The following is a 144,179-nucleotide window of genomic DNA, read 5'->3' as shown; positions in this document are numbered from 1 at the left end:
TATGTGAGGTGTGTGCAGAGTGTGTATGTAAGGTGTATGCAGTGTGTGTATGTGAGGTGTATGCAGTGTGTGTATGTGAGGTGTATGCAGTGTGTGTATGTGAAGTGTGTGCAGTGTATGTATGTGAAGTGTGCAGTGTGTGTATGTGAGGTGTGTGCAGTGTATGTACAGTGCCTACAAGTAGTATTCAACCCCCTGCATATTTAGCAGGTTTAATAAGATGCAAATAAGTTAGAGCCTTCAAACTTCAAACAAGAGCAGGATTTATTAACAGATGCATAAATCTTACAAACCAAAAAGTTTTGTTGCTCAGTTAAATTTTTATAAATTTTAAACATAAAAGTGTGGGTCAATTATTATTCAACCCCTAGGTTTAATATTTTGTGGAATAACCTTTGTTTGCAATTACAGCTAATAATCGTCTTTTATAAGACCTGATCAGGCCAGCACAGGTCTCTGGAGTTATCTTGGCCCACTCCTCCTTGCACATCTTCTCCAAGTTATCTAGGTTCTTTGGGTGTCTCATGTGGACTTTAATCTTGAGCTCCTTCCACAAGTTTTCAATTGGGTTAAGGTCAGGAGACTGACTAGGCCACTGCAACACCTTGACTTTTTGCCTCTTGAACCAGGCCTTGGTTTTCTTGGCTGTGTGCTTTGGGTCGTTGTCTTGTTGGAAGATGAAATGACGACCCATCTTAAGATCCTTGATGGAGGAGCGGAGGTTCTTGGCCAAAATCTCCAGGTAGGCCGTGCTATCCATCTTCCCATGGATGCGGACCAGATGGCCAGGCCCCTTGGCTGAGAAACAGCCCCACAGCATGATGCTGCCACCACCATGCTTGACTGTAGGGATGGTATTCTTGGGGTCTTATGCAGTGCCATCCAGTCTGCAAACGTCACGTGTGTGGTTGGCACCAAAGATCTCGATCTTGGTCTCATCAGACCAGAGAACCTTGAACCAGTCAGTCTCAGAGTCCTCCAAGTGATCATGAGCAAACTGTAGACGAGCCTTGACATGACGCTTTGAAAGTAAAGGTACCTTATGGGCTCGTCTGGAACGGAGACCATTGCGGTGGAGTACGTTACTTATGGTATTGACTGAAACCAATGTCCCCACTGCCATGAGATCTTCCCGGAGCTCCTTCCTTGTTGTCCTTGGGTTAGCCTTGACTCTTCGGACAAGCCTGGCCTCGGCACGGGTGGAAACTTTCAAAGGCTGTCCAGGCCGTGGAAGGCTAACAGTAGTTCCATAAGCCTTCCACTTTCGGATGATGCTCCCAACAGTGGAGACAGGTAGGCCCAACTCCTTGGAAAGGGTTTTGTACCCCTTGCCAGCCTTGTGACCCTCCACGATCTTGTCTCTGATGGCCTTGGAATGCTCCTTTGTCTTTCCCATGTTGACCATGTATGAGTGCTGTTCACAAGTTTGGGGAGGGTCTTAAATAGTCAGAAAAGGCTGGAAAAAGAGATAATTAATCCAAACATGTGAAGCTCATTGTTCTTTGTGCCTGAACTACTTCTTAATACTTTAGGGGAACCAAACAGAATTTTGGTGGGTTGAGGGGTTGAATAATAAATGACCCTCTGAAAAGACTTTTCACAATTTAAAAAAAAAATAAACAAAGAAATAACATTCTTTTTTGCTGCAGTGCATTTCACACTTCCAGGCTGATCTACAGTCCAAATGTCACAATGCCAAGTTAATTCCAAATGTGTAAACCTGCTAAATCTGCAGGGGGTTGAATACTACTTGTAGGCACTGTATGTGAGGTGTGTGCATGTGAGGTGTGTGCAATGTTTATGAGGTGTTTGCAGAATGTGTATGTGAGGTGTGTGTATGTCAGGTGTGTGCTGTCTTTGTATGTGTTTATATGAATATTTGTTGTCCTACATATATGTGTTGTGGAAATCTACTGAGCATTTGTTGTGCAGCATGTGAATGCCATGTACGTGTTTTGTGTGTATAATTGGGAGCCATGTATGTGTCTGTGTGTGCATGTATGTGTATAAGTGAGTGCCATGTACGTGCATGTGTGTGTGTGTGTGTGTGTGTGTGTGTGTGTCATGGCGAAGTTTGGGATAAATCGCCTATAGTATCCTACGATTCCCAAAAACGCCTGCACCTGCTTCTTGGAGACTGATTGCGGACCCTTTTGGATTAACTCCATCTTATCTATTTGTGGCTTTATTTCGCCCCTCCCGACAATGTAGCCCATGTTTTTTACCTCTTGTTTACCCATCGCCCACTTCTTTGGCTTACGGTAAACCCTGCCTTCATCAGCGCATCCAGTACCACCTGGACCTTCTGTAGGTGACTTCCTCAGTTGGGCTGAATATCACGATGTCATCCAGATTAGCTGATGCATACTTTCTGTGAGAGGCTCTCTGGAACGTAGCTGGGGATCACTGAAGACTGAACAGCATCCTGGCTTACATGTAGCTGTAGATCAGTCGGAGCTTATTCGGTAAGCGCTATAGCTTGAGGAGTAAGCAGGGACCCGAACAAATTCACTAAACTCTATTCCTGCAGTCATTACAGAAATGTCACTCTCCATCTGGCTTCGGCACAAGGACAATAGAGCTGGACCAGCTGCTCTATTGTACAACCTAGCAACTCGGAAAACAGGTCCTGGTTTCTCTGAAGCAGCTCTTTTGCTTCTGGGCCGGTGACAGTATCTCTGCCACTGTGACATCCTCCACCCTGGCTTCAGGATTGGCCCCAGGCTTGTTGCTTCCACCAGGTCCCTGTCTCAGCATTGTTTCAGCAGGTTAATGTAGTACACTTGGTATGGCGTTCTACTCCCTGGCTGGTGGACCTTGCAGTTGACGTCACTCAACTTTTCGACCACCTCGTATGGCCCTTGCCACTTGGCCAGGAACTTACTTTCCTCCATGGGGATCAACACCAACATTGGGTCACCAGGACTAAACTGTCTCAGTATTGCTGACCGATTCTGTCCTGCATCTGGGCCACATGATCGATGACGCTTCAGTGGAGTGTTACCTCTGCTTACCAGATCTCCTTTGAAACATCCAGAAGTCCCCGATGGTGGAGTTCCTAAAGCAGCTTAAGCGGTGAGAACCCTGTTGAGGCCTGTGGGACTTCTCTAACAGAGAACAGTAGGTACGATAGCCAGCAATCCCAGTCTCGGCCATCTTGCATCATGATCTTCTTCAGCATAGATTTCAAGGTCTTGTTGAACCTTTCCACCAGGCCGTCCACCTGCGGATGGTACAACAACGTCCTCAGTTGGGTAATCTGGATGGCCTTGCACAACTCTCTCATTACTTTGGACATAAAAAGGAGTCTCTTGGTCCGTCAGGGTCTCCTTTCGAAGGCCCTTCCTGGAGAAAATATGTTCTAGCTCTCGCGCTATACTCCTAACGGAGGAGTTTCTCACTGGTACCGCCTCCGGGTACCAGGATGCATACTCCATTACCACCAGTAAGTATTGGTGACCCCTGGCAGACTTCACTGAAGGTCCAACAAGGTCCATAGCAATCTGGTCAAATGGGACTTCTATTATGGGCAACGGCACTAAGGGACTGCGGAAGTGGGGTACGGGAGCAGTTAGCTGACAGATAGAGCAGGATAGGCAGAAATTAACAATGTGCCAGTGACACCCAGACCAATAGAACTCCTGAGGGTATGTGCAGATTATTATTATTATTCATTTATATAGCACCATTAATTCCATGGTGCTGTACATGAGGAAGGGATTACATACAGGGTTATAGATATCATTCACAGTACACAAATTTATGATGACAGACTGGTACAGAGGGGAGAGGACCCTGTCTTTGCGGACTTACATTATACGGGATACTGAGGAAGAGACAGAAGGTCAGGGATGCGGCAGCTCGGGTGGTGGGGAGGCGGCAGCTCGGGTGGTTGGTGAGGCGGCAGAATGGTTATTGCAGGCTGTAGGCTTTCCAGAAGAGATGGGTTTTCAGGTTCCGTCTGAAGGATCCGAGGGTGGTGGATAATCGAATGTGTTGAGGCGTGGAATTCCAGAGGATGGGAGATATTCGGGAGAAATCTTGGAGGTGGTCTTGGGAGGATCGAAGATTGCGTGAGAGAAGATAGTGGTACATTAGTTCAGAGATATAGAGAGGAGACAGGTTGTGGATGGCTTTGTAGAACAGTGTTAGTAGTTTGAACTGGATTCGTTGGGGAATTGGGAGCCAGTGGAGGGATTTGCAGAGGGGAGAAGCAGGGGAGTAGCGAGGAGAGAGGTGGATTAGCCAGGCAGCAGAGTTGAAGACAGACTGGAGTGGTGCAAAGGAGTTAGCGGGGAGGCCACAGAAGAGGGTGTTGCAGTAATCGAGGCATGGGATGAGGAAGGGATGGATTCTGGCAATATTTTTGAGTTGGAGGCGACAGGAGGTGGCAAGAGTTTGGACGTGCGGTTTGAAGGACAGGGCAGAGGCGAGAGTTACCCCGAGGCAGCTGATTTCAGGTGCGGAAGAGATCGTGATGCAATTTACCATAATAGACAGATCAGGTAGGGGTGATACACGAGGTGGGCGAAGATAATGTGATTGGTTTTGTCTGCATTGAATTTCATGAAGCGAGAGTTGAAGAAGGAGGATATGGCTGATAGACACTCCGGGATTCTGGACAGCAGAGAGGTGACATCTGGGCCAGAGAGGTAGATCTGAGTGTCGTCCGCATACAGGTGGTACTGGAAGCCATGGGGCTTTATGAGTTGTCCTAGGCCAAGGGTTTAGATGGAAAAAAGTAGGAGCCCTAGGACAGAGCCTTGAGGGACTCCAACAGAGAGACGGCGGGATGAGAAGGTAGTGTGGGAGTGGGAAATGCTAAATGTGCTGTCGGAAAGGTATGAGGCGATCCAGGACAGGGCAAGGCCTTTCATGCCAAGGGAAGAAAGAATCTGTAGCAGTAGGCAGTGGTCAACTGTTTCGAAAGCAGAGGACAGAGAAGGAGGAGGATGGAAAACTGTCTGTTAGCTTTGGCTGTAAGTCATTAGTAATTTTGGTCAGAGCAGTTTCGGTGGAGTGGTGGGGGCGGAAGCCAGATTGGAGGTTGTCAAGGAGAGAGTTAAATGAGAGGTGGGAGGAAAGTTGAGCATGGACATGCTGTTCAAGGAGTTTGGAAGCAAACGGGAGCAGTGATATGGGGCGATAGCTGGGCATAGCAGTTGGGTCAAGGTTAGCTTTTTTGAGGATGGGTGTGATGGTGGCATTTTTTTTAAATCAAAAAAAGTTATTAGGGAAGGGCAGAGGTCTGGTATATGGGGTGGTTGGGGTGGTGGAACAGTAAAGGTTTGCCTTGTTTGGTCGATCTTGTTTTTGAAGTAGGTAGCAAAGTCTTCAGAAGAGATGAGGAGAGTTGGAGGTGAGAGTGGTGGGCGGAGAAGAGGGTTAAATGTGCTGAACAGTTGTTTTGGGTTGTAGGATAGTGAGGATACAAGGTTAGTGAAATAGGTCTGTTTAGCAGAAGTGAGGGCTAGTTTGAAGGCAAGTGTAGCTTGTTTGACAGCAGTGAAGTTGTTTGGCAGGCGTGTTTTCTTCCAACGCCGCTCTGCGACCCTCATTGCTTGTAGGAGTTTTTGGTGAGGTTGTTATGCCAGGGTTGCCTATTGATTCGTCGCACTTTGCCATGCATGAGAGGGGCGACTGAGTCTATGGCTGATGTGAAGGTGGAGATATAGAAAGCGGTGGCGCTGTGTCGTGGAGTGAATATATGGAGGACAGGTGTAGAAGAGAGTTTGAGAGTCTATGAATGTCTAGGTATGCAAGGTTTCTGCGAAGATGTGGTAATGGCTCGACATGGGGGGCAGGTGAGGAGGACAAGGATGAGAAGGTGAATAGATGGTGGTCAGATGGGGGAAGGGAGAGGTTGTGAGTTTAGGAACAGAGGCAGGTGAAGATGAGGTCTAGTGTATGTCCGTCTGCGTCGGTGTCTGTGGAGGACCACTGAGTGAGTCCAAAAGATGAGGTAAGGGCCAGGGGCTTGGAGGCTGCTGGCTGGTGGGTGTCAGTATTTTTATTAAAGTAACCCATTATAATGTTGGGGATGTCAGCAGGGAGAAAGTGAAGAAGCCAGGTGGAGAATTGGTCAATGAAGACAGTGGCTGAGCCCGGTGGTCGGTATATGACAGCCATTTGAAGATTAGAGGGAGAGTAGATATGGACAGAGTGAACCTCGAAAGAAGGGAGGATAAGGGAGGGTGGGGGGTTGGATAGGGTTGAAGTAGCAGTTTGTGCAGATTATTATTATTATTCATTTATATAGCACCATTAATTCCATGGTGCTGTACATGAGGAAGGAATTACATACAGGGTTATAGATATTATTCACAGTACACAAATTTATGATGACAGACTGGTACAGAGGGGAGAGGACCCTGTCTTTGCGGACTTACATTATACGGGATACTGAGGAAGAGACAGAAGGTCAGGGATGCGGCAGCTCGGGTGGTGGGGAGGCGGCAGCTCGGGTGGTTGGTGAGGCGGCAGAATGGTTATTGCAGGCTGTAGGCTTTCCAGAAGAGATGGGTTTTCAGGTTCCGTCTGAAGGATCCGAGGGTGGTGGATAATCGGATGTGTTGAGGCGTGGAATTCCAGAGGATGGGAGATATTCGGGAGAAATCTTGGAGGTGGTCTTGGGAGGATCGAAGATTGCGTGAGAGAAGATAGTGGTACATTAGTTCAGAGATATAGAGAGGAGACAGGTTGTGGATGGCTTTGTAGAACAGTGTTAGTAGTTTGAACTGGATTCGTTGGGGAATTGGGAGCCAGTGGAGGGATTTGCAGAGGGGAGAAGCAGGGGAGTAGCGAGGAGAGAGGTGGATTAGCCAGGCAGCAGAGTTGAAGACAGACTGGAGTGGTGCAAAGGAGTTAGCGGGGAGGCCACAGAAGAGGGTGTTGCAGTAATCGAGGCATGGGATGAGGAAGGGATGGATTCTGGCAATATTTTTGAGTTGGAGGCGACAGGAGGTGGCAAGAGTTTGGACGTGCGGTTTGAAGGACAGGGCAGAGGCGAGAGTTACCCCGAGGCAGCTGATTTCAGGTGCGGAAGAGATCGTGATGCAATTTACCGTAATAGACAGATCAGGTAGGGGTGATACACGAGGTGGGCGAAGATAATGTGATTGGTTTTGTCTGCATTGAATTTTATGAAGCGAAAGTTGAAGAAGGAGGATATGGCTGATAGACACTCCGGGATTCTGGACAGCAGAGAGGTGACATCTGGGCCAGAGAGGTAGATCTGAGTGTCGTCCGCATACAGGTGGTACTGGAAGCCATGGGGCTTTATGAGTTGTCCTAGGCCAAGGGTTTAGATGGAAAAAAGTAGGAGCCCTAGGACAGAGCCTTGAGGGACTCCAACAGAGAGACGGCGGGATGAGAAGGTAGTGTGGGAGTGGGTAACGCTAAATGTGCTGTCGGAAAGGTATGAGGCGATCCAGGACAGGGCAAGGCCTTTCATGCCAAGGGAAGAAAGAATCTGTAGCAGTAGGCAGTGGTCAACTGTTTTGAAAGCAGAGGACAGAGAAGGAGGAGGATGGAAAACTGTCTGTTAGCTTTGGCTGTAAGTCATTAGTAATTTTGGTCAGAGCAGTTTCGGTGGAGTGGTGGGGGCGGAAGCCAGATTGGAGGTTGTCAAGGAGAGAGTTAAATGAGAGGTGGGAGGAAAGTTGAGCATGGACATGCTGTTCAAGGAGTTTGGAAGCAAACGGGAGCAGTGATATGGGGCGATAGCTGGGCATAGCAGTTGGGTCAAGGTTAGCTTTTTTGAGGATGGGTGTGATGGTGGCATTTTTTTTAAATCAAATAGTTTTTATTGAAGAAAGCAGAAAGCATAACATTACATACATAAACATGCATTAGAGTGCAAATGATAATACTTTCCCCATTTTGTAATAAACGTAAATACACCAAACACATCCCTCCCCCCTCCCATAACAAGAAAACCTCCCCTAAGATCCCCCCCGTCACGCTTCTACAATCCTTATTATTATTATTATTATTATTATTATTATTTATTGTTATTGCGCCATTTAATCCATGGCGCTTTACATGTAAGGAGGGGTATACATAATAAAAACAAGTACAATAATCTTGAACAATACAAGTCATAACTAGTGCAGGAGGAGAGAGGACCGTGCCCGCGAAGGCTCACAATCTACAAGGGATGGGTGAGAAAACAGTAGGCGAGGGTAGAGCTGGTCATGCAGCGATTTGGTCGATCGGTGGTTACTGCAGGTTATAGGCTTGTCGGAAGAGGTGGGTCCATGTATTACAATGTTGTACACTCTTTTATAACCCTAATATCCTATTTTTGACGAGTTCTGCGGAAGCCAATCCAGGAAAGTCCAACCAGCCCCCCCAGATATTCTCGTAGTGGTTCATCTTGCCTCTTTTCATGTACACGCTTCGCTCCATAAGGATTACAAAATTAACTCTATTTGCAAATTCCTTCCTAGTGGGAGGATCTTCATCTAACCAGTGCAATGTGATAGTCTTCCTTGCAAAATGGTAGCATGTTTGAAGGCAGAGGGGAAGGTACCAGACGATAACAATACGTTGAAGAGATGGGTTAGGGCTGGAATGAGCATGTTAGTGAGGCTGGGGAGCAGGTGAGAAGGGATGGGGTCAAGTGCACAGGTGGTGAAGTGTGATTTGGAAAGGAGGTGAGTAAGTTCTCCTTCAGTGATGTTGGATAGGGAAGTTATTAGGGAAGGGCAGAGGTCTGGTATATGGGGTGGTTGGGGTGGTGGAACAGTAAAGGTTTGCCTTGTTTGGTCGATCTTGTTTTTGAAGTAGGTAGCAAAGTCTTCAGAAGAGATGAGGAGAGTTGGAGGTGAGAGTGGTGGGCGGAGAAGAGGGTTAAATGTGCTGAACAGTTGTTTTGGGTTGTAGGATAGTGAGGATACAAGGTTAGTGAAATAGGTCTGTTTAGCAGAAGTGAGGGCTAGTTTGAAGGCAAGTGTAGCTTGTTTGACAGCAGTGCAGTTGTTTGGCAGGCGTGTTTTCTTCCAACGCCGCTCTGCGACCCTCATTGCTTGTAGGAGTTTTTGGTGAGGTTGTTATGCCAGGGTTGCCTATTGATTCGTCGCACTTTGCCATGCATGAGAGGGGCGACTGAGTCTATGGCTGATGTGAAGGTGGAGATATAGAAAGCGGTGGCGCTGTGTCGTGGAGTGAATATATGGAGGACAGGTGTAGAAGAGAGTTTGAGAGTCTATGAATGTCTAGGTATGCAAGGTTTCTGCGAAGATGTGGTAATGGCTCGACATGGGGGGCAGGTGAGGAGGACAAGGATGAGAAGGTGAATAGATGGTGGTCAGATGGGGGAAGGGAGAGGTTGTGAGTTTAGGAACAGAGGCGGGTGAAGATGAGGTCTAGTGTATGTCCGTCTGCGTCGGTGTCTGTGGAGGACCACTGAGTGAGTCCAAAAGATGAGGTAAGGGCCAGGGGCTTGGAGGCTGCTGGCTGGTGGGTGTCAGTATTTTTATTAAAGTAACCCATTATAATGTTGGGGATGTCAGCAGGGAGAAAGTGAAGAAGCCAGGTGGAGAATTGGTCAATGAAGACAGTGGCTGAGCCCGGTGGTCGGTATATGACAGCCATTTGAAGATTAGAGGGAGAGTAGATATGGACAGAGTGAACCTTGAAAGAAGGGAGGATAAGGGAGGGTGGGGGGTTGGATAGGGTTGAAGTAGCAGTTTGTGCAGATTATTATTATTATTCATTTATATAGCACCATTAATTCCATGGTGCTGTACATGAGGAAGGGATTACATACAGGGTTATAGATATCATTCACAGTACACAAATTTATGATGACAGACTGGTACAGAGGGGAGAGGACCCTGTCTTTGCGGACTTACATTATACGGGATACTGAGGAAGAGACAGAAGGTCAGGGATGCGGCAGCTCGGGTGGTGGGGAGGCGGCAGCTCGGGTGGTTGGTGAGGCGGCAGAATGGTTATTGCAGGCTGTAGGCTTTCCAGAAGAGATGGGTTTTCAGGTTCCGTCTGAAGGATCCGAGGGTGGTGGATAATCGGATGTGTTGAGGCGTGGAATTCCAGAGGATGGGAGATATTTGGGAGAAATCTTGGAGGTGGTCTTGGGAGGATCGAAGATTGCGTGAGAGAAGATAGTGGTACATTAGTTCAGAGATATAGAGAGGAGACAGGTTGTGGATGGCTTTGTAGAACAGTGTTAGTAGTTTGAACTGGATTCGTTGGGGAATTGGGAGCCAGTGGAGGGATTTGCAGAGGGGAGAAGCAGGGGAGTAGCGAGGAGAGAGGTGGATTAGCCAGGCAGCAGAGTTGAAGACAGACTGGAGTGGTGCAAAGGAGTTAGCGGGGAGGCCACAGAAGAGGGTGTTGCAGTAATCGAGGCATGGGATGAGGAAGGGATGGATTCTGGCAATATTTTTGAGTTGGAGGCGACAGGAGGTGGCAAGAGTTTGGACGTGCGGTTTGAAGGACAGGGCAGAGGCGAGAGTTACCCCGAGGCAGCTGATTTCAGGTGCGGAAGAGATCGTGATGCAATTTACCATAATAGACAGATCAGGTAGGGGTGGTACGCGAGGTGGGCGAAGATAATGTGATTGGTTTTGTCTGCATTGAATTTTATGAAGCGAAAGTTGAAGAAGGAGGATATGGCTGATAGACACTCCGGGATTCTGGACAGCAGAGAGGTGACATCTGGGCCAGAGAGGTAGATCTGAGTGTCGTCCGCATACAGGTGGTACTGGAAGCCATGGGGCTTTATGAGTTGTCCTAGGCCAAGGGTTTAGATGGAAAAAAGTAGGAGCCCTAGGACAGAGCCTTGAGGGACTCCAACAGAGAGACGGCGGGATGAGAAGGTAGTGTGGGAGTGGGTAACGCTAAATGTGCTGTCGGAAAGGTATGAGGCGATCCAGGACAGGGCAAGGCCTTTCATGCCAAGGGAAGAAAGAATCTGTAGCAGTAGGCAGTGGTCAACTGTTTCGAAAGCAGAGGACAGAGAAGGAGGAGGATGGAAAACTGTCTGTTAGCTTTGGCTGTAAGTCATTAGTAATTTTGGTCAGAGCAGTTTCGGTGGAGTGGTGGGGGCGGAAGCCAGATTGGAGGTTGTCAAGGAGAGAGTTAAATGAGAGGTGGGAGGAAAGTTGAGCATGGACATGCTGTTCAAGGAGTTTGGAAGCAAACGGGAGCAGTGATATGGGGCGATAGCTGGGCATAGCAGTTGGGTCAAGGTTAGCTTTTTTGAGGATGGGTGTGATGGTGGCATTTTTTTTAAATCAAATAGTTTTTATTGAAGAAAGCAGAAAGCATAACATTACATACATAAACATGCATTAGAGTGCAAATGATAATACTTTCCCCATTTTGTAATAAACGTAAATACACCAAACACATCCCTCCCCCCTCCCATAACAAGAAAACCTCCCCTAAGATCCCCCCCGTCACGCTTCTACAATCCTTATTATTATTATTATTATTATTATTATTATTATTTATTGTTATTGCGCCATTTAATCCATGGCGCTTTACATGTAAGGAGGGGTATACATAATAAAAACAAGTACAATAATCTTGAACAATACAAGTCATAACTAGTGCAGGAGGAGAGAGGACCGTGCCCGCGAAGGCTCACAATCTACAAGGGATGGGTGAGAAAACAGTAGGCGAGGGTAGAGCTGGTCATGCAGCGATTTGGTCGATCGGTGGTTACTGCAGGTTATAGGCTTGTCGGAAGAGGTGGGTCCATGTATTACAATGTTGTACACTCTTTTATAACCCTAATATCCTATTTTTGACGAGTTCTGCGGAAGCCAATCCAGGAAAGTCCAACCAGCCCCCCCAGATATTCTCGTAGTGGTTCATCTTGCCTCTTTTCATGTACACGCTTCGCTCCATAAGGATTACAAAATTAACTCTATTTGCAAATTCCTTCCTAGTGGGAGGATCTTCATCTAACCAGTGCAATGTGATAGTCTTCCTTGCAAAATGGTAGCATGTTTGAAGGCAGAGGGGAAGGTACCAGACGATAACAATACGTTGAAGAGATGGGTTAGGGCTGGAATGAGCATGTTAGTGAGGCTGGGGAGCAGGTGAGAAGGGATGGGGTCAAGTGCACAGGTGGTGAAGTGTGATTTGGAAAGGAGGTGAGTAAGTTCTCCTTCAGTGATGTTGGATAGGGAAGTTATTAGGGAAGGGCAGAGGTCTGGTATATGGGGTGGTTGGGGTGGTGGAACAGTAAAGGTTTGCCTTGTTTGGTCGATCTTGTTTTTGAAGTAGGTAGCAAAGTCTTCAGAAGAGATGAGGAGAGTTGGAGGTGAGAGTGGTGGGCGGAGAAGAGGGTTAAATGTGCTGAACAGTTGTTTTGGGTTGTAGGATAGTGAGGATACAAGGTTAGTGAAATAGGTCTGTTTAGCAGAAGTGAGGGCTAGTTTGAAGGCAAGTGTAGCTTGTTTGACAGCAGTGAAGTTGTTTGGCAGGCGTGTTTTCTTCCAACGCCGCTCTGCGACCCTCATTGCTTGTAGGAGTTTTTGGTGAGGTTGTTATGCCAGGGTTGCCTATTGATTCGTCGCACTTTGCCATGCATGAGAGGGGCGACTGAGTCTATGGCTGATGTGAAGGTGGAGATATAGAAAGCGGTGGCGCTGTGTCGTGGAGTGAATATATGGAGGACAGGTGTAGAAGAGAGTTTGAGAGTCTATGAATGTCTAGGTATGCAAGGTTTCTGCGAAGATGTGGTAATGGCTCGACATGGGGGGCAGGTGAGGAGGACAAGGATGAGAAGGTGAATAGATGGTGGTCAGATGGGGGAAGGGAGAGGTTGTGAGTTTAGGAACAGAGGCAGGTGAAGATGAGGTCTAGTGTATGTCCGTCTGCGTCGGTGTCTGTGGAGGACCACTGAGTGAGTCCAAAAGATGAGGTAAGGGCCAGGGGCTTGGAGGCTGCTGGCTGGTGGGTGTCAGTATTTTTATTAAAGTAACCCATTATAATGTTGGGGATGTCAGCAGGGAGAAAGTGAAGAAGCCAGGTGGAGAATTGGTCAATGAAGACAGTGGCTGAGCCCGGTGGTCGGTATATGACAGCCATTTGAAGATTAGAGGGAGAGTAGATATGGACAGAGTGAACCTCGAAAGAAGGGAGGATAAGGGAGGGTGGGGGGTTGGATAGGGTTGAAGTAGCAGTTTTTAGAAAGAAGGAAACCCACTCCTCCGCCATGTCTGTTGCTAGAGCAAGTAGTGTGGGTAAAGTGGAGGCCACCGTAACTCAGTGCAGCAGGGGAGGCAGTGTCAGGGGGCGTCAGCCAGGTCTTAGTGAGGGCCAGGAAGGAAAGGTTGCGGGAAGTAAATAAAAAGATTGTGGATCACGTGGAGCTTGTTGCAGACGGAGGGGCATTCCAGAGTACCCCAGAGAGAGGAAGCAGGAGGGTGGGGGTCAGTGTCACAGATTTTAAGTGTGAGGGGTTGTGACAGTTTCTTTTAGTGTGAGAAGGATAGGGGTGAGCATTAGTGGGATGTATAAGGCGGGGGGTGGTGGCAGTATTGGGGGATATGTCGCCAGCAGTGAGAATGAGAAGGAAAAGGGAAAGCAGGTAGGTGAAGGAGAGCAATCGGCTTATATTATATTTTAGAAGGTGAGGTCTGAAGTTAAAGAGCAGGTCTGCGGATAAAGCGAGGTGGGGGGGTGGGAGAGAGGGGGAGATAGTTATTTGGTTTTAGGGTGCAGGGGTGAGGAGTTAGCGAAGGAGAGTGAGGTTTAGTGGAGCAGAAACAGTGAGGGCAAATGTGAATATGTTTAAAAGGAACCTGTCACCCCCAAAATCGAAGGTGAGCTAAGCCCACCAGCATCAGGCTTATCCTGATGTATCCTAAAAGATGGGAAAAAGAGGTTAGATTATACTCACCTCGGTGGGCGGTCCGATACGATGGGCGTCGCGGTCTGGTCCGGGGCCTCCAATCTTCTTACGATAATGTCCTCTTCTTGTCTTCACGCTGCGGCTCCGGCGCAGGCGTACTTTGTCTGCCCTGTTGAGGGCAGAGCAAAGTACTGCAGTGTGCAGGCGCCGGGAAAGGTCAGAGAAGCCCGGCGCCTGCACACTGCAGTTCTTTGCTCTGCCCTCAACAGGGCACATAAAGTATGCCTGTGCTGGAGCTGCCGCGTGAAGACAAGAGGAGGACATCATCTGATGAAGATAGGAGGCGCCGGACTGGACCGCGACACCCATCGGACCGGACCGGGACCGGGACCGGGACCGCCCCTGAGTATAATCTAACCTCTTTTTCTCATCTTTTAGGATACATCGGGGGCTTATCTACAGCATTCCAGATTGCTTTAGATAAGCCCCTGATGCTGGTGGGCTTAGCTCACCTTCGATTTTGGGGGTGACAGGTTCCCTTTAAAGAGCAGGGGAGGAAAAGAAGAGCAAGTAAATTTAGAAGACAGTGATTAGTCTTACCGTCTGGTCGATTTCTGGACTATTTCTGACGATTCACTTAAAAGATGTCACTTCAAATGATGTCACATCTGACTACAGTAAAGTCAAATCTGACCAGCTCCATTCAACTTATACCATTCAAGCGTCCATGAAATGGAGCCAGGTGAGAGAGGGAGGGGGAGGAGGAGGACAGTTCACAGCAGGGAACGATTAGCAGGTTGAAGTTAATAGAAACATTTGACTGCCATCAAAGGTGAAGAAAGATAGAATAAGATAGAAGGAGAGTTAGGTGTGAAGAGCATGGATATATCAATCTGCATGCAGTAAATTGGAGTATGATACATGGAATTAAAGTCAATTAAAGTCAGGGAAAAAGTAGCAGCGCACCAGGTAGAACAGAGGGGGAGAGGTGCATGGATTCAGGGGTGCAGTGGGTATTCCAGGTTAGGAGACCGTTCAAACGTACCAGATAGAACAGAGGGGGAGAGGTGCATGGATTCAGGGGTGCAGTGGGTAGCTGGCAGCGCTTTGGATGCAGCGCATGTTCGCTGTGTCCAAAGCGCTGCCATCCATTGAACGCAGGTGAATCCGCATATGTTCACTGAATCATACAGATTCACCGCGTTCAATACATTCTATTGGTAAAATTTATCTTGCGGAGACTCACGTCTCTGCAACTGAAATTGACATGCTGTGGTCTGGAGAGACATGCTGCACATCCATCTCCACAGGTGATCCACGAGCGTCTGTGGACATATAGTGGCCATGGGATTTCTTGAAATCCCATCCACTATGCTGGATGCTGCACCTGTACGCAGCGTCCAATCCGAAGCATTTACTGATCATGTGCACATACCCTGAAGAACTTCTTAAGTTTTGTCTACTCCCAGATGCCCATCCAAGATATGAGAATGGGCCAGATCTAATACCCTACGCCTATAGGGATCCGGCACCAACAGCTCCTTTATCTCTTCCCCTCTTGGTCTAGTGACCCGATAAAGCAGCTCCTCATTTAAAGTAAAATATGGAAACCTGGTGTCGGCCCCCTGGCTCTTGAGCAACCTGATTTATCAGTCACATTATCAAATGCCCCTTTCAATGTAAGATCTTGCAGTTTGGCAGTCCCAAAATTCACTCCATAAACCCCTACTCCGACATACCATCCTCATGGGTCACTGTCTCGTCCTCGTCACAAACAAGGAACTGAGCTACATGGGAAACTAGTCAGACAGTGGAGTCCCCCAGCCCTTCGCCCCACCTGCTGTCAGTCACTGACACGGCTCTACCTGTACATGCAGGCATGACGAGACCTGACACTTCAGAGCAACAGGCGAGGAGAAGATGCCAGGCACCTGCCGGACCGACAAGTCTCCAATGCGGATGGGATGCCAGTCGCTATTAAATTATGGTTTTTTTCGGAAATGCCGCAGAGTTAAGCATGCTTGTCTGGAATCGTGCAGCCAAAATCTGATTCACGCTGCCCATGGATCAGTCAGAATGTATCAGCTGTCAGGTTCCTTTTAAAACTGACTTAGAAAATGTCACTCCTAATTAATCTGAGTCATAAAGTTTGAATATATAGTTCCCATAAACAGTATAGAAAATTTGGTCAAACCTGGAACCGACCATGTTATATATATGGGGATCTTCTAACTCCCAAAATATTGTGGTGAAAAGAAACTTTGGGTATGTAGGATTTCAATATTTATATATAGCAGATACAACATGTTCCTTATCACTGCGCAATGAAGAGCCTGTGCTACTGACTGACATGATGACCGACTGGATGACCAACAGGATGACCGGCAGGATGACCGACTGGATGCCTGGCAGGATGACCGACTGGATGCCTGGCAGGATGACCGGAAGGATGACCGACTGGATGACTGGATAACCGGCAGGATGACCATCAAGATGTCCAACAGGATGACTGACTGGATGACCAACTGGATGACCAACTGAAAGACCACCAGGATGTCTGACAGGATGACCGACTGGATGACCGACAGGATGACCGACTAAATGACTGGGCAGATGTCCGACAGGATGTCCGACTGGATGACCAACTGGATGACCGGCAGGATGACTGGCAGGATAACCGCCTGGATGACTGGCAGGATGACCATCAGGATGTCCAGCAGGATGACTGACTGGATGACTAACTGGAAGACTGGCAGGATGTCTGACAGGATGACCGACAGGATGACCGACTAGATGACCAAGCGGATGTCCAACAGGATGATCAACTGGATGACCAGCAGGATGTCTGACAGGATGACCATCTGAATGACTGGCAGGATGACTGACTGAATGTCTGGCAGGATGACCGACTGGATGCCCAGCAGGATGACCGGAAGGATGACCGACTGGATGACCAACTGGATGACCGGCAGGATGAGCATCAGGATATCCAACAGGATGACTGACTGGATGACCAACTGGATAACCAACTGGAAGAATGGCAGGATGTCTGACAGGATGACCGACTGGATGACTGACAGGATGACTGACTAGATGACTGGGCGGATGTCCGACAGGATGTCCGACTGGATGACCAACTGGATGACCGGCAGGATGACCATCAGGATGTCCAACAGGAAGACTAACTGGATGATCGACTGGATGACCAACTGGAAGACCAGCAGGATGTCTGACAAGATGACCGACAGGATGACCGACTAAATGACCGAGCGGATGTCCAACAGGATGATCAACTGGATGACCAGCAGGATGTCTGACAGGATGACCATCTGAATGACCGGCAGGATGACAGACTGGATGCCCGGCAGGATGACCGGAAGGATGACCGGCAGGATGACCATCAGGATGTCCAACAGGATTACTGACTGACCGACAGGATGATCAACTGAATGACCAGCAGGATGTCTGACAGGATGACCATCTGAATGACTGGCAGGATGACAGACTGGATGCCCGGCAGGATGACAGACTGGATGACCGGCAGGGTGACCATCAGGATGTCCAACAGGATGACTGACTGGATGACCGACTGGATGACCGACTGGATGACCAACTGGAAGACTGGCAGGATGTCTGACAGGATGACCGACAGGATGATCGACTGGATGATCAGCAGGATATCTGACAGGATTACCATCTGAATGACAAGCAGGATGTCCAACTGGATGACTGACAGAACACTTGACAGGATGATCGACTGGATGACCAGCAGGATGTCCGACTGGATGACTGACAGGATGACTGACAGAACACCTGAGAGGATGACTGACAGGATGTCTGACAGAATACCTGAGAAGATGACTGACAGGATGTCTGACAGATTACCTGACAGGATGACTGAGATGATGTCTGACAGAACACCTGACAGGATGACTGAGTGACTGACAGGATTACTGAGAAGATGATTGTCTGGATAACTGGCAGAATGGCTGAAAAAATGACTGACTCGCTGTCTGAGTGGACGACTGACTGACAAGTTGTCTGACTGACAAGATGATTGACTGTATGACTGGCAAAAATGGAATCTCGTGTAAAGGGTAAAACTTTAGTTTTGTGAACAGCGGAACATCTTTGCATTTCATGGTGTATTTACAATATTCTAAGCTCTTCATAAAAACCCATGTCAGCCACGCAGCAGTGTGAGCTCATGCTGGTCAGCGCAGAGTGATCTCAGCTAACCAGTTGAGTTTCCGTAGTGTAGTGGTTATCACGTTCGCCTCACACGCGAAAGGTCCCCGGTTCGAAACCGGGCGGAAACACATTTAACTTTTTTTTTTCTTAAACTTTTTAAATTGAGAGTCTATTGTTACTTAGCAGAAATCTTTTCGGTACTCCTTAAGAATCGTGAATTTTACTTTTTATAACGTATAGAAGTTTTTTTTTATTGTAATGTGCACACGATGCAGATTTAGTGCAGAATTGGTGCAGAACTGCAGCAGATTTTTCTGCTGCAGAAACGCTGCAGAACTGCACTGTGATTTACAGTACAATGTAAATCAATGGGAAAAAAAAAAAGCTGTGCACATGGTGCAGAAAAATCTGCGCAGAAACGCTGCAGATTTCAAAGTGCATGTCGCTTCTTTTGTGCAGTTCTGCAGCGTTTCTGCTGCAGATTTTTCTGCACCATGTGCAGCTTTTTTTTTTCCCCATTGATTTACATTGTACTGCACAGAAACTGCATAGAAACTGCACAGAAACTGCATAGAATCTGCGCAGAAACTGCATAGAATCTGCATAGAATCTGCATAGAATCTGCATAGAAACTGCACAGAAACTGCACAGAAACTGCACAGAAACTGCATAGAATCTGCACAGAAACTGCATCAAATCTGCAGATGCAGATTTAGTGCAGAAAATTCTGCACCACATTTCCTACGTGTGCACATAGCGTAGCAATGTTTAAGGTATTTTGATCTTATGAAGCCAGAGCGACACAGGGAAATGCAGACACAAAGATAAAAGGTCAAATAAAATCCTAGGATCTGACAGGATAATACAATCTCCGGATAGCAGAGCCTTCTGTTTCTTCCATGCCTTCTGAGTAACATTACACTGTCACTGCACTTGACGTCACTACATACAGGCACAGCACATGTTCAGCCACGTTCCCTGGTGGTCTAGTGGTTAGTATTCGGCGCTCTCACCGCCGCGGCCCGGGTTCGATTCCCGGTCAGGGAAAACATTTTTTTTTTATATATATATATTTCTTAAGCTTTAGTTTATGAGCTTTTATAGACTTATAGCCTATTGGTTGCATTTTATATATCTCACATTTAAAATTTATTTAATTAATAATAATTAATTTAGACTGTTGGTCACTTTGTCTTCTGCAACTTTATTTTTGTTTTTGGCTGCTAAAGAGAAGGTTTTACAAGCGACTCATGGGTGCAGAAGACTTTTGCTACTTTTACTATGTGACTTGTACTATTAATTGTTGGTTTAAATCAGCCTCAAGATTGGTGGGGAGGGGGTCACACACCTGGAACCCCAATAAAATTGACTGTTTATCATCCTCAGCGGCGGCTGGATGTGATCAGTGTACGGAGCTTGATCAGCACTACAGCCGCACCCAGGTTGTCAGCTCTTATTGAAGTGAATAGGAGCGGAGCTGCAGTGCCTAGGAACGGCCACTACACGGTGTATGCGTCCGGCAGCAGATTGACGGAGGTGCGGAGCAAGTATCTCAAATAGATGTAATCATGGAAAGACCCCAAAAGGTGCTCGTGGGTAGGGGGTCGCCCTTCTGAGACGACTCTAAGTGGTTATGGTTAAAGGAGCACTCCAATCCAATGTGTATGCGTATAACATCCGACCCCGGGCCCGTCCGCCCGGTATATAACATCCAGCCCCTCGCCCGTCTGCCCAGTGTATAACATCTAACCCCTGGCCCGTCCGCCCGGTATATAACATCCAGCCCCTCATCCATCAGCACGGTATATAACATCCGGCACCTTGCTTTTCCGCCCAATGTATAACATCCAGCCACTCATCTGTCAGTCTGGTGTATGGCATCCAGCCCCTCGCCCTTCAACCCGCTGTATAACATCCAGCCCGTCACCCGTCTGCCCAGTGTATAACATCCAGCCCCTCGCCGCCCATCTGCCCAGTGTATAACATCTGACCCCTCGCCTGTCTGCCCAGTGTATAACATCTGACCCTTCGCCTGTCTGCCCAGTGTATAACATCTGACCCCTCGCCTGTCTGCCCAGTGTATAACATCCGACCCTTCGCCTGTCTGCCCAGTGTATAACCATACCTCCCAAGTTTTGAAGATGGGAAAGAGGGCAAATTTTAGGCCACGCCTCTGACCACACCCATTCATAACTAGTCACACCCATATCCACGTCCCAACCACACCCATTTAGCACTGCTGATCACACTGTTTCATAAAGAATAATTATAAACAAAAAAATATGGCCACACAGTGCTCCATACTGTATAATGGCCACATATGATGCTCCATACTGTATAATGGCCCCACATGATGCTCCATACTGTATAATGACCGCACATGATGCTCCATACTGTATAATGACCGCACATGATGCTCCATACTGTATAATGACCGCACATGATGCTCCATACTGTATATTGGCTGCACATGATGCTCCATACTGTATAATGACCGCACATGATGCTCCATACTGTATAATGACCGCACATGATGCTCCATACTGTATAATGGCCGCACATGATGCTCCATATTGTATAATGGCCCCACATGATGCTCCATACTGTATAATGACCGCACATGATGCTCCATACTGTATAATGACCGCACATGATGCTCCATATTGTATAATGGCCCCACATGATGCTCCATACTGTATATTGGCTGCACATGATGCTCCATACTGTATAATGACCGCACATGATGCTCCATACTGTATAATGACCGCACATGATGCTCCATACTGTATATTGGCTGCACATGATGCTCCATACTGTATACTGGCTGCACATGATGCTCCATACTTTATACTGGCTGCACATGATGCTCCATACTGTATATTGGCCGCACATGATACTTCGTACCGTATAATGGCCACACATAGCTACTCCTACACACGCAGCTGCGCTCCGTACACTTTGCACAAATGGCTCCGCTCCGTACACATGGCTCCGCTCCATACACCTCATACACACACGGCTCCACTCCATACACCTCGTACACACGCGGCTCCGCTCTGTACACCTCGTACACATTTAGCTCCGCTCCATACACCTCGTACACATTTAGCTCCACTCCATACACCTTGTACACACACGGCTCCGCTCCGTACACCTCGTACATTTAGCTCCGCTCCATACACCTCATACACACACGGCTCCGCTCCATACACCTCGTACACACATGGCTCCGCTCCATACACCTCATACACATACGGCTCTGCTCCATGCACCTCATACACACACGGTTCTGCTCCATACACCACATACACACACGGCTCCGCTCCGTACACCTCGTACACATTCAGCTCCGCTCCATACACCTCGTACACATTCAGCTCCGCTCCGTACACCTTGTACACATTCAGCTCCGCTCCATACACCTTGTACACATTCAGCTACGCTCCATACACCTTGTACACAGTCATCCTGGACTTCCTCTTCATGTTCAGTTTGTCTGAAGGCAGAGACAGTGACACCAGCGCTGACTGGCGCCGGGCATCACGTGTCACAACACATCACAGCCGCTGTAGGAATGGCGCTGGCACAGGAGGTGAGTATAGGCTTTAGTTTAAGATGAGGTTGTCCTAGTGGGAGACAATCCCTTAAAGCAGTGGACTCTTTATTAGCCCATGTGGCAACATTTCAGTTCCATATCAGGGAAATGCTCTGTTATTGATCCAAAACATTGCCATTTGGGCCAATAAAGAGTCCGCACTTTTTTCACGATTAATCAGAGAGGTGTGTGTGTGTGTGTGTGTGTGTGTGTGTATGTGTATAGTATACACACACATACTTACACACACACACATAGACACACATACTCATACACTCACACATACATTATATAGGTGAGACTGCGGTATGTACGTTATACCACTGTGTGTAATATACTGCGTCCGCTGTGTATAGCCCATATAGGCCAGCCACAGAGAGTGTGTGTGTGTGTGTATATATATATATACATACACACACACACACATATACACTGCGGCTGGCCTATATGGGCTATACACAGCGGACGCAGTATATTACACACAGTGGTATAACCTATATAACGTACATACCGTAGTCGCAGTTTCACCTATATAATGTATATAGACTGCTGTACATGCATTATATAGGTGATACTGCTACTGCGGTATATAATCGCAGTATCACTTATATACTGTATATACAACAGTCAATATACATTAGACAGGTCAAACGCCAAATGCTGCATATACAATATATATGTGACACTGTGATTGCAGTGTATAGTTCCAGTGTGTGTGTATATATATATATATATATATATATATATATATATATATATACACACACACACAGCAGTATCACCTATATAACGTATATACACATCAGTTGCAGTATTACCTATATAATGGACATGGAGCAGATGCTGGCCGGGGATTGGTGAGGAGAGCGCTGTTCTCGGACACTGGTTCTGGCCAGCATCAGACACAGTGAGGCTCGGGCGTCTGTGCACGCAGTGGCGGCCTTTTCAAACTTCTGCACAGGTCCAGGTGCGTGCGCTTTCCTGTTTTCCCTCACTGACAAAGGCCGCAACTACACGCACAAGCACGAACGAGGGCTGCGGTCATGTGGGCCGCCATGGCCGTGGTCAGTGCGGGCACAGAGAGAGTGCGCACGAAGGCCTGTGCAGAGGATTTGAGGGGCGGGCGACCCATTTTGTAGCTCAGAGTGCTCCCGGCCCCGTCGCAGCTGCGACCACGGTACGTACGCCCCTGATAGTTGTATACCATAGGCACAGATACACAGTATTATATACACTGGACGGATCAATCCTGCACCTGGCCCTGGCCATACATGCACTGTATATATACGGGGCCATGTATATAGCATGTGATGTCCAGTCACAGGTTCAGGCGTGATCACTCCAGTGCTGGATTCTGCAGACAGTCTCTGGTCACTATCAGTATAGGGAGATTTATTGCAGGAGACTGAACGTTCCTGCAGTCTGGTGACCCTGGAGCCGATGACCTGGCACTGACAGGGTGACCCTGAAAGTTCAGACTCCTGCAATAAATCTGTGAACATCAGTAGAGCGGCCGCTAATACTATAGAGGCACACACACGGCCCTGGACTTATCGGGAGGTGAGCAGCAGCGTCCATCTCCTCACCGCACAGAGAGCTGAAGGTACTCACTGATGTGTGAGCCGTCCACCAGCTCCTCTCCTGCAGGTAGATGCAGCCATGATCCCTCTTCAGGAGGCCGCACACAGGGAGCAAGGGGCGGGTCTGCTCCACTGGGATACAGCTGGCCAGGACACAGAGAACAGCGCCGGCCACCAGCAGCCCGAATCGCTGCTAAGTGACCGGCCCGTCTGCCCAGTGTATAACATCTGACCCCTCGCCGCCCATCTGCCCAGTGTATAACATCTGACCCCTCGTCCATCTGCCCAGTGTATAACATCCAGCCCCTCGCCCGTCTGCCCAGTGTATAACATCTGACCCCTCGCCGCCCATCTGCCCAGTGTATAACATCTGACCCCTCGTCCATCTGCCCAGTGTATAACATCTGACCCCTCGCCGCCCATCTGCCCAGTGTATAACATCTGACCCCTCGTCCATCTGCCCAGTGTATAACATCCAGCCCCTCGCCCGTCTGCCCAGTGTATAACATCTGACCCCTCGCCCGTCTGCCCAGTGTATAACATCCGATCCTTCGCCCGTCTGCCCAGTGTATAACATCTGACCCCTCGTCCGTCTGCCCAGTGTATAACATCTAGCCCCTCGCCCGTCTGCCCAGTGTATAACATCTGACCCCTCGCCCGTCTGCCCAGTGTATAACATCTGACCCCTCACCCGTCTGCCCAGTGTATAACATCTGACCCCTCACCCGTCTGCCCAGTGTATAACATCTGACCCCTCACCCATCTGCCCAGTGTATAACATCTGACCCCTCACCCGTCTGCCCAGTGTATAACATCCGACCCCTCGCCTGTCTGCCCAGTGTATAACATCCGACCCCTTGCCCTTCATCCCGCTGTATAACATACGACCCTGGACCGTCCACCTGGTATATAACATCCAGCCCCTCGCCCTTCATCCCGCTGTATAACATCCAGCCCCTCGCCTGTCTGCCCAGTGTATAACATCTGACCCCTCGCCCGTCTGCCCAGTGTATAACATCTGACCCCTCGCCCGTCTGCCCAGTGTATAACATCTGACCCCTCGCCCTTCTGGCAAGTGTATAACATTCGGCCCCTCGCCCTTCATCCCGCTGTATAACGTCCAGCAGCTCGCCCGTCTGCCCGGTATATAACGTCCTGCCCCTTGCCTGTCAGCCCGATGTGTAACATTTCGCCACTCGCCTCTGGTTTTTCAAAACAGAGAGATGCCTCTTAATAAGTTTTTTTTTTAAATGCATTATAGACTATAGCAAGGTCAGATAATGAAGAGTGCTGTACTCTATAATGTGGGGAACATAGACACATACAAGGACAGCAGGATCAGGCCCATCACTCAGGAGCTCAGATTCCCAGTCACTAGCAAGCGCCCGGCTAGCTCAGTCGGTAGAGCATGAGACTCTTAATCTCAGGGTCGTGGGTTCGAGCCCCACGTTGGGCGAATGTTTTTATAGATATCTAATATATAAAGCTGTATGTGTGTATGTGTGTATGTCCAGGATTGGCATCTATCTGCACGGTCACAGCTACAGCCACAAAATTTTGCACAGTCACACGTCTGGACCCCGAGAGCGTCATAGGCTATGTTGTGAGGCGAAATTTTAACCCCGCGCGTTCCAATTCACCAAACAATTTTGCCTCTATCTACATAATGGGGAAAAAGTAAAAGGAAAAGTGTTGAAGGCAAATTGACAGCCAGAAGGAGATGTCATACAGGTATATACTATATACAGGGGAGATGATATACAGCTATATATTATATACAGGAGATGACATACAGGTATATACTATATACAGGGGAGATGACATACAGCTATATATTATCCATGACAAAAGAAAATAGATGTGGCACTCACCCAGAAGAATGCTGTGAATCGTGAATTTATTGAAGACAAGTTTTTACATCCGTGAGGACTGCAGGTACATAAAGAGGGTGCGGTGTTGGAGTGAGGACGACGGCCGTTTCACACGTATAGTGCTTCGACGGGTCTTGACTGTAGGAAAAAATAGAATGAGATTGGAATACAGAAAACCTATTTTCAGTGCTGAATAAAATATGAATAAAATAAAGGAATTTTTAAAACTTCATTAGAAATAGAAAGAAAGAAAGAAAAGAAAGAAAAAGAACCAGTCGCCCAACTTTTTTTATCTATATTTATTTTATATATTATATATTTATTTATTATTTACTAGCTGAAGAGCCTGGCGTTGCCTGGGCATAGTAAATATCTGTGGTTAGTTATAGCACCTCACTTCTCTTATTTTCCCATCAAGCCTCTCATTTTCCCCCTCTCATCTCTCATTTTCTCCCTTACACCTCTCATTTTCCCCCTCACTCCTCTTATTTTCCCCCTCACTCCTCTCATTACCCCCTAACACTTGTCATTTCGACCTCACATCTGTCATTTTCCGATCACTCCACTATTTTCCCTCACTCCTCTCATTTTGCACTCAAACCTTTTCAATTTCACCTCACACCCCTCATTTTCACCTCTTATCGGACCCGTCGAAGCACTATACGTGCAAAACGGCCGTCGTCCTCACTCCAACACCGCACCCTCTTTATGTACCTGCAGTCCTCACGGATGTAAAAACTTGTCTTCAATAAATTCATGATTCACAGCATTCTTCTGGGTGAGTGCCGCATCTATTTTCTTTTGTCATGGATTGCATCGTTGTTATTTCATGCTGAGCACCGTATGCCCACAGCTGTCGTGATACCTGCTTCATCAGCGGTCCGTCAGTCAGCCTAACTCAGTGGATTCCATATGGTTTCTAGTGCCGTCCCATTTGCTTTCTACATTTTTACAGCTATATATTATATACAGGAGGAGATGACATACAGGTATATACTATATACAGGAGGAGATGACATACAGGTATATACTATATACAGGAGGAGATGACACACAGGTATATACTATATACAGGAGGAGATAACATACAGCTATATATTATATACAGGAGGAGATGACATACAGGTATATACTATATACAGGGGAGATGACATACAGGTATATACTATATACAGGGGAGATGACATACAGGTATATACTATATACAGGAGATGACATACAGGTATATACTATATACAGGGGAGATGACATACAGGTATATACTATATACAGGAGGAGATGACACACAGATATATACTATATACAGGAGGAGATGACACATAGGTATATACAATATACAGGAGGAGATGACATACAGCAGGTATAAACTATTTACAGGGGAGTTGACATACAGGTATATACTATATACAGAAGATGACATACAGGTGTATACTATATATAAGGGAGATGACAAAGATGTATATACTGAGGGGAAAATGAGAGATGTGAGGTGAAAATGAGGGGTGTGAGGTGAAATTGAAAAGGTGTGAGTGCAAAATGAAAGGAGTGAGGGAAAATAGTGGAGTGATCGGAAAATGACAGATGTGAGGTCGAAATGACAAGTGTTAGGGGGTAATGAGAGGAGTGAGGGGGAAAATAAGAGGAGTGAGGGGGAAAATGAGAGGTGTAAGGGAGAAAAAGAGAGATGAGAGGGGGAAAATGAGAGGCTTGATGGGAAAATAAGAGAAGTGAGGTGCTATAACTAACCACAGATATTTACTATGCCCAGGCAACGCCGGGCTCTTCAGCTAGTAAATAATAAATAAATATATAATATATAAAATAAATATAGATAAAAAAAGTTGGGCGACTGGTTCTTTTTCTTTCTTTTCTTTCTTTCTTTCTTTTTCTAATGAAGTTTTAAAAATTCCTTTATTTTATTCATATTTATTTTATTCAGCACTGAAAATAGGTTTTCTGTATTCCAATCTCATTCTATTTTTTCCTACAGTGAATGTTTCCATATCTGCACTGAATACATTTGGGACAAACATTACAAGAAATATAAACTACCGTGTATGTGCACAATTCCTGAAAAAAAATAATTTCTAAAGTTCTGACCTACATTTCCTAAAATACATGTAAATAAAATCAAGTCGTCCCTGGGTGGGCTCGAACCACCAACCTTTCGGTTAACAGCCGAACGCGCTAACCGATTGCGCCACAGAGACAGCTGCTGTGTGAGAAGCTGTATGTGCTTAGGATCGCCGGGCTCCTGCAGAGAAGCCTGAATGGCAGTAGTACTTCCCTGCTATATGACCCAGAATCACAGCAGCTGCCCACAGGGGGGATTTACTAAACACTCGACAAATTCTAAAGAAGCTCATAACACTGATTATAATCCTCCAAGTACAAGTCTGACCCCTCCCTGTAAAATGGAAGTGGCAAACAGAAGCATGTAGGTAAAAGGAGTCTGGACTGTCACATTCTGGATTGCAGGCGTGCAGATGAAGTCCACTATACACTCAGCCATGTGCTAGTGAGCAGTTAGCGACAGGCAGAATATCTGAAAAGCTCCACCAATCACAACCCAGCCTGCAGAGGATGGAATCTTCATATTCTCAACGTTCTAAAGTCACCAAGCAGCAGAGTGGCGCAGCGGAAGCGTGCTGGGCCCATAACCCAGAGGTCGATGGATCGAAACCATCCTCTGCTAGGTTTTTTATTTTTTTTTAATTTTATTTGCTGTTAATATAAATTGTAGTTTTCATGTTTATACGTTTACTTTATTTACTCCATAACATGAATGCAAATGGCTACTATGTTTATAGTGATTGTGGATTCTTTGAATTCCTTTTATTCATTTTAACCTTTTCTATGTAAAATGTTCTGTGCATGGATCTGAGGCAGCATATGGGATACAGTGATATCAGATGTACACCGTGTAATTACTGCACGAGCCTGTTCACACACGGTAATATTGCATATCATGCATTTCTATGCGCTAATGTGACGTGCTGAAACCGCAATATTGGATATTTTTTGCAATTATTTATAAACACAAGAAATTCCACACCGCTCCTAAATGCATGAGATTGAATGCATTGTCATACCATAGTGATGTCATAATATGATGGGCTTCTTAAAGGGGTTGTAGGGTAGTAATTTATAAAAAAAAATGTAAGCCATGGATTGAATGAAAATAATAAATTGAGGAATTTTCACCCTTTAGTGCCCCACGCCCCACCCCCACGGAACCAGCACAGACCGCTCACAGAAGGCCTCCACCGGCTGTGGACACAGTGTCTTCACCGCTCAGAAATCTGCAGCCTGTAGATAACTGAAGTGGTCATGTGACTAGAAGTGCGCGTAATCGGAGAAACAGCAGATGATGAGCTCATCAAGTCACCTGATCCCTGCAGCCAATTACAGGCTGCCACCATGCTGATCGAGGAAGACACCGAATCCGGAGGAGCCTGCACTGGATCGGTGGGGGTACTGGAGGGTAAGTATGACTTGTTTTATTATTTTTAATCTATCCATACCTAAAAAAAATGTACAATTACTACTGGACAACTTCCCCATATTCCCGGTAGATTTCCGGCGACCGCAGTGCTCAGGCCGACAGCAGCGTTTTGCCGGCTGTCGGTTCTATAAACCACCACTTCCACTGCAAGCATGCGTCACAGCATTCATTACTGAACACTTTACGTCCTCACACTGATACAGTGTGAGGTGCACCACACATCCCTATATAAAGAATGATGTCTCCCATAACAGCCAATTAAGTTTGATGTCCCCCTTAATGACCCCATACACTATGAAGGTCACCACAGCCCCCCGCATAGTTTAATGTACCCCATAGACCCCCACACAGTATAATGTCCACCACAGCCCCTACACACTATGACGATTTCCCACAGACCCTTACACAGTATGATGGTCCCCCTAACATCCCCCCATACAGTATGATGGTCCTCCCAACAGCCCTCCATAGAGTGTCACGTTTACCCAAACAGCCCTCTATATAATATGATGGTCCTCACATACTGCCCCCATATAGTATGATGGTCCCCCACAAACAGCCCCCTATATAGCATGGTCCCCCACAAACAGTCCCCATATAGAATGGTGTAGCCCCACAAACTGCCCCCATATACAGAAGCATGATAGTCCCCACAAACAGCCCCCAATATAGTATGATGGTCACCCACAAACAGCCCCCCATATAGGATAATGGTCCCCCAAAAAAGCTCCCCATATAGTATGATGGTCCACCACAAACAGCCCCCATATATTATGGTTCCCCATAGCCACTAAAAATAAAAAAAAAAACCTTATACTCACCTAACCCTGGCTCCTCGTCCTCCGCAGCGTCTCTCTCCTTTTGTATCCCGTCTCTCAGTGGATGCTGGTGATGCAATGCAGTGACGACATTGTACCACTAACAACACCTGCGTGCGACGGCCTCCAACAGGCCACCAGTAGAAGAGATGCCCTTGGTATGCCTGAGTAAGTGACAGAACCTCCGCCTCTGTGCTCCATCACAATGCGGTGGCCTCCTGCAAGCCCTCAGCAGAAGGGATGCCCTCGGCCCACCTGCGTGAGTGATCTGCATGCGACAGCCATCATAATGACCCCTCCTCAGGAGTAGATATGTCCTTGGCCTGCCTGAGTAAGTGATGGCACCTGCAGCTCTGTGCTCCATCACAATTGTTAATATCAGTTAATGTGGCCCACGGCCAGGCCGGCCCATATGGCATTTGCCAGAACTGACAGATGGCCAGTCTGGCACTGGAAGAAGCTATATGCTTCGAAACGCGTTGATGAATAAATCACCTACTATTTAGATTGGCATCCGTCATTCTTCTTCCTACGGTAGCGCATAATCAACCCATTTCTTTTTTCTATTATCTATGCTTTATCTAATTGTGGGTCTGCAGCAGCCACAAGCGTTTTCAGTGGTTGTGTGCTCACAACCCAAACCAGTACAGCACAATTGTGCTATTTCCTCCATATCTGCTTTCCCAGATAAGACCCTCCTTGCGCTTTGTTTCCTTCCAGCCTCTCTCTCTTGGGCTTCTGTGAAAATGATGGATCTGAAAATGACATCCGTGAAACTCAGAGTATGTTCTATTCTGTTCCGATGTTGAGGATCAGAATAGGATATAACTCAGTGTTTCTGGGTTTTTTTACACTGTCAGAGCTGAAAACCACAGCTTAGGCCATGTGCACACGTTCAGGATTTTTAGCGTTTTTTTCGCGTTTTTTTCGCTATAAAAACGTGATAAAAAGGCGAAAAAAACGCTAACATATGCCTCCTATTATTTACAGTGTATTCCGCATTTTTTGTGCAAATGTTGCGATTTTTTCCGCGAAAAAATTGCATCGCGGAAAAAAAAGCAACATGTTCATTAAAAATGCGGAATTGCGGGGATTCCGCACACCTAGGAGTGCATTGATCTGCTTACTTCCCGCACGGGGCTGTGCACACCATGCGGGAAGTAAGCAGATTATATGCGGTTGGTACCCAGGGTGGAGGAGAGGAGACTCTCCTCCACGGACTGGGCACCATATAATTGGTCAAAAAAAAAAAGAATTAAAATAAAAAATAGTCCTATACTCACCCTCGATGTCTTCCCGCCTCTCAGCTGCATGCTGCCGCTTCGGTTTCTGTAGCTGGTGTGCGGTGAAGGACCTGCCGATGACGTCACTGTCTTGTGATTGGTCGTGAGCGGTCATGTGACCGCTCACGTGACCGCTCACATGACCGCGACGTCATGGAAGGTCCTGCGCGCACACACCAGCTATATGGAACGGACGCTGCTGATGAGATGTCTGGGTGAGTATAAGCATTTTTTTATTTTTTTTATTATTTTTAAACATTCTATCTTTTACTATAGATGCTGCATAGACTGCATCAATAGTAAAAAGTTGGTCACACTTGTCAAACGCTATGTTTGACAAGTGTGACCAACCTGTCAGTTTTCCAAGAGATGCTACAGATCGCTTGGAAAACTTTATCATTCTGCAAGCTAATTACGCTTGCAGAATGCTAAAAAAACCGCGAAAAAAACGGAAAAAAACCGCAAAAAAAAAAATGCGGATTTCTTGCAGAAAATTTCCGGTTTTCTTCAGGAAATTTCTGCAAGAAATCCGGACGTGTGCACATACCCTTACAGTGAAGATGGAGATAGAGGACATCACTTTTTGAGAACAAGCAAAAGAAAAGTTTGAAGAGAGCAGCTCGAAGAATCAGACTGGGACCTGTGGAGCTGGAACTGGTGATCTGATCCCTTGTAGATTGTGAGCCCTCGCGGGCAGGGTCCTCTCTCCTCCTGTACCAGTCGTGACTTGTATTGGTTAAGATTATTGTACTTGTTTTTATTATGTATACCCTTCCTCACATGTAAAGCGCCACGGAATAAATGTCGCTATAATAATAAATAATAATAATAATAATAATAGTAATAATAATCTGTCTTTGAGGTTAAGATTTTTTTTTATTATTAAGCCCTTACCCAGCCCTGTACAAATCAACAAAATAAAGGCTGGTGGGATTCCAACTGACTTTAAGGCTGGGGTCACACATGCGAGTTTTACGGACGTAAGAGCGCAGAAACTACGTCCGTAAAACTCGCATTACATACGGCACAATTATTCTCAATGGGGCTGCTCCTATTAGCCGTATATTACGGTTCAGTATTATACGGCTTTCTACGGCCGTACAAAATCGCAGCATGCTGCGTTTGTCAGCGTACTGCGCAAATAATACGCCAATGAAAGTCTATGGGGGCGCGAAAAATACGGATTCCACACGGACCTGCAGTGTGACTTGCGAGAAATACGCAGCGCTGTTAGTGAAAAGTCGGTAATTCAATTGCCGGCTTTTCATTTCTCCTGCACAAACCCGACATGATATGAGACATGGTTTTCATACAGTAAACCATCTCATATCCCCTTTTTTTTTGCATATTCCACACTACTAATGTTAGTAGTGTGTATGTGCAAAATTTCAGCGCTGTAGCTGCTGAAATAAAGGGTTAAATGGCGGAAAAAATTGGCGTGGGCTCCCGCGCAATTTTCTCCGCCAGAGTGGTAAAGCCAGTGACTGAGGGCAGATATTAATAACCAGGAGAGGGTCCATGGTTATTGGCCCCCCCGTGGCTAAAAACATCTGCCCCCAGCCACCCCAGAAAAGGCACATCTGGAAGATGCGCCAATTCTGGCACTTGGCCACTCTCTTCCCACTCCCTGTAGTGGTGGGATATGGGGTAATGAAGGGTTAATGCCACCTTGCTATTGTAAGGTGACATTAAGCCAGATTAATAATGGAGAGGCGTCAATTATGACACCTATCCATTATTAATCCAATTGTAGGAAAGGGTTAAAAAACACACACACACATGATTACAAAAGTAGTTTAATGAAATAAACACAGCGGTTGTTGTAATAATTTATTGTTCTCCCATTCCATTTCCAGGACCTCGCTTGGCAACATAATAAACGCACAAGATACATACCTTCTGCTGTCAGATCTCGTCCCACGAAGTAATCCATCTGAAGGGGTTAACTAATATTACAGGCAGGAGCCCTGCAAATGCAGCTGTGCTCCGTGCTTGTAATCCCCGGGGAATGAATGAAATGTAGGTCATTGACCTACATTTCCTTCAGTCGCGGTGATGCGCCCCTGCTGGATGTTCTCATGAACTGCAGCCTGGGAACTTTTTCCCACGCTCCAGGTCATATGAGGACATCCACCAGGGGGCGCATCACCGCGACTGAAGGAAATGTAGGTCAATGACCTACATTTCATTCATTCCCCGGGGATTACAAGCACGGAGCACAGCTGCATTTGCAGGGCTCCTGCCTGTAATATTAGTTAACCCCTTCAGATGGATTACTTCGTGGGACGAGATCTGACAGCAGAAGGTATGTATCTTGTGCGTTTATTATGTTGCCAAGCGAGGTCCTGGAAATGGAATGGGAGAACAATAAATTATTACAACAACCGCTGTGTTTATTTCATTAAACTACTTTTGTAATCATGTGTGTGTGTGTTTTTTAACCCTTTCCTACAATTGGATTAATAATGGATAGGTGTCATAATTGACGCCTCTCCATTATTAATCTGGCTTAATGTCACCTTACAATAGCAAGGTGGCATTAACCCTTCATTACCCCATATCCCACCGCTACAGGGAGTGGGAAGAGAGTGGCCAAGTGCCAGAATTGGCGCATCTTCCAGATGTGCCTTTTCTGGGGTGGCTGGGGGCAGATGTTTGTAGCCACGGGGGGGCCAATAACCATGGACCCTCTCCTGGCTATTAATATCTGCCCTCAGTCACTGGCTTTACCACTCTGGCGGAGAAAATTGCGCGGGAGCCCACGCCAATTTTTTCCGCCATTTAACCCTTTATTTCAGCAGCTACAGCGCTGAAATTTTGCACATACACACTACTAACATTAGTAATGTGGAATATGCAAAAAAAAAGGGGATATGAGATGGTTTACTGTATGTAAACCATGTCTCATATCCTGTCGGGTTTGTGCAGGAGAAATGAAAAGCCGGCAATTGAATTAGCGGCTGTTCACAGATATCGCGCTGAATGAAATCTAAATACAGAATATATATATATATGTGTCTCAATGACATATATATATATATATATATATATACTGTATATATGTTTTCCCTAACATTTGAGCACATAAATCCATTAGATGTCGGTTTTGCAAGCCTGCGCGAAAATCTCGCAGTACGGATGCCATACGGATTACATACGGAGGATGCCATGCGCAAAATACGCTGAAACACCCTGACTACGGATCAATATTTTGGGGACATTTCTCCGTATTACGGCCGTAGTACGGACGTATAATACGTGGCGTATTTTCTTACGCCATGTGTGACCCCAGCCTAATTGATTCACTCATCTCTAAATGATACACAGAATTAAATCTTAAATTCTATAATTCCATGTTTTGCATTGTGGGTCCATGTTTTGTACTGTAGCTGTGCACAAATACAACTCCTATACTCCTCATATGTCTGACCGTCCACCCGAATGCCTTGGAAACAAATATTTCATGACTAAGACCAGTACCAAAGGGACATCTCAGAGCTAAGTCACATGATTCACGAGACTGCTACTGGAAATTTAACAAGTACAGTTATCTGACTGGTGAAATAAGAGACAAACATGTTTTCATCCTGGACATTTCCTCTCTGATTCAGCCGATCTAAGCATAAAAACCACTAGATAATTTATCTTTATCATTTCTTCTGTGAATATGGAGTCCGAAAGCAGCATCGACCATCAGAGACTTTATGATAATGAAGAACATTCAGGTAGGAATTATTTCATCTCCTTTTTTATTACTTTAATTCGTTTTTCAATATTTCATATCTTTGCCTTTTATGTTACCCACCTTATAGGGAGTATCTGGGACTTTACAAAAAAAACAAGAAATGTATCTAAGCCTTAACAGACAGGTAATTGCAACTTACCTGCCTGTTGTGCACAGTGCCGTTCTTCCTCTCCACAGACCGCTCCTGCCGGGAATTTAGCTGCCTCTGCTGAGGCGATGGACCAGGACTTCCAACATCATTTTGACTGACAGCCAGCTCCCCCAGTTAGGCAGCGGGGAACCGGCTGTCGATCAGAGTGACCTCGGAACTCACACCCCCATCGACAGAGTAGCAGAAAAGAAGCCTCCGCTCTGTTGACGTGACGTCAGCAGAGGCTTCTGAATCCCCGACAGGAGTGGACTGTGACTGCTCTGTGCCGGCGAAAAATGGCGCCAGACAAAACAGGCACGTAAGTTGCAATTACCGACCTGTTAGTGCTTAGATACATTTTTTGTTCTTTGTAAAGTCCTGGATATAATCCTTTAAAGCAGTTGTTCACTATTTAGAAAACTTTCTTTGATCGGCCGCAGTAGCTAAAATAAAACGAAACGAGCATTTCGTACCTTCCTTAGGTGCAGAGTGTTACTAAGGTCTCTTTCACACTTCTGTCTTTCTTTTTCCATCACAATGCGTCGTTTTGTGAAAAAAACGGATCCAGCATAGACTTGTATTAGCGACGGATTGTGACAGATGGCCACATGTTTCATCCGTCGTGCACTGGATCCGCCATAAAATTGCTGTCCGTCAGGCGGAGACAGCGCACAGAGGAACGTTTTTTCTGTACGTCGGAAAATCGCTTAGCGACGGATCCTGCGCTGTCCGTCATTAGCTATAATGGAAGCCTATGGGCGCAGGATCCGTCACTGACTGTCAAAAGCAGGAATCCAGCGACGGATGCCGTCTTTTGAAACTGACAATGCACGGAAGAATTTCCCGTCAGGGAAAATCTCTCTTGCTCTCTCTCTCTTTTTACTACTGATGCTAATAAAAATAAAAAATCTTGATGTTCTCACCTTCCGGCGTCCCTCGCAGCCTTCCTGATGCTCGTGATACTCCCGTTCCCAGTAATGCCTTGCGAGACATTGACCTGTGATGACATAGCGGTCAGACCGCTACGTCATTGGGTCATTCTCACAAGGCATTACTGGGAACGGGAGCATCGCGAGCATTGGGGGGCTGCAAGGGACGCCGGAAGGTGAGCATATCAAGATTTTTTATTTTTTTTAATTATTTTTAGCATTATATCTTTTTACTATTGATGCTGCATAGGCAGCATCAGTAGTAAAAAGAGAGAGAGAGCGAGAGAAAATTTCACTGTCCGTCATTTAACATTATATATTTTTACTATTGATGCTGCATAGGCAGCATCAATAGTAAAAAGTTGGTCACACTTGTCAAACACTATGCTTGACAGGTGTGACCAACCTGTCAATCAGTTTTCCAAGCGATGCTACAGATAGCTTGGAAAACGCTACGGATCCGTCAAAAAAACTGCTCCAGTGCATCCGTTTTTTTACAATCTGCACAGGATCCATCTTTTCAACATTTTGACGGATTGTGACTGATTATAAAACACAGAAGTGTGAAAGAGGCCTAACTCTACCATGGGAGGGTCATATTTTTTTCATAAGCTTCACTAAAGCTTATGAAAAAACTTTTTTAAGGACCGAGACCTGCAGCTTCCAACAGATGACACTATAAAGTTCAAGTTCTCTCTGAAGAGGCAATTTGCATATTAAATTTCCTGGAGTAGCATTGCAGGGTGAATAATCCTCCTTATCTTGGCATGCCAGAGCCGGTATGTCACTCTCCGCAAAGAGAAATGATACCCCTTACACCTGAAACCTGCTAGTAAATTGCAATCAGCAATGAGACTACAAGGCTGTATTGACAAGTTACCGCTACACTGCATTATATTATTTTATTACCCTGATTGAGATTGAACTGCTACGTTTTTGCAGCAACTGCAGGAAAGCTTATCTTGCTTGTTATTTCAATATAAGGATAAATGACTTCCACATCTTAGGCTTCTTTCACACTTCCGTCGGTACGGGCCCGTCGCAATGTGTCGGGGCAACGTACCGACGGACGCTGTGAAATAACTGCAAGACGTGGGCAGCGGATGCAGTTTTACAATGCATTTACTGCCTATTCTGCAGTCCGGGGAGGAGGGGGCGGAGTTTCGGCCACGCATGCGCGGTCGAAAATGGCGGACGCGACGCACAAAAAAAGTTACATGGAACTTTTTTGTGCCGACGGTCCGCCAAAACACGATGCGTCGCTAATGCAAGTCTATGGAGAAAAAACGCATCCTGCAGGCAACTTTGCAGGATGCGTTTTTTCTCCAAAACGACGCATTGCGACATACACCATAAGACGCAAGTGTGAAAGTAGCCTTAGCCTGGGTTCACATGTTTTGGATGAGGTGTTTGGAGATTTTTTTTCAGGACCATATTTTTGGCACAATTTTTTTCTAAATCCCAACAAAAAATGAACCATGACCACAGCGTGTGAATGCAGCCTTAGGTTGGAGTCACACTAGCGATTTTAAAATTGGAAATTGGTCCGATTTTGTTTGTGCAAAGATAAATGAGCGTAATGCAAGTGTCGCGCATTTCTCATAAGAGTACAATCCAATTTTTCACACCGATTTTCACACGATTTATATCAGAGTGCAGGGTGATTGCTATCCGAATGCAATGCGATTTTAACATGAGCTTTTACATAGAGAAATTCTCTATGTCATTTATACATTGCTTTCAAAGGAAATATTCTTCAAAACACACACACACACTATTTTTGAGTAAAATGTAAATTGTTCTTTTATTCTAGAAACTACTGACAACATGTCTCCGAAGTTCCAAGCAATACATTTTTTATTTATTTTCTGAAAATGAGAAATAGTCAAAATAACAAATAAAGCAAAAAAAACAAGTTCATAATCATTTAGAAACAACAATACTAATATTTTAACTCAGGAAGCGTTCAGAAATCAATATTTTGTGGAATAACCATGATTTTCATTCACAGCTTTTATTCGTCTTGACATGCTTTCCACCAGTCTTTCACACTGCTTTTGGGTGACCTTATGCCACTTCTGGTACCAAAATTTAAGCAGTTTTTCTTTGTTTGATGGCTTGTGGAGTTAATATGGAGCATGCAGGACCGGATTGTGGCAGTACGGCCCATAGGAAAAGAGCATCTAATGGATGCCCAGGCTGCAGATACGTACAATAAAAGAGCCACGGTCAGGACCTTTTAAAGAAGGAGAAACGGTGTTGGTACTAGTGCCCACCCCAGAGAGTAAGCTCATGGCCACGTGGCAAGGGCCATATGAGATATGGGGGAAAGTGGGAGAAATGAATTATAGAGTGTACCAACCCGGAAAAAAGAAACCAGAGCAATTATACCATGTCAACCTGTTAAAAGCCTGGAAGGACCAGGAATGTTTGCTCACAGAGGCGACTCCGGTCATACCAACGGGGATCCCTTGGGCGCTGGCCAAAGACACAGCAGGGTCTCAGGTTAAAATAAATGAGGTTCTCACCAAACAGCAGCGGTGGCAGGCTCGGGCTCTGGTGCAGTGGAATACGGACGTATTCTCAGAGCTGACGGGGCGGACCTGTGTGATACAATATGACAATGTCAAAGAGCCCGAGACCATACTGAGTGCCAGAAGCCTGAAGGCAAGCCATCGCGGCCGAGGTGAAGCAAATGCTCCAGTGGGTAGTTTGATTAAATATTTTCATTATCAAAAAGCTGCCACCCCAAAACTAGTTAATAGGCCTGCAGTTTCACCAGTCTCCAATTTATTTATGATCTCTCCAGCTGTTTTCTGAATAGTTGTGCAGCGCCCCAGAGTCCTGGTCATTGCAGTACTGTTGCTCCGCCACTAAAGGGGGCTATGGTACGTCTGATGGCACTGAAGGGGTTCACCTGACAAGGTATCACAGACACCAATACACTTCACAGTCTGGCCTCCAGGGGGAGCTAAGGGTGCTATGTATTAGGCCACTCCTCACAGTCTGATAAAACTGGGGGTTAGATAGGAAGTTAGACAGAAGCTGACTGGGTTGGAACCAGGCAACATCCTGTGGCAGAGGGTGTTGCAGGGGAAGATTCAGGGGGGTCCCTGTCAGGGGTGGGATCCTGACAGAGGCCTAGCGAACAGAAAGAAAGTTACGGGACCGCGCCTGCACTTCATTGCGGCGGTACCCCAAGAAAGGACAAGAAGCGAGGTTTATTGTGAAGAGTGAGAAACGAGATCAACGCAACAAGGAGAAAACACCAGTAGGAGTCGTGCTGTAAGATCGAGGCAACAGCCTACTGAGGCGCGTAGCCGGTGGCCAGAAACGCCGAGGAAGTACTGGCTCCAAGCCTTACTTCAAACCAACGGCAGGACAGTCAGTTATAGGCGGGCTGTCTCACCTGTTGTGAATTTGCTTTTTGCTCCCTCTAGTGGTTACTAGTTTTTTGACTCTGGTTTTTCTGTCATTCCTTTTATCCGCACCTGGGTCGTTAGTTAGGGGTGTTGCTATATATAGCTCCCTGGACCTTCAGTTCAATGCCTGGCAACGTAGTTATCAGAGCTAGTCTGCTGTGCTCTTGTCTACTGATCCTGGTTCCAGTTATATCAGCTAAGTCTGCCTTTTGCTTTTTGCTATTTGTTTTGGTTTTGTATTTTTGTCCAGCTTGTTCCAAATCTTTATCCTGACCTTTGCTGGAAGCTCTAGGGGGCTGGTGTTCTCCCCCCGGACCGTTAGACGGTTCGGGGGTTCTTGAATTTCCAGTGTGGATTTTGATAGGGTTTTTGTTGACCATATAAGTTACCTTTCTTTATTCTGCTATCAGTAAGCGGGCCTCTCTGTGCTAAACCTGGTTCATTTCTGTGTTTGTCATTTCCTCTTACCTCACCGTCATTATTTGTGGGGGGCTTCTATCCAGCTTTGGGGTCCCCTTCTCTGGAGGCAAGAAAGGTCTTTGTTTTCCTCTACTAGGGGTAGCTAGATTCTCCGGCTGGCGCGTGTCATCTAGAATCAACGTAGGAATGATCCCCGGCTACTTCTAGTGTTGGCGTTAGGAGTAGATATATGGTCAACCCAGTTACCACTGCCCTATGAGCTGGATTTTTGCATTCTGCAGACTTCCACGTTCCTCTGAGACCCTCGCCATTGGGGTCATAACAGTTTGCCAGGCCAGTATTAAATGTTTAATGCATTGCAGAAGAGGGATTATAAGAAAGAAGATTCAGAGTTGTTTTTTTTTTTTTTTTTTTTTTTCTTTCTTCTTCCCCTTTACCTCAGAGTGGCTATGCTTGCTGCAGACATGAATGTCCAGACCTTGATTACAAGTGTGGACCAGCTGGCTACTCGTGTGCAGGGCATACAAGACTATGTTATCAGAAATCCTAGGTCAGAACCTAAAATACCGATTCCTGAACTGTTTTCCGGAGACAGGTTTAAGTTTAGGAATTTCGTGAATAATTGTAAATTGTTTTTGTCCCTGAGACCCTGTTCATCTGGAGATTCTGCTCAGCAAGTAAAAATTGTTATTTCGTTCTTACGGGGCGACCCTCAGGATTGGGCTTTTTCGCTGGCGCCAGGAGATCCGGCATTGGCTGATCTTGATGCGTTTTTTCTGGCGCTCGGTTTACTTTATGAGGAACCCAATCTTGAGATTCAGGCAGAAAAGGCCTTGCTGGCTATGTCTCAGGGGCAGGACGAGGCTGAAGTGTATTGCCAAAAATTTCGGAAATGGTCCGTGCTGACACATTGGAACGAGTGTGCACTGGCCGCTAATTTTAGAAATGGCCTTTCTGAAGCCATTAAGAATGTTATGGTGGGTTTTCCCATTCCCACAGGTCTGAATGATACTATGGCACTGGCTATTCAAATTGACCGGCGGTTGCGGGAGCGCAAAACCGCAAATTCCCTCATGGTGTTGTCTGAACAGACACCTGATTTAATGCAATGTGATAGAATCCTGACTAGAAATGAGCGGAAAATTCATAGACGCCGGAATGGCTTGTGCTACTACTGTGGTGATTCTACACATGTTATCTCAGCATGCTCTAAACGTATAGCTAAGGTTGTTAGTCCTGTCACCGTTGGTAATTTGCAACCTAAATTTATTCTGTCTGTAACTTTGATTTGCTCACTGTCATCTTATCCTGTCATGGCGTTTGTAGATTCAGGTGCTGCCCTGAGTCTCATGGATCTCTCATTTGCTAAGCGCTGTGGTTTTACTCTTGAACCATTAGAAAATCCTATTCCTCTTAGGGGTATTGATGCTACACCATTGGCAGCAAATAAACCGCAGTATTGGACACAGGTTACCATGTGCATGACTCCGGAACACCGCGAGGTGATACGTTTCCTGGTTTTACATAAAATGCATGATTTGGTTGTTTTAGGGCTGCCATGGTTACAGACCCATAATCCAGTCCTGGACTGGAAGGCTATGTCAGTCTCAAGTTGGGGCTGTCGTGGTATTCATGGGGATTCCCTGCCTGTGTCTATTGCTTCTTCTACGCCTTCGGAAGTTCCGGAGTATTTGTCTGATTATCAGGATGTCTTCAGTGAGTCTGAGTCCAGTGCACTGCCTCCTCATAGGGACTGTGACTGTGCTATAGATTTGATCCCAGGCAGTAAATTTCCTAAGGGAAGACTGTTTAATCTGTCGGTACCTGAACATACCGCTATGCGTTCATATATCAAGGAGTCTCTGGAGAAAGGACATATTCGTCCGTCTTCTTCCCCTCTTGGTGCGGGATTCTTTTTTGTGGCAAAAAAGGACGGATCTTTGAGACCTTGTATTGATTATCGGCTTTTAAATAAGATCACTGTCAAATTTCAGTATCCTTTACCGCTGTTGTCTGACTTGTTTGCCCGGATTAAGGGTGCCAAGTGGTTCACCAAGATAGACCTTCGTGGTGCGTACAACCTTGTGCGCATTAAGCAAGGTGATGAATGGAAAACCGCATTCAATACGCCCGAAGGTCATTTTGAGTACTTGGTGATGCCTTTTGGGCTCTCCAATGCGCCTTCAGTTTTTCAGTCCTTTATGCATGACATTTTCCGGAAGTATCTGGATAAATTTTTGATTGTTTATCTGGATGATATTTTGGTTTTTTCTGATAATTGGGATTCGCATGTGGAGCAGGTCAGGTTGGTCTTTAAAATTTTGCGTGAAAATTCTTTGTTTGTCAAGGGCTCAAAGTGTCTCTTTGGTGTACAGAAGGTTCCCTTTTTGGGGTTCATTTTTTCCCCTTCTGCTGTGGAGATGGACCCAGTCAAGGTCCGAGCTATTCTTGATTGGACTCAGCCCTCGTCAGTTAAGAGTCTTCAGAAGTTCTTGGGTTTCGCTAACTTCTACCGTCGTTTTATCGCTAATTTTTCTAGCATTGTGAAACCTTTGACGGATATGACCAAGAAGGGCTCCGATGTAGCTAACTGGGCTCCTGCTGCCGTGGAGGCTTTCCAGGAGTTGAAACGCCGGTTTACTTCGGCGCCTGTTTTGTGCCAGCCTGACGTCTCACTTCCCTTTCAGGTTGAGGTGGATGCTTCGGAGATTGGGGCAGGGGCCGTTTTGTCGCAGACAGGCCCTGGTTGCTCTGTTATGAAACCTTGTGCCTTTTTCTCTAGGAAGTTTTCGCCTGCCGAGCGAAATTATGATGTGGGCAATCGGGAGTTGTTGGCCATGAAATGGGCATTTGAGGAGTGGCGTCATTGGCTCGAGGGTGCTAAGCATCGTGTGGTGGTCTTGACTGATCACAAAAATCTGATGTATCTCGAGTCTGCTAAACGCCTTAATCCGAGACAGGCCCGCTGGTCATTGTTTTTCTCCCGCTTTGATTTTGTTGTCTCGTATTTACCAGGTTCAAAGAATGTGAAGGCCGATGCTCTTTCTAGGAGCTTTGTGCCTGATGCTCCTGGAGTCGCTGATCCTGTTGGTATTCTTAAAGATGGAGTTATCTTGTCAGCTATTTCTCCGGATCTGCGACGTGTGTTGCAGAGATTTCAGGCTGATAGGCCTGAGTCTTGTCCACCTGACAGACTGTTTGTCCCGGATAAGTGGACCAGCAGAGTCATTTCCGAGGTTCATTCCTCGGTGTTGGCAGGTCACCCGGGAATTTTTGGCACCAGAGATCTGGTGGCCAGGTCCTTTTGGTGGCCTTCCTTATCAAGGGATGTGCGGTCATTTGTGCAGTCCTGTGGGACTTGTGCTCGAGCTAAGCCTTGCTGTTCTCGTGCCAGCGGTTTGCTCTTGCCCTTGCCTGTCCCGAAGAGACCTTGGACACATATCTCCATGGATTTCATTTCTGATCTTCCGCTATCTCAGGGCATGTCCGTTATCTGGGTGATATGTGATCGCTTCTCCAAGATGGTCCATTTGGTTCCTTTGCCTAAGCTGCCTTCCTCTTCCGATCTGGTTCCTGTGTTTTTTCAGAACGTGGTTCGTTTGCACGGCATCCCTGAGAATATTGTGTCAGACAGAGGATCCCAGTTCGTTTCCAGGTTCTGGCGATCCTTTTGTAGTAGGATGGGCATTGATTTGTCGTTTTCGTCTGCTTTCCATCCTCAGACTAATGGACAGACGGAGCGAACCAATCAGACTTTGGAGGCTTATTTGAGGTGTTTTGTCTCTGCTGATCAGGACGATTGGGTGACATTCTTGCCGTTGGCTGAGTTTGCCCTTAATAATCGGGCTAGTTCCGCCACCTTGGTTTCGCCTTTTTTCTGCAACTCTGGTTTCCATCCTCGCTTTTCTTCGGGTCATGTGGAGCCTTCTGACTGTCCTGGGGTGGATTCTGTGGTGGATAGGTTGCAGCAGATCTGGAATCATGTGGTGGACAACTTGAAGTTGTCACAGGAGAAGGCTCAGCGCTTTGCCAACCGCCGCCGCGGTGTGGGTCCCCGACTACGCGTTGGGGATTTGGTATGGCTTTCTTCCCGCTTTGTTCCTATGAAGGTCTCCTCTCCCAAATTTAAACCTCGTTTTATTGGGCCTTACAAGATATTGGAAATCCTTAATCCTGTATCTTTTCGTCTGGATCTTCCTGTGTCGTTTGCTATTCACAATGTATTTCATAGGTCCTTGTTGCGGCGGTACATTGTGCCTGTAGTTCCTTCTGCTGAGCCTCCTGCTCCGGTGTTGGTTGAGGGCGAGTTGGAGTACGTGGTGGAGAAGATCTTGGATTCTCGCCTCTCCAGGCGGAGGCTTCAGTACCTGGTCAAGTGGAAGGGCTATGGTCAGGAGGATAATTCCTGGGTGGTCGCCTCTGATGTTCATGCGGCCGATTTAGTTCGTGCCTTTCATGCCGCTCATCCTGATCGCCCTGGTGGTCGTGGTGAGGGTTCGGTGACCCCTCACTAAGGGGGGGGTACTGTTGTGAATTTGCTTTTTGCTCCCTCTAGTGGTTACTAGTTTTTTGACTCTGGTTTTTCTGTCATTCCTTTTATCCGCACCTGGGTCGTTAGTTAGGGGTGTTGCTATATATAGCTCCCTGGACCTTCAGTTCAATGCCTGGCAACGTAGTTATCAGAGCTAGTCTGCTGTGCTCTTGTCTACTGATCCTGGTTCCAGTTATATCAGCTAAGTCTGCCTTTTGCTTTTTGCTATTTGTTTTGGTTTTGTATTTTTGTCCAGCTTGTTCCAAATCTTTATCCTGACCTTTGCTGGAAGCTCTAGGGGGCTGGTGTTCTCCCCCCGGACCGTTAGACGGTTCGGGGGTTCTTGAATTTCCAGTGTGGATTTTGATAGGGTTTTTGTTGACCATATAAGTTACCTTTCTTTATTCTGCTATCAGTAAGCGGGCCTCTCTGTGCTAAACCTGGTTCATTTCTGTGTTTGTCATTTCCTCTTACCTCACCGTCATTATTTGTGGGGGGCTTCTATCCAGCTTTGGGGTCCCCTTCTCTGGAGGCAAGAAAGGTCTTTGTTTTCCTCTACTAGGGGTAGCTAGATTCTCCGGCTGGCGCGTGTCATCTAGAATCAACGTAGGAATGATCCCCGGCTACTTCTAGTGTTGGCGTTAGGAGTAGATATATGGTCAACCCAGTTACCACTGCCCTATGAGCTGGATTTTTGTATTCTGCAGACTTCCACGTTCCTCTGAGACCCTCGCCATTGGGGTCATAACACTCACCTAAATCACCTAAGCAGACATAGGAGGCAACAGTGGGAGAGGGGCGACTCTAGGGTCCCGGAAGAACTCCCGGCCTACCAGTCATACGGGTGCGTCCTAGCCATATCATCTGGGGGACGGAGAAGAACATCAGAATCAGTTGTGAGGGAACATCAGAAACAGACACAACAGTTGTGAGGACTATCACGTGGTGCTCAGCAGGGAAGGACTACAACACACAAGCGCTAGAAGGAAGGCACAGATTTCCACCTGCAAAGGGAACTCTGGAGGTGCCATCGGACCAGCCGGTCTCCGTCAGCCCTGTTAACCGTACTCTGGACTGAGGATCCTGAAGCCTTCAGTAAAGAGGTAAAGAGACTGCAACCCTGTGTCCTCGTTATCCATCGCACCCTGCACCACACAACATCACTCTCCACTTTTACTGGATGCCCCTTAGCAGGGTCACGGACCGGGTCTAGACACCGTGACAATCCCAGAACCAAGACAGAGAGGCCCGGTACCGGGTACCCCTCGGCCCTGCGATGGTGGGGGCGCTCCAGTTGCGTATGAGTTTAGTTAACGCTGGTGCAGAATCATGCCACTTAAGGCCACTTTCACATTTTCGTCTTTCTGGTACCGTCGCAATACGTATATTTTTGAAAATGCAGGATCCTGCAAAAAAATTTCCTATAGACTTGTATTAGCGACGTATGGACTCACGTTTTGTCCGCCGTGCACTGGATCCTGCAAAATGCGATGGCCCGTCTTTTGCAAAAAAAAGTTCAAGGGAACGTTTTTCTGTACGTTGTATGCTGTGTTTCTGACTGCACATACCCGGCAGGAAATCTCGCTCTCTCTCTCTTTCCTCCCCGGGACTTTAGACTGGACAGCGGACCCCTTGAAAAACTGCGTCCGCTGCTCATGATATACACTGTTTCATAATAAAGGGTCAGAAATGGCGCACTCAGCAAATATAGATGTTGCTCAAAGGAATATATGAATACTAGAAAAGGGTAACCTTTGGCACTCAATAAATTCAAATAATTTTTCTTTGAAAAGTAGATTTTATTGGTGTCCAGCCGACTATAGACCAACAGACATATTTCCAACGTTTCGGCAAAGTGCCTTTCTCAAGGAAGTCTATTCAAAGAAAAACATCACCATAAATAATCCATATACACATCATGGAACCTCATGAAAACAACTGCACAAAGACATATAGGGCTGAACAAATCACTCAATATATGGAAGAAGTTTTCTTTAAAAAAATGTGTAAAAGAAGCATGTGTAAAAAAGGGAAAAAGAAAGTGAACCAGATAAACCAATAGAAAAAAATCACCATAGTAACCAAAAAAAAGAGAAGCAAGTTTATTTAAAGACTATATATATATATATATATATATATATATATATATATATATATATATATATATATATATATATATATATATATATACACACATATATATATATATATACTGTAGGGGTTCACTCGCTCAGATGCGTAGGATGAAACAGGAGGCACATTCTCTTCAGTGTTCATGTAGGTTTATTCACTCCATAAACCATTTAAGTCAGCAAAATAAAGGTAAACAGCCTTACAAATAGCCTTTGGCTCAGGCATAGGGAAACAAATCTCCGTTCCTTCAGGCTCAGTCCTGAAGCCTTAACACACTGTGGAGGCTTGCCCCTCCACACACACAGACTCCTGTCTGTAGTGTCCGCCCTGGACACATGGAAATCTGTCCACCATGACAGACTCCCACACTCACTAGCATGTGCCAAACACACCTCCATTATGTAGCCTGAAACCACACCCAGGTACCTGTCACATGATTAGACATGTGGTTCTGACATCACCACAGGTCCTGAAATAAACATAGATAGGCATGGTTATGCCCCTTACCCAAGGGTGAGGTATATGGGTAGCCAGACCCTCCCATCTCTCATAGCTACCCGTAACCCGGACCCAAATATACCAAACAATTCCTTATTGCTTTACGTGCATTACAGAAAACACTCCGGGTTACATCACAGTGACAAGCCTTCTCTGTGATACATACCTCCCGTCGACTATACAACCTTTAGCCATGCTACATACCTCCCCCCTCTGCCTAAAGCTTGGCACTTGTCCTAAACCGACTAGAGACCCCTCTCAGTCGTCCCTGACAGCCACACCGTCTGTCTAAGTCAGGGCCTGTTATTGAACCCTTTCGTCAGCATTTGTCAACCCTTTCCGTCACATCCTATGATAACGATGACCCCTTGTCATCTCGTCTGCTACAGGATCTCCCGCTTAAGTCACTGAGCCCTGAGCTAACTGAGGAGTCACTATTTCTAGCTCTTCCAACTGACCACCTTCGGTTCTCTCTCGGTTGTTGATCTCTCCTATTGTCTTTCTTCGGAGAGCAGCTCTTCTCTTTACGTCTATATCCTCTGTTAACTTCAGCTTGAGGACTTCCAGGCTTTAGAGCACCTCTTCGCCTCTCTGGCAGCTGTTTATTAACTTGCAGTCTCTCAGGTCTCAGCTGTTCTACCTCCCTTAGGTATGCCATGCGATATTCCAGGAGCATCTGGATATTCCTAAGACTCTCTCTGGATCCGACAACCAGGAACGGAACCATCCCATCTTCACCCATGGCCTGGACCTCTTCATCAGCCGGTATCCTCAGTCTCTTCAGACCGGATTTATCCACCATCTCCTGCATCACTCTCCCAAGTTTCCCAATGACTTTCGCCACCAGAACTTTGGGTACTTGGACTGTGTCTTCCACTAAGCCCAGCCGACTAAGAGCTTTCCTTTCCACACTCCAAACGTCGAACGGCTTCATCATTCTTCAAAATGATCCTCTGTTTTGTACGGAGGCAGTGTTGGTGCATATCCCTCAGGATAGCCACCCGCTTCACTGTGACTTCCATAGTTGACAGTATCACCAACTGTTTAGTCTCTGGTGCCCCGTGCACACTACATGCTTCCACTGCTTTTCTGAAGGCCTCATGCACACCTTCACCGGTACAGGTTTCTTGCACCTCTTCGGGTACATCAATCACGGTCTTGAAGAGCGGGGTCTCACTCTCTTCATAGACAGACGGCTCCCTTTTTGCCTCTGACCTTTCCACCAAGACGTCTGTCACGACCAGGTGACTGTCTTCTTCCGCTTTTAGCACAAACTCTTCCTCAGTCTTGTCTTCTGCTTTAGCCTTCGCCAAGATGGGGATTGGCAACTCCTCTGCCCGGCAGCGATGTTCCTCCTCTCTCTGGAGAAGCTCCTGCTGATGCTTTTCTTGAGCCATTCTGAGCACGCCCACATCTTTCAATATGGCCCTATTCACGGTTTGACATGCTGATATCTGACCTCTGAGCTCAGAGACTTCCTTCTCCAGCTCATCCACTCTGTGCTCAATCGCCAGTCTCAGGACCCTTTCTTGCTTGACTGTCTCTTTAAGCAGCTCTATCTCATGGTCCTGCTCTCTTTTGGCCAGCACATGTCGCACCACCAGTTCTTTAATTAAACTTTCAGACGGAGTCTCTTGCCCACTCACACTCTGCCTCTTCAGAGTTCCACCTGTTTCTGCATCCACCTCTATGGTCTCTCCTGGGCTCTTGGTAACTTCAGAGTTCTCCATCTCTTCAGCATCAGGTACTCTGGAGCCTTCATACTGAGCCACTTCAGCCTTCCCGGGCATTGCAGATATGGGACTACCACAGGTCTGTTTTAATTCCAGCCCTACCTCTGTGCTGGGATTTGTCAGAGATAAAGTGACCTCCTTATCAAGGATAATAACATTATCTGCACCTGACCCTGTCTCTTCCTCACCATCTCTCTTCTCAGAGGGTGTAACTTGTCCCGCCTTTCTGCAGCCCCCGCGACGAGATGAAGATCTGTGATTTTTACTTGGCTCCTCCTTACTGCACTCTTTTCCCTTTGCGTTCGAGTCACAGTCGGGATAGGAGTCACCCTCTCTCACCCTGTCATCCTGGAACAGCAAGTCCCCACTTAAACAGGTGTCAGACCCACACTTTCTTCCAGTCACCCGTAACTCTGGACTATTGACATTAGGTGGCGCTGCTTTCTCTTTACACATCCCATTAACAGGAATCCCCACAACCTGCTGCTGTAGTGGGGCTTCAATATGACCATTCCGTCTCTCCTCTGAACAACCCCACACTGCGTCAACTTCCCATATGTCTTCAAAGATCACAAAGTCCCGGTCCCTCTCAAATGGGTAGAACAAGTCTGGTGTTATACCGCCATCTTGGCACTTTACATTTTTGGACATATCAATAATCACTCTGTCCACAGTATAGTCAACAGTGACCCCATGAATGCAGCGAACATTGACCTTTTTCTCGGTTAGACAGAGAACGAGAGGAGTTCCCGTCAGAGTCACCTGACTCTTTGAGTCCAGCAGCCCAGATACTCCTTCACGGTGTAACATAACAGTACACACCTGTGGGCTGTCATCAAATGGGAAGTCTATGCCGCACTCGGAATACACAAAACACAAACACTGTTTTTCCCCTTTTGAAAGCTCCACCCCTTTTTGGGTCACCACCCTCTTGTGGGCTACCACCCCCTTGTGGACCATTTTCTCCTTTAGGGCCACCATAATTATTTGGGCACTGCTCCGTTTTTTTTTTTTGTTTGTTTGTTTTCTTCTTTTCTCTCTTTGCTGCAACCGCGCTGCACAGCTCAACCGCAGACTTCGTGGACCCGCCGTTCCACAGCAAGCCGCTTGTCACCTTCGTGGACCCGCCGATCCACAGCAAGTCGCTTGTCACCTTCGTGACCCCACCGAGCCACAGCAAACTTCGTGACCTCACCGAGCCACCGCAAGCTGACTCTCAGGGAAAAAAAAACTCAGTCTCTCACTGACCCCGGTCAGAACACCACAGACTCCGGTCTGTTACGCACCCGGCTTTACATACAGCCCAAACATAGTTTTTCACTGACCCCAGTCAGTACAATACACGGTTTTCAGACCGTCACCCGTTGGCAACTTCACAGGTTCCTGGACACCCCTCGGCCTCAGAGGTGCCCAGACACAACAGTTTTCTCACTGACCCCAGTCAGTATTTACACACGGTTTTCAAGGCCGTTACCCGTCATTGCCGCACAGGTTCCTGGGACCCACTTCTCCTCAAAGGTATCCCACCAATAACAATTCTCACTGACCCCAGTCAGTACTGTATTACTCACGGTTGTCAAGTGTTATGATCCTAGTGGCAAGGATCGCAGGCCGGACTAGCTAAGTAACTGAACAGACTACTAGCTCTGGGGAAGTGGTAACTAGATTGACCGCAACCTGATCCTATCCGCAAACAACTATAGGCAGCCGTGGAACATTACCTAAAAAATCCTAGACGTCTCGTCACGGCCTGAGAAACTGACTATTCCTGGAGGGAAAGTAAGTCCTCAATTGCCTCAGTGGAAGACCCCAAAGATATAGAATAGCCCCCCACAAATATTAACGGTGAGTTAAGGGGAAAGCACAAACGCAGAGATGAAATCAGATTTAGCAAATGAGGCCCGCTAATACTAGATAGCAGAAAATAGGAAGGAAACTGTGCGGTCAATAAAAAACCCTATTCAAAATATCCACGCAGAGATTGCTCGAGCCCCCGCACCAACTAACGGTGCGGGGGAAGCAACTCTGTACCCCAGAGCTTACAGCAAAAAGAAATCACATGTTAGCAAGCTGGACTAGACTCATCATACACAGAAATCATATTGCAGGCAGATGAGCAAAAAATATTCAAACAGAACTTAGCTTATCCTGAAGAGGCAGAAAACGAGATAATCAGGAGTAATCAGAATAGCACTGAATACATTGACAGCCGGCAACAAGTGGAAGTGAAGCAGAGCTAAATAGGAGCCTCCCTGGTGAATAACGAGGCAGCTGATCCAGCAGACCCGCAGGATAATAAACCAAACCACCAGGGGGAGCCAAAAAACCAAAGTCACACAATACCATCTGTGACCACAAGAGGGAGCCTGAAAACGGAGTTCACAACAGTACCCCCCCCCCTGAGGAGGGGTCACCGAACCCTCATCAAAACCCCCAGGGCGATCAGGGTGAGCCACATGGAAGGCACGAACCAAATCGGCCGCATGAACATCAGAGGCGACAACCCAGGAATTATCCTCCTGACCATAGCCTTTCCACTTAACCAAATACTGAAGCCTCCGTCTAGAAATACGAGAATCCAAGATCTTCTCCACCACGTATTCCAATTCTCCCTCAACCAGCACAGGGGCAGGAGGCTCAACCGAAGGAACCACAGGCACCACATACCTCCGCAACAACGACCGATGGAACACATTATGAATAGCAAACGATGCCGGGAGGTCCAAACGAAATGACACAGGGTTAAGGACTTCCAAAATCTTATAAGGACCGATAAACCGAGGCTTAAACTTAGGAGAGGAGACCTTCATAGGAACAAAGCGATAAGACAACCACACCAAATCCCCAACGCGAAGTCGGGGACCCACACAGCGACGGCGGTTGGCAAAGCGCTGAGCCTTCTCTTGTGACAGCTTCAAATTGTCCACCACATGATTCCAAATCTGATGCAACCTATCCACCACAACATCCACTCCAGGACAGTCAGAAGACTCCACCTGACCCGAGGAAAAACGAGGATGAAACCCTGAATTACAAAAAAAAGGCGAAACCAAAGTAGCAGAACTAGCCCGATTATTAAGGGCAAACTCGGCCAATGGCAAAAAAGTCACCCAGTCGTCCTGATCAGCAGAAACAAAACATCTTAAATAGGTTTCCAAAGTCTGATTAGTGCGCTCGGTTTGGCCATTCGTCTGAGGATGGAAGGCCGATGAAAAAGACAAATTAATGCCCATCTTAGCACAAAAGGTCCGCCAAAATCTAGACACAAACTGGGATCCTCTGTCGGAAACAATATTTTCAGGGATCCCGTGCAAACGAACCAAATTTTGAAAAAACAGAGGAACCAACTCGGAGGAGGAAGGCAACTTAGGCAAGGGCACCAAATGGACCATTTTAGAAAAACGATCACACACCACCCAAATGACCGACATTCTCTGAGAGACAGGGAGATCTGAAATAAAATCCATGGAAATGTGCATCCAAGGCCTCTTCGGGACAGGCAAAGGCAACAACAAGCCACTGGCACGAGAACAGCAAGGCTTAGCCCGAGCACAAATTCCACAAGACTGCACAAAGGAACGCACATCCCGCGACAAGGAAGGCCACCAGAAGGACATAGCCACCAAATCTCTTGTACCAAAAATCCCAGGATGGCCTGCCAACACCGAAGAATGAACCTCGGAAATAACTCTGCTGGTCCATCTATCCGGGACAAACAGTCTCTCCGGTGGACAACAGTCAGGTCTATCCGCCTGAAACTCCTGCAGCACTCGTCACAAATCTGGGGAGATGGCAGACAAAATCACCCCTTCTCTGAGGATACCAGCTGGCTCTGAATCACCAGGAGAGTCAGGCACAAAACTCCTAGAAAGAGCATCAGCCTTCACATTCTTCGAACCAGGCAGGTATGAGACCACGAAATCAAAACGAGAGAAAAACAACGACCAACGAGCCTGTCTAGGATTCAGCCGCTTGGCTGACTTGAGATAAATCAAATTCTTGTGACCAGTCAAGACCACCACACGATGCTTAGCTCCCTCGAGCCAATGTCGCCACTCCTCAAATGCCCACTTCATAGCCAACAACTCCCGATTACCAACATCATAATTCCGCTCGGCAGGCGAAAACTTTCTTGAAAAGAAAGCACATGGCTTCATCAGAGAGCCATCAGAGCTTCTCTGCGACAAAACAGCCCCCGCTCCAATCTCAGAAGCATCAACCTCGACCTGGAAAGGAAGGGAGACGTCTGGCTGACATAAGACCGGAGCCGAAGAAAACCGGCGCTTCAGCTCCCGAAAGGCCTCCACAGCCGCAGGAGACCAATTAGTAACATCAGAACCCTTCTTGGTCAAATCCGTCAATGGCTTAACAACACCAGAAAAATTAGCGATGAAGCGACGGTAAAAATTAGCAAAACCCAAGAACTTCTGAAGACTCTTAACAGATGTAGGCTGAGTCCAGTCATGAATAGCCTGAACCTTGACTGGGTCCATCTCAATAGCAGAAGGAGAAAAAATGAAACCCAAAAAAGAGACCTTCTGGACTCCAAAAAGACATTTTGAGCCCTTCACAAATAAAGCATTGGCACGCAGGACCTGAAACACCATCCTGACCTGCTTAACATGGGACTCCCAATCATCCGAAAAAAAAAGAATATCATCCAGATACACAATCATAAATTTATCCAGATATTCGCGGAAGATGTCGTGCATAAAGGACTGAAAGACAGAAGGAGCGTTAGAAAGTCCAAAAGGCATCACCAAGTACTCAAAATGGCCTTCGGGCGTATTAAATGCAGTTTTCCATTCATCACCCTGCTTAATACGCACAAGGTTATACGCACCACGAAGATCTATCTTGGTGAACCAACTAGACCCCTTAATGCGAGCAAACAGATCAGATAACAATGGCAAAGGATACTGAAATTTGACCGTGATTTTGTTTAGAAGGCGATAATCAATACAAGGTATCAAGGAACCATCCTTCTTAGCCACAAAAAAGAACCCCGCACCAAGAGGGGAGGAGGAGGGGCGAATAAGTCCTTTCTCCAAAGACTCCTTTATATAACTCCGCATAGCAGCATGCTCCGGCACTGACAAATTGAAAAGTCGTCCCTTAGGAAACTTACTACCAGGAATCAAATTTATAGCACAATCACAATCCCTATGAGGAGGTAGAGAACTGAGTTTGGGCTCATCAAATACATCCTGGTAATCTGACAAAAACGCAGGGACCTCAGAAGGAGTGGATGAAGCAATTGACACCACAGGAGCGTTGCCATGAATTCCCTGACAACCCCAACTTGACACAGACATTGCTTTCCAATCCAGGACTACTAGCTCTGGGGAAGTGGTAACTAGATTGACCGCAACCTGATCCTATCCGCAAACAACTATAGGCAGCCATGGAACGTTACCTAAAAAATCCTAGACGTCTCGTCACGGCCTGAGAAACTGACTATTCCTGGAGGGAAAGTAAGTCCTCACTTGCCTCAGTGGAAGACCCCAAAGATATAGAATAGCCCCCCACAAATATTAACGGTGAGTTAAGGGGAAAGCACAAACGCAGAGATGAAATCAGATTTAGCAAATGAGGCCCGCTAATACTAGATAGCAGAAAATAGGAAGGAAACTGTGCGGTCAATAAAAAACCCTATTCAAAATATCCACGCAGAGATTGCTCGAGCCCCCGCACCAACTAACGGTGCGGGGGAAGCAACTCTGTACCCCAGAGCTTACAGCAAAAAGAAATCACATGTTAGCAAGCTGGACTAGACTCATCATACACAGAAATCATATTGCAGGCAGATGAGCAAAAAATATTCAAACAGAACTTAGCTTATCCTGAAGAGGCAGAAAACGAGATAATCAGGAGTAATCAGAATAGCACTGAATGCATTGACAGCCGGCAACAAGTGGAAGTGAAGCAGAGCTAAATAGGAGCCTCCCTGGTGAATAACGAGGCAGCTGATCCAGCAGACCCTCAGGATAATAAACCAAACCACCAGGGGGAGCCAAAAAACCAAAGTCACACAATACCATCTGTGACCACAAGAGGGAGCCTGAAAACGGAGTTCACAACAGTCAAGACCGTCCACTCTTCTTGGCTTAGCCCAGCCAGCGCTGCAACATGTGCTCCTGGATCTTTGCCCGCATCCGAAACACCAATTGTAGGGGTTCACTCGCTCAGATGCGTAGGATGAAACAGGAGGCACATTCTCTTCAGTGTTCATGTAGGTTTATTCACTCCATAAACCATTTAAGTCAGCAAAATAAAGGTAAACAGCCTTACAAATAGCCTTTGGCTCAGGCATAGGGAAACAAATCTCCGTTCCTTCAGGCTCAGTCCTGAAGCCTTAACACACTGTGGAGGCTTGCCCCTCCACACACACAGACTCCTGTCTGTAGTGTCCGCCCTGGACACATGGAAATCTGTCCACCATGACAGACTCCCACACTCACTAGCATGTGCCAAACACACCTCCATTATGTAGCCTGAAACCACACCCAGGTACCTGTCACATGATTAGACATGTGGTTCTGACATCACCACAGGTCCTGAAATAAACATAGATAGGCATAGTTATGCCCCAAACCCAAGGGTGAGGTATATGGGTAGCCAGACCCTCCCATCTCTCATAGCTACCCGTAACCCGGACCCAAATATACCAAACAATTCCTTATTGCTTTACGTGCATTACAGAAAACATCGACATTACATCACAGCGACAAGCCTTCTCTGTGATACATACCTCCCGTCGACTATACAACCTTTAGCCATGCTACAATACATACACAGTCCATAGGTGAAAGAAGAGGGGATATAGGAACAGGAAAAAAATTTCACGAAGCAGTGTAAAATTGGCAAAGTGAGGGGAAGGGGATGCAGAAAAAAGATAAAGTGCCCGGTCATATCAAAAGACCTATAATACCTGTATAAGGTCAATACTGTATGGGGTACCATAAGCAGGGGCTGGCTGGCAAAATTTAGCCTGGGGGGCAAGCACACAGCAGTGGCCCATGAGTAGCGGCCCATCCTTAAAGGGGTTGTCAGATCTTATGCTACATGTCTACAGTCACTATGTGTGAATCCTCATATCGTGCGCACTGTGCGCTGTGAAGATTCTCTGGTGCTGGCGCCGGGAACAGGTTGTCTTGTGACCACAAGCATGTGATATATATATTCCCAGCCACATTCCGACTAGACTGTTTCTGGCCTTGTTCAATACAGTTGCATTAGGCCATGCAAGTCTAGTCAGCATGTGACCGCATGTATGCAAATCACAAACTTGCAGTCACACACCCGCTGAATAAGCACAGCACTGCAAGCAATGTGAGGATTTACAAGTCTGCAGTCACATAGAATGACACAGAGTGAATGCACCAATGACACATTCACAGCCCCTCTGTATAATGGCACAAATGCACAGCCCCACTGTATAATAACACACACACACCACAGTCCTTGAAATGCGCTAGCAGTAAAACACTTTGCCCAATACTCCCTTCCCTCCTCTCTCCTTGTCAGGCCATGTAATCTTCAGCTCATATGTGGATCACGGCTCACCATTCCCGCTGTTCGCTGCCCATACAGTACCTCCATAATGGCACCATACAAAACCTCCATAACACCACCATAGAGTACCTCCTTAACATCACCATACAGAACCTTCAAACAGGGCTGCCACTAGGAATTTTGGGGCTCCATACTGGCCAAATTTTCGGGGCCCATTGAAACTCTGCCCAGGCTCCAACCCCAGCCTTGGCTCCACCCCTCAAACTGTCCACAGTCCCACCGCTCTCTCTTGGAAAAACTCCACTTCTCACCAATCACACATTAACAGTTCCCATCACCAGATCACACATATAGCCAGCAGCTTTTGTTTTGGCCAAAAGATTTTTCTAATCTGCCACCACGACAAGATAGACTCATTTGGCCGGGCCCTACTCTACGCTAACCTATTAAAAAGTTGTTAAAATATGCAATACAATTTAGGTATATTTTTATTTATTTTTCAATTTTTTAAATGACCAATAATGTCACATCCAAAGGGACAAATACCACCGTACCATGACCAGACACCATATTACCACCACAGTGACCCAACAATATCACATATAAGGGACAAACACAACTGCACCATGTCCAGACCACATATTACCACCACATGGTGACCAATAATACCACATACAAGGAACAAATACCAACACAACATGACCAGGCCACATATTACCACCACATAGTGACCTATACCACCACATACAAGGAACAAATACTGCTACACCATGTCCAGATCACATATTACCACCACAGTGACCGACTAATATCACATACAAGGGACAAACAACATTGCACCATATCAAGATCACATATTACCACCACATGTGACCAATAAAACCACCTGCAAAGAACAAATAGCACCACACCATGACCAGTCCACATATTACCACCACAGTTACCAAATAATAGTACATACAAGAGACAAATACTGCAACACCATGACCGGACCACATATTACCACCACATAGTGACTGAATACTACAATACTGATCATTAATTAAAAAAAACACAATACTATCACCAAAAGTGCCACTATGCACAGGATATCTGTACTTAGTATGCAGTGTCTGTATACAGGTAATACAGTGATCACTGGTGATATTATACACAGGAGCTCTGTATAAAGTGTCAATGTACAGGTAATACAGCAATCACCAGTGACAATATACACAGGAGCTCTGTATATAGTGTCAGTGTAAATGTAATACAGTGATCACTGGTGACATTGTACACAGGACCTCTGTATATAGTGCCAGTGTACAGGTAATACAGTGATCACTGGTGATATTGTACACAGGAACTCTTTGTACAGTGTCAGTGTACAGGTAACACACTGACTCACCAGTGACGTCTCTAGGTGAAGTCCTTCAGCTTCGCTTTTCATCCTCAACCAGCACAGACTGCCATCACATCTTCCAGCCAGGATGGGTCTCTACAGGAAATAACACAGTTATCTAGAGCTCAGCTTGCAGAACACATTACTTAATTTTTTCCCAACTTCACCACTGCACCAGATGAAGAAAAAAGGGCGACATAATGTCGCTCTGCACAGTATCAAGACCGCCCCCTTATTTAAAACAGTATCCTCAAAAAATAAAATAAATACATCACTGCAGTAATAATATCCCTTAATTAGCCCCTATGGTTATAATATCCCCCATCCTGGCCCCGTGTATCTCATTCCTGGCTCCAGCCTTATGTTCTCCCATTGTGCCCTCATTTGGATCCATTCTGCCCATATGTCTCCACATCCTGCCCCATCTGTCCCATGATCCTGCCCCATCTGTCCCATCCTACCACCCCATCTCTCCATCATATCCATCCTGCCCCATGATCCTACACCATGATCCTGCCCGATCTGCCTCCATCCTGCCCCATCTGTCTCCATCCTGCCCCCTGTGTCTCCATCCTGCCCCCTGTGTCTCCATCCTGCCCCCTGTGTTGTTTCCATGCCTGCCCCCTGTGTTGTTTCCATTCCTGTCCCCTGTGTTGTCTCCATCCTGCCCCCTGTGTCTCCATCCTGCCCCCTGTGTTGTTTCCATGCCTGCCCCCTGTGTTGTTTCCATTCCTGCCCCCTGTGTTTCCATTCCTGCCCCCTGTGTTGTCTTCATCCTGCCCCATGTTGTTTCCATTCCTGCCCCCTGTGTTGTTTCCATTCCTGCCCCCTGTGTTGTTTCCATTCCTGCCCCCTGTGTTGTCTTCATCCTGCCCCTTGTTGTTTCCATTCCTGCCACCTGTGTTGTTTCCATTTCTGCCCCCTGTGTTGTTTCCATTACTGCCCCGTGTTGTTTCCATTCTTGCCCCCTGTGTTGTTTCCATTCCTGCCCCCTGTGTTGTTTCCATTCCTGCCCCCTGTGTTGTCTTCATCCTGCCCCATGTTGTTTCCATTCCTGCCCCCTGTGTTGTTTCCATTCCTGCCCCCTGTGTTGTTTCCATTCCTGCCCCCTGTGTTGTCTTCATCCTGCCCCTTGTTGTTTCCATTCCTGCCACCTGTGTTGTTTCCATTTCTGCCCCCTGTGTTGTTTCCATTACTGCCCCATGTTGTTTCCATTCCTGCCCCCTGTGTTGTTTCCATTCCTGCCCCCTGTGTTGTTTCCATTCCTGCCCCCTGTGTTGTCTTCATCCTGCCCCTTGTTGTTTCCATTCCTGCCACCTGTGTTTTTCCATTTCTGCCCCCTGTGTTGTTTCCATTACTGCCCCGTGTTGTTTCCATTCCTGCCCCCTGTGTTGTTTCCATTCCTGCCCCCTGTGTTGTTTCCATTCCTGCCCCCGTGTCTCCATTCTGCCCCGGACTTGCCGCATTCAATAAAAATAAAAAAATACCTTTCTCCTTACCTGGCCACGGTCCAGCGCCGACGTCCATCCCTTGCATTTCAGCGCGGACTTGCCGGTGAATAACAATGATGTTATATGTTGGCGACATGCGCGCTGATGTCAGCTGCCAGCCTCTGATTGGCTTGCGGCTTTAACTGCTGCCTTGCGGGCACACGCACGCACACACACACACTCAGGAAAACTCACACGCACACACCCCCACCCACACTCAGGAAAACACACACACACTCAGGAAAACACACGCACCCACACACTCAGGAAAACACACACACTCAGGAAAACACACGCACCTACACACTCAGGAAAACACACACTCAGGAAAACACACCCACTCAGGAAAACACACACACATTCAGGAAAACACACACACATTCAGGAAAACACACACACACATTCAGGAAAACACACATACTCTGACCTGCCATGTTTAATTTGTTAAATGCCCCCTCCCCCCTGCCACTTAGCACAGCAAGCATTGAGATGAGCAGCTGGAGAGATTACCTGGAGTGTGCTGGACAGTGGGCACACAGAGCAGCTTCCTCTCATCTTGTCTATGTCCTGCCTGTGCTGCTGCTCTAGTCTGCATGCTGTAGCTCCTCCCCCTCCAGGCCTGGCTGAGCAGACATCGGAGACAGATCTGCACACAGAAGAGGACGAGGCTGTGTGGGATCACTATGTAAGTATTGCACCCTCCTCCTCTTCTGTGTGCCAGGAGCTGCCCCCTCTCACCGCAGCCTGCACATAATTGAAGCTGTCCATGGCTCCGGCCACATGTGCATGCTGCGTGTCCCGCCCTCCTGTTCCTGCTCATCACAGGTCCTCCAGCGGCCCTGTGCAGTGGCTTAGGCACCGGCCCGGGGGGCAAATGCATTCCTGCCACCCGGCCCAGTCCGCCCCTGACCACAAGCCAAGGGCTTACACAGGAAACAGCATAATTTGCTGAAAAAAGAAAAGGAACAAAATGAATGAACAAATAAATGGAGGCTCAGTGTATCTGTGAGCCAAAAAATATATGCGCACCCGCTTGTGCAGCGCCCCAGAGTCCTGGTCGTTGCAGTAATGTCGCTCTTCCACCAGGGGGTGTGATGTTATGTCTGATGGCACTAAAGGAGTTCACCTGACCAGGTATCACAGTCACACGCTACACTTCACACTCCAGTCCACCAGGGGGAGCAAAGGTTCTATGTACTAGGCCACTCCTCACACACGGGTAAAACTTGTGGGTTGGATAGGAAGTTAGAGAGCTACCTGGGTTTGACCCAGAGAGGACCTGTCAGGCAGACAGGGGGAGACGGAGGAACATCCGAGCTGCAGACAGAGGTCCCTGTCAGGGGTGGGATCCTGACAGAGACAGAGCACGAGATAGAACGTTACGGAGCTGCGCCTGCACCTCATTGCGGCAGCATCTTAAGAAAGGACATGAAGCAAAGTATATTGTGGAGAGTGAGAAACGAGATCACAGTACAAGGAGATAATACCGGGAGGAGTTCTGCCTTAAGATCGGCAACATCCTTCTGAGGCGCGTAGCCGATGGCCGGAACACCGAGGGAGTAATAAGCTCTACGCATTACTTTGAAACACAGCAGGACAGTTAATTCCAAGTTGGCTGTCCAACCTTTGCACCTATGAAGACAACGGAGGCAAATTGTGGGAGAGGGGAGTCACTAGGGTCCCTATAAAATAGCTCCAGGCCTACCCCGTCATACGGGTCATCCTAGCCATACCATCTGGGGGACAGAGAGAGAACATCAGAAACATCCAAGAGAGTTGTGAGGACTATCCCGTGGTGCTCAGCAGGGAAGTACTACAACACCCAGGCGCTAGTAGGAAGGTTACTGATTTCCACCTGCAAAGGGAACTCTGGATGTGCCTTCGGACCGGCCGGATTCAGCCAGCCCTGTGAACAGTGCTCTGGACTGTAAGGACACTGAAGTCTACAGTAAAAGGTAAAGAGAATGCAACCTTGTGTCCTCGTTATTTACTGAGACCTACCATCACCACCTACTCTACCGGGAAGCCCTGGGGACATATTTCACCTGTGGGAAGGTACACCATCTAGCTGCTGTAACATCACCCCAGCGGACCCCTCAGCAGCCTCGGTCATCCTGACCGAATACCACAGGTGGCGTCACGAACACCGTACAAACTAACTTGTCCTTTAATTGGGCGCCCCTCAGAAGGGCCACGGACCGGGTCGGGCCACCGTGACATCCCCAGAAGCAGAGAAGGAAACGGTACCGAGTACCCCATTGCCCTTACGCGTGGGGGGCACTCCACTTGCGTCCCTGACTACGGGCAGTTCCGGTTCTTTCACCAAGCTCTGGACCAGATACTACCTCACCTTTTTTTCAGCATTTATGCCCGACTTACGATACACTCCTCACTCCACTCTCCTGAGCCACCGGACCCACGCCGGCATTATCCTTACTGCAGGTATATTTCTCTTTATAGGGTGCCTTTTTTCTTCTTTTTTTTCCTCCTTTTTTCTTTTGCAGTGTCGTCTGCATATATTTTTGACCCGTAGAAGCTCAGGCTAAGCGCGAAACGGCCGTCGTCCTCCTCTGCTCACACGAGCTCCGGCTCCCTCTCCCCCGGCCATGACTTTTATTCGTTGTCAATAAAGAAGTAATTTTACTGAAGACCGGTGAGTGCCCTCATCTTTTCTTATAAGGATTGCATGGATTGAAGTCTGTTGTTCTATGAAGGAGCACCCGAGGTCTCAAGTGTACGGCGTAGTGAGGAGCTACATCTGACATTCCTGCAAAGAGTTCTTTTTCATTGTTGGATAAAGGGTCGGTGCCGCTCATTTTTTGACTTTTTAGTGGTACTTTGGGCATATATTTTTTGGCTCACAGATACACTGAGCCTCCATTTATTTGTTCATTCATTTTGTTCCTTCTCTTTTTTTAGCAAATTATGCTGTTTCCTGTGTAAGCCCTTGGCTTGTGGTACCCCATACAGTATTGACCTTATTACAGGTATTACAGGTCTTTTGATATGACCGGGCACTTTATCTTTTTTCTGCATCCCCTTCTCCTCACTTTGCCAATTTTACACTGCTTCGTGAGATTTTTTTCCTGTTCCTATATCCCCTCTTCTTTCACCTATGGACTGTGTATGTATATATATATATATATATATATATATATATATATATATATATATATATAGTCTTTAAATAAACTTGCTTCTCTTTTTTTTGGTTACTATGGTGATTTCTTTCTATTGGTTTATCTGGTTCACTTTCTTTTTCCCTTTTTTTGCACATGCTTCTTTTACACGGTTTTTTGAAAAAAAAACTTCTTCCATATATTGAGTGATTTGTTCATCCCTATATGTCTTTGCACAGTTGTTTTCATGAGGTTCCATGATGTGTATATGGATTGTGATGTTTTTCTTTGAATAGACTTCCTTGAGAAAGGCACTTTGCCGAAACATTGGAAATATGTCTGTTGGTCTATAGTCGGCTGGTCACCAATAAAATCTACTTTTCAAAGAAAAATTATTTGAACTTATTGAGTGCCAAAGGATACACTATTTCACAAACGTCCGCCGGTACGTCGCCCGATGGTTTGTAACGGCCGACTACCGACGGAAATGTGAAAGTAGCCTTAATTGGATTTTTCTAGTTATTTTAATATGATTTATACAGAAAATGTCCCGCACCTTACCTCTAAGTGCCTTAGACCAGTGCTGATCAGACTGTGTTGTTAGCGTCATTTGTTATGTGCCCCGTATTTGTTGGTGAGGTACAGCTGGAGGGAAGGGTTTCATAGAAGTGATCAAATTCCTTATAGTCCTTTTCTATTGCTGCAGCTATAGATTAGCAACATAATTGACTCATTATCTAATTATTTTTAAAAGGACCTGGCATTTGCTCAATAATATGGAGTTAAATACCTTGTAAAAAAAAAACAAAAAACCCTACGCCCCTGATTCTGTCGCTCTTTTCTCTTTTGCGCTGCTTCGCTCCATTGCAGAGCTATTCACATTTGTTGTTTTTGGAGTGCAGAATGTGAAATTTCTGCTTGCAAACCAACTGGACGTTTCTCCGGAATCTTCTCTGGGGCGTGCACTTTCACCACTCCCTTCTACATGCTGACAATCACAGCACTAGCAGTCTAGCAGTTTCTGACCCAGCAAGATGGGATTGGCAGCATCTAGTAGAAAGGCGTGAATGTTCACACCCCCAGAAAATACTCAACAAATGTTCATATTCACTTTGCTCCTATTCCCCCGATTCTCTGCTTCGGTTCCCAGGGATCCATTTCTTCTTATGGACGGTGCATACATACTGGCACCAACTCATCACAGAAAAGAATGAATACATATAAAATGGCCTACTCATATAAGGGGAATGCACTAAAAACTATCATAGCCAAATGCAAATTGGAAGCAAAATGGTCCATGTAAAATTGAGGTAAACTTTATGTATATTCAAAATCAGAAAAAAGGACAATGTAGACACAGAACTTCAGCACAACTCAAAAAAAATCAAAGAAAAAAAGCAATAAAATGTATGTCAGGCAAGTGCAAAGAGAGAATAGCAACACTTGACGGAGCCTTTGGGTGAAACGTGTGTTGGGACTCGTGGACCAGTACACTTGTACATTACCCCTCTTGCAGTAACTTACCATCTTTTTAAAAGCATTTGCTTATCTTCTCTTTCCCACTTAATTATTGAGTAATAGTCACAGCAATGCTCCCTGACTTGGGGTGTTTATAGAAAGGTATTTTACCTACTCAATCTTTCATTATTCAGAACTCTGCTTTCCAGTTTTTCTTGGCTTTCTTTCTCTCTGGACAACAACAACTCCTTCTAGAACAATTCTCCTCACACTGCTCTAGCTCCTCCCACTAACTGAAAATTACCTCAGAAAGGCACTCTCCCTATCACTACCCTTTTTCAACTATTACAACTGTGGCTGAAACCAGTTCTTATCTCAATCTACTGTAATATCTAACTCTATAGTGCCCTCCAGTGTGTCTAACCCGCAACTACACTGCCATAACCCTTGACAGTACTGACCTGCCACTGGCTGTCCATATTCTTGTCCCTAACACACAGATATCAGAACAGTGTCAGCCATTAATATACAGTGTCAGCTATCATCTATTACACAGGGCACACAGTAAACACACAACGTACCCAGTTTCATTAGGTAGGCATGCACAGGAATGCAGGGCCCAAACCAGCCGTCTGCATGCCCCCTTAGGCTAGTTTCACACTAGTGTTTTGAGGAGCTGTGGAGGGCTGCGGACTTCCTCCGTGAAGCCCCACCCTCGGACGGACCTCCGCCACTGGCTCCGCCTACTTCTGCATGCGGCCTGCTTGCGGTCTGCGCACCTATTTTTATCATTAGGTACGCAGGTCGTGCGGCTGTATGCGTATGCTTCTGCCTGCATCGTTTTGACGATGCGGAGAAAAAAAGAAATTGCAACCAGCTGAGTCCTATGCTGGTCGCCGCATCGTCAAAATGACGCATGCGGAAGCATCCGCATACAGCGGCATGACCTGCGCACCTAAAGTTAAAGATAGGTACGCAGACCAATTTATGGGCAGGTGGCGGTAATCAACTCTACCTGCCCATAAATTGTAGGTTTAGCCCAGAGTGACATGTTTTGTCCATAGTTGTAGGCTGGTGGCCCAAGAGTGGCATGTACGGTAGAGTAGGACCCATCAGAGGGAGATCACCTTGCCGTGGTTGATGGGCACACATGAATTGGCCAATTTATGCGCTAAGAATCTTCATTTCATCTATTACTGTAAGTTTTATGAAAAAAAATGTTTTGAAAAAATTTGGGAAAAAATATTTTTGAGAAGTATAACTCATATTGAATATTTGTCTGTGTTTTCACATGGCCTAGATTCATGTACATGTGCTGCGTTTTTTTTTTTATCTATATGATGCAGTTTGCAGCTTTGCACGTGTTCACATTAGGAGTGCTGGTTGGCTTTTTTTTCTCTAATGTTAAAGATAGGTACGCAGGCCGCATGCAGAAGTAGGCGGAGCTAGTGGCAGAGGTGCGGCCGAGGGCAGGGCTTCACGGAAGTCCGCAGCCTCCGTAGCCCTCCGCAGCTCCTCAAAACGCTAATGTGAAACTGGCCTTACATATGCTTTGTACATGTGTATTGGTTCTACTTTCAGGAACTTTTTGTTTGGTCATATCTATTTTTCTTTGATTTAAATGTCATTTTTTAATATATTGAAATAAAATGTTACATTTTATGAGACTTTTTTGCACTCCTTTTTGTTATATGTATCTGTAGGTGCAAAAAGAGGTAAAGAAAGGGAACCAGAGCTGCCAGAAACAGAACCCAGGAGCTGCGCTGCCATTCTGTAGTGCCGGCACCATAGCTTCAGGAAAGCTCCCTGTCCGCCTATGCACAGACCATCTCCACCGGCCTCCCTAGGTCTTCCGACCTGCTTGTGTGTTACCTCTACAGGAACCACAAAACTATTGCGCTCTCCGTCCTATGTACAACACTCACTCATTAAGAAATTAAAAACTTGGCAAGGAAAGGAAATAGTGTAAAATAATAAAGGCACATTACTCGCCTGATAAATCCCCAATTATCCATTTTCAATGATCTTCATATACTGTCCTCCGTGGATGATACTCCTAACTTCACACAACAATGCTTCAATCAATCACTTCACCATTTTTTTTCTGAACTTGGAAAACTCTTAAGATTGAAATTGATCTTGTTATTACAGGAAGAAGGTGGTTTAATTCTCACATGATAAAAACAGCGTGGATCTCCTATGGGCTGCTGGTGCTATTGTATGTTCTCATCATGGCTCTCTTTATTATTACATTTCCTGGAGGTAATAATGTAATTCCTTTTTTACTGCATGCCATCATTTATTATATTCTATTGGACTGTTATGTCTGGGGCTACATGGTGACATAAAGGCACCGGAAAGTTTGAGAATTTTTGAGACCATTAGAAAATGGTCATGGCAGACTATATGGGGCCTACATAGCGTAGAAAGTTGGGCAGATTTCTTAATACTGTCTAGAATTTAGGCAGCATAAAACATGATGGGGCAGGCAGACACTGTGCCAAATGTAACCCAGTGGCTTTACTTGACATGTTAGATACGATTCCTTATGTCACCTCTGAACTACTGTAGTGAACTAATATTTAGCACCAAAATATTTCTGACACATTTTCTTCCAAGTTCTTACAGCGAAGCAGTGAAGGTCATTTGGCTGGTCATCTTTCCTCCGGGCTTCCCATAGCAGCTGAAGGGTTTGCCTCTGTGCCATGTGCTGTCATATAATGACATAGGAGTCCCTATTGCTCCATGCTATTGATATAATGATTATTTGTGGTGATGAAAAACTGGTTCCGTGTTGGTGGACATTTTTTAGGCATTCCCTATTGTAGTGAAGTTGGGAGTCACTGTCTTAAACATGTGAATAACCTCCCTTCCCTTTGCATTAATTAAAAATATAATACTTTTGTTTTCCTAAACAGCCGATGGATCTAGTAAAGATTTGGTGACATCACACGAGATGAATGTCTTCAGGAAAAAAGGTAATGTGATCATAAATGGAGCACGTGACCCCATAGAATGTACTATCAACTATCTCGAGTATAAGCCGACCTGAGTATAAGCCGAGGCTCCAAATTTTATTAAAAAAAAAGGGAAAACTTATTGACTTACGTATAAACCTGGTATGCACTGTCCCCTCATCCCCATCCTGGTTCGCACGGCCTCCTCATCCCCATCCTGGTATGCATGACTCCTCATCCCCATCCTGGTATGCTGGGCTCCTCATCCCCATCCTGGTAGACATGGCTCCTCATCCCTATCCTGGTATGCATGGCTCCTCATCCCTATCCTTGTCTGTATGGCTCCTCATCCCTACCCTTGTATGCATGGCTCCTCATCCCTATCCTGGTATGCATAGCTCCTCATCCCTTTACTTGTCTGCATGGCTCCTCATCCCTATCCTTGCCTGCATGGCTCCTCATCCCTATCTTTGTATGCATAGCTCCTCATCCCTATCCTTGTATGATTGGCCACCATCTCTATCCTTGTATGCATGGCTCCATCCCTAGCCTTGAATGCATGGCTCCATCACTATCCTTGAATGCATGGCCCCATCCCTATCCGTGTACTCATGGCCCCATCCCTATTCTTGTATGTGAGTCGCCCGCCAGGGCCGTGCGGTGCTCGGTACCGGGTCCGGTGTTCACAGGGGGATGTCACGGTGGCTGCGACCCGGTCCGTGGCCCTGGGCACCCATGTAAAAGGGAAAGGTCTTTAAAAGAATAAAGTTTATGTTCATGACACCACCTGTGGTATTCGGTCAGGGTGACTGACGCTGCTTTAAGGGGTCCGCTGGGGTGATGTTATGCCAGCTAGATAGTATACCTTCCCACAGGTGAAGTATATCCCCAGGGCTTCCCAGTGTGTAGATAGTAGAATGGTGAGAGGTGCAGTAAGGAACGAGGACACAGGTTTGCAGTCTCTTTACCTCGTTTACTGACTTCAGCAGCCACAGTCCAGGGCACAGGATCACAGGGCATGTAGGGTCCGGCCAGTTTGGAGGCACGTCCAGAGTCCCCTTATCCAGGTGGAAAGTAAAAGTCTTTCTTTGCGCTGTAGTGGTGTAGTCCCTTACTGCTAAGCTTCACATAAGGTCCTCCCAGATGTTATCTCTCTTTCTCTGTCCCCCGGTTCGGATAGGACAAAACCCATATGACTGGTGACTTGAGCCTGTTTATAGGGTCTCTTAGCTGACCTGGCTCTGCGGGGTGTCACCGTGCCTCCTGGGTGTAGGTGCGGACAGGTAACGTGCAATTAGCTGTCCTGCTGGTCTCTGATGTAAGGCGTGGAGGTCCTCACAACCTCGGTGTTCCAGCTACCGGATTTCTGCACCTCAGAAGGAGGCAGCCTGCTCGGGGCTGGTCCCCTTCTGGTATCCTCTCCTGTGCTCTGCTTTCCTGCACGCTCGATGCAATCTATTCGGCTTTCTAAATGTCTCTTTCTGGGAGCTGCAGCTCTGAGGGCATGCACAGCTCCGTAAACCCTCTGTCCTCCTGAGACGGATGTCTGGAACTTTCTCTGACTTTCCCTACAGACTACCAGTTATATATATATGGGGAGTCACCTAGTAAATAGGTTCAAAAGCTCCCCCTGGTGGCCTGGAGTGTGAATGTGTTGCATGTTTGTGGTACTTGGTTGCAGTTATCCTTCCTTGCCTCCAAACGTAGCATCACTCTCCCCGTGAGGAAAGCAACATTACTGTGAAGACCAGGACCCTGGGGCCCCACACATGCATAGCCCCATCCCTATTCTTGTATGCATGGCCCCATACCTATCCATGTACACGTAGTCCCATCCCTATCCTTGTATGCATGGCCCCATCCCTATCCTTGTATGCCTGGCCCCATCCCTATCCTTCTATGCATGGCCCCATCCCTATCCTTGTATGTATGGCTCCATTCCTATCATTGTATGCGTGGCCCCATCCCAATCCTTGCATGCATGGCCCCATCCCTATCCTTCTATGCATGGCCCCATCCCTATCCTTGTATGCATGGTCCCATCTCTATCCTTGTATGCATGGCCCCATCCCTATCCTTGTATGCATGTCCCCATCCCTATCCTTGCATGTATGGCCCCATCCCTATCCTTGTATGCCTGGCCCCATCCCTATCCTTGTATGCCTGGCCCCATCTCCATCCTTCCATGCATGGCTCTATCCCTATCCTTGTATGTATGGCTCTATCCCTATCATTGTATGCATGGCTGCATCCCTATCCTTGTATGCATGCCCCATCCATATCCTTGTATGCATGGCTCCATCCCTATTTTTCTATGCATGGCTCCATCCCTACCCTTGTATGCATTGTTCCATCCCTATCCTCATCTGCATGGCTCCATCCCTATCATTGTCTGCATGGCTCCATCTCCATCCTTGTATGCATGGCTCCATTCCCATCCTTGTATACATGGCCCCATCCTTATTCTTGTATGCATGGCTCCATTCCTATCCTTGCATGCATGGCTCCATCCCCATCCTTGTATGCATGGCTCCATCCCCATCCTTGTATGCATGGCTCCATTCCCATCCTTGTATGCATGACCCCATCCCTATCATTGTATGCATGGCCCCATCCCTATCCTTGTATGTATGGCCCCATCCCTATCCTTGTATGCATGGCCCCATCCCCATCCTTGTATGCATGGCTCCATTCCTATCCTTGTATGCATGGCTCCATCCCCATCCTTGCAAGCATGGCTCCATCCCCATCCTTGTATGCATGGCCCCATCCCTATCCTTGTATGCATGGCCCCATCCCTATCCTTGTATGCATGGCTCCATTCCTATCCTTGTATGCATGGCTCCATTCCTATCCTTGCATGCATGGCTCCATCCCCATCCTTGTATGCATGGCTCCATCCCCATCCTTGTATGCATGGCCCCATCCCTATCCTTGTACGCATGGCCCCATCCCTATCCTTGTATGCATGGCCCCATCCCTATCCTTGTATGCATGGCCCCATCCCTATCCTTGTATGTATGGCCCCATCCCTATCCTTGTATGCATGGCCCCATCCCCATCCTTGTATGCATGGCTCCATTCCTATCCTTGTATGCATGGCTCCATCCCCATCCTTGCAAGCATGGCTCCATCCCCATCCTTGTATGCATGGCCCCATCCCTATCCTTGTATGCATGGCCCCATCCCTATCCTTGTATGCATGGCTCCATTCCTATCCTTGTATGCATGGCTCCATTCCTATCCTTGCATGCATGGCTCCATCCCCATCCTTGTATGCATGGCTCCATCCCCATCCTTGTATGCATGGCCCCATCCCTATCCTTGTATGCATGGCCCCATCCCCATCCTTGTATGCATGGCCCCATCCCCATCCTTGTATGCATGGCTCCATTCCTATCCTTGTATGTATGGCCCCATCCCTATCCTTGTATGCATGGCTCCATCCCCATCCTTACATGCATGGCTCCATCCCTATACTTGTATGCCTGGCCCCATCCCTTTCCTTGTATGCATTGCCCCATCCTTATCTGTATGCATGGCTCCATTCCTATCCATGTATGCACGACCCCATCTTTATACTGGTATGAATAGCCCCCAAATCAAAAAATCCCCAAAAATAAACCATTATACTTACCTTCCTGGGCTCCCACGCAGATTCCTGTACTGATGCCAGCAGCTGCTTTATACTTGTAAGCAGCGCATGGTAGGGACATCATGTGGGCAGTGGGGTACTTGGTACCAGGTCCGGTCGCTCTTAAAGGGGATGTCACGGTGGATGCGACCCGGTCTGTGGCCCTGGGCACCCAATTAAAAAGGGAAAGGTCTTCAGGGGTTTTATTAATAAAGTTTATTGTTAATGACGCCACCTGTGGTGTTCGGTCAGCTGCTTAAAGGGGTCCTCTGGGGTGATGGTATGCAGCAAGATGGTGATGCTTCCCACACGTTAAGCAGGGTCGCCAGGGCTTCCCAGGTGTAGGGCACTGATGATGTGGTAGATGGTATGGCAAAGAACGAGGACACAGGTTTGCGGTCTTTTGTCTGGTTTTCTAATGATAGCAGTCCTCAGTCCAGGGTACCAAGTGCAGGGTAGCTGTGGTCCGGCCGGCTTGGAGGCAATAGGGGATCGCTCTCCTAGGTGAGGTCCGTAAACCTTTTCTACTTGCGCTACTTTAGTTGGCGAGGTCCCTTTCGCTTGAAGCTTGGTTGCTAAGTCCCCTCTATCCTGTCCTAAGACAGATGTCTGTACGATAGGCAGTGCCAGCCAGTTTATAGGGTCTCTATCACGACCCGGGCTCTCAGGTTACTGCTTCACCTCAATTGGTCAGACAAGCGGTGGACACCGCGTCTGCAACGTCATACACATGCGGCTGTCTCATACATACCACTCCTTTACATAGACCAAGGAAGCTAATTACTATTTGCCTACACTGGCACCCTTTTCTCAAACACCATCCACTATATGTAACTGATGAAGGTCAAATTGGTGACCAAAATGTTTTTTTGTTGCTGAAAATAAATTCGCTTTCAAATATAAGTTGAGTGTCAGGTTTTATTACACATAATTAAGGTGTTGGAACCTACCTGGGCACCACATGTCGAAAACTGTGCACACGTTTATTTACTAAACTGCTTCACCTCAGACTTGATGCAGGCAATTGACATACAGTCCTATGCCCTCCGGTTCTGTTGCGCATCCTGGAGAACAACACGACTTCGGGCTCCCAGTACCCGGCTTCTGCGCTCTAGCTCCCAGGGTGTCCTTCTGCCCTGCTGAGCCTCTTCCTCCTCTGTGCTCCTTTCCTCTAAGCACCTCCACTCTTCAACTCCTTCCCTTCCAATTCTCACTCTTTCCAGAGGCTGCAGCTCACACTTGGCTGCTAGGCCTCTCCATCTGTTCCAGATGTCCTTCTCCACTCACTCTCTTCTCCAGACTGGCTATCTCCTCCTCCAGACCAGGAAGCCTATAGATATGGGAAGCTCCCCTGAATTCGGGTCCTGAGCTCTCCCTTCTGGCCTGGATTCAGATTGTGTTGAATGTGAGTGCCTTACCTGATAGAGAGAATCTCCCTTGCCTTCCGAAGGGAAGGCAACATCACTGTAACAACCGATTCCCTAGGTGTTACACATGCACTGCTCACAAGCAGAGCACAGCTGCTGGAATACTCACTGCTCCCCATGCCAGAACTATGTGCATGGAGGGCAGTGAGTATTAAGTAGCATGCACAGCGTCAGCCGCTGGGCAGTCACGTGTGCCGCTACTTAAGAGAAATGAATATTCACCTCTCTCCACGCCCATTGGTATACAAATGGTGATTTCCTGATGAAGAAGTAATTGAATACTTTGAAACACATAGGTTAAACCACCATCTTTCACTTATTTTGCTTGGATTAGAACTTAATTCAGCAGCACGGGTAATATCCTCAATATTCCTTTAATTTTGAAACATGATTGAAAGAGTCACACGGTCTGGGGTTTAAATAACTGGGCTCCAGAGGCAGTCTTTGGGTCAGCAAGACTGGAGGGAGTTTTCTCCAGTGGGTTTTTGTGTCCTGAAGAAAGACTGAACCTGTGTTGCTCCAGGGCGGGATGGTACCCGCACATAAGTATGGACTGTTTCACAGCGCTTTGTTTTTTTGTTGCTTTTCCTGTTTTAACCTGAAGGGCTGTGTTTGTTTTCCCCTCTTGTTGGTTTATCCAGCATAATAATAAACCAACCGAAGATTTAAAGAGACGGTGTTCCAATTTTTCTACCTCTGTATACTGCCACGTGAGTTGAACCACCACAAGTTGTATGTATGTGTGTGTGTGTGTGTGTTTGTGTGTGTGTGTGTGTGTGTGTGTGTATATATATATCACTGCACATTGCGTCTGTGCATTTAGCCAGCAGGATAAGTTGGAATCTTTCCTTGTAGTATACCGGTAACGTTCCTGACGGACCCAATTTACCAGAGGCCAAAAGTGCTCTTCCAGCCTCTGTCTGGAAGGTTTGCATTGCCACACTCATAGTTTTAGTTTTACTGTGCAGGAAAGCGCAGAATTCCTAATTTTCCTCATTACAGGTGGCCATTGAAAAGAAAGGTATGCCATGCAGTATAAGTGAAGCGATGGCCGGGGGACCACCACGGTGCAGAAAGACTACTGTACACAAGATGAGATGCAAACAGCAAAGGGTAGATTTACTGGAAGGCAAGGAATGAAGGGAATGAGGAAGATGCAAACAGGGGTATATAATGGCAACAGACAATTTACAAGAGTAATAAACTTTATCTTTTCTGTAAAATAGCACGGTGCTACAACTATTACAGACTCAAAATATGTCTAACAAGCAAATGTAAACAATAACCAAGTGATGATGCTACTCTACGTATAACCTCCCTGGACTTTACTAAGCAGGCCACACGGCTCCCGTGTACTGACTATTGAAGCCTACACTAGGCTCTAACAGGTGCACCAAACAGGAACAGACTCACGGTGATGTTGGAGAATCAGCTCCAGTCCCGGGGGACCCCCAGCAGTCTAATATGGTGGTGCGCATGGCTTTCTGTCAGCTCTGTGAAGCGTGGTCTTCTCCTTGCTTCTGGATCCTAGGGATGCTCCTGGAAACTGTAAATCCCTTTCTCGGTATCTTCGTGGCTCTCTTGCAGCTATATCAGGACACAGTTCTTCTCTCTTTCAGTTATCAGCACAAAAAGTCCTCTCTGCTGCAGCCTCAGCTCACACACGCTGCTCCAGCTCCACACCTGCACTCTGCACCGACTAGTTCATTACGATTATTGCAAGGGAGAAGCAGAACATTCCATCACGCCAGACAAGGGGGTGCAGCCTCTTAAAGTGACAGCGTGTTCCTACTGTCTATAACAGCACCACCCTCTTACATGCCTCCCTTCTTAATGATGGTCGTCCTCGGCCATCACAGCATCAGGGTCAAAGTGTAATGGAGGAACGTGCAATGCGGAAACAGCACCTATAGAGGAGGCAACAAAGGTGTAAAAACAGACAGAGCACACTGTTCTACATATCGGACTGGTGGAACCCCTGCATTAGACCTCTGGGATCTCCGAAGCTCTTGGCTGTCAGGCAAGGCTTGACTATCTTGCAGAGGAACACTTGTTGCAGGAGACATTGTGAGCTCTTGTCTGGTCTCGTCCTCGCATGGCGGTACTGGTACATCCATGGGATTACCGTCTCTGTGCGGCTGAGGACCCCCTACTGTGTCAGAGACGGTCCACCACTCATCACCGATTTCACCATCGGGCATGACAGATTCAGGAAGTGGAGTAGCACCTTCAGGCAACAATGGCGTAAAACAGACCTCAGACCGGCAAGGCTGCAGCATATTTCTGTGAAGTACTCTAGGGGCGGATGCTCCAGTCTCAATCCGTACCTTGTAAACAGGGCCATTAGCATACACTCGCTCGATAACTTTGTATGGCTGTACTTCCCATCTCTCACTTAGTTTTCCCTTGGGGCGTTTCTCTCTGACTAATACTCGGTCTCCAGGTTGGTGCGGTAACTCTTGAGTCGGTTTGCGGCCCGTATGTTCTTTTTCTTGCAGCTGCTGACCCGCCAACCGCTGTATCGTTTGCAATCGTTGCCGATGCTCTTTCACCCATGAGGTGACAGTTCGCTCCATCAGCTCCTCTGGCTGATCTCTTGTCCAGCTCTTCCAAACAACAGTAGATAGGGGGTATAACCCGTGGTTGAGTGTACCCGATTGTTGTAGGTCCAGACCAATTTCATAGATAGTCTGGCCAACACGCCTTCTTATCCTCCTCCAACGTTCTCAGCATTTGAAGTAAGGTTCGGTTGAAGCGTTCACAAGCTCCGTTACCTTGAGGGTGGTAAGGGTTGGTCCAGGACCGCTTGATGCCATACATACGATACAATTCTTCCATCACCTTGCCTTGGAAACATGCGCCTTGGTCGGAGTGGATGCGCTTTGGGCACCCATACACCCGGATGAAGTCTTGGCAGATGGCTCGCGCCGCCGATTCCGCAGTCTGATCTCTAGTCGGAGTGACTACTGCGAACTTAGAGAAATGATCGGTCATCACTAGTGTTGAGCGATACCGTCCGACACTTGAAAGTATCGGTATCGGATAGTATTGGCCAATACCCGAAAAGTATCGGATATCGCCGATACCGATACCCGATACCAATACAAGTCAATGGGACACCAAGTATCGGAAGGTATCCTGATGGTTCCCAGGGTCTGAAGGAGAGGAAACTCCCCTTCAGGCCCTGGGATCCATATTAATGTGTAAAATAAAGAATTAAAATAAAAAATATTGATATACTCATCCTCTGACGCGCCCTGGTAGTAACTGGCATCTTCCGTTCCTAAGAATGGCGCTTGAAAGACCTTTAGATGACGTCGCGGCTTGTGATTGGTCGCTGAGCGGTCATGTGACCGCCACACGACCAATCACAAGCCGTGACGTCATCTAAGGTCTTTCAAGCGCATGAAAGACCTTTAGATGATGTCGCGGCTTGTGATTGGTCGCGTGGCGGTCACGTGACTGCTCAGCGACCAATCACAAGCCGCGACGTCATCTAAAGGTCTTTCAAGCGCCATTCTTAGGAACGGAAGATGCCGGTTACATCGGTAAAGTCCAGGCTGCGTCGGAGAGGTGAGTATATCAATATTTTTTATTTTAATTCTTTATTTTACACATTAATATGGTTCCGATACCGATTCCCGATACCACAAAAGTATCGGATCTCGGTATCGGAATTCCGATACCGCAAGTATCGGCCGATACCCGATACTTGCGGTATCGGAATGCTCAACACTAATCATCACCAAACAGTATTGCAGCCCCCGGGCTGAGTGTCCCACGAGGAGATAGTCGATCATCAAGACTTCTAGCGGTTCCTTAGTTTGCATGGTCTGGATGGGTGCCCTCTGTTCGGTACTCTTAATGAGGTCACATACTCGACATTGCCGGCAAACCTCTTCCACCACAAACTCCAACCGGGGGCAATACACATACCGCTGTAACCATTGGTAGGTCTTTGTGGGGCCGAAGTGCGCTCCAAATTCATGGGCTTCTTTAGCTAATTCTTCCTGGGATGACAACTTGCCACCTTCCTTCCATATCTTTTGGCTGTTGCCTCTTACGATATAGCACTGACTCTCGCACCTCCAGTCTATCCCACTGATGTAACACACTCCTCATTTCAGAGTCCCGGTCATCTCTCTCTTGTTTGCCAGGCTTCCGCTTTTGAGGTACCCACCATTTCATCTGTCTCAGCCCTTCGTTTTCATCCTGTACGTGTCCCCATTCCTCATTGGTTCTCCCCAGGGACCGGGGTAATGTGCAGGCCTCCCTTCTTGACTGGGCTGCAACCATTGGGGGCTTAAACTTGCGAAAGTCTGGGGTTTCCTCCTCTTCAAGTTGCTCATCAAGATCCCCCACTGGAGTCTCCACGGTCACTCTTGACAGCCCATCAGCATTTGCGTTTTCGGTAGCAAAGCGATAACGGATGGTAAAGTCGAACTTGGCTAGGCAAGCCACCCACCATTGTTCTAAGGCCCCCAATTTAGCATTCTCAAGGTGGGCCAGGGGATTATTGTCTGTTCGAACTTGAATCTTGGTACCTGTCAGGAAGCCTGCAAACTTTTCTGTCATGGCCCACACCAGGGCCAGGAGCTCTAACCGGAAAGAGCTGTAATTGTGAGGGTTTCTTTCGCTGTCTTGCAGGGACCTGCTGGCATAACCGATGACTCTCTCATGTCCATCCTGTATCTGAGAAAGTACTGCACCGAGTCCATGAAGGCTACCATCTGTGTACAACAGGAACGGTTGATCGAAGTCTGCGTAGGCCTAAATCGGGGCTGAAGTAAGGGCATTCTTTATAGCCTGGAAGGCCTCGTCTTGTCTCTGTGCCCAGGGGATGCTCTGGGTCTTCGGCACTCCAGCGGTCCCCCTCAGCAACTCATTGAGAGGACCCGCCACCTTCCCGAAGTTCTTAACAAACCGGCGGTAGTACCCAGCGAGTCCCAGGAAGGCCTGGAGTTCTCTCACTGCTCGAGGGACTGGCCACTTCAGGATAGCAGCCACTCTTTCTGGCGAGGGTAGAACTCCATCTTGTAACACTATGTGGCCCAGGTACTCGATCTCTCTCTTGAAGAGGTGGCACTTCTTTGGGTTCACCTTCAGGTTATGAGCACGGAGTCTTCCGAGTACCTGTCCAAGCCGGGCAAGGTGTTCTTCGAATGAGGCCGAAAACACAATGATGTCATCCAGATAGATCAGGGTAGCCTCAAAATTTAAGTCTCCCAAACACTTTTCCATCAGCCGTTGAAACGTGCCTGGAGCATTGGAGAGCCCGAAGGGCATCCGGTTAAACTCAAACAGCCCCATAGGGAGGATGAAGGCGATTTTCTCTTTGTCTTTCTCTGCCTCGGCTACTTGCCAGTATCCGCTTGCTAGGTCCAGGGTGGAGAAGTACTTGGCTTTCCCCAATGCTGTCAAGGATTCCTCGATGCGGGGCAACGAGTCTGGAACAGTGCAGGCATTGAGTTTCCTGTAATCTACACAGAACCGGATGGTCCCATCTTTTTTCTTGACAAGCACCACCGGGGCTGCCCAAGGGCTCTGACTACTCTGCACCACTTCAGAATCCAGCATCTGCCTCAGTAATGTTTTCACCTCTTGATACATGTTGGACGGAATATGCTGGTATCGTTCTCGAATTGGACGAGCTTTCCCAGTCGCTATCTCATGTGTGATGGCTTCAGTACAGCCGAAATCTTCGGCGTGACGGGCGAATGCGGCCTGATTTTCCCACAGCATAGTTTCTATTGCTTGCACATGCTCAGGGCCCAGAGCCTTCACATCCACTTCCATTTGATCAAGGATGACCCGTCCACTCCACTCCGGGGATGGCATCTCTTCGTGCCCCGCAGCAACTGCTAGGGTCCACCCCACGCCTTCTTTCAGTGATAAAGACATCTCCTTCTGACTCACCACTTCACCCTTATGTAGGTACACCAGGGCCAGATCTGTCCCTCGTGGCAAGATGACCTCCCCGGGGCCCACATTCAAAGCTCTTATGGGGACATGTCCTCGCTGGACCACAGCTATCGTACGAGCTATCATGACTTCTTGGTCCACTCCTCCGCCTACCACAGGCTGAACAACCACTTCAAACCCATCAAGGTTGCGGTGAGTCCCCACTGGGAGGTATACTATAGTTTCTCGCTCGGGAGGTAGGATTACAGGTTCTTTACCAGGAGCCCTGATGACCCCTACCGTCTGATAAGATGGCACACTCTTCTGCGTCCCACAGATGCGGATCAGTCATTGAAGGGCTTCTTGAGTAGGCTTATCTGTAGTAGCCTTCTTCCAATATCCAGGTCCCCATTTGATAAACATAATCTGATCGAGTTCACGTAGGATGTTCATTCCCAGTACTACAGGCACATCTTCCTTGATAGGCTCAGGGACTAGCAGGATCCCTTTTCTCCCCACTTCTTGCCCACAGATTCGAATATTCATCCACACGACCCCTGTGACCGGGATTGGTTGTTGGTTGGCAGCAAAGAACCGGATCAATGTCTCTTTTTCTGGCTTGACCCTGTCCTGGAAATGCTGCTTGAAATACGCTTCTGGCATTGTTGTCACTTGTGACCCGGTATCTATCAGGCAATCCAGTGGAACTCCTTCGAATTCAGCACAAAGGATGGGGCTCCCAGCAATGAAGTGTTAGTTATGATATGGAGCGGCCTCTCTCCTCGCCTGCCCTGCAGAGTGCCGCACTACTGCGGGGGTTTGTAGTTTAACGGCGGCTTCCGCTGGCCTTGAGTATAGTTCCGACAGTCTCTGGCAAGGTGCCCCCGTCCTCCACATTCCCAGCATTGGATGCCTCCTCCTCGCCGGGGGGGTATCTCGAGCCTGTCCTCGTGCCTCCAATGCCTGACGGGAGGGGACCTGCTCCCACTGATCCCTTATCGGTCGGGCTGAAGTATGGTTGCATGAGTACGGTGGGTCAGACTGTTGCAGTTCCCCCACTCTTCGCTCCATCTGGGTCAGTTTCTCTTGCACGTTGACAAGGGACCGCTGCAAGTCTTGTACCACCTGGACCAGCACCTCCTGATGGTTTGGGTCCCCTCTGGTATTGGCGCCCTGGACACGCATCACCCCAGACGCGTAGCTCTCTTCTTTACTTCGGGCCACTGTTTCCGCCAGGATTTGACGAAACGTATGAGCCGGATCTGCCTGGACCCGTTCTGACAGTGCTCGCCTCAAGGATGTGCTGTGTAGTCCCAGAATGACTGGCTCCGATCTTTAGAGCCCATACTGCCAAATCCATCCACCTCCTTTCTCTGCACCTCTGCTAACACTTCTTGCAGTGCTGTTGCATACTGAGAAATTCCTTCTTCTTCCCGCTGCAGCCTAGAGAAAAATTTGGCGTGAAGGTGTCCGGCGCTAGCAGTCTCGCCGTAGATCTCTTCCAGGAACTTCACTAGCTCCTTCAGGGTACTGCGGGTGAGTTCTGGTTGTATGCAGATGTTTCTACGGGCTTCTCCCTCTAGGGCACTTAACGCAATGTCCACTTCAAGGTCTGGGCTGATGTTATAAATCTTCAGGGTGCTTTGCAGCCGGGACACCCAGTTGGACAGTGGCATATTCTTGCCGTCAAACTTTGGTAGCACACTAAATATGGTGCCCATAGGGAGTGTCCTTGCAGGGGTTCCACCAATGCCCACAGCATCTCCATTAACATTAGCATTCCCGCCATTGCGGTCTGCTGCCTCCATCTTGGTGACAGTACCCTGCTCGCAGCGCCACTTGAAGCGATGGCCAGGGGACCACCACGGTGCAGGAAGACTACTGTACACAAGATGAGATGCAAACAACAAAGGGTAGATTTATTGGAAGGCAAGGAATGAAGGGAATGAGGAGGATGCAAACGGGTATACAATGGCAACAGACAATTTACAAGAGTAATAAACTTTATCTTTTCTGTAAAATAGCACGGTGCTACAACTATTGCAGACTCAAAATATGTCTAGCAAGCAAATGTAAACAATAACCAAGTGATGATGCTACTCTACGTATAACCTCCCTGGACTTTACTAAGCAGGCCACACGGCTCCCGTGTACTGACTATTGAAGCCTACACTTGGCCCTAACAGGTGCACCAAACAGGAACAGACTCACGGTGTTGTTGGAGAATCAGCTCCAGTCCCGGGGGACCCCCAGCAGTCTAATATGGTGGTGCGCATGGCTTTCTGTCAGCTCTGTGAAGCGTGGTCTTCTCCTTGCTTCTGGATCCTAGGGATGCTCCTGGAAACTGTAAATCCCTTTCTCTGTATCTTCGTGGCTCTCTTGCAGCTATATCAGGACACAGTTCTTCTCTCTTTCAGCTATCAGAACAAAAAGTCCTCTCTGCAGCAGCCTCAGCTCACACACGCTGCTCCAGCTCCACACCTGCACTCTGCACCGACTAGTTAATTACAACGATTATTGCAAGGGAGAAGCAGAACATTCCATCACACCAGACAAGGGGGTGTAGCCTCTTAAAGTTACAGCGTGTTCCTACTGTCTATAAAAGCACCACCCTCTTACATAAGTGTTATTTTTACAATGGGTACTTATGGTGGACAGATGCCTCGGCATCCATCGTGATTGTGGGCTTTGTCCACTATAATCCTGATGAGTTAGTGCACCCAACACGTGACAGAGATGCCATGCGTGCCTAGCCCACGTTAAACTGGGGGAGAGTATTTTTCATCACTGTCATTTCATGCCAAAAGTTTACCAGGTCCCCACTCTTTAGCGTGTTAGTTTGTATCCCTAACACACCAGGCTTGAACTTTCTGAGCATTTTTTGCACCTTCTACTGTTGAATTGCCAATAGTACTGATTTTACCAGGATATACCGGCAAACTAAAGCACAAAAGAGGAGGGGCTTAGCAAAACTGTGCCGAAATGTGCTGTATTTTTTCAGCGTTTTTCAGAGGTATTGATGGGCAATCACATAAGTGATTTGCATTGTAAATGATAGTAAGTATAGTACAGTTTCATCACACCTGATTAAATTGTGTTCAAATACTGCACGGTGCTCTTCATGCTGAAATCCTAACCATATTTTTTTTCTTTCTGTAGTACATAACCTTTCTTCAAATATTGATGACCTACACTTGGAAGTAAACAGTAAGTCAACATGCGAAATGACATATAGGAAGGTTTTAATGTGAAACTCTCAAAAAAAAGTATTGATTTTTGGAGATCCATTGAGTTACCCCAGTCAGTGCCCCTTGGGGAAAAATATGTAAAATAACCTTATAGAAAAAATGCAATTTCCTCTAAAGAGCCACCTAGAAGTGCTTAAACTATGACTATGTCTGACCCATATGACTCCGGATATTGGTTAAACCTAAAGTAATCCACCTGAAAAAGCAGCTTTGAAAGCTCCCCATAAAATGAGCATAGCCCTCGGCAATGTCAACCCAAGTTACTCTGCACATGTTCTATCATTTCTCACTTCTAACTGCGTCAGAGTGTGGAAACCCTGGAGCTTTTTTTTTTTTTAAAGTGATCTGCTCATTCCTCAGGCGGCTTCTGAGACTAAAGAACATCAGCGAAACTGCCTATGATGTTGACTTAATAAATTGACCACTGACGTTCTCCTGAAGGAACTACGCATCTGCACATACCCTTAAAGAGGATACTCAATGATTTATCACTGGGTAGGGCATCAATAGGATTACACATTTCAAACAGAACAAGCCTTGACAAAAGGCTTGGTGGTTGCACAGAGGCACAAAGATTAGCAGTTAGGCCGGGGTCACACTTGTGTGTGCAATGTGAGAAACTCTCACGAGTCTCTCGCATCAATACCCGGCACTGCCGCCGGCACTTAGAACCGGAGCATGCGGATGCATGTATTTCTATGGTTATGAGTGCCGGCGGCAGTGCCGGGTATTGATGTAAGAGGCTCGTACGAGTTTCTCGCACTGCACACACAAGTGTGACTCCGGCCTTACACATCAACGCTGAGGCTTGGTGGTTACACATCAAAGCAGAGACAGAAGACTGAACTGTCATATCCAAAAACGGAAAATTAGATACCAAAAACAAATGTGTAGTTTAGATGCCCAGCAACAGTTGCAATTGATTGGATTAGCAGACAAGTTGTTAATTAAGTTAGCAGACAAGTCGCATATTGTGTGTTGCACGGCAAGCAGCGACAGAAAATTCAACACATTTGGACTGTGTCACAGTATGTTGCAGGTTATAACAAGACACCATAGAAAAACATTACATCCAACAGTGCAATGTGTTACTGCAATTTCAGTGCTGCACGTCGTATCATGCAGCTACACAGCAGAACAATACAAGTGAATGGAGTCGCATTGGAACCTTAAGGGTACTGCAACCAACAAGTCGCAAAAAGTGCCATGATGTCAGATTTTTTGTGACATGCTTGTAATGGTCGTAGTACATTTGGGGTTGAGATATGATGCCACTCATTTGTATTCCATTGCGATGTAGCAGCAGCCAAAGTCGCCGTGTTGCCCCTAAATAAAAAAAATAATTAAATTCTAGGGATCTGATTCTCCAAAGCTTTTATGCCATAAAACTGGTGAAAAACCTCTGAAAATTCACAACATTTTTGCAAAACGGGGAGTTGAGCAAAGATTTTGTGACTTTTGGTACTTTTTCGACTCCTCTCTGACTTAAATAAGCATAGGTAGGATGGGAATGGTGCAGGCCATGGCCCCACCTGCCCATCAGATTCATGAAAAATGATAACGCTTTGCATGCCAGAAATCCTACTCCAGTCCCTAACAGGAACAGCATTTCTGGTGAAGCACATGGAGGCATACGTTACCTAGAAGAAGCACCGAACTCATTAGGTGAGTGCACCTCTTTTTGAACTCAGCGTCTTCCATTTCGACAAGCCGGTTGTAGCGTAATTGTGTGCTTTGCCGGTCTTGATAAATCAGTTCCAATGTAGGTATTTAAGTGTGAACGATGCTGTTGTTCCTGTTCTCCAATCTGGACAAGAGATAAGAATAATAAACAAAGGATCTCTCTATTTTTCACAGCATCCAGCTGACTGCCAGGAAAACGCAAAATCCTCCAGTATATCAATCAGATTTTATCTTGGTTTTCAGGGAAGACTTGTGAGATGGGATGGAAGCAGTTTGGAGACAGTTGCTACTACCTTACAAAGTATAAAACCTCGTGGACAAACACCAGGACTTCATGTATCGGTAAAGGAGCAGACCTAGCTGTAATCACCAGCAGCTCGGAGCAGGTGAGATAATGGTACTTAGTAGGAGCGCTAAGACGAACAGTATAGGGCCATCTTATCAACTGATGGATCAAAATAATTTTTATGGTATATATTGCATATAAAGTGCCCCATGTGACATATGTAGTTGTTCAGAAGTCAAAGGGGTTTTCCAGAACTAATCTTAATGACCTATCCTCAGGATCTGCAGCCACACCAAACCTGGCAGATTGTATTATACATAGTGTTGAGCGATACCGTCCGATACTTGAAAGTATCGGTATCGGAAAGTATCGGCCGATACCGGCAAAGTATCGGATCTAATCCGATACCGATACCCGATACCAATACAAGTCAATGGGACTCAAGTATCGGACGGTATCCCTGATGGTTCCCAGGGTCTGAAGGAGAGGAAACTCTCCTTCAGGCCCTGGGAACCATATTAATGTGTAAAATAAAGAATTAAAATAAAAAATATTGCTACACTCACCTCTCCGAGGGAACCGGCAGCGTTGTTTGCTTAAAATGCGCGCTTTTCCTTCCTTCCGTGACGTCACGGCTTCTGATTGGTCGCGTGCCGCCCATGTGGCCGCGACGCGACCAATCACAGCAAGCCGTGACGTAATTTTCAGGTCCTTCTAGGCATTCAGTATTTTAAAATTACGTTCCGGCTTTGTGATTGGTCGCGTCGCGGTCACATGGGCGACGCGACCAATCAGAAGCCGTGACGTCACGGGAGGCAGGAGACGCGCGCATTTTAAAATGCGCGCGTGTCCAGCCTCCCGTGACGTCACGGCTTGTGATTGGTCGCGTCGCCCATGTGACCGCGACGCGACCAATCACAAAGCCGGAACGTAATTTTAAAATACTGAAGGACCTGAAATTACGTCACGGCTTGCTGTGATTGGTTGCGTCGCGGCCAACATGGGCGACGCGACCAATCACAAGCCGTGATGTCACGGGAGGCTGGACACGCGCGCATTTTAAAATGCGTGCGTCTCCTGCCTCCCGCGACGTCACGGCTTGTGATTGGTCGCGTCGCCCATGTGACCGCGACGCGACCAATCACAAAGCCGGAACGTAATTTTAAAATACTGAATGCCTAGAAGGACCTGAAAATTACGTCACGGCTTGCTGTGATTGGTCGCGTCGCGGCCACATGGGCGGCACGCGACCAATCAGAAGCCGTGACGTCACGGAAGGAAGGAAAAGCGCGCATTTTAAGCAAACAACGCTGCCGGTTCCCTCGGTGAGGTCCAGGCTGCGTCGGAGAGGTGAGTATAGCAATATTTTTTATTTTAATTCTTTATTTTACACATTAATGTTGTTTCGATACCGATACCCGATACCACAAAAGTATCGGATCTCGGTATCGGAATTCCGATACAGCAAATATCGGCCGATACCCGATACTTGCGGTATCGGAATGCTCAACACTAATTACACATCCAGCATCTGCCTGAAACAGCAGCTAGAAACTGACTCTGATCACGTTAAGGCCGGTTTCACACGTCAGTGGCTCCGGTACGTGAGGTGACAGTTTCCTCACGTACCGGAGACACTGACACACGTAGACCCATAAAAATCAATGCATCTGTTCAGATGTCATTGATTTTTTGCGGACCGTGTCTCCGTGTGCCAAACACGGAGACATGTCAGTGTTCGTGGGAGCACACGTTTTACACGGACCCAATAGAGTCAATGGGTCCGCGTAAAACACGGACCTCACACGGACATTCTCCGTCTGGGGTCCGTGTGCGTGCAGGAGACAGCGCTACAGTAAGCGCTGTCCCCCCCACATGGTGCTGAAGCCGGTATTCATATCTTCCCTGCAGCAGCGTTTGCTATAGAGAAAATATGAAGAATAGTGTTAAAAATAAAGATCCATGTGTCCGCCGCCCCCCCACCCCCTGTGCGCCCCCCCGCTGGTCAGAAAATACTTACTCGCTCCTTCCTGGTCTGGCCGCGCCTCCTACTGTATGCGGTCACGTGGGGCCGATCATTTACAATCATGAATAGTCGGCTCCGCCCCTATGGGAGGTGGAGCCACATATTCATGACTGTAAATGATCGGGCCCACGTGACCGCATGCAGGAGAAGCCGCGGCCAGACCAGGAAGGAGCGACAGCCGACGGGGGACCCGGGTAAGTATTTTCTGACCAGCGGGGGGGCGCACAGGGGGTGGGGGGGCGGCGGACACCTAAATCTTTATTTTTAACACTATTCTTCATATTTTCTCTGCAGCAAACGCTACTGCAGAGAGGATATGAATCGCAGCTTCAGCACCATGCAGAGTGGGTACCACACGCTCCGTGTGGTACCCACTCGCCATACGGGCGGCACACGTGTGCCTCACGTATGGCCTCCGTGAGTTCCCAGGCACACGGACACTGATAACTCCGGTACCGATTTATTCCGGTACCGGAATTATCTGGACGTGTGGGACAGCCCTAACGCTGCTTTCAATCATTGACAACTGCATTTAAATGGATAACTTGCTGGTGCTGCACTTCATAGGAGAACAGCAAATGAGTTACACAGTATACTGTAATACAGTCGCATTGCAGTATATAGTATAAATGATCAAGTGATTGCAGTATTAGGCCGGGGTCACACTTGCAACTGCAATGCGAGAAACTCGCACCTCAACACCCGGCACTGCCGCCAGCACTCGGGACCGGAGCGTTCAGCTGCACAGAAATACATGCAGCCTTACACTCCGGTCCTGAGTGCCGGGTATTGAGGAGAGAGACTCGCGTGAGTTTCTCGAAAGTATGACCCCGGGCCTTAAAGTAATCCTGACAGCTGATGCATGCTGCCATGGGCACGCCACTGGCAGCATGTATCAGGCATTGGCTGTAGTATGTTTGACTCTAAAATGCCGCGTCGTTTCAGAGAAAAATATACTTTAAAAGCAGCTAGGGATCGAGCCGCGCTGTGGATTAGTTGGACAGGTGTGTCCTTGGCGGCTTCTCCCGAGCCACTGCCCTGTATTGACAGATCTCTGTATATACCCGTAGTTACACCTGGTTGTCAATTGGGCAACATGTATTAGCATTCAAAAATACTTTAAGTCCCTTAAGGTTTCTAAAAATTAAATTAAAAAGTATTTTTAAAAAATTAAAAAAAAAATATTTCCAATCACTCCCTTTTCCATTTAATAAATAAATAAAACATATAAAATATTGTATAAAAATATAACATATATAAATTTATATAAAATGAAAATAGACATATTTGGCATTGCTGCATCCGTAAAAGTCCAATCTATTAGGATATGTGCACACGCTGCGGATTACTCTGCGGATTTTTCCTGACTGATTTTGGTAAATCCGCAGGTAAACCGCACTGCGGATTACCTGCGGAATTACCGCAGATTTACCGTGTTTTTTTGCAGATTTTGTGCGGATTCCAGCTGTGGTTTTACACCTGTGGATTCCTATTGAGGAGCAAGTGTAAACCGCTGCAGAATCCGCACAAAGAATTGACATGCTGCGGAATAAACAACACTACATTTCCGCGTGTTTTTTTCCGCAGCATGTGCACTGCGGATTTTGTTTTCCATAGGTTTACATGGTACGGTAAATTCGGGCAAAACCGCTGTGGATCCACAGCAAAATCCGCAACGTGTGCACATACCCTAAGCATTACAAATTATTGAGAATCAAAATGCCAGAACTGAAGTTTCTCGATAGCTACACCCCTAACAAAAATTGCAAAAACATCATATGTGATGCAAAGTGGTATCAATAAATCACAATTGGCAATTGGCCTGCCACATGTGGGAATAGCTCCGATTGCACTGCAGTTCCACAGCTGCCCGCACACCATCTGACCATTCCATTAGTTATATATTCTGTTTTGGTTATTTTGGGTGTTGTCAGCAGGTACAATAAGGCCGGCGTCACACTAGCGAGTTTTACGGACGTATGAGGGCAGAAAATACAACCGTAAAATACGCATAACACACGGCCCAATGATTCCCTATGTCCCAGCTCCTATCAGCCGTACTTTACTGATCCGTATTATACGGTCTTGTACAGCCATAAAAAATCGCAGCATGCTGCGTTTGTCACCGTATTGTGCAAAAAAATCGCCAATGAAAGTCTATGGGGGCGAGAAAAATACAGATTACACACGGACCAGCAGTGTGACTTGCGAGAAATACGCAGCAGTGTTCTATAAAAAAGCCGGTAATTCAATTGCCGGCTTTTCATTTCTCCTTCCCAAACCCGACAGGATATGAGACATGGTTTACATACAGTAAACCATCTCATATCCCTTTTTTTTCTGCATATTCCACACTACTAATGTTAGTAGTGTGTATGTGCAAAATTTGGGCGCTGTAGCTTGTAAAATAAAGGGTTAAATCGCAGAAAAAATTGGCGTGGGCTCCCACGCAATTTTCTCCGCCAGAGTGGTAAAGCCAGTGACTGAGGGCAGATATTAATAGCCTAGAGAGGGTCCATGGTTATTGCCCCCCCCCCCGGCTACAAACATCTGTCCCCAGCCACACCAGAAAAGGCACATCTGGAAGATGCGCCTATTCTGGCACTTGGCCACTCTCTTCCCACTCCCGTGTAGCGGTGGGATATGGGGTAATGAAGGGTTAATGTCACCTTGCTATTGTAAGGTGACATTAAGCCAGATTAATAATGGAGAGGCATCAATTATGACACCTATCCATTATTAATCCAATAGTACGAAATGGTTAATAAAACACACACACATTATTTACAAGTGTTTTAATGAAATAAAGACACAGGGTGTTGTAATATTTTATTAGACTCTTAATCCACCTGAAGACCATCGTCCTTAAACAAAGTTAAAAAAACAAACAACAATATTCCATACCTTCCGTCGTTATGTCCCACGATGTAAATCCATCTGAGGGGGTAAAATCATTTTACAGCCAGGAGCTGTGCTAAAGCAGTGCTCGTGCCTGTAAAACCCCGGGTACTGAATGGAAAGCAGGGTGACCTGTAGTTACCTTGAGTCGCGGTGAGGCGCCCTCTGCTGGATGTCCTCATGAGCTGGAGCCTTGGAAAAGTTCCCACGCTCGAGTTCATATGAGGACATCCAGCAGAGGGCGCATCACCGCGACTCAAGGTAACTACAGATCAAACTGCTTTCCATTCAGTACCCGGGGTTTTACAGGCATGACCACTGCTTTAGCACAGCTCCTGGCTGTAAAATGATTTAACCCCCTCAGATGGATTTACATCGTGGGACATAACGACGGAAGGTATGGAATATTGTTGTTTGTTTTTTTAACTTTGTTTCAGGACGATGGTCTTCAGGTGGATTAAGAGTCTAATAAAATATTACAACACCCTGTGTCTTTATTTCATTAAAATACTTGTAAATAATGTGTGTGTGTTTTATTAACCATTTCGTACTATTGGATTAATAATGGATAGGTGTGATAATTGACGCCTCTCCATTATTAATCTGGCTTAATGTCACCTTACAATAGCAAGGTGACATTAACCCTTCATTACCCCATATCCCACCGCTACACGGGAGTGGGAAGAGAGTGGCCAAGTGCCAGAATAGGCGCATCTTCCAGATGTGCCATTTCTGGAGTGGCTGGGGGCAGATGTTTGTAGCCGGGGGGGCCAATAACCATGGACCCTCTCTAGGCTATTAATATCTGCCCTCAGTCACTGGCTTTACCACTCTGGTGGAGAAAATTGCGCGGGAGCCCACGCCAATTTTTTCAGCCATTTAACCCTTTATTTTACAAGCTACAGCGCCCAAATTTTGCACATACACACTACTAACATTAGTAGTGTGGAATATGCAAAAAAATAAGGGACATGAGATGGTTTACTGTATGTAAACCATGTCTCATATCCTGTCGGGTTTGGGAAGGAGAAATGAAAAGCCGGCAATTGAATTACCGGCTTTTCACATATATCGCGCTGAATTAAATATAAATACAGAATATATATATATATATGTGTCTCAATGACATATATATATATACACTGTATATATGTTTTAACGAACATTTGAGCACATAAATCCATTAGATGTCGGTTTTGCAAGCCTGCGAGAAAATATCGCAGTACGGATGCCATACGGATTACATACGGAGGATGCCATGCGCAAAATACGCTGACTCACCCTGCCTACGAATTACATACGGATCACTATTTTGGGGACTTTTCTGCGTATTACGGCCATAAAAAACGGACCGTATTTACATACGCTGAGTGTGACGCCGGCCTAATTCTAAAAATGGTCTGCAAGTTTGAAGGAATCTCAGATGAAAAATTGCAATGAAAGTTATTGGAATTTGTATTGGAGATTTGCGATGCTGTAAATAATATGGTTGGTTTTACATGCTACGTGTATGTGCAGACAGAGATTTTAGGGAATCTTTTGGAGCAGAACAGCTAAAAAAAATGGCTGAAAAATTACTCAAAGAAAGATAAAAAAAAATACACTTTTTATTAATTTCTATTTTAAAAATGACTGCTGTTCATGTGTGTTTTTCTTAAACTTCAGGTATTGAAAAAACACCTTGCGGGAGAAAGGAAAGTATAGGTCACTTCTTTAGATGGAATCAGCTGCAAAACTAGGCTCTGTCCAATCTGAAGGCTGCATAAAACAAACAAAAAACTCCTTGAAAATATTTTATATGAAGGAGAGCTTCCTGAAGCAGTTTCCGCTTGAAAAACATGTTTTGAAAATCTCAATAATCTCTGTGTGCTCAAACCATAATGGTCTGGAGATTGTGTTTAGCTTGTTTTTAACAGTTTCTTTTTTTTGTTGTTTTCAGTTATTTCTTTCAACTTTTTCTGAAGCATCAATATCAAAAAGGTATTGGATTGGACTCAATGATATAGATGAAGAAGATGAATGGGAGTGGATCGATGGAACAGATTATGAAACATCTTATCAGTAAGTTTCCGAAGAAGATTAAGATGCTGTTGTAGATTTTGTCAGGAATCCGCAGTAATATCTGCATGTATTACATTACGGATTTCATCATATGCAATGCAAAGAGGGGAATCTAAGGTGAAATGCATACAAAGAATTGACATACTGCTGACATATCCTCTTCATGATATTATACACATCAGTACATTCTATTTTCCAAGTAGTTCCCATAAATGCACGTATGAGCCAGGGCCGGACTGGGTCTAAAATTCAGCCCTGGCATTTGAAGTTACATAGGCCCACTTGTCACATGGTGACTGTATAATATGTTTGTACACTTGTAGGCAGGACCGGTTTTAGGCTAAGTGGGGCCCTAGGCAAAAGTTTAAAATGGGGCCCCAAATGCTAAGGGTACGTGTCCACCTTCAGGATGGCCGGCGGTTTGGACGGAGCGGCAAACACACTCCGCCCTAAGCTCCACCCCCTTCTGTGACGCGATGATGCCGGATGTGTTCATTGCACACATCCAGAATCATCGCACCCCACACATAGGGCCCTGTGTTTTACTTGCGGCGGCGCAGCGTCGCCGCAAGGTAAACGGACATGCTGTGATCTTAAAAGACGCGCCGCATGTCCGGAATCGCAGGGCCGCCAGGTGCGTGTTACCACGCATAGTGGACACGGGATTTGATAAAATCCCCTCCACTATGCTGTAACATCTGGACGCTGCGTGTTTGACGCTGCGGCTCTGCGCAGCATCAAACACGCAGCGTTTCCTGAACGTGGAAACATACCCTTACATATTGCACATCACACAAAAGCATTTCAGTTGTATTTACAAGCGCTGATCTCAGGCCGCTAAATGAGTTTGATCGACAATACTGAAGTTGTTCAACGCTTGTTTCCCGGCCTCTTTTTACCAGCTGAGGAATAATGATTGGACAGAACGATCACTAATAGATCACTAACAGATCACCATACAGTATCATGTTATCAGCAGCACATCTACAGTTTACACCGGTGATGTGCTGCTGAGAACAATGATTTTTGTTCCAGCAAAAACAATCTGAATATACAGCATTTTACTTGTTTAGTAAAATACACCCCATAGTCCTCCATATATTATAATGTACACCACAGTCTTCCATATAGTATAATACACTCCCTATAGTCTTCCATATATTAAAATACACTGTTCAGTCCTCCATATAGCATAATACACTCTTCATAGAGCTCCATATAGTATAATGCACCGCCATAGTCATCTATGTAGTACAATTCACTTCCCATAGTATAATGCACCCCATAGTTCTTCATATAGTATAACGTATTCCCCATAGTCCTCAATACGGTATAATGCAGCCCACATATAGTATAATGCAGGCACCACCCTACAGAATATAATGCAGCCACCCCAGAGTATAATGCAACCAACCCAGAGTATAATGCAGCCACCCCATAGAATATAATGCAGTCCCCTCATAGTTTAATGCAGTCTCCTCATAGAGTATGATGCAATCACCCCGCAAAGAATATAAATATAATACAACCCCCCATAGAATATAATGTAGCCCCGAATAGAATAGAATACAGCCCACCTCCCCACAGAATATAATGCAGCCTCATCAAAGAGTACGATGCAATCATCCCTCATAAATTCTAATACAGCCCCCCATAGAATATAATACAGCCCACCTCCCCATAATATATAATGTAGGCCCCATAGAATATAATGCAGCCCCCCATAGTATATAACACAACCTCCCCCATAGAATATAATATACCCCCACAATAGTATATAACACAGCCACATAGTATATAACACGGCCTCCCCCATAGAATATAATATACCCCCCATAGGATATAGCAAAGCCCGCATAGTATATAGCACAACCCGCATAGCATATAGCAAAGCCCGCATAGTATATAGAACAACCCGCATAGTATACTGTATAGCAAAGCCTGCATAGTATATAGCAAAGCCCGCATAGTATATAGCACAACCTGCATAGTATATAGCACAACCTGCATAGTATATAGAACAACCCGCATAGCATATAGCACAACCCGCATAGCAGATAACACAGACCATGTAGCAGTATACAGTACAGCCCACACAGTAGTACACAGCACAGCCCACACAGTAGTATACAGCACAGCCCACACAGTAGTACACAGCACAGCCCACACAGTAGTATACAGCACAGCCCACACAGTAGTATACAGCACAGCCCACATTGCAGTATACAGCACAGCCCACGTAGCAGTATACAGCACAGCCCACATAGTAGTATACAGCACACCCCACATAGTAGTATAGTGCACAGCCCACATAGTAGTATATAGCACAGCACACATAGTAGTATACAGCACAGCCCACATAGTAGTATATAGCACAGCCTACATAGTGGTATGCAGCACAGCCCACATCTCTCCTCTCCCCCCCCCCCGAGAATGGCCCCACAGTCCAGTAAAAAAAAACAAGAAAAAAACACACTCCTCACCTCTCCTCGCGCCCACGTTGCTCCCTGCTCCTGTATCGGTGGCTGCCGCTGCACTGCCTGGGACACAGTGAGTGCGCGCGCACCCGCAGTGTCAGAAGCAGAGCAGGGAATGATGGGAGAGGGAGCGACAGCAGATGCACTCTCCTCCATCATTGCATTCAACTGTACCGGTGTCATAGACGCCGGTACAGTTGAATGCGGCGGCGGCGCTGGTGGGGGGGGTGAGTCGGCGTGCAGCGGCCCACTACTGGCACCGGCCCTTCTGGCATTTGCCAGAACTGCCAGATGGCCAGTCCGGCCCTGATTGAGAGTGATGCCTGTTAAACTGAGACACAAAGGCATTAATAGCCGTTTAAGCCTTTTCTGTCCGAGGACGGAATAGTACGTCAGATGACAGAACTCCGGCTTTGATGCAGGCTCCAGCGGTGAGCCCGCATAAAATCCGGGAGATGTCAGCTGTTTTGAACAGCTGACATGTGCTCGCAATAGCGGCAGGTGGAATCGCGATCCATCCGCCGCTGTTAACTAGTTAAATGCCGCTGTTAAACTCTGACAGCAGCATTTAACTAGCGCTTCCGGCCATTGGGCCGGAAATGCACGCATCGCTGACCCCCTTCATGTGATCGGGGGGTCAGCGATACATCGGCATGACAACCAGAGGTCTCTTGAAGACCTCTATGGTTGTTGATGCCAGATTGCTGTAAGCTCCACCCTGTGGTCAGCGCTCATAGCAATGCTGTAATTTAGCTACATAGGGACGATCTGAGCATCGCTCATATGTAGAAAAGCTGATCAGGCTATGCCAGCTTCTAGCCTCCCATGGAGGCTACTGAAGCATGGCAAAAGTAAAACAAATTGTTTTAAAAAATCACCGCCCTTTCACCCCATTCAAAATAAAGCAATAAAAAAAATCAAACCTACACATATTTGGTATCGCCGCATTCAGAATTGCCCGATCTATCAATAAAAAAAAAGAATCAACCTGATCGCTAAACGGCGTAGCGAGAAAAAATTTCAAACCCCAGAATTATGTTTTTTTGGTTGCTGCGACAGTGCATTAAAATGTAATAACGGGCGATCAAAAGATCGTATCTGCACCAGATACGCTTATTAGGGCTTATTTTTTGCGTGCCGAGCTGGCGTTTTTAATGATACCATTATCATTAAAAATGCCAGCTCGGCACACAAAAAATAAGCCCTCACCTGACCCCAGATCACGAAAAATGGAGACGCTATGGGTAACGGAAAATTGCGCAATTTCTTTTTTTTTTAGCAAAGTTTGGAATTTTTTTTTACCACTTAGATAAAAAATAACTTAGATATGTTTGGTGTCTACGAACTCGTAATGACCTGGAGAATCATAATGGCAGGTCAGTTTTAGCATTAGTGAATCTAGCAAAAAAGCCATGCAAAAAACAAGTGTGGGATTGCACTTTTTTTGCAATTTCACAGCACTTGGACTTTTTTCCCGTTTTTTTAGTACACAACATGCAAAAACCAATTATGTCTTTCAAAAGTACAACTCGTCCTGCAAAAAATAAGCCCTCACATGGCCATATTGACGGAAAAATAAAAAAGTTATGGCTCTGGGAAGAAGGGGAGCGAAAAACGAAAACACAAAACCAAAAAAAAAAGCTGGGGTCATTGAGGGGTTAACTGCTAGATAATAAGGACAGTGTACATAAAAAGAAAGCTGAACAAGATATTGCATTTAGTTTAGTAACTGCCATAGCATACTGTATTACTCTTATTACTGTTGCCCATAATATCGTGTTTACATGCATATGTGGCCGAAAGTGTTGGCACCCTTGAAATTGTTCCAGAAAATAAATAGTGATGAGCGAATATACTCGTTACTCGAGATTTCTCGAGCATGCTCGGGGGTCCATGCTGGCTAACAGATGTAAATCATTCAGCTGCGGCAATAAAAACTAAATCTCCGAGCACTAAAAAATACTCGGAGGACCCCCCGAGCGTGCTCGAGAAATCTCGACTAACGCGTATATTCGCTCATCACTAAAAATGAACTATTTCTCCAAGAATATTATTGCAATTACACATGTTTTGTAATACACGTTTATTTCCTTTGTGTGTATTGGAACAACACAAAACAACAGAGAAAACAAGTAACTTGGAAATAATTTAGCACAAACCACAACAATGGGCTGGACAAAATTGTTCAAAAATTGTGAGTAAACAACTTTGCTTCAAGCATGTGATGCTCATTAAACTCACCAGTGGCAAGTAACAGGTGTGGGAAATATAAAATCACACCTGAAGCCAGATAAAACAGGGAGAACTTGACTCAATCATTGCATTATATGTCTATCTGTGCCACACTAAGCATGGAGAACAGAAGGAGGAGAACTGTCTGAGGATTTGAGAACAACATCAACAATCTCACGGTTACAAGTCCATCTCCAGAGATCTTGATAGTCCTTTATGCATGGTGCGCAACATAAGCAAGATGTTTAAAACCCGTGGCACTGTAGCTAATCTATGTGGACGTGGATGACAGAGAAAAATTGATGAAATGTTGCAACACAGGATAGTCCAGATGGTGTAGAAGCAGCCCCAATCAAGTGCCAAAGAAGAAATTCAAGCTGTCCTGCAGGCTCAGGGTGCATCACTGTCCGTCGACATTTGAATGAAATTAAATGCAATTCCAGGAGTCTCAGGAGGACCCCACTACTGACACAGAGACATAATAAAGCTAGACTGTAGTTTGCCAAAATATACGTGAGTAAGCCAAAATCCTCTGGCTCTGGTTCCTTGATTGTGTGCAAGTCCTCATGAAATCTGAAGATTACTAAAGGATTTTTGTTCGCTATATAGTGCCCAGTCACAAAAAGCTGGGTTTGCATCCTAGGTCATGTCTTCCAGTAGGACAATGATCCCAAACATACTTCAAGAAGCACTAAGAAATGGATGGAAACAAAGTGCTAAACAGTTCTGAAGTGCCAGCAATGAGTTCGGATCTAATTCCCAGTGAACACCTGATGAGAGATCTTAACCCCTTCCCGACCTTTGACGCATACGCTGCGTCATGAAAGTCGGTGCCAATTCGACCTGTGACGCAGCGTATGCGTCATGGAGGGATCGCGCTCCTGCAGATCGGGTGAAAGGGTTAACTCCAATTTCACCCGATCTGCAGGAACAGGGGGAGTGGTGCTTCAGCCCAGGGGGGGTGGCTTCACCCCCTCGTGGCTACGATCGCTCTGATTGGCTGTTGAAAGTGAAACTGCCAATCAGAGCGATTTGTAATATTTCACCCAAAAAAACGGTGAAATATTACAATCCAGCCATGGCCGATGCTGCAATATCATCGGCCATGGCTGGAAAACCTAATCAGCCCCCACCCCACCCCACCGATCGCCCCCCCAGTGCTCCGTTACGTGGTCCGCCCCCCTAAGTCGTCCTGTCCGCTCCTCCGTCCTCCTGTCCGCTCCCCCCGTGCTCCGGTGCCCCCTTCCTGTGCTCCGGTCCCCCCCCCCCCGTGATCCGATCACCCCCCTACATACTTACCGGGCCTCCCGGTATCCGTCCGGCTTCTCCGTGGGCGCCGCCAGCTTCCAATATGGCGGGCGCATGCGCACTGCGCCCGCCGAATCTGCCAGCTGGCAGATTCGTTTCAGATGTATTTTGATCACTGCGATATAGCCTATCACAGTGATCAAAATAAAAAAAATAGTAAATGACCCCCCTTTATCACCCCCATAGGGACAATAATAAAAATAAATAAAATATATATATTTTTTTTCTGCTAGGGTTAGGGTTAGAACTAGGGTTAGAATTAGGGTTAGAATTAGGGGTAGGGTTAGGGATAGGGTTAGGGCATGTGCACACATAGTGCGGATTTGGCTGCGAATCCGCAGCGGTTTGCCGCGGATCCGCAGCGGATTGGCCGCAGATCCGCCGCGGATTCGCCGCGGATCCGCAGCGGATTGGCCGCTGCGAATTCGTAGCAGTTTTCCATCAGGTTTACAGTACCATGTACACCTATGGAAAACCAAATCCGCTGTGCCCATGGTGCAGAAAATACCGTGCGGAAACGCTGTGTATTTTCCGCAGCATGTCAATTTTGTGCGGATTCCGCAGCGTTTTACACCTGTTCCTCAATAGGAATCCGCAGGTGAAATCCGCACAAAAAACACTGGAAATCCGCTGTAAATCCGTAGGTAAAACGCAGTGCCTTTTACCTGCGGATTTTTCAAAAATGGTGCGGAAAAATCTCACACGAATCCGCAAAGTGGGCACATAGCCTTAGGGTTAGGGTTGGAATTAGAGTTAGGGTACCGTCTCACAGTGGCACTTTGATCGCTACGACGGTACGATCCGTGACGTTCCAGCGATATCCATACGATATCGCTGTGTCTGACAAGCAGCAGCGATCAGGGACCCTGCTGAGAATCGTACGTCGTAGCTAGGGTTGAGCGACTTTCATTTTTTTAAGATCGAGTCTGGTTTTGTGAAACCCGATTTAGTCCAGAGTCGAGTCGAGTGAAGTCGGCCGATTATCGCTAAAAGTCGGGGATCGACCGAAACACGAAACCCAATGCAAGTCAATGGGGAAGCATAGCCGGCAGTGAGTGGAGGCCAGGAAAACACCTACAGTGCACATTTTACTGCCAAAAACATCCATTCTTGTTTTCTGAAGCTTGTCAATCTTAATTAACTTTATAATAATAGTTGGGCACTGGAAATTGGGGGTCATTTGGCAAAAGTTGTGGGGGTAGGGCTGGTTCAAGGTTTTAGTGGGCCCAGGAAACATGGACTACGTCATGGCGGTGGAGCAGGGAGAGGTAAGTATTTCAACGTTGCAAGTGCTGTGATCCTGAGCAAGCAGGGGGGGCCCACTCGTTCGCATTGGCACTGGCACAGGGCCCCTCAAAGTACGGCGGTGTGTTTGCATGGCGGGGGCGCCTCCCACCAGCAGCGACACTTTTGCGTACTCTGAGTGGCCCTGTGCCAGTGACGTCGCCAACGAGTATGCCCCCCCACCTGATGAAGGAACCTGCACTTTCATCTGCACCTTCCTCTTTGTCCCTGTGTAAGGTGGTATAATATGCGGGAAGGGGAACCTTACTTTCAGCAGGGTCAGATTCTGGCTGTGTAGAGTACAAGGGGAATGTAGTGGTCTAGGTCAATGTACCAGCAGACTCATCTAGCAGTGGCTGGGCAATGGGCAGGATGATGAGGAAACAGATATAGGGCCAAAGAATAAAGTAGGCTAAATGCAGATCAAAATTGGTAACAGGACTAAACAGGCGGCATTGCTTTGTTCAGTGGAGTAGCAAACCCAAGAGCAGCAGACACTGTTTCAAGGGCCTAACCACACTAGTAGGCCAAATGCAGTTTAATATCTGATAGTATAGGCCGAAAGCCAGAATGTGGAAGCTCAGCTTTGTTCAGTTGAGGACAACACCAGGGAGGGGCAGACACCGTTAGTAGGCCCTAACCACCATTTTGTTTTTTAAAAAACACTTAATGAGAGCCAGAAGGTTGAAGCTCAGCTTTATTCAGTTGAGGGCAACACCAGGGAGGGGCAGACACCGTTAGTAGGCCGGAACCACCATTTTGTTTTTTAAAAAACACTTAATGAGAGCCAGAAGGTTGAAGCTCAGCTTTATTCAGTTGAGGGCAACACCAGGCAGGGGCAGACACCGTTAGTAGGCCGGAACCAGCAATGTGTTTAAAAACAGCAGTTAATCAGAGCCGGAAGGTAGAAGCTCAGCTTTATTCAGTTGAGGGCAACACCAGGGAGGGGCAGAAGCCGTTAGTAGGCCCTAACCACCATTTTGTTTTTTAAAAAACACTTAATGAGAGCCAGAAGGTTGAAGCTCAGCTTTATTCAGTTGAGGGCAACACCAGGCAGGGGCAGACACCGTTAGTAGGCCGGAACCAGCAATGTGTTTAAAAACAGCAGTTAATCAGAGCCGGAAGGTAGAAGCTCAGCTTTATTCAGTTGAGGGCAACACCAGGGAGGGGCAGAAGCCGTTAGTAGGCCGGAACCAGCAATGTGTTTAAAAACAGCAGTTAATCAGAGCCGGAAGGTAGAAGCTCAGCTTTATTCAGTTGAGGGCAACACCAGGGAAGGGCAGAAGCCGTTAGTAGGCCCTAACCACCATTTTGTTTTTTAAAAAACACTTAATGAGAGCCAGAAGGTTGAAGCTCAGCTTTATTCAGTTGAGGGCAACACCAGGCAGGGGCAGACACCGTTAGTAGGCCCTAACCACCATTTTGTTTTTTAAAAAACACTTAATGAGAGCCAGAAGGTTGAAGCTCAGCTTTATTCAGTTGAGGGCAACACCAGGGAGGGGCAGACACCGTTAGTAGGCCGGAACCAGCAATGTGTTTAAAAACAGCAGTTAATCAGAGCCAGAAGGTTGAAGCTCAGCTTTATTCAGTTGAGGGCAACACCAGGCAGGGGCAGACACCGTTAGTAGGCCGGAACCAGCAATGTGTTTAAAAACAGCAGTTAATCAGAGCCAGAAGGTAGAAGCTCAGCTTTATTCAGTTGAGGGCAACACCAGGGAGGGGCAGACACCGTTAGTAGGCCGGAACCAGCAATGTGTTTAAAAACAGCAGTTAATCAGAGCCGGAAGGTAGAAGCTCAGCTTTATTCAGTTGAGGGCAACACCAGGGAGGGGCAGACACCGTTAGTAGGCCGGAACCAGCAATGTGTTTAAAAACAGCAGTTAATCAGAGCCAGAAGGTTGAAGCTCAGCTTTATTCAGTTGAGGGCAACACCAGGCAGGGGCAGACACCGTTAGTAGGCCGGAACCACCATTTTGTTTTTTAAAAAACACTTAATGAGAGCCAGAAGGTTGAAGCTCAGCTTTATTCAGTTGAGGGCAACACCAGGCAGGGGCAGACACCGTTAGTAGGCCGGAACCAGCAATGTGTTTAAAAACAGCAGTTAATCAGAGCCGGAAGGTAGAAGCTCAGCTTTATTCAGTTGAGGGCAACACCAGGGAGGGGCAGACACCGTTAGTAGGCCGGAACCAGCAATGTGTTTAAAAACAGCAGTTAATCAGAGCCGGAAGGTAGAAGCTCAGCTTTATTCAGTTGAGGGCAACACCAGGGAGGGGCAGAAGCCGTTAGTAGGCCCTAACCACCATTTTGTTTTTTAAAAAACACTTAATGAGAGCCAGAAGGTAGAAGCTCAGCTTTATTCAGTTGAGGACAACTTGAATTAGGGACTGCATACAGACTTAGCAGGCTGTCCCCTGTGTGGACCATGCATCCAATACATTAACCCATTGAGCCACAAAGGACACGTAACCTTCCGTGGCCATGCCTACAGGTCCATGTGTCTGTTGTCAGGTGTACCTTTGTCAGTGTAGGCCTATTGGAAGGAGGGACCGCAGACAGGCTTCGAAGGCCTAACACAATAAAATTGGCTGGCTGTAGGCACTTTAAAATTGGTTCCAGGGGTACACGGGCAGCAGTGGTCTGGTCAGTGGAGGCCTAGTGGAAGGAGGGACCGCAGACAGGCTTCGAAGGCCTAAAATAACAAACAATAGGCTCATGGCAGTTTTACAGCGGTTACATGGATACACAGGCAGCTTGGTGGTGAGTGGAGGAGTATTTAAAGTAGGGACCGCAGACAGGCTATCAAAGGCCTAAAATAACAAACAATAGGCTCATGGCAGTTTTACAGCGGTTACATGGATACACGGGCAGGCAGCTGGTGATGAGTGGAGGAGTATTTAAAGTAGGGACCGCAGACAGGCTATCAAAGGCCTAAAATAACAAACAATAGGCTCATGGCAGTTTTACAGCGGTTACATGGATACACGGGCAGGCAGCTTGGTGGTGAGTGGAGGAGTATTTAAAGTAGGGACCGCAGACAGGCTATCAAAGGCCTAAAATAACAAACAATAGGCTCATGGCAGTTTTACAGCGGTTACATGGATACACGGGCAGGCAGCTGGTGATGAGTGGAGGAGTATTTAAAGTAGGGACCGCAGACAGGCTATCAAAGGCCTAAAATAACAAACAATAGGCTCATGGCAGTTTTACAGCGGTTACATGGATACACGGGCAGGCAGCTTGGTGGTGAGTGGAGGAGTATTTAAAGTAGGGACCGCAGACAGGCTATCAAAGGCCTAAAATAACAAACAATAGGCTCATGGCAGTTTTACAGCGGTTACATGGATACACGGGCAGGCAGCTGGTGATGAGTGGAGGAGTATTTAAAGTAGGGACCGCAGACAGGCTATCAAAGGCCTAAAATAACAAACAATAGGCTCATGGCAGTTTTACAGCGGTTACATGGATACACAGGCAGCTCGGTGGTGAGTGGAGGAGTATTTAAAGTAGGGACCGCAGACAGGCTATCAAAGGCCTAAAATAACAAACAATAGGCTCATGGCAGTTTTTGTTGTGAATTTGCTTTTTGCTCCCTCTAGTGGTTACTAGTTTTTTGACTCTGGTTTTTCTGTCTTTCCTTTTATCCGCACCTGGGTCGTTAGTTAGGGGTGTTGCTATATAAGCTCCCTGGACCTTCAGTTCAATGCCTGGCAACGTAGTTATCAGAGCTAGTCTGCTGTGCTCTTGTCTACTGATCCTGGTTCCAGTTATATCAGCTAAGTCTGCCTTTTGCTTTTTGCTATTTGTTTTGGTTTTGTATTTTTGTCCAGCTTGTTCCATATCTATATCCTGACCTTTGCTGGAAGCTCTAGGGGGCTGGTGTTCTCCCCCCGGACCGTTAGACGGTTCGGGGGTTCTTGAATTTCCAGTGTGGATTTTGATAGGGTTTTTGTTGACCATATAAGTTACCTTTCTTTATTCTGCTATCAGTAAGCGGGCCTCTCTGTGCTAAACCTGGTTCATTTCTGTGTTTGTCATTTCCTCTTACCTCACCGTCATTATTTGTGGGGGGCTTCTATCCAGCTTTGGGGTCCCCTTCTCTGGAGGCAAGAAAGGTCTTTGTTTTCCTCTACTAGGGGTAGCTAGATTCTCCGGCTGGCGCGTGTCATCTAGAATCAACGTAGGAATGATTCCCGGCTACTTCTAGTGTTGGCGTTAGGAGTAGATATATGGTCAACCCAGTTACCACTGCCCTATGAGCTGGATTTTTGTATTCTGCAGACTTCCACGTTCCTCTGAGACCCTCGCCATTGGGGTCATAACAGTTTGCCAGGCCAGTATTAAATGTTTAATGCATTGCAGAAGAGGGATTATAAGAAAGAAGATTCTGAGTTTTTTTTTTTTTCTTCTTCCCCTTTACCTCAGAGTGGCTATGCTTGCTGCAGACATGAATGTCCAGACCTTGATTACAAGTGTGGACCAGCTGGCTACTCGTGTGCAGGGCATACAAGACTATGTTATCAGAAATCCTAGGTCAGAACCTAAAATACCGATTCCTGAACTGTTTTCCGGAGACAGGTTTAAGTTTAGGAATTTCGTGAATAATTGTAAATTGTTTTTGTCCCTGAGACCCTGTTCATCTGGAGATTCTGCTCAGCAAGTAAAAATTGTTATTTCGTTCTTACGGGGCGACCCTCAGGATTGGGCTTTTTCGCTGGCGCCAGGAGATCCGGCATTGGCTGATCTTGATGCGTTTTTTCTGGCGCTCGGTTTACTTTATGAGGAACCCAATCTTGAGATTCAGGCAGAAAAGGCCTTGCTGGCTATGTCTCTGGGGCAGGACGAGGCTGAAGTGTATTGCCAAAAATTTCGGAAATGGTCCGTGCTGACACATTGGAACGAGTGTGCACTGGCCGCTAATTTTAGAAATGGCCTTTCTGAAGCCATTAAGAATGTTATGGTGGGTTTTCCCATTCCCACAGGTCTGAATGATACTATGGCACTGGCTATTCAAATTGACCGGCGGTTGCGGGAGCGCAAAACCGCAAATTCCCTCATGGTGTTGTCTGAACAGACACCTAATTCGGTGCAATGTGATAGAAAAACCGCAAATTCTCTCATGGTGTTGTCTGAACAGACACCTGATTTAATGCAATGTGATAGAATCCTGACTAGAAATGAGCGGAAAATTCATAGACGCCAGAATGGCTTGTGCTACTACTGTGGTGATTCTACACATGTTATCTCAGCATGCTCTAAACGTATAGCTAAGGTTGTTAGTCCTGTCACCGTTGGTAATTTGCAACCTAAATTTATTCTGTCTGTAACTTTGATTTGCTCACTGTCATCTTATCCTGTCATGGCGTTTGTAGATTCAGGTGCTGCCCTGAGTCTCATGGATCTCTCATTTGCTAAGCGCTGTGGTTTTACTCTTGAACCATTAGAAAATCCTATTCCTCTTAGGGGTATTGATGCTACACCATTGGCAGCAAATAAACCGCAGTATTGGACACAGGTTACCATGTGCATGACTCCTGAACACCGCGAGGTGATACGTTTCCTGGTTTTACATAAAATGCATGATTTGGTTGTTTTAGGGCTGCCATGGTTACAGACCCATAATCCAGTCCTGGACTGGAAGGCTATGTCAGTCTCAAGTTGGGGCTGTCGTGGTATTCATGGGGATTCCCTGCCTGTGTCTATTGCTTCTTCTACGCCTTCGGAAGTTCCGGAGTATTTGTCTGATTATCAGGATGTCTTCAGTGAGTCTGAGTCCAGTGCACTGCCTCCTCATAGGGACTGTGACTGTGCTATAGATTTGATCCCGGGCAGTAAATTTCCTAAGGGAAGACTGTTTAATCTGTCGGTACCTGAACATACCGCTATGCGTTCATATATCAAGGAGTCTCTGGAGAAAGGACATATTCGTCCGTCTTCTTCCCCTCTTGGTGCGGGATTCTTTTTTGTGGCAAAAAAGGACGGATCTTTGAGACCTTGTATTGATTATCGGCTTTTGAATAAGATCACTGTCAAATTTCAGTATCCTTTACCGCTGTTGTCTGACTTGTTTGCCCGGATTAAGGGTGCCAAGTGGTTCACCAAGATAGACCTTCGTGGTGCGTACAACCTTGTGCGCATTAAGCAAGGTGATGAATGGAAAACCGCATTCAATACGCCCGAAGGTCATTTTGAGTACTTAGTGATGCCTTTTGGGCTCTCCAATGCGCCTTCAGTTTTTCAGTCCTTTATGCATGACATTTTCCGGAAGTATCTGGATAAATTTTTGATTGTTTATCTGGATGATATTTTGGTTTTTTCTGATAATTGGGATTCGCATGTGGAGCAGGTCAGGTTGGTCTTTAAAATTTTGCGTGAAAATTCTTTGTTTGTCAAGGGCTCAAAGTGTCTCTTTGGTGTACAGAAGGTTCCCTTTTTGGGGTTCATTTTTTCCCCTTCTGCTGTGGAGATGGACCCAGTCAAGGTCCGAGCCATTCTTGATTGGACTCAGCCCTCGTCAGTTAAGAGTCTTCAGAAGTTCTTGGGCTTCGCTAACTTCTACCGTCGTTTTATCGCTAATTTTTCTAGCATTGTGAAACCTTTGACGGATATGACCAAGAAGGGCTCCGATGTAGCTAACTGGGCTCCTGCTGCCGTGGAGGCTTTCCAGGAGTTGAAACGCCGGTTTACTTCGGCGCCTGTTTTGTGCCAGCCTGACGTCTCACTTCCCTTTCAGGTTGAGGTGGATGCTTCAGAGATTGGGGCAGGGGCCGTTTTGTCGCAGAGAGGCCCTGGTTGCTCTGTTATGAAACCTTGTGCCTTTTTCTCTAGGAAGTTTTCGCCTGCCGAGCGAAATTATGATGTGGGCAATCGGGAGTTGTTGGCCATGAAATGGGCATTTGAGGAGTGGCGTCATTGGCTCGAGGGTGCTAAGCATCGTGTGGTGGTCTTGACTGATCACAAAAATCTGATGTATCTCGAGTCTGCTAAACGCCTTAATCCGAGACAGGCCCGCTGGTCATTGTTTTTCTCCCGCTTTGATTTTGTTGTCTCGTATTTACCAGGTTCAAAGAATGTGAAGGCCGATGCTCTTTCTAGGAGCTTTGTGCCTGATGCTCCTGGAGTCACTGATCCTGTTGGTATTCTTAAAGATGGAGTTATCTTGTCAGCTATTTCTCCGGATCTGCGACGTGTGTTGCAGAGATTTCAGGCTGATAGGCCTGAGTCTTGTCCACCTGACAGACTGTTTGTCCCGGATAAGTGGACCAGCAGAGTCATTTCCGAGGTTCATTCCTCGGTGTTGGCAGGTCACCCGGGAATTTTTGGCACCAGAGATCTGGTGGCCAGGTCCTTTTGGTGGCCTTCCTTGTCAAGGGATGTGCGGTCATTTGTGCAGTCCTGTGGGACTTGTGCTCGAGCTAAGCCTTGCTGTTCTCGTGCCAGCGGTTTGCTCTTGCCCTTGCCTGTCCCGAAGAGACCTTGGACACATATCTCCATGGATTTCATTTCTGATCTTCCGCTATCTCAGGGCATGTCCGTTATCTGGGTGATATGTGATCGCTTTTCCAAGATGGTCCATTTGGTTCCTTTGCCTAAGCTGCCTTCCTCTTCCGATCTGGTTCCTGTGTTTTTCCAGAACGTGGTTCGTTTGCACGGCATCCCTGAGAATATTGTGTCAGACAGAGGATCCCAGTTCGTTTCCAGGTTCTGGCGATCCTTTTGTAGTAGGATGGGCATTGATTTGTCGTTTTCGTCTGCTTTCCATCCTCAGACTAATGGACAGACGGAGCGAACCAATCAGACTTTGGAGGCTTATTTGAGGTGTTTTGTCTCTGCTGATCAGGACGATTGGGTGACATTCTTGCCGTTGGCTGAGTTTGCCCTTAATAATCGGGCTAGTTCCGCCACCTTGGTTTCGCCTTTTTTCTGCAACTCTGGTTTCCATCCTCGCTTTTCTTCGGGTCATGTGGAGCCTTCTGACTGTCCTGGGGTGGATTCTGTGGTGGATAGGTTGCAGCAGATCTGGAATCATGTGGTGGACAACTTGAAGTTGTCACAGGAGAAGGCTCAGCGCTTTGCCAACCGCCGTCGCGGTGTGGGTCCCCGACTACGCGTTGGGGATTTGGTATGGCTTTCTTCCCGCTTTGTTCCTATGAAGGTCTCCTCTCCCAAATTTAAACCTCGTTTTATTGGGCCTTACAAGATATTGGAAATCCTTAATCCTGTATCTTTTCGTCTGGATCTTCCTGTGTCGTTTGCTATTCACAATGTATTTCATAGGTCCTTGTTGCAGCGGTACATTGTGCCTGTAGTTCCTTCTGCTGAGCCTCCTGCTCCGGTGTTGGTTGAGGGCGAGTTGGAGTACGTGGTGGAGAAGATCTTGGATTCTCGCCTCTCCAGGTGGAGGCTTCAGTACCTGGTCAAGTGGAAGGGCTATGGTCAGGAGGATAATTCCTGGGTGGTCGCCTCTGATGTTCATGCGGCCGATTTAGTTTGTGCCTTTCATGCCGCTCATCCTGATCGCCCTGGTGGTCGTGGTGAGGGTTCGGTGACCCCTCACTAAGGGGGGGGTACTGTTGTGAATTTGCTTTTTGCTCCCTCTAGTGGTTACTAGTTTTTTGACTCTGGTTTTTCTGTCTTTCCTTTTATCCGCACCTGGGTCGTTAGTTAGGGGTGTTGCTATATAAGCTCCCTGGACCTTCAGTTCAATGCCTGGCAATGTAGTTATCAGAGCTAGTCTGCTGTGCTCTTGTCTACTGATCCTGGTTCCAGTTATATCAGCTAAGTCTGCCTTTTGCTTTTTGCTATTTGTTTTGGTTTTGTATTTTTGTCCAGCTTGTTCCATATCTATATCCTGACCTTTGCTGGAAGCTCTAGGGGGCTGGTGTTCTCCCCCTGGACCGTTAGACGGTTCGGGGGTTCTTGAATTTCCAGTGTGGATTTTGATAGGGTTTTTGTTGACCATATAAGTTACCTTTCTTTATTCTGCTATCAGTAAGCGGGCCTCTCTGTGCTAAACCTGGTTCATTTCTGTGTTTGTCATTTCCTCTTACCTCACCGTCATTATTTGTGGGGGGCTTCTATCCAGCTTTGGGGTCCCCTTCTCTGGAGGCAAGAAAGGTCTTTGTTTTCCTCTACTAGGGGTAGCTAGATTCTCCGGCTGGCGCGTGTCATCTAGAATCAACGTAGGAATGATTCCCGGCTACTTCTAGTGTTGGCGTTAGGAGTAGATATATGGTCAACCCAGTTACCACTGCCCTATGAGCTGGATTTTTGTATTCTGCAGACTTCCACGTTCCTCTGAGACCCTCGCCATTGGGGTCATAACAAGTTTTACAGCGGTTACATGGATACACGGGCAGGCAGCTGGTGATGAGTGGAGGAGTATTTAAAGTAGGGACCGCAGACAGGCTATCAAAGGCCTAAAATAACAAACAATAGGCTCATGGCAGTTTTACAGCGGTTACATGGATACACGGGCAGGCAGCTTGGTGGTGAGTGGAGGAGTATTTAAAGTAGGGACCGCAGACAGGCTATCAAAGGCCTAAAATAACAAACAATAGGCTCATGGCAGTTTTACAGCGGTTACATGGATACACGGGCAGGCAGCTGGTGATGAGTGGAGGAGTATTTAAAGTAGGGACCGCAGACAGGCTATCAAAGGCCTAAAATAACAAACAATAGGCTCATGGCAGTTTTACAGCGGTTACATGGATACACGGGCAGGCAGCTTGGTGGTGAGTGGAGGAGTATTTAAAGTAGGGACCGCAGACAGGCTATCAAAGGCCTAAAATAACAAACAATAGGCTCATGGCAGTTTTACAGCGGTTACATGGATACACGGGCAGGCAGCTGGTGATGAGTGGAGGAGTATTTAAAGTAGGGACCGCAGACAGGCTATCAAAGGCCTAAAATAACAAACAATAGGCTCATGGCAGTTTTACAGCGGTTACATGGATACACAGGCAGCTTGGTGGTGAGTGGAGGAGTAGTGCAAGGAGTGTCTGTCCCAGTACTCCCAAAATATAAATAGATGTTAATGTCTCGCAAAACAACCAAAACAAAAAAAAAGGTGGCATACTTAGGTACAGGGGTGGGCTCATCTACTGAGTTTCTGACATTGTAATTTGGCAGTAACTATTTAATGGTGCCAATATAGGACACAGACACAGACTACTTTAAGTTGCATCATAGATGTCTACAAATTTGTATTGTCAGTGCCAGACATTGAATGATGTCAGCGAATAGACTAAAGATTGGTGGAGCTGTGCGACATAATTTTGCATGTGGTAGAGCACATTTTGAGCTGGGGTAGGGGGGAACTCTCTTGAGGCCGGCGGGACCGCCCCAGGGCCCCTCATGTTACAACGGTGTGTCTGACGTTGGGTGCGCACCACCACCGCCAGAGACACTACATTGTACTATGAGGGACCCAGTAGCAATGCCGTCAACCAAAAGCGAGCACACCCACCTCTTCAGACAAACAGCAGTCTCACGGGTGCTTGCGCCAAGTCGCGATACCACGGCCCCGTGTGGGGAGTTTTGCCATTTAGGGAGGTGTAAACATGTCGTATGCTGTACAATCAGCTGCAGCAAATTAGACATTAGAAAAGTAATTCACAAGCAAGAGCTTTTCATAGGAAAGCTAGGTGTCGGCCGGGCAAGGTGGGGCAAAAGATTTCGAAATCCAGTTGTGGTTCATTTTAATGAATGTTAGATCGTCAACATTTTGGGTAGCCAGACGAGTCCTTTTTTCGGTTAATATTGAACCTGCAGCACTGAATACTCTTTCTGATAGGACACTTGCTGCCGGGCAAGCAAGCTCCTGCAATGCATATTCTGCCAATTCTGGCCAGGTGTCTAATTTGGAGGCCCAGTAATCAAATGGGAATGACGGTTGAGGGAGAACATCGATAAGGGATGAAAAATAGTTAGTAACCATACTGGACAAATGTTGTCTCCTGTCACTTTCAATTGATGCAGCAGTACCTGTCCTGTCTGCGGTCATAGCAAAATCACTCCACAACCTGGTCAGAAAACCCCTCTGTCCAACGCCACTTCTGATGTGTGCACCCCTAACACTCCTAGTCTGCTGCCCCCTGGAGCTCGTGTGAGAACGATCACGTGCGCTGTGTGCTGGGAATGCCTGAAGCAAACGGTCAACAAGAGTTGATTGTTTGGTTGCTAATATTAGTTCCAAGTTCTCATGTGGCATAATATTTTGCAATTTGCCTTTATAGCGTGGATCAAGGAGGCAGGCCAACCAGTAATCGTCATCGTTCATCATTTTCGTAATGCGTGTGTCCCTTTTTAGGATACGTAAGGCATAATCCGCCATGTGGGCCAAAGTTCCAGTTGTCAAATCTCCGGTTGTGATTGGTTGAGGGGCAGTTGCAGGCAAATCTACGTCACTTGTGTCCCTCAAAAAACCAGAACCCGGCCGTGACACGCAACCAATTTCCTGTGCCCCCGGGAAAGGTTCGGCATTAAAAATATACTCATCCCCATCATCCTCCTCGTCCTCCACCTCCTCTTCGCCCGCTACCTCGTCCTGTACACTGCCCTGACCAGACAATGGCTGACTGTCATCAAGGCTTTCCTCTTCCTCTGGTGCAGACGACTGCTCCTTTATGTGCGTCAAACTTTTCATCAGCAGACGCATTAGGGGGATGCTCATGCTTATTACGGCGTTGTCTGCACTAACCAGCCGTGTGCATTCCTCAAAACACTGAAGGACTTGACACATGTCTTGTATCTTAGACCACTGCACACCTGACAACTCCATGTCTGCCATCCTACTGCCTGCCCGTGTATCCTCCCACAAATAAATAACAGCACGCCTCTGTTTGCACAGTCTCTGAAGCATGTGCAGTGTTGAGTTCCACCTTGTTGCAACGTCTATGATTAGGCGATGCTGGGGAAGGTTCAAAGACCGCTGATAGGTCTGCATACGGCTGGCGTGTACAGGCGAATGTCGGATATGTGAGCAAAGTGCACGCACTTTGAGGAGCAGGTCGGAGAACCCAGGATAAGTTTTCAATAAGCACTGCACCACCAGGTTTAAGGTGTGAGCCAGGCAAGGAATGTGTTTCAGTTGGGAAAGGGAGATGGCAGCCATGAAATTCCTTCCGTTATCACTCACTACCTTGCCTGCCTCAAGATCTACTGTGCCCAGCCACGACTGCGTTTCTTGTTGCAAGAACTCGGACAGAACTTCCGCGGTGTGTCTGTTGTCGCCCAAACACTTCATAGCCAATACAGCCTGCTGACGCTTGGCAGTAGCTGGCCCATAATGGGACAACTGGTGTGCAACAGTGTCATCTGCCGATGGAGTGGTTGGCAGACTGCGTTCTGTGGAAGAGCTGTAGCTTCTGCAGGAGGACGAGGAGGAGGAGGAGGAGGGGGTGCGAACGCCTACAGCCAACTGTTTCCTAGACCGTGGGCTAGGCACAACTGTCCCTAAATTGATGTCGCCTGTGGACCCTGCATCCACCACATTCACCCAGTGTGCCGTGATGGACACATAACGTCCCTGGCCATGCCTACTGGTCCATGCATCTGTAGTCAGGTGCACCTTTGTACTCACAGATTGCCTGAGTGCATGGACGATGCGCTGTTTAACATGCTGGTGCAGGGCTGGGATGGCTTTTCTGGAAAAAAAGTGTCGACTGGGTAGCTCGTATCGTGGTTCAGCGTACTCCATCAGGGCTTTGAAAGCTTCGCTTTCAACTAACCGGTAGGGCATCATCTCTAACGAGATTAGTCTAGCTATGTGGGCGTTAAAACCCTGTGTACGCGGATGCGAGGATAAGTACTTCCTTTTTCTAACCAGAGTCTCATGTAGGGTGAGCTGGACTGGAGAGCTGGAGATCGTGGAACTTTCGGGTGTGCCGGTGTACATGGCAGACTGAGAGACGGTTGGAGACGGTATTGTTTCCGCCGGTGCCCTAGATGCAATATTTCCTCCTACAAAACTGGTGGTTCCCTGACCCTGACTGCTTTTGGCTGGCAAAGAAACCTGCACAGATACTGCCGGTGGTGCGGAAAATGGTGGCCTTACAGTGACGGAAGTGATGTTGCGTTGCTGACTAGCTTCATTGGCCGAGGGTGCTACAACCTTAAGGGACGTTTGGTAGTTAGTCCAGGCTTGAAAATGCATGGTGGTTAAGTGTCTATGCATGCAACTAGTATTTAGACTTTTCAGATTCTGACCTCTGCTTAAGCTAGTTGAACATTTTTGACAGATGACTTTGCGCTGATCAGTTGGATGTTGTTTAAAAAAATGCCAGACTGCACTCTTCCTAGACTCGGATCCCTTTTCAGGGATTGCAGACTGAGCTTTAACCGGATGGCCACGCTGTCCTCCAACAGGTTTTGGCTTTGACACGCGTTTTGGGCCAGATACGGGCCCGGCAGATGGAACCTGTTGCGATGTTGATGCCTGCTGCGGCCCCTCCTCCACCTCCGCTTCTGAACTACTGCCGCCTGCACCCTGTTCCCCCAATGGCTGCCAATCGGGGTCAATAACTGGGTCATCTATTACCTCCTCTTCGAGCTCGTGTGCAACTTCGTCTGTGTCACTGTGTCGGTCGGTGGTATAGCGTTCGTGGCGGGGCAACATAGTCTCATCAGGGTCTGATTGTGGATCTGTACCCTGAGAGGGCAATGTGGTGGTCTGAGTCAAAGGAGCAGCATAGTACTCTGGCTGTGGCTGTGCATCAGTGCACTCCATGTCAGAATATACTTGTAATGGGCATGGCCTGTTAAATGTTTCACTTTCTAAGCCAGGGACGGTATGTGTAAAGAGCTCCATGGAGTGACCCGTTGTGTCGCCTGCTGCATCCTTCTCTCTTGTTGTAGTTTTTGCTGAGGAGGACAAGGAAGCGACTTGTCCCTGACCGTGAACATCCACAAGCGACGCGCTGCTTTTACATTTACCAGTTTCGGAAGAGGAGGCAAAAGAGCTACAGGCTGAGTCTGCAATGTAAGCCAAAACTTGCTGTTGCTGCTCCGCCTTTAAAAGCGGTTTTCCTACTCCCAGAAAAGAGAGCGTTCGAGACCTTGTGTAGCCTGACGACGAAACTGGCTCCACAGCTCCAGACTTAGGTGGAATATTTTTATCCCCACGACCACCTGATGCTCCACTACCACTACCATCATTACCAGCTGACAATGAACGCCCACGACGACCTCTTGCACCAGACTTCCTCATTGTTTTAAAATCTTAACCAAAGTAACTTTATTTGTTGCTGTCAAACAACTTACACGGTGAGCTATAACTTCAGTATGATTTCAATATCCCTTAACAGGTTGGTGAGACCACAAGGAAAATCAGGCACAATGTTACACACTCTGTTTTCTGTGGCACAAAATCACAGAGATGACACACACGCAGGACTGTCACTCAAGCACTAATGTCAATATTAATCTCCCACCTAATTTATTTATTTTTTTTTCTCAGGGAGACTTTAGAAACCAAATAATATTAAAAAAAACAAAAAAATAAAAAGCCTTTCTATGGCCCACTGAATGAGAGAGAGAGGTGGCACACCCAGGAGTCAAGACTGGCACACAAGCTGAAAGGGCAATATTACTCTCCCACTGTTTTTTTATGTATTTTTTGTTTTTTAAGGGAGACTTTAGAAACCAAATAATATAAAAAAAAAACAAAAAAAAAAAGGCTTTCTATGGCCCACAATTAGAGAGAGAGAGGTGGCACACCCAGGAGTCAAGACTGGCGCACAAGCTGAAAGGGCAATATTACTCTCCCACTGTTTTTTTAAGTTTTTTTTTTTTTATTTTCAGGGAGACTTTAGAAACCAAATAATATTAAAAAAACCAAAAAAATAAATAGCCTTTCTATGGCCCACTGAATGAGAGAGAGAGGTGGCACACCCAGGAGTCAAGACTGGCACACAAGCTGAAAGGGCAATATTACTCTCCCACTGTTTTTTTATGTTTTTTTTTTTTTTTCAGGGAGACTTTAGAAACCAAATAATATTAAAAAAAACAAAAAAATAAATAGCCTTTCTATGGCCCACTGAATGAGAGAGAGAGGTGGCACACCCAGGAGTCAAGACTGGCACACAAGCTGAAAGGGCAATATTACTCTCCCACTGTTTTTTTATGTATTTTTTGTTTTTTAAGGGAGACTTTAGAAACCAAATAATATTTAAAAAAAAAAAAAAAAAAAGGCTTTCTATGGCCCACAATTAGAGAGAGAGGTGGCACACCCAGGAGTCAAGACTGGCACACAAGCTGAAAGGGCAATATTACTCTCCCACTGTTTTTTTATGTATTTTTTGTTTTTTAAGGGAGACTTTAGAAACCAAATAATATTTAAAAAAAAACAAAAAAAAAAAGGCTTTCTATGGCCCACAATTAGAGAGAGAGAGGTGGCACACCCAGGAGTCAAGACTGGCGCACAAGCTGAAAAAGCAATATTACTCTCCCACTGTTTTTTTAAGTTTTTTTTTTTTTATTTTCAGGGAGACTTTAGAAACCAAATAATATTAAAAAAACCAAAAAAATAAATAGCCTTTCTATGGCCCACTGAATGAGAGAGAGAGGTGGCACACCCAGGAGTCAAGACTGGCACACAAGCTGAAAGGGCAATATTACTCTCCCACTGTTTTTTTATGTATTTTTTGTTTTTTAAGGAAGACTTTAGAAACCAAATAATATTTAAAAAAAAAAAAAAAAAAAAAGGCTTTCTATGGCCCACAATTAGAGAGAGAGGTGGCACACCCAGGAGTCAAGACTGGCACACAAGGTGAAAGGGCAATATTACTCTCCCACTGTTTTTTTATGTATTTTTTGTTTTTTAAGGGAGACTTTAGAAACCCAATAATATTAAAAAAAAAAAAAAAAAAAGGCTTTCTATGGCCCACAATTAGAGAGAGAGGTGGCACACCCAGGAGTCAAGACTGGCACACAAGCTGAAAGGGCAATATTACTCTCCCACTGTTTTTTTATTTATTTTTTGTTTTTTAAGGGAGACTTTAGAAACCCAATAATATTAAAAAAAAAAAAAAGGCTTTCTATGGCCCACAATTAGAGAGAGAGAGGTGGCACACCCAGGAGTCAAGACTGGCACACAAGCTGAAAGGGCAATATTACTCTCCCACTGTTTTTTTATTTATTTATTTTTTTTTCAGGGAGACTTTAGAAACCAGATAATAAGAAAAAAAATAAATAAATAAATAGGCTTTCTATAGCCCACTGAATAAGAGATAGCACACACAGCAGTGGCACACAAGCCCTGACTGAGGCCAATATTTTTCTACCACTGATTGATGTAGTGTTTTTGTGTTGAGGTAGAATTTAGAACACAAATCACGGAAAAAATAAATAGGCTTTCTATGGCCCACTCAGTGAGAGATGGCACACACAGGGATGGCACTGTAGCAGAAATGCCAATCTTAATCTCCCACAAAAAAACAAACAAAAAAAAAACAGGGACTGTCCTACAATTACTATCTCCCTGCAGTAATGTAAGCCAGGTATGGCAGGCAGCAATAGGAGTGGACTGATGCACAAATTAAATAAAAAGTGTGGACAAACAAAAAAGATAGCTGTGCAGAAAGGAACAAGAGGATATGTGCTTTGAAAAAAGCAGTTGGTTTCCACAGTGGCGTACACACAGCAATACAGCTATCACGGAGCCTTCTAGGGCAGCCCAATGAGCTACAGCGCTGAGGAAAAAAAAAAAAAATAGCTTCAACTGTTCCTGCACACCGAAGGTGGTGTTGGACAGTGGAAATCGCTACAGCACAAGCGGTTTGGTGGTTAGTGGACCCTGCCTAACGCTATCCCTGCTTCTGACGAAGCGGCAGCAACCTCTCCCTAAGCTCAGATCAGCAGCAGTAAGATGGCGGTCGGCGGGAACGCCCCTTTATAGCCCCTGTGACGCCGCAGACAGCAAGCCAATCACTGCAATGCCCTTCTCTAAGATGGTGGGGACCAGGATCTATGTCATCACGCTGCCCACACTCTGCGTTCACCTTCATTGGCTGAGAAATGGCGCTTTTCGCGTCATTGAAACGCGACTTTGGCGCGAAAGTCGCGTACCGCATGGCCGACAAGCACAGGGGTCGGATCGGGTTTCATGAGACGCCGACTTAGCCAAAAGTCGGCGACTTTTGAAAATGATCGACCCGTTTCGCTCAACCCTAGTCGTAGCAGATCGTTTGGAACTTTCTTTCGTCGCTGGATCTCCCGCTGTCATCACTGGATCGTTGTGTGTGACAGCTATCCAGCGATGCGTTCACTTGTAACCAGGGTAAACATCGGGTTACTAAGCGCAGGGCCGCGCTTAGTAACCCGATGTTTACCGTGGTTACCAGCGTAAAAGTAAAAAAAAAAAAAAAAACGTACATACTCACATTTTGGTGTCCTTCAGGTCCCTTGCCGTCTGCTTCCCGCTCTGACTGTCTGCCGGCCGGAAAGTGAGAGCACAGCACAGCAGTGACATCACCGCTGCGCTCTGCTCTCACTGTACGGCGGCACTCAGTCAGAGCGGGAAGCAGACGGCAAGGGACCTGAAGGACACTGAAATGTGAGTATGTACGTTTTTTTTTTTTTACTTTTACGCTGGTAACCACGGTAAACATCGGGTTACTAAGCGCGGCCCTGCGCTTAGTAACCCGATGTTTACCCTGGTTACCCGGGGCCTTGGCATCATTGGTCGCTGGAGAGCGGTCTGTGTGACTGCTCCCCAGCGACCACACAATGACTTTCCAACGATCACGGCCAGGTCGTATCGCTGGTCGTGATCGTTGGTAAATCGTTATGTGAGACGGTACCCTTAGGGTTGGAATTAGGGCTAGGGTTGGAAATAGGGTTAAGATTAGGCTTGTGGTTAGGGTTAAGGATAGGGTTAGGGTTGTGTTGGGGTTACAGTTGTGGGTAGGGTTGGGATTAGGATTAGGATTAGGGTTGGATTTAGGGTTACGGGTGTGTTGGGGTTAGGGTTGTGGTTAGGGGTGTGTTGGGGTTAGGGTTGTGATTAGGGTTATGGCTACAGTTGGGATTAGGGTTAGGGGTGTGTTGGGGTTAGTGTTGAAGTTAGAATTGAGGGGTTTCCACTGTTTAGGCACATCAGGGGTCTCCAAACGCAACATGGCGCCACCATTGATTCCAGCCAATCTTGCGTTCAAAAAGTCAAATGGTGCGCCCTCCCTTCCAAGCCCCGACGTGCGCCCAAACAGTGGTTTACCCCCACATATGGGATACCAGCGTACTCAGGACAAACTGGGCAACAACTATTGGGGTCCAATTTCTCCTGTTACCCTTGCAAAAATAAAAAATTACTTGCTAAAACATAATTTTGAGGAAAGAACAATTATTTTTTATTTTCACAGCTCTACGTTATAAACTTATGTGAAACACTTGGGGGTTGAAAGTGCTCACCACACATCTAGATAAGATCCTTTTGGGGTCTAGTTTCCAAAATGGGGTCACTTGTGGGGTGTTTCTACTGTTTAGGCACATCAGGGGCTCTGCAAATGCAACGTGATGCCCGCAGACCATTCCATCAAAGTCTGCATTTCAAATGTCACTACTTCCCTTCCGAGCCCTGACGTGCGCCCAAACAGTGGTTTACCCCCACATATGAGGTATCAGCGTACTCACAACAAACTGGGCAACAAATATTGGGGTCCAATTTCTCCTGTTACCCTTGTGAAAATAAACAATTGCTTGCTAAAACATCTTTTTTGAGGAAAGAAAAATTATTTTTTATTTTCACAGCTCTGCGTTGTAAACTTCTGTGAAGCACTTGGGGGTTGAATGTGCTCACCACACATCTAGATAAGTTCCTTGGGGGGTCTAGTTTCCAAAATGGGGTCACTTGTGGGGGGTTTCTACTGTTTAGGCACATCAGGGGCTCTGCAAACGTAACATGATTCCCGCAGACCATTCCATCAAAGTCTGCATTCCAAATCGTCACTACTTCCCTTCCGAGCCCCGCCATGTGCCCAAACAGTGGTTTACCCCCACATATGGGGTATCAGCGTACTCAGGAGAAACTGGACAACAACTTTTGGGGTCAAATTTTTCCTGTTACCCTTGGGAAAATTAAAAAATTCTGGGCTAAAAAAATATTTTTGAGGAAAGAAAACACATTTTTTATTTTCACGGCTCTGCGTCATAAACTTCTGTGAAGCACTTGGGGGTTCAAAGTGCTCACCACACATCTAGATAAGTTCCCTTGGGGGTCTAGTTTCCAAAGTGGGGTCAATTTTGGGGAGTTCCTACTGTTTAGGCACATCAGGGGCTCTGCAAACGCAACGTGACGCCCGCAGAGCATTCCATTAAAGTCTGCATTTCAAAACGTCACTACTTCCCTTCCGCTCCCCGACGTGTGCCAAAACAGTGGTTTACCCCCACATATGGGGTATCAGCATACTCAGGAGAAACTGCACAACAACTTTTGGGGTCCAATTTCTCCTGTTACCCTTGGGAAAATAAAAAATTGTGGGTTAAAAAATCATTTTTGAGGAAAGAAAAATAATTTGATGGGTTCAAAGTGCTCACCACACATCTAGATTAGTTCCTTGGGAGGTCTAGTTTCCGAAATGGGGTCACTTGTGCGGGAGCTCCAATGTTTAGGCACACAGGGGCTCTCCAAACGCGACATGGTGTCCGCTAATGATTGAAGCTAATTTTCCATTCAAAAAGCCAAATGGCGTGCCTTCCCTTCCGAGCCCTGCCGTGCGCCCAAACAGTGGTTTACCCCCACATATGGGGTATCATCGTACTCAGGACAAACTGGACAACAACATTTGGGGTCCAATTTCTCCTATTATCCTTGGGAAAATAAAAAACTCCGGGCTAAAAATCATTTTTGAGGAAAGAAAAATATTTTTTTATTTTCATGGCTCTGCGTTATAAACTTCTGTGAAGCACCTGGGGGTTTTAAGTGCTCACTATACATCTAGATTAGTTCCTTGGGGGGTCTAGTTTCCAAAATGGGGTCACTTGTAGGGGAGCTCCAATGTTTAGGCACACAGGGGCTCTCCGAACGCAACATGGTGTCCACTAACGATTGGAGCTAATTTTCCATTCAAAAAGTCAAATGGCGCGCCTTCCCTTCCAAGCCTTGCCGTGCACCCAAACAGTGGTTTACCCCCACATATGAGGTATCGGCGTACTCAGGAGAAATTGCCCAACAAATTTTAGGATCCATTTTATCCTGTTGCCCATGTGAAAATGAAAAAATTGAGGCTAAAAGAAATTTTGTGTGAAAAAAAAGTACTTTTTCATTTTTACGGATCAATTTGTGAAGCACCTGAGGGTTTAAAGTGCTCACTATGCATCTAGATAAGTTCCTTGGGGGGTCTAGTTTCCAAAATGGGGTCACTTGTGGGGGAGCTCCAATGTTTAGGCACACAGGGGCTCTCCAAACCTGACATGGTGTCCGCTAACGATGGAGATAATTTTTCATTCAAAAAGTCAAATGGCGCTCCTTCCCTTCCGAGCCTTACCATGTGCCCAAACAGTAGTTTACCCCCACATATGAGGTATTGGCGTACTCAGGAGAAATTGCCCAACAAATTTTAGGATCCATTTTATTCTGTTGCCCATGTGAAAATTAAAAAATTGAGGCTAAAATAAAATTTGTGTGAAAAAAAGTACTTTTTCATTTTTACGGATTAATTTGTGAAGCACCTGGGGGTTTAAAGTGCTCACTATGCTTCTAGATAAGTTCCTTGGGGGGTCTAGTTTCCAAAATGGGGTCACTTGTGGGGGAGCTCCAATGTTTAGGCACACGGGGGCTCTCCAAACGCGACATGGTGTCCGCTAAAGATTGGAGCCAATTTTTCATTCAAAAAGTCAAATGGCGCTCCTTCCCTTCCGAGCCCTGCCGTGCGCCCAAACAGTGGTTTACCCCCACATATGAGGTATCAGCGTACTCAGGACAAATTGGACAACAACATTCGTGGTCCAGTTTCTCCTTTTACCCTTGGGAAAATAAAAAAATTGTTGCGAAAAGATCATTTTTGTGACTAAAAAGTTAAATATTAATTTTTCCCCTCCTTGTTGCTTCTGCTGCTGTGAAACACCTGAAGGGTTAATAAACTTCTTGAATGTGGTTTTGAGCACCTTGAGGGGTGCAGTTTTTAGAATGGTGTCACTTTTGGGTATTTTCAGCCATATAGAACCCTCAAACTGACTTCAAATGTGAGGTGGTCCCTAAAAAAAATGGTTAAATGGTTTTGTAAATTTTGTTGTAAAAATGAGAAATCACTGGTCAAATTTTAACCCTTATAACTTCCTAGCAAAAAAAAAATTTGTTTCCAAAATTGTGCTGATGTAAAGTAGACATGTGGGAAATGTTATTTATTAACTATTTTGTGTCACATAACTCTCTGGTTTAACAGAATAAAAATTCAAAATGTGAAAATTGCAAAATTTTCAAAATTTTCGCCAAATTTCCGTTTTTTTCACAAATAAGCTCAGAAATTATCGACCTAAATTTACCACTAACATGAAGCCCAATATGTCACGAAAAAACAATCTCAGAACCGCAAGGATCCGTTGAAGCGTTCCTGAGTTATTACCTCATAAAGGGACACTGGTCAGAATTGCAAAAAATGGCAAGGTCATTAAGACCAAAATAGGCTGGGTCATGAAGGGGTTAAAATTGCTGTTGGGAGAAGGCATCTTCAAGTATGAGAGACCACTGCCTCCTCATTGTGTTGTTGCATCCAAGTAAAATGTTAATAAATACATCACTAGAACAGGAATATATCACCAAGCTTAGTACAGGTCAGCCCCATACACATGTATAGCATGAACCTACATCTTTAATTATGTCTTTAACAATGGTAAGGAGATGATGGGAGTTTCTGTTGATACCAGTAATCATCAGACTACAGGAATGACAACACTGACAAGACTAAAGCAACAGCACTATTAAACCATATCGGAAAAATACTAATGGTAAAAACAGACACCATGATGACACACTGATGGAAAACACTGATGCCGTCTTTTACGTAGTGTTTTATATGGACATCTAAAAGGGGCTGTAAGAGTCATGTCGGTCTGGTAGTCGGGGGCAGGTATATCTCGCCCAGGTATTTGTCCTATGTGAATTAGACCGCTCAGTATCTTCAGGATACCGAGGGGTTAATAAGTGCAGGAATAAAGGCTGACCAGCTGGAGGTTTCAGGTGTCAGCCTGGGGCACACAGAATGCCTGTCTGTGTGAGACAAACATGAGTGAGAGCTGTGCTCATGATCTGTGTAATGTTAGCTGGGAGGGAGAAGCCCCCCCAGTTGTTAGATAGCAACGTATTTGTTTAGTTAGCGCCGGACAGGCTAGGATTTATTTTTATGTTTTGTTTTCTGTATTTGCTTTCACTTTAATAAACCTGACCTGAGGTCAGTCAACTTGGAAACCTGCTGTCGCCTCAGAGTTCAATGCACAAACCACGTGACCTTTGACCCCAGCAAAGGCGATCCCAGAGTGTTTTGTCACATTGTGGTGGAGAATGCGGGTCAAAATGATACAGTAAAACATCTGTGTGAATTGTCTGTAGATGGGAAAAATGTTGTGGCATTACTAGACTCTGGAAGTGTGGTGACTCTAGTGAAAGCCAGTCTGATAGCACGTCCAACTAGTCCGTCTGACAAGTTTTCTGTAACGTGTGTGCATGGTGACACCTGCTCATATCCTACAGCGGTCATATGTATCTCCACTCCCTATGGGTCTGTGCAACACAAAGTGGGACTCGTTCCCGCATTGTTACAGGATATAATCTTGGGCAGGGATTTTCCTCTTTTCTGGCAGTTGTGGGAGAATCAGTTGCTCCTTCACGGTAGCTGTGACCGTGAATCTTCTCCCATGCTACCTGGAGGTCCCGAGCTCCTGGAGGAGACCCCACAGGAAGATGCTGCTGGGGAGATTAGTGAATCTAACCTTCAGTACCCCTTCTCAGTTATGGTGGGGGAAACTGAGGAAACTGAGGAAACTCAGCGAGAGGCGGAGGCAGACAGCCATCCCGCACCCTGCCAACAGATTTGGGAGTCCAGTTGGATGACTTCCACAGCGAACAAATGAAAGATCCTACCCTGACTCAGGCTAGGAAAAATGTAAAAATGATAGATAGCGTACCCGTAGAACCTGACACTAGGCTAGCGTACTCGTACATGGTTCTTGAAAATGATTTACTCTACCAGGTAGAAAAAAAAGGGGAAGACACTGTGCAGCAGTTAGTGGTACCCAAACCTTATCGGCGGAAGGTACTGGACCTGGCCCATGGACATATAATGGGGGGACATCTGGGGGTACAAAAAACCACAGAAAGAATATTGCATTGTTTTGTGTGGCCTGGAATACACAATGATGTGCGTAACTATTGTGAGTCCTGTCCAGAGTGCCAAATCTCGGCACCTAAACCTCGGTACTGTAGCCCTTTGGTACCCCTCCCTATCATTGGGGTCCCTTTTGAGAGAATTGGGATGGATTTGGTTGGGCCCCTTCCCCGGTCCGCACGTGGGCACCAACATATCCTCGTCATCATGGACTATGCCACTCGCTACCCGGAAGCCATCCCTTTGCGTAACACTGCTACCAAAACGATCGCCAAAGAATTGGTGCAAGTGTTTAGTCGGGTAGGAATTCCAAAACAGATACTCACTGACCAGGGGACTCCCTTTATGTCGAGGGTAATGAAGGAGCTCTGCAGACTCTTACAAATAGATCCGTTGCGTACATCTGTCTATCACCGTCAAACAGATGGGTTGGTTGAGCGGTTCAATAAAACCTTAAAACAGATGCTCCGGAAGGCGATAGACAAAGATGGGAAGAACTGGGATTACTTGTTACCTTATTTGCTGTTTGCCATTAGGGAAGTTCCCCAGTCTTCCACAGGGTTCTCGCCTTTCGAGCTATTATACGCCCGTCGTCCCCGTGGACTGTTTGACGTCGCAAAAGAAACCTGGGAAGGTCAAGTCACTCCCTTTAAAACGGTGATAGACCATGTAACGCAAATGCAGGACCGTATTGCTGCTGTCATGCCCATTGTTAGGGAACATATGTTACAGGCCCAGGGAGCCCAGAGGCTAAGTTATGATAGAGGCGCCAAGGTCCGTACATTTACACCCGGGGATAGGGTGTTGATCCTAATCCCTACGGTGGATAGTAAATTTCTGACTAAATGGCAGGGCCCCTTTGAGGTCATGGAACGAGTTGGAGAAGTGAACTATAAAGTGCACCAGCCTGGTAAGAGAAAACCAGAACAGATTTATCATGTGAATCTGATAAAACCCTGGAAAGACCGCGCTGCCCTAACAGCGGATCTGCCCCGTCCGGTTTGCTCACCTACCGTACCGGAGGTGCAGATTGCCGAGACTCTCTCTGAACGACAAAAATCTGAGGTTAGGCTGTTTTTGTTACAGAACCAACAGTTTTTCTCGGAAAAACCTGGCCAGACTAGGCTAGTGAAACATGAAATTGTCACAGAGCCTGGTGTCACAGTTCATGTGAATCCGTACCGGATACCGGAAGCACGCCGTGAAGCCGTCTCCCGGGATGTGAAGGCAATGTTGGACTTAGGAGTCATTGAAGAGTCGCACAGCGCCTGGTCCAGTCCAATCGTGTTGATACCTAAGCCGGATGGCTCTATACGGTTTTGCAATGACTTTAGGAAACTGAATGCGGTTTCTAAATTTGATGCATACCCTATGCCCCGGGTCGATGAGTTGATCGATCGGCTGGGTAAAGCCCGATACATTACGACCCTGGATCTAACAAAGGGGTACTGGCAGATCCCTCTGGCCGAGGCGGCCAGAGAGAAGACGGCATTTGCTACACCGGAAGGGCTGTTCCAGTATATCTACATGCCGTTTGGACTTCACGGAGCCCCAGCAACGTTCCAGAGATTGATGGATCGAGTCTTAAGGCCCCATAGGCAGTACGCTTCTGCCTACCTAGACGACATCATAATTTACAGCGTGGACTGGGAAGCTCACCTCCGGAAGGTACAGGCGGTGATTGATGACCTGAGAGACGCAGGCTTAACGGCGAACCCCAAGAAATGTCACATCGGCCTTGAAGAAGCCCGATACTTGGGCTACGTGATTGGCAGAGGAGTGGTTAAACCCCAGATCGACAAAATACAGGCAATTCAGGGCTGGCCGCAACCAGTGAACAAGAAACAAGTTCAAGCTTTCCTGGGCATTGCCGGCTATTATCGCCGGTTCATACCCAACTTTGCGGCCATGGCTACCCCCTTGACGGCTCTTACCAAAGGGAGGGATTCCGTCATGGTAAAATGGACCTCAGCGGCTGAAGAGGCCTTCCACAGTCTGAAACGGGCTTTGTGCTCTCAGCCTGTACTAGTGACTCCTGATTTCAGCAGCGAGTTTGTGGTGCAAACTGATGCTTCTGATACTGGTGTCAGAGCTGTACTTTCCCAGGTAAGGGACGGAGTCCAACACCCGGTCCTCTACCTCAGTCGGAAACTGAATGTACATGAGCAGAGGTATGCCGTGATTGAAAAAGAGTGCCTAGCCATCAAATGGGCTCTCGACTCCCTCAAATATTACCTGGCAGGTAGGAAGTTTATGCTGGTCACGGACCATGCCCCTCTCAAGTGGATGCATCTTCACAAGGACCGTAATAGTCGGGTAACCCGGTGGTTCCTTGCCCTGCAGGCTTACTCTTTCACGGTGGAGCACTGCCCCGGGGTGCAGATGGGGAACGCCGATGCCCTGTCCCGAGTACACTGTTTCGAGAGTATTCTTGCTCGACCTGAGTGGTCTGAGCAGGGGGGGAGGATATGTAAGAGTCATGTCGGTCTGGTAGTCGGGGGCAGGTATATCTCACCCAGGTATTTGTCCTATGTGAATTAGGCCGCTCAGTATCTTCAGGATACCGAGGGGTTAATAAGTGCAGGAATAAAGGCTGACCAGCTGGAGGTTTCAGGTGTCAGCCTGGGGCACACAGAATGCCTGTCTGTGTGAGACAAACGTGAGTGAGAGCTGTGCTCATGATCTGTGTAATGTTAGCTGGGAGGGAGAAGCCCCCCCAGTTGTTAGATAGCAACGTATTTGTTTAGTTAGCGCCGGACAGGCTAGGATTTATTTTTATATTTTGTTTTCTGTATTTGCTTTCACTTTAATAAACCTGACCTGAGGTCAGTCAACTTGGAAACCTGCTGTCGCCTCAGAGTTCAATGCACAAACCACGTGACCTTTGACCCCAGCAAAGGCGATCCCAGAGTGTTTTGTCACAGGGCTTTAGACCGTGCTTCTGGCTGGGTCAAAAACGCCATGTCTCCAACAGTGCAGACAGCGTCCTACAAAACTGCAATTAAATATTCATACACTCCCGAACCCTTAAGAATTATATTCCCTCAGAAGATATCTATAGATAGATATCTATAGGTAACAGCACGGAATCCTAACATCTTGGCCACCAGGTGTCTATAGTCTTAATTCCAGGTAAACTAACAGCTCGACGTTACATTATATTTGTCATGGAAACAGTGGTGGGGTCATTTTTCTGAAGTGTATCAGGAGCAGTTTTTCAACATGACAGCGCCAAGCTGGATGTTGCATGATCATGATGCCTGCAGCATCTCCAGGCTTGTCTCCCATCGAGCAATGCTGGGATTTCATTGGTCAGCAAGTGCCCAGGAGCTGCCAGCAGCAGATCTTGATGATTTGCCAAAGTGCATTCAGTGTGGTAGAACATTCTACAGGCAACCATTAATTACCTAATTGATTGCAGCCAAGGCTGTAAGTGTGGGGACTTCTGTGCTTGACATTCATATTTAATACTGAATATGTTGATATGCGTTGAAAATGTTGTATCCATTTTTTTTCATCATTTGCATATACTGAACATGTTTATCATTGCCATCATTCTACTACTTTTCCTTATTGGTGTTGCAATTATAGTGTTACACAGTGTATTTATACTGTAGTAGTGACAGCAGAAGCCTTCTTGTAACTGGTTAAGGTGTGATTATCAATATCATTAGTCTAGATATAATCACCTTTAATATTGCTCACTTTCTTTTCAGGTATTGGAAAAAAGGAGAGCCAAATAATAACGATGACGAAGATTGTGCCCACTTGTGGACCTTTGGAGAGTGGAATGATGTTCCCTGTGATTATAAGGCTTATGGGATTTGTGAGAAGAAGCCCTGACGTCATCTTACCCATCTAGAACCTAATAGGGCTGACTATATGACTGAAGAAAATGAAGCTTCCTGTATCATTTACCCTTGCATGAATTATATTTTACATTAGTGTTGGGAAACGGTGGATAAGAAGTTCTCTTGCATGGACATTTGAGAGTTTTTATTACCACATAACCAATGTTACCAACAAATACTCTATTAGGTCAGTCTTTAAATGGTATAAGATGCAATTGGTAGGCTAAATGTAAAACTATAACAAAAATGTAAATATGCTAACATGTTGACAGATGCTACAATTAAGAAAGAAATATAACAACAAGTAATCAAAACAAATGAAAAACCCTTATATATAGAAGATTAAGGGAACAATATAAATTGAACTGGAGGAATGATAATGCTATAAGTACGTTTTACTATATTTGTTCAGGAGACAAAGCCCAAGACAAAAACAAAATGAACATATACATTAAGAAGAAAATACCGTATTTTCCAGCATATAAGATGACTTTTTAACCCCTGAAAATCATCTCAAAAGTCGGGGGTCGTCTTATACGCCGGGTACGGTGTGTGCAGGGAGCGGTCCTGTATGGTTCCCAGGATCAGGAGGAGAGGAGACTCGCGTGACCAGTCGCATCATCGAAGGTCCTTCGCTCAATGCATCCTTAGGAACGGAGGCCGCCGCTTGCACTGCTGAGAGCCGCGGGCCGTCGGAGGGTAAATATATCCCATATTCAATATTTTTATTCTTTTTTTTACATGAATATGTATCCCAAGGCCTGAAGGAGAGTCTCCTCTCCTCCAGTCCCTGGGAACCATCTGCACCGCACACGCCGTATAAGATGACCCCCGTCTTATACGGCGAGTATATCCCAAACTCCATATTTTATATGGAAAAGTTGGGGGTCATCTTACATGCCTAGCCGTCTTATACACCAGAAAATACGGTAAGTAAAAGCAATAGTGCATGTAAATAACACAAAAATGTTTAGAATTGAGAGTCCTCAGTGGTTGATACCTTTTAATGGCTAACTAAAAAGATGGTAACGAATTGCAAGCTTTCGAGACTACACAGGTCTCTTCATCAGGCATAGACTAATACAAATTCTGAAGAATCACATATTTCAGCACAACATAGAACAGAAAAAAAAAAAAAACATGGATAAGACAGGTGGCATGAAGCAGAATTACCATGAGTGATAAACAGTTATGTCTTTTTACATCAACTAAGGAACTTGCCCCTCAGACAATGAGGGGTCATCACAACAGAGACGCCAATCAGAGGACAATAAAACATTCCTTATCTAAGAACTGGCCCAACATTTATGGACATAACTGTTTATCACTCATGGTAATTCTGCTTCATGCCACCTGTCTTATCCATGTTTTTTTGTTTTTTTTCTGTGCTATGTTGTGCTTAAATATGTGATTCTTCAGAATTTGCATTAGTCTGTGCCTGATGAAGAGACCTGTGTAGTCTCGAAAGCTTGCAATTTGTTACCATCTTTTTAGTTAGCCATTAAAAGGTATCAACCACTAAGGACTCTCAATTCTAAACATTTTTCTATCTACTGGCTAACACGGTACCAAGATATATATCTTTCCTGTGTAAATAACACACTATTTTTGATTAAAGGAGCTTAAAAGCCATTTCACCAGAGTCAAGGTGTACCGCAATAGGAATGGTCCTAACCTCTAGTATTAAAACATTACCACGTGTCAAAGTGATGTCAATGTGAATTAAGGCCGAGCAGGACCAGGTCGCAAATGGATATCCAGCAAATGAAAAGCTATATAAACATTATGCTCAGAGGTCACAACCTTACCTGCACTAAGTGCGGAAACCTGAAATTTAACTGAAAAAAATGAACTGGAGTACAAGTTGGCATGCATGCAAAATAGCAGCATGTTCACACTGGCCATTAAACAGACAAAACCCAAGACAAAAATAAAATAAACTTATTCCCTGCTTTAACTAAATAAGTAAAAGCAATAGTGTATATAAATAATTGTTTACTAAGCACCATACCCTGAATTCATGTGACCAAAGACAGGATACAGGTCCCCAACACACAGAAGGACTGTATGATTCCTGGGACATTCACATGTTCCTCTTCCAATGTGTTGTACTTAATTCTGTGCACTATTTGTCATACTGGGGGTGTCTACGTTGGAGAAACAGGATAGAAACTGAGAGCGAGGATGAGGTCTCATCGTCACACAATTACAGACAAAAAACATTTACCTGTGGCCAAACTTGTTTTGTGGTCCAGGACACAACATAAGCAATATCAAAGTCATCATATTAAAGGACAATTTCAAATCGTAAAACATCGAGGGGTTTAGGAAAACATGTAATTCTTTAATATATTCTTTGATTCCCTCCACACAGGATTAAATCTGTCACAAGGATTTATGACTTACTACAGAATCTGATGAATCTGCTCCAGAAACATGGAGGGCACCAGGTCTCTGATCTTAGGGTACCGTCACACCGTGCAATTTTCGTCGCTACGACGGCACGATCCGTGACGTCGCAGCGTCGTATGAGTATCGCTCCAGCGTCGTAGACTGCGGTCACACTTTGCAATCACGGCGCTGGAGCGATGCCGAGGTTCGCTGGTAACCAGGGTAAACATCGGGTTACTAAGCGCAGGGCCGCGCTTAGTAACCCGATGTTTACCGTGGTTACCAGCGTAAAAGTAAAAAAAAAAAAAACGTACATACTCACCATCTGATGTCCGTCAGGTCCCTTTCCGTCTGCTTCCTGCTCTGACTGAGTGCCGCCGTACAGTGAGAGCAGAGCGCAGCGGTGATGTCACCGCTGTGATCTGCTCTCACTTTCCGGCCGGCGCTCACAGTCAGAGCGGGAAGCAGACTGCAAGGGACCTGATGGACATCAGATGGTGAGTATGTACGGTTTTTTTTTTTTTACTTTTACGCTGGTAACCAGGGTAAACATCGGGTTACTAAGCGTGGCCCTGCGCTTAGTAACCCGATGTTTACCCTGGTTACCAGCGAACGCATCGCTGGATCGCTGTCACACACAACGATCCAGCGATGACAGCGGGAGATCCAGCGACGAAAGAAAGTTTCAAACAATCTGCTACGACGTACGATTCTCAGCAGGATCCCTGATCGCTGCTGCGTGTCAGACACTGCGATATCGTAATGATATCGCTAGAACGTCACGAATCGTACCGTCGTAGCGATCAAAATTGCACTGTGTGACAGTACCCTTACAGGGACACTGGGACTGAAAATCTTTGACATCACTAATCTAATCCAATTAAGTATCTCAGCTCAGTCTCTTTATTTAAATTTCCATTCATGATGTTGTGTCTCTGCTCTTTTTGTGTATATATTTGTGTTTCTTCAGACCCTTTGTTCTACTATGCCTGATGAAGAGACCTAAGAAGTCTGACTCTTGAAAGCTTGCTCTGTAACATCATTTATTTTTGTTAGCTGTTAAAAGGTTTCATAACTGCAAGATTATTATTTTTATCTTTTTTCCACTGAGAGCAATCCTTTTTTTTTCAACTGGTTAACAAGGTACCAAACCATTTTTCTTTTGTCTGAATATAATACTTATTACAAGTCGTGTAAGTTAGTGTAGAAAAAGCTGCTAAAATAGCATAAATATCAATGAAAGTGCTGTATAGACTAACACAGATATTATTATTATTATTATTACTCGTATTTTCCAGCTTATAAGACGACTGGGAGTATAAGACGACCTCCAACTTTTCCATTTAAAATATAGAGTTTGGGATATACTCGCCGTATAAGTCGGGAGTCATCTTATATGCCGGGTGTCGTCTTATTCGGAGTGTGTGGAGCTCTGTGGTCTCTGCAAATGGTGTGAGGAGCAGTCCCGATGGCAAGGTGCCTCATCGGGAAGGTGTAAGTGAATCAAGCCGCCCTTGTATCCTATTACCTCCTCCTTCTGCCGGTGAGGCACGTTGTCATCGGGACCGCTCCCCGCACCATATGCAGCGACCCCAGAGCTCCTCACCTGCCGTATAAGACGACACCCGGCGTATAAGATGACACCCGACTTTTGAGAAGGTTTTTCAGGGGTTAAAAAGTCATCTTATATGCCAGAAAATACGGTATTATTATTATTATTGTGAAAGAGGGACGGTACCCTCGAAACGCGTCGGTAATGGCGCCTGCTTGTGTCCGTCATTACGGACAGGTGACGTCACCGTTAAGTCACGCCCCTCACTCGCTACGCTACTGCTCGGCGGCGCCATCGGCCGAGGCACCTGCCGACTATCTCAGCGGCGAACGTTGTGGGGGTTTGTACATTACAGGAGGACGCTCCCTTTTTTGGATTTGTGCACCTTCAACATCACGATCTCACCAGCAACATTAAGGGCGGCTTTGTATTAGCCGACCTCCTTATCCAGGGGACACGCCAACCTCCATCAGGAAGGTAGGAGAGTGGGAGTTACTCACTCCATAGATGCAATTATTTTTTTTCTCTAGCGCGGCACCCTCATTCAGTTATTAGAATTGGTTTATGTATATACGGTAGGGTTCCTGCACACAACCTGCCTGGGGGCCTGCAGCTTCACTCCCGAGGGGGTCACCTAGCGCCAGTGTGATTTCTTGCATTGTTATTATTATTAAGTCCTATAATAACAAAACAGGCATAAGCACACAGTACACAGTAACCTGTGACAGGTCCCTTCATACGTGAGTGCAGTACATGTGGCATCCGTTTTCACACGTATTGGAGACACGTACAGTGGGTATGGAAAGTATTCAGACCCCTTTAAATTTTTCACTCTTTGTTTCATTGCAGCCCTTTGGTAAATTCATAAAAGTTCATTTTCTTCTCATTTATGTACACTCTTGCACCCCATCTTGACTGAAAAAAAAACCCAGAAATGTAGTAAAAAAAAAAAAGAAAAACTGAAATATTGCATGGTCATAAGTATTCAGACTCTTTGCTCACTATTGAGTAGAAGCACCTTTTGAGCTAGTACAGCCATGAGTCTTCTTGGGAATGACGCAAGTTTTTCACACCTGGATTTCGGGATCCTCTGCCATTTTTCCTTGCAGATCATCTCAGTTCTGTCAGGTTGGATGGTGAACGTTGGTGGACAGCCATTTTCAGGTCTCTCCAGAGATGCTTAATTGGGTTTGGGTCAGTGCTCTGGCTGGACCAGTCAAGAATGGTCACAGAGTTGTTCTGAAGCCACTCCATTGTTATTTTAGCTGTGTGCTTAGGTTCATTGTCTTGTTGGAAGGTGAACCTTCAGCCAAATTTGAGGTCCAGAGCACTCTGGAAGGGGTTTTCATCCAGGATATCTCTGTACTTGGCCACATTCATGTTTTCTTCAATGACAACCAGTCGTCCTGTCCCTGCAGCTGAAAAACACCCCCATAGCATGATACTGGCACCACGATGTTTCACTGTTGGGATTGTATTGGGCAGGTGATGAGCAGTGCCTGGTTTTCTCCACACATACTGCTTAGAATTATCACCAAAAAGGTCTATTGTCATCTCATCAGAGCAGAGAATCTTATTTCTCACAGTCTGGGAGTCCTTCATGTGTTTTTAGCAAACTCTGTGCGGGCTTTCAGAAATCTTGCACTGAGGAGAGGCTTCCGTCAGGCCACTCTGCCATAAAGGCCCGACTGGTGGAGGGCTGCAGTGATAGTTGACTTTGTGGAACTTGCTCCCATCTCCCTATTGCATCTCTGGAGCTCAGCCACAGTGATCTTGGGGTTTTTCTTTACCTCTCTCACCATGGCTCTTCTACCACGATTGCTCAGTTTGGTTGGACGGCCAGGTCTTGGAAGACTTCTGGTGGTCCCAAACTTCTTCCATTTAAGGATTACGGAGGCCACTGTGCTCTTAGGAACCTTGAGTACTGCAGAAATTCTGTTGTAACTTTGGCCAGATCTGTGCCTTGCCACATTTCTGTCTCTGAGCTCCTTGGCCAGTTCCTTTGACCTCATGATTCTCATTTGGTCTGACATGTACTTGCAGATGCTCTCTCCCAAATTCCCTGTTTAGTGTCTGAAGGTGCCAAAACCCCTGGCTTTGGGCAGAGGGGAGGAATATATGACAGGGTCACTGGCACAGCATATGAAGGGAGATATGCGTCACTGCGCATATTGGCATCAGTGATGTAAACCAGAATATTTTTACTGACAGGGTTAATTTAAAGTTGTATACATGGGCTCGTATTATGTGGGCACCGATAGAGCGGGAGTAAGGATTCTCACCATGTCTTCTGCAGAGCCGATACCGGAATGTGCACTAAGAGGACCTGAGATGGTGTCATGGTCAGGTGATCATCACTTGGTCTGGGTTAAAAAGCCTGTCTGGAGAGTCAGTTGGAGGTGTGACTTGGGAGAGGAGGGACTCCCATGTGGCTCCAGGAGGAGCTGATGACAATGTGTGGCACATGTGGGTGAAACCTGTAGAGAAAGGACTCATTTGCACTTTGTTTTGTTTTGTTTTCCATTAAGCCAGGAAGGCTCTGCTTATTTTCCCTGAATCATGCTTTGGTCTATGCTGATTATAATAAAACCAGCATGTAATTTACTATGAAGACGTTCCTGTGTCTACCTTAAGAAGCAGCTGAGCATGTCAACCCCTCACAACATGGACAGTGTGTCCATGTAAACCACATGTATGTCCATGTGACCCACATGTGGACATGTCCATTTTTTTCCGGCAGAACAGATGACAATACATATCTCACACATGGATAGGGATGACAGAAAGTGTGACATCCGTGTTTCATCCATGGGACACGTACCACAATAGAATGCAGAATAGAAATTACAGATGTTTGTGTAAGTTTGTGCAAAGATAGATCCTCCAGATAAGCAAACAAAGGAAAGCAACACTCAAGAAAAATACAAAAGGTGATATTTAATTGTGCTTGAGAAAGGTTCACATATGGACCGAAAAGTTGCCATGATGGGCGATTAAATATCACCTTTTGTATTTATTTTGGAGTACTGCTTTACTTTTTTCTTATCAAGATAGATATATGGATAGATATGTAGCAGAAAAAAATCGGAAAAGCACTGTATATAACAACTGTGGGTCAAGGCCCCACAAAACAAATATCCGTTTGTAGTATGAATATGAATAAAAATAAAAAGGCAGGCAACACAAAAAAATTTTGTAAAAAAAAGTGTACTTTTATTTGCCCATACCTTGCGAAAGGTTGGTCACAACCGATACGTTACCACAAAATATGGGCTAATAAAAGCCCACTTTTCTTCACAAAAAAAAATTTGGAGTGCTGCTTATTTTTTCATTTTTATTCATACTACAAATAGATAAATAGATAATTGTGAGATATATAATTTGTTCCTTGCATGTGTAGTTTACTGTACATGTATTCTGCAAATAAATAAATGTAAAAAATGACGTAGTGTCACCCTCAGTTTTGATAACCAGCAAAGGTAAAGCAGACAGCTGTGGGCTGATATTATCAGCCTGGGAAGATCCATGGTAATTGGGTCCTTCAAGAGAAAAAAACAATTCTATCAATTTATCAAATGGGGTCCTATACCAGTAAGAACCAACGTGAAAAAAACCCTTAAAAAATAAAACCTGGAAACCTGAAAAGAATAAAAAGAAATAAAAATGAGACACCGTCCCTCATTCACCAATTTATTAGAAAAAATGTTCTCACACAGGGCTGACGTAGTCCAGTATTCCCCGAATCCGGTCCCAGTGACTGTAAATAGCAATAATAAGCAGCATGAGCCAGCGACTCTGATGGGCGATGACGTTAATATCCGGTGACTGTGAAGAGCGGTGATGTCAGTAACTGGCACTGACGCGCATTCCATTTAAATGGCGCTGTCAGAGATTGACAGAAAAATATATATGGTTAAACCACTGTGGACGAACCCCAACGCTGGCCACAAATATTACAGGCAGATGATGGCTGTAAGTATCTGCCGCGTTTCGAGGGAGCTCAGCTCCTGAGGCCCCTCCACATGTGAGGACCCCTATGATGAACATGTACATTCGTGGGAAGAGGTTAATGTAGGGACTCTCCGGAGTAAGATGTTACTAGTTTATTAAGTGGCAAAAGCCGCTTAATGATTTTGGCGCATCTGTTAACCGGGGTACGCTGCCACCAGAAATGAACTCCAGTCAGGGACTGAAGTACAGTTCTGTAATAAGTTATGGTACTAAGGTGGTCTAACTTATCATGAATTTGACAGGCAGGCACAGTCACACTCCATCCATATTGGTGTAAGTGGCTGGAACTGATATGTAAACACCAAATGTGGCTATAATCTTGCACAAGTTTCAAGATGCGCAAAAATATTGAGATTTATATGGGTGTTTTATGGCAGTATTCTGGAGTAAAAACTTTAAAGCAGCACTTCAGAGTTTTTTTATTTCACCGCTGGAGTCACTGATACTCCCGTTTTGGCGTTTTCGTCTGATTTTGCTGCCTTTACGGCCTGTCAGTTTGTGACTTGCCGGCTGCTCCAGTGTTTGCTGGAGTGAGCCGGTGATTATTAAACAATGTAAGTCTATGAGAGCCTCATTCTATCTCTCATAGATTTGCACTGAGAGCTTATGACGTAGCTTCTGACTTATGGCCACTCAGAAGCTGCACTCACAAGATGGTGCTACGGTACCGGAGCGGCTCCATAAAAAGGTGAGGACACTGGGGGTGAGTATATAACCAGGGGCAGGAGACTTATGCTTAAAGCACCACTCTAGCGGTAAAAAAACAAACAAACGTTGGAGTTGTGCTTTAACCGCTTCACGACCTATGACGTATAGGTATGTCATAAGTCGTGTCTCTCCCTTTGTTGCGGGCTCCAGCGCTGAGCACACATCTTTCCGGCACATGACAGGTGATTTGATCAGCTGTCAATTGCCCTTAACAGCCGCAGGTGGAATCACGATCCACCCGTGGCTCTTAACATGTTAAATGCCCCTGTCAATCACAGACAGTGTCATTTAACTGGAGCATGCCAGAATTGTGTCAAGAGATCCACCCATCGGTGCCTTTGTCACATGATCATGGGGCGCTGATGAGTTGGCATGACAGCCATAGGTTTGCAGAAGAATCCCGTTCTTGTCATTGAGGCGTTTATAGGAGCTGATGATTTTTGCTACACATAGCAGAGCTGAAGCCCTGCTATGTCTAGCACAGACGATCGAATGATCACAGCTTCAAGCTGTTGAAGCAAGTAAAAAGTAGAAAAAAAGTTTAAAAAAAATTAAAATAAAAATTAACCCCTTTATCCCATATGACGTACTATCGACTGACGAGGTGACCTGGGACTTAATTCCCAGTGATGGGATAGTACGTCATAGGCGATAGGCCGCGCTCACGGGGGGAGCGCGACCGATCGCCACCGTGTGTCAGCTCATTATTACAGCTGACATCTGGCACTATGTGCCAGGAGCAGTCACGGACCGCTCCTGGCACATTACACCCCCGGCACACTGTGATCAAAGATGATCGCAGCATTCCGGCGGCACAGGGAAGCATCGCACAGGGAGGGGGCTCCCTGCGTGCTTCCCTTAGACCCTCGGAGCAACGCGATGTGATTGCGTTGCTCCGAGGGTCTCCTACCTTCTCTTTCCTGCAAGCCCGGATCCAAAATCGCCACAGGGGCCTTCCGGGTGGCTTTCCAGTGCCTGCTCAGAGCAGGCGCCAGGAAGCCTCCCTACAGTGCCTGTGTGATCGCTGATCTGACACAGTGCACTGCAAAGTGTCAGATCAGCGATCTGTCACTTTACTGTGATGTCCCCCCTTGGGGCAATGTAAAAAAAAAAAATATTTACATGTGTAAAAAAAAAAATCCTAAATAAAGAAAAAAAAAATTCTTCCAATAAATACATTTCTTTATCTAAATAATAAAAAAAACAATAAAAGTACACATATTTAGTATCGCCGTGTCCGTAACGACCCAACCTATAAAACTGTTCCACTAGTTAACCCCTTCAGTGAACACCATAAAAAAAAACGAGGCAAAAAACGCTTTATTATCATACCTCCAAACAAAAAGTGAAATAACATGCGATCAAAAAGACGGATATAAATAAACATGGTACCGCTGAAAACGTCATCTCATTCCACAAAAAACGAGCCACGATACAGCATCATCAGCAAAAAAATAAAAAAGTTATAGTCCTCAGAATAAAGCGATGCAAAAATAATTTTTTTATATAAAATAGTTTTTATCGTATAAAAGCGCCAAAACATAAAAAAATATATAAATGAGGAATCACTGTAATCGTTCTGACCCGAGGAATAAAACTGCTTTATCAATTTTACCAAACGTGGAATGGTATACGCGCCCCCCCAAAAGAAATTCATGAATAGCTGGTTTTTGTTCATTCTACCTCACAAAAATCGGAATAAAAAGCGATCAAAAAATGTCACATGCCCGAAAATGGTACCAATAACGACAACTTGTCCCGCAAAAAACAAGACCTCACATGACTCTGAGGATTAAAATATGGAAAAATCATAGCTCTCAAAATGTGGAGACGCAAAAACTATTTTTTGCAATAAAAAGCGTCTTTTAGTGTGTGACGGCTGCCAATCATAAAAATCCGCTAAAAAACCTGCTGTAAAAGTAAATCAAACCCCTCTTCATCACCCCCTTAGTTAGGGAAAAATAATAACATTTTAAAAATTTTATTTATTTCCATTTTCCCATTAGGGTTAGGGTTGGGGCTAAAGTTAGTGTTAGGGTTGAAGTTAAAGTTAGGGTTAGGGTTGGGGCCAAAGTTAGGATTAGGGCTACAGTTAGGGTTGGGGTTAGGAACTAAAGTTAGGGTTAGGGTTGGGGCTAAAGTTAGGGTTAGGGATGGGGCTTAGGGTTAGGGTTGGGGCTCAAGTTAGGGTTGGGGCTAAAGTTAGGGTTAGAATTGGGGCTAAAGTTAGGGTTAGGGTTGGGGCTAAAGTTAGGGTTGGGGCTACAGTTAGGGTTGGGGTTAGGGGCTAAAGTTAGGGTTAGGGTTGGGGCTAAAGTTAGGGTTGGGGCTTAGGGTTAGGGTTGGGGCTCAAGTTAGGCTTGATGCTAAAGTTAGGGTTAGAGTTGGGGCTAAAGTTAGGGTTAGGGTTGGGGCTAAAGTAGGGTTAGGGCTACAGTTAGGGCTGGGGCTAAAGTCAGGGTTAGGGCTACAGTTAGTGTTGGGGTCAGGGTTAAGTTTGGGGTTAGGGTTAGGGTTGGGGTTGGGATTAGGGTTAGGGGTGTGTTTGGGTTAGGGTTTCAGTTAGAATTCGGGGGTTTCAACTGTTTAGGTACATCAGGGGCTCTCCAAATGCGACATTGCATCCGATCTCAATTCCAGCCAATTCTGCGTTGTAAAAGTAAAACAGTGCTCTTTCCTTTCCAAGCTCTCCCGTGCACCCAAACAGGGGTTTACCCAAACATATAGGGTATCAGCATACTCAGGACAAATTGGACAACAACTTTTGGGGTCCAAATTCTCCTGTTACCCTTGGGAAAATTAAAAACTGGGGGCTAAAAAATAATTTTTGTGGAAGAAAAAAGATTTTTTATTTTCACGGCTCTGCATTATAAACTGTAGTGAAACACATCTAGATAAGTTCCTTGGGGGGTCTAGTTTCCAATATGGGGTCACTTGTGGGGGGTTTCTACTGTTTAGATACATCAGGGGCTCTGCAAATGCAATGTGACGCCTGCAGACCAATCCATCTAAGTCTGCATTCCAAAGGGTGCTCCTTCCCTTCCAAGCTCTGCCATGCGCCCAAACGGTGGTTCCCCCCACATATGGGGTTTCAGCATACTCAAAATTGGACAACAACTTTTGGGGTCCAATTTCTCCTGTTACCCTTGGGAAAATACAATACTGGGGGCTAAAAAAAATAATTTTTGTGGAAAAAAAAAGAATTTTTATTTTCACGGCTCTGCGTTATAAACTGTAGTGAAACACTTGGAGGTTCAAAGTTTTCACAACACATCTAAATAAGTTCCTTAGGGGGTCTTCTTTCCAAAATGGTGTCACTTGTGGGGGGTTCAATGTTTAGGCACATCAGGGGCTCTCCAAACGCAACATGGCGTCCCATCTCAATTCCAGTCAATTTTGCATTGAAAAGTCAAATGGCGCTCCTTCCCTTCCGAGCTCTGCCATGTGCCCAAACAGTGGTTTACGCCCACATATGGGGTATCAGCGTACTCAGGACAAATTGCACAACAACTTTTGGTGTCCAGTTTCGTCTGTTACCCTTGGTAAAATAAAACAAATTGGAGCTGAATTATATTTTTTGTGAAAAAAAGTTAAATGTTCATTTTTTTTTAAACATTCCAAAAATTCCTGTGAAACACCTGAAGGGTTAATAAACTTCTTGAATGTGGTTTTGAGCACCTTGAGATGCGCAGTTTTTAGAATGGTGTCACACTTGGGTATTTTCTATCATATAGACCCATCAAAGTGACTTCAAATGTGATGAGGTCCCTAAAAAAAAAATGGTGTTGTAAACATGAGAAGTTGCTGGTCAATTTTTAACCCTTATAACTCCCTAACAAAAAAAAAAAATCGTTCCAAAATTGTGCTGATGTAAAGTAGACATGTGGGAAATGTTACATTCTAAGTATTTTGTGTGACATATCTCTGTGATTTAAGGGCATCAAAATTCAAAGTTGGAAAATTGTGAAATTTTCAAAATTTTCGCCAAATTTCCACTTTTTTCACAAATAAACGCAGGTAATATCAAAGAAATGTTAACACTATCATGAAGTACAATATGTCACGAAAAAACATTGTCAGAATCACCAGGATCCGTTGAAGCCTTCCAGAGTTATAACCTCATAAAGGGACAGTGGTCAGAATTGTGAAAATTGGCCCGGTCATTAACGTGCAAACCACCCTTGGCGGTTAAGGGGTTAAAGTTCAAATCACCCCCCCTTTTGCCCCATTCAAAGTAAAACAATAAAAAAATGTACACATATTTGGTATCGTATTTCAGAAACGCCTAATCTAACAAAATATAAAGTAAATTAATCCAACCAGTAAACGACGTAACGAGAAAAAAATTGAAACGCCAGAATTACTTTTTTTTGGTCCCCCACATGTACTCAGCCTGGTTAGCAGCTGTAAATCATTCAGCTGCAGTGGTGAAAACCTCCGAACACTAACAAATACTCGAGAAAACCCGAGCAACGAGTATATTCGCTCATCACTAACTAGGACGTGTCACATGGATGTGTGAATGCAGCCTTATGGCATAGCGGTCACGGCTCCGTTAGGGTATGTCTCCACGTTCAGGATTGCATCAGGATTTGGTCAGGATTTTCCATCAGTATTTGTAAGCCAAAACCAGGAGTGGAACAATCAGAGGAAAAGTATAATAGAAGCATATGCACCACTTCTGCATTTATCACCCACTCCTGGTTTTGGCTTACAAATACTGATGGAAAATCCTGACCAAATCCTGATGCAATCCTGAAGGTACGACACCAAGTACAAGTTTTGTTTCCTCATTTCTTTATAGTAACTTTTATCTGGAGGACTTGTCCTGAATACCAGAGCTACAGTATACAGCAGCAGCACGGTCCTCCTGTTCAACAATCCCATTATTAACATAGCAGCAGAGTGGCGCAGCGGAAGCGTGCTGGGCCCATAACCCAGAGGTCGATGGATCGAAACCATCCTCTGCTAGAAATTTTTTTTTTCCTTCTAAATTATATAGAACATCACTACATATGTATATACGTCATTATCTATGCTGTGAGTTACATCATGATAACACCAGAGCTGCCATATTACTACACCGTATTACTTCACCATCCTCACTGCCCAGACCTTCACAGTCTCCATTCCTATCACATTATAGTGAAGGTTAACGTCTCCACAGAGTATTAGTCAATCATGAAAAGACTTATCTGGATAATTCCCAATCTTCTTGTCAGATTTTTACTTTACACCTATAACGCTGCCGTCGTGTAACAGGAATTGTCATAACAGCTGCTGTGAAAAATACCAATGGCTGCAGCGACATCGTATGTTCATTATAGGAATGGCCTCGCTGCGTTTTCCCGCCCTTCCACCGTCTATAGGTCTAATAGCAGCAGAGAAGTAAATGTAAACACAAGTGTCTGCAGCGACATCTAGCGTTTGTTTATAGGAATGACAATCGCAGTGTTTCAGTCAGGACGTCATGGAGTCCTGTCAAACTTTGGAAGAGCAGCAGCAACAACTGTGAGGCGATTAAAATGGCGGCACCACTGGTAAGGAAAGTAAAATGGCGGCAGTTTGTTGATTAGGTCCCTCCTGTCAGCTAGTGTAGAGAAAGCACACTCTAAAGAGAGCTAATATAAGTGGTCAGCTTGGAAACTTGTGGTGGGGAGAAGTTACAGTCACCTGGCCATAGTTACTGAGGTACCGTAATGCATAATGGCCGCCTCCAAGAGGGTGTGTTTTTGTTTTGTTTTTTTAAAGATTTTGAGGAAAAGAATTGAAGGCCGCGCCATATTGGCATTGTGTAAATTTAATTTTCTTTTTCAGTTTATTACATTTCAGAATTGGTCAACATTGCCTTTTTAGATTACCTCGGCCGGTGCTTGTAGGGGCAGCGGGAGCCAGGTGTCCACATTTAACCCCCCTTAACGTGCAGGCATTTTTTCATTTTTGTGCTTTAATTTTTTTTTCTCACCTTTTCTATAACTTATTTTTCTTACAGTTTCCTAACCACATAGCCGGTGTTTGTTTTTTTGCGGGACAAAAAACTGGGAAAACTTAATGACTCGACTATAAGCCTAGGGTGGGAAATGCAGCAGCTACTGGTAAATTTCAAAAATAAAAATAGATACCAATAAAAGTAAAATTAATTGAGACATCAGTAGGTTGTGTTTTTGAATATCCATATTGAATCGGGAGCCCCATATAATGCTCCATACAGTTCATGATGGGCCCCATAAGATGCTCCACACAAAATACGCCCCATATGATGCTGCACAAAGGTTGATTATGGCCCCATAAGATGCTTCATAGAAACATCTGCTCCATACAATGCTGAATAAAGGTTAATAATGGCCCCATAAGATGCTCCATAGAAACATTTGCCCCATACAATACTGCATAAAGGTTGATTATTGCCCCATAAGATGCTCCATAGAGTAATATGCCCCATATGCTGTTGCTGCGATTAAAAAAAAAAATGGCATACTCACCTCCCATTGCTCAGGCCCCCGGCACTTGCGATATTCACGCTCCGTCTTCTGCGTCCTCTGCAGTGACTGTTCATGCAGAAGGCGGCGCGCACTAACCACGTCATTGAGCCCTCTGACCTGATCAGTCACAGGCAGAGGACGCGGAAGACGGAGTGGCCCCCGGCGGTGGAACGGGGACAGGTGAATATTGCGATGCTCACCCTCACCCGTTATACTCACCCGCTCCCGGCGTTGTCCCTGGCAGCTTCTCACTGACAGATGGTCTCAGCGCTGGCAGCTTGTTCAGCGGTCACTGGTACCGCTCATTAAAGTAATGAATATGCGGCTCCACCCCTATGGGAGTGGAATCGCGTCAATATTCATTACTTTAATTAGCGGTACCACGTGACCGCTGAACACAGGAAGAGCTGCGCGTGCCCGAAAACCATCGAAGATGCAGGGACCGTGCCGGGAGCAGGTGAGTATGTGACAGCCGCCGCTCCCCCTCCCCCGCCAACCCCCTGGGACAATGACTCGAGTATAAGCCGAGAGGGGGCACTTTCAGCCTAAAAAAATTGGCTGAAAATCTCGGCTTATACTCGAGTATATACGGTATTTATTTTTATATTTTGATAGACCGGACTTTTCTGAACGCATCGATACCACGTGTATTTTTTTTTACATTTTTTATTTTCTACTGTATTTCTTAGTCCCCTTAGAGAACATGAAGCTGCAATCATCTGATCACTTGTCCCATGTTCAGAAATACCACATTATTGCTGTGAATAATAAAAATAATGGTCTCGTTTGTAGTCTGGCCACAGGCAGTGTTTTAAAGGAGCTCTGTGATGACAGCCATGGAAGTCTTCAACCAGACCCCCAGCTATCATAGCAACCCATCAGCACACCTCAATCGCATCATGGGGGTGCTGATGAATGCATGGAATGACGAGCCTCCATGCCATCAAGATGTTAATGCCACTATCAGAGTTTCACGACAAAAGAGAAGGAAAAAGCACTACTGTAAGCAGGTACGGACTGGGGCTGAAATTCTGCCCTGGCATTTGAAATCATACAGGCCCATGCTGTCCCCGTCCCCAAGCACTAGATGAGATATATTACTATATTACTAATATTACCCTGGATGGATGGAGGAAAGCCAGATTTACTACAAGACCAATATTTCTAATGATCACCGTGGCCTGTTGGAGTCAGCGATTTTGTGCTCCATCACAACTCTTAACAGTATGGCTATCTTGAGAATACCAATTCTGTTAACAACATAGCAGACAAGGTGGTCCACAACCAGACAGGCCCTTCTGGCATTTGCCATAATTGCCAGATGGCCAGTCCGGCCCTGACTCTAAGGTATGCACACTACACCAGAAGAATTATAAATAAAGTAGGAATAACCTTTATTGGCACACAATTACAAAAAATGACATTAAAACATAAATAAAAACATGTAGGCACAACCACTCAAGCTCCCCTGTAATAAATTATATAGAATCTCAACATAGTGCAATTATATATAACAAGCCTTATAAGAGTAAAACAACATGGCTCATACTAAATAATGCCCAGTGAGTCCTGGGATCAATACGACTTGTAAGCATGAATCTTATGACCATGTACACTTGGAATATGTCCCTGATATGGTCCACAAGACACAAATGAGGGTCTAAGAGCACAATGCTATCAACTGAAGCATGAAGAACCCCTCCAGGCGAAATACCATGAGAGGACCAAAACCCAGGTGGTGGTGGACAGAACTGTAAGCCAAGGGACTGGAAATGGGCTGGTGAAAAAAATGATAAATGGTTGCACAGCCAAAAGAATGGAACAAGTCCAGCAAGAGCACCAAGAATATTTGGACAGACACACAGCAATGCAATGCAACAGAGTTGAATCAACCAGGAAGGAAAGTACAAGCAGGCGGGGACATGAGTGGAGGACCCAGAGGTGGCCCCATGCATATCGCCGTAAATGGTACAGCTTCAGGGGAAGTCAAGAGTCAGAGTTTCACTGCAGCATTTAACAATTTGACCGGTTATCACAGGCATGTCCTGGAGATGTGTTACAGCCAGGGCCGGCGCCAGCTCCCGGCACACCTGGGCAAGTTCAGAGGCCATGATTAGGCAGGGGGGCTCACTCACCATAGCGCTATAGGGGCCCCCACCCCTGCTTGCTCAGGGCCCCAATACTTGCAATACTTACCTCTCCCTGTTCATCCGCTGCAGTGTCTTCTGACTCTGTGACGTTTCAGGTTTGAAGGCGAGATGACGTGACTACAACATGCTCTCTTCTCTGAGAAGTCACAGTGTAGCTAGAGCAGCTGAGAGCTGATGTTTTTAGTTTTGGAGGGGGACAATATTCATGGCCCCTTCCTAGGCTATTAAAATCAGCCCACAGCTGTCTGCCTAGACTTTGCTCATTATTAATTAAAGACTATATTGGATAACCCGATAGCGATTCGGAGGATAAAGCTACCTTTATCTGTGTGAGTCTTTTGGTCAATAAAGACTTTAAGTTGGATTTTAGCAGGTCACTGCCTGTTAAATTGCACTGTGTTAATGTAAGGCAGCCAGAAGGGTAGTCATGGCAACAGGCTGCAATGTTCCCACACCCTGGCACCCCACAGATGAAATACAATGTCCCTTCTGCTGCATGTGCAGCATGCGCAACAGTACACTCACATTCACTGTCAGAGTCCCCTCGACTTCTGCTACTCCAGCTCCGCATTCCCAAGCTCCATAAACCATTTCAGAGACAATGTGTTTTTCCAACAGTTTAACTTTACTGAGAAGTAGGGCATCCATCACATATGCAGTACAGTGTACACAGAGTGGCATCTCTCCAGCTTTCCCTGCCATCTGGCAATCCCTGCCTCGCTTCTAGACAATCCCTGTCCCAGCTTCCTACCATTCCCTTGTCCAGCTTCAAAAAGGAAAAGGTGCCAGGCTCGCCATCTCAGCTTCCCATGTCCCGGTTGTAGACCCGGATCCTCTTCAGGTTGGTTTGTATTCAAGCTGGTGACCGCCTGCACACCACTCATACTGGGACCCCTTCCTGCCTTAGCAGCTTTATCCCCACAGCTAGCAGATTGTCTGTTATGGATCTGCAACACAGGACTAAGGTAGAAGGGGGAAAACTGACCCTGCACTATGACTAGGCTGAAACCCTACGATGGAGTGGGTGACCCATTCCTTGCGAATAGAAGCACCGATGATCCTAGGTTATTCTCAAACGAAGACCTATAGAAGGGGTTCCCTAAAAGAACTAAGGACTGGGTGCAAAAATGGGTCACCTCCTAATAGAAAACACAGAAAAGGCTGCAGAAACCAATAGAAAACAGAAACTAAGGCTAGCAGAACCAGAGGTACCAGCACTGCACAAATAACACACACAGAACACAAAGCAAAGCACCAAGCTAGAGCTCAAGCAGATTAACACTGTTGTCCAGCAAGGACTGGGAGGCAGGTGCTGGTTAATGAAGAGTGATACAAACACTTGACCCAAGACAAACCCAGCACGAGAGGAAAAAGACCAGCAGCCAGAACTCCACAAGAAAATGGCGGATAGTCACAAACTAAACAGATTCTAACAGTCTCTCTTCACTGTTGCATCCTGACTAGTGATGGGTCGTTCATGAACGATCTGGTACAAAGAGCCGGCTCCCTGCTGTGAATGATGGGAGACCCCAACCCAGTGAGAGCCACTAAATTCGCTGAATGGCTCTCACTGGGCGTAAAATCCTGGTGTTCGACAGACGCAACTCCACCCATCCAAACAAAACTCCACGCACTCACCAATTTAATTGGTTACTAGCAAGTGGGCGGAGTTTATGCCATAGGTGGGCAGGTTTTTGGTTGCATTACATCAGCATAAACATGCGTTCACCTAATGTTAGCACATATTTAATAGGGATACATTTAGCTGGCTCTTTTTAGTGAGCGGAGCCATGAGAGCCGGATCACCAAAAAGAGATGGACTGCCCGTCACTAATCCTGACTGCCCCAAACCAGGAAGTGCCTCCCTATATCTCACTGCTCTGTGCTGCACTACCTTACAGCTCTTCCCAACAGACAAACCCTTAAAGGGAACCTGTCACCACGTTTTTGGAAGATGGGATAAAAATAGCGTTAAATAGGGGCAGAGGTGGGCGTTACATTAGTGTGTGTGTTATGCGTTTATTACCCACCTAAGTTGCCGAAATAACTTTGCAAAGTCTCCGTTTTCGCCTGTCAATCAGGCTGGTCAGGTCACAAGGGCGTGGTGTCTTCACCCAGATTTGGCGTAGTTTTCCGTTGGTGGCGTAGTGGTGTGCGCATGCCCAAAGTCCGGAATCCTCTTCCAGGGGATTTAAAATAGCGCGGTGTTCGTTATTGCATTGGTGATCGGTGGGCGCGGCCATCTTCCTTTGGCCGCGCGTGCGCAGAAGCGGCGCTCTGCTGGCCGCGGCTTCAGGAAAATGGCCGCGGGATGCCGCGCGTGCGCAGATGGATATCGCGGCGGCCATTTTCCTGAAGCCGCGGCCAGCAGAGCGCCGCTTCTGCGCACGCGCGGCCAAAGGAAGATGGCCGCGCCCACCGATCACCAATGCAATAACGAACACCGCGCTATTTTAAATCCCCTGGAAGAGGATTCCGGACTTTGGGCATGCGCACACCACTACGCCACCAACGGAAAACTACGCCAAATCTGGGGGAAGACAACGCCCATGCGACCTGACCAGCCTGATTGACAGGCGAAAACGGAGACTTTGCAAAGTTATTTCGGCAACTTAGGTGGGTAATAAACGCATAACACACACACTAATGTAACGCCCACCTCTGCCCCTATTTAACGCTATTTTTATCCCATCTTCCAAAAACGTGGTGACAGGTTCCCTTTAATGTTCACTATAGCTACTCTGAATTCTGATTCTCTGTCACTAATGTGCCCCACTAATCTAATCCCACTATGACCCTATGCTATCTTCTATTCTATCCCTACTTCTATACAAATCACATATGTCCATATTACAGTACGTAAACAATACAGCACGAATACAGTATTAAACAACAAGGTACCGCACATGATACATGTGAACAGTGTCATAAGAGGGAAAAGCAGGTGACGACCCACACTACACTATATGTCTGGTATACTATGTAATGAATAAAGATTTGCACCTGGAATACCTCATTCAGTGATATCTAGGATGGGGTATTTTAGTGTTCCTTTTAGTTTTTTGACTGGAGCGTGATATACACTGCTCAAAAAAATAAAGAGAACACTAAAATAC

The 144,179-nt window shown here is 46.2% G+C and overlaps 1 protein-coding gene and 5 non-coding genes across 6 annotated transcripts; all 6 read left to right on the top strand.

The window, feature by feature from the left end:
* Positions 1–18,080: 18,080 nt before the first annotated feature.
* On the top strand, positions 18,081–18,153 carry TRNAV-CAC (transfer RNA valine (anticodon CAC)). The gene has a single exon. It is a non-coding gene; the product is annotated as a tRNA-Val (tRNA).
* Positions 18,154–19,000: 847 nt separating this feature from the next.
* TRNAE-CUC (transfer RNA glutamic acid (anticodon CUC)) lies at positions 19,001–19,072 on the top strand. The gene has a single exon. It is a non-coding gene; the product is annotated as a tRNA-Glu (tRNA).
* A 5,511-nt stretch (positions 19,073–24,583) lies between these two features.
* TRNAK-CUU (transfer RNA lysine (anticodon CUU)) lies at positions 24,584–24,656 on the top strand. The gene has a single exon. It is a non-coding gene; the product is annotated as a tRNA-Lys (tRNA).
* A 3,038-nt stretch (positions 24,657–27,694) lies between these two features.
* On the top strand, positions 27,695–27,766 carry TRNAM-CAU (transfer RNA methionine (anticodon CAU)). Its single transcript has one exon. It is a non-coding gene; the product is annotated as a tRNA-Met (tRNA).
* Positions 27,767–34,220: 6,454 nt separating this feature from the next.
* LOC143774465 (hepatic lectin-like) lies at positions 34,221–124,115 on the top strand. Its single transcript, XM_077262081.1, has 7 exons — positions 34,221–34,402; positions 65,333–65,443; positions 66,100–66,159; positions 80,260–80,307; positions 82,275–82,417; positions 89,181–89,302; positions 123,635–124,115. Exons 1-7 carry the CDS (start codon positions 34,345–34,347, stop codon positions 123,759–123,761), a joined length of 669 nt encoding a protein of 222 aa, XP_077118196.1. The 5' UTR covers positions 34,221–34,344; the 3' UTR covers positions 123,762–124,115.
* A 13,215-nt stretch (positions 124,116–137,330) lies between these two features.
* TRNAM-CAU (transfer RNA methionine (anticodon CAU)) lies at positions 137,331–137,402 on the top strand. The gene has a single exon. It is a non-coding gene; the product is annotated as a tRNA-Met (tRNA).
* Positions 137,403–144,179: the final 6,777 nt, after the last annotated feature.

This window comes from Ranitomeya variabilis, chromosome 5 (genome assembly GCF_051348905.1).
Source record: "Ranitomeya variabilis isolate aRanVar5 chromosome 5, aRanVar5.hap1, whole genome shotgun sequence".
NCBI classification, from domain to species: Eukaryota; Metazoa; Chordata; class Amphibia; order Anura; family Dendrobatidae; genus Ranitomeya; species Ranitomeya variabilis.
Note: the sequence above shows the minus strand (reverse complement) of the source record. Positions and strands in the feature narration are given on the sequence as shown.

Excerpts from the sequence above, each read along its gene's own strand:
- LOC143774465 (XM_077262081.1), top strand. The coding sequence starts at position 34,345 with ATGGAGTCCGAAAGCAGCATCGACCATCAGAGACTTTATGATAATGAA. Across the intron at positions 34,403-65,332 it reads TGATAATGAAGAACATTCAG|GAAGAAGGTGGTTTAATTCT; the intron begins GTAGGAATTATT and ends TTGTTATTACAG. Across the intron at positions 82,418-89,180 it reads TCACCAGCAGCTCGGAGCAG|TTATTTCTTTCAACTTTTTC; the intron begins GTGAGATAATGG and ends TGTTGTTTTCAG.